The sequence below is a fragment of the Mesoplodon mirus genome (assembly GCF_964341445.2).
Source record: "Mesoplodon mirus genome assembly, chromosome: 13".
Classification (NCBI taxonomy): Eukaryota; Metazoa; Chordata; class Mammalia; order Artiodactyla; family Ziphiidae; genus Mesoplodon; species Mesoplodon mirus.
The window spans coordinates 7340926-7480882 of NC_138989.1; the positions used below are offsets into that span (position 1 = coordinate 7340926).

Genomic DNA, 139957 nt, shown 5'->3' on the forward strand with positions numbered 1-139957 from the left:
CGGGTTCACAAAATCCTCTCCTGAAAATATGTGGGGACCAGTTCTGCCAGTTTTCCCAGAGCACAAAGTGACTCATCCCCATCCTTTCAGGAGGTGTTGTAGGTCAGTGACTACAGCAGCTAATGACTAGATTCCCGTAGAACTGGATGGTGGGCACCATTCTTTATTTTACAAACCCTTCCTTTCAGTCTTAATTGCAACCAAGGTTTGGGAGGCATTTCGTGACCAATTTGTCTCATGGCACTAGGAATGTGCATTCCCAGGTCAGGTGTGGATTTTGTTGATGGGCCACTCAGTGTGCTATTACTGGACTAGGCTCTGTTAACTGTAACCAAAGGCCTCTGGACCACCTGTCTTACTGCTCTGTTATGGTCCAGGAAATGGTTCCTTCTTGTTGCTTCTTCCCATATCTAGAGCTACACTATTACTATCATTGATCTTATAGAACTATATTTTGGATCATTTCAAGTCATCTAGTCATCATTAATTTTTAAAAAAATTTATTTATTTTATTTTTTATTTCTTTTTGGCACATTGGGTCTTCGTTGCTGCATGTGGGCTTTCTCTAGTTGCAGCGAATAGCGGCTGCTCTTTGTTGCAGTGCATGGGCTCCTCATTGTGGTGGCTTCTCTTGTTGCAGAACATGGGCTCTAGGCGTGCGAGCTTCAGTAGTTGTGGCACGTGGGCTTCAGTAGTTGTGGCACGTGGGCTTCAGTAGTTGTGGCACGTGGCTTTCAGTATTTGTGGCTCTCAGGCTCTAGAGTGCAAGCTCAGTAGTTGTGGCGCACGGGCTCAGTTGCTCCCTGGCATGTGGGGTCTTCCCGGACCAGGGCTTGAACCCGTGTCCCTTACATTGGCAGGCAGATTCTTTTTTTTTTTTTTTTTTTTTTTTTTTTTTGCTGTACGCGGGCCTCTCACTGCTGTGGCCTCTCCCGTTGCGGAGCACAGGCTCCGGACACACAGGCTCCGCGGCCATGGCTCGCGGGCCCAGCCGCTCCGCGGCATGTGGGATCTTCCGGGATAGGGGCACGAACCCGTGTCCCCTGCATCGGCAGGCGGACTCTCAACCACTGCGCCACCAGGGAAGCCCCTGGCAGGCAGATTCTTAACCACTGTGCCACAAGGGAAGCCCTGGAATCATTAATTTTTTTTTTTTTTTTTGCTGTATGCGGGCCTCTCACTGCCGTGGCATCTCCCGTTGCGGAGCACAGGCTCCGGACGCGCAGGCTCAGCGGCCATGGCTCACGGGCCCAGCCGCTCCGTGGCATGTGGGATCCTCTCAGACCGGGGCATGAACCCGTGTCCCCTGCATCGGCAGGCGGACTCTCAACTACTGCGCCACCAGGGAAGCCCAGTAATCATTAATTTTATCTGAGGTCCAGTCACACATTTGGTAATGCAAGAAAAAATAATCTTGTAAAATAGGCAGAATACAAGAAATATAGCTAGGGCTTCCCTGGTGGCTCAGTGGTTAAGAACCCACCTGCCAATGCAGGGTTCGAGCCCTGGTCTGGGAAGATCCCACATGCCGCGGAGCAACTGAGCCTGTGCGCCACAACTACTGAGCCTGCGCTCTAGAGTTCGTGAGTCACAACTACTGAGCCCATGTGCCGCAACTACTGAAGCCCATGCGCCTAGAGCCCGTGCTCTGCAACAAGAGAAGCCGCAGTGAGAAGCCCACGCACCGCAATGAAGAGTAGACCCCGCTCTTCACAACTAGAGAAAGCCCACGCACAGCAATGAAGACCCAGCACAGCCAATAAATAAATAAATAAATAAATGAAAGATTAAGGGGAAAAAAAGGAAGAAATATAGCTAGTAACATTAGTAGTCATAAGTATTTTAGCTAAGAACTTTCATTACGTGCAGCCCAGTATCTCCCCAGGTTGTCTGACCAGTCTGTTCTGCACCAACGTTCTTTTTTCTTTTTAAAAAATATTTATTGGGGCTTCCCTGGTGGCGCAGTGGTTGAGAGTCCACCTGCTGATGCAGGGGACATGGGTTCATGCCCCGGTCCGGGAAGATCCCACATGCCACGCAGTGGCTGGGCCCGTGAGCCAGGGCCGCTGAGACTGCGTGTGCGGAGCCTGTGCTCCACAACGGGAGAGGCCACAGCAGTGAGAGGCCCGCGTACTGCAAAAAAATAAAAAATAAAATAAAAAATAAAAAATATTTATTTATTTGGCTGCATCGGGTCTTAGTTGCAGCACGAGGGATCTCTAGTTGCAGCGCACAAGCCCTGTGGCATGTGGAATTTTAGTTCCCCTACCGGGGATCGAACCTGTGTCCCCTGCATCAGAAGGCAGATTCTTAACCACTGTACCATCAGGGAAGTCCCTGCACCAATCTTTATAAGGGAACCAATATATTGGTATTTTACATAGTGCTCAAAGATGTCTGCACATGCAAGGCGAGTGGTAGCTCATTGTGACCTGTTATAGGACTATGAAAGGAATGGCATCTTCTAAGGCAGTGGTCCCCAACCTTTGTGACACCAAGGACTGGTTTTGTGGAAGACAATTTTTCTGCGGATGGGGGTGGATGGTTCAGGAGGCAATGCGAGCAGTGGGGAGCAGCAGATGAAGCTTCGCTCGCTCGTCTGCCACTCACCTCCTGTTGTGCAGCCCTGTTCCTAACAGGCTGTGGACCGCTATTGGTCCACGGCCCAGGGGTTGGGGACCCTGGTTCTAAGGAGTTACATGGCTGGTGCTAGAAGAAAAATTGAGCTTTATGGTCGTGCAGGTATTTCTGCCATAGGGGAGGTCTGGTTATGCATAATGCAGATGCACAATGCACACTAGAGAGAAGAGGCCAAAACAAGCAGAGAAAAAGTTTTAAGTTTTTCTTGTCTTAAAATGCGAAATTTTCTTTTTTTTTGGCCATGCCACGCTGCATGCGGGATCTTAGTTCCCCAACCAGGAATCGAACCTGCGCCCCATGCAGTGGAAGCGCAGAGTCTTAAGCACTGAACTGCCAGGGAAATCCCATAACGTGCACTTTTATTTCATCAAGATCTTTGTTTCTAATTTGAGCAAAGGTGCCAGTGTGCCTCAGTTGGCAACTTGGATTTTATGTCGAGTGACAGTGGTGAGCCAGTAAAAAGAGTGAAGCAGGACAAGATGAGATCGGGCTTATGTTTTAAGAATATACTTAGGGAAGGGGACGGAGAATGGCTGTATGGAGACAAGAGTGGAAAGATAAAAACGATCATGGCTAATAAAAATATAATAAATATAACAACAAAAAGTATCCTGGCTAATTATGTATTTGAACTTAAATTCAAATATATTTATATTCCATAAAGCTACTTCTTTGGCATATCAAAAGCTAACCCGTTACCCATCAGAACTGTGCATGTCTGTTAATCTTCCAACAATTTATTTGATAAGTTTTCCTAATCTAAAATTATTTTGTTTTGAGGGATAATTGACATATAACGTTAGTTTCAGGTGTACAACAAAATGAGTCAATATTTGTATATACAATGAAGTGATCACCACAATAAATCTAGTTAACATCCAGAGCTTTATTCTGAACAATGAAACCAGTGTTAAGTCCGGGAAAGAACTCCTTTTTTAGCGCAGCTTGAGTCCGTGAAGCCGGAACGTTCACTTCCATTTGTTACGTTCTAACGCCACCACTTGACCCTTTCATTCCTTGCACATTTATGCCCAAGACTATAACCACAGGCTCTACTTGTGATCTCAGGCTTATAATTACAGTTTTCTTAAGGTTCAATCACATAGATATTAAAGAAATACAAATGTAAATACTGAGACACTATTTTCACCTATCAAATCAGCAAAAAGTTTTAAGAAGTATGATTGCCAGGACTTCCCTGGTGATGCAGTGGTTAAGAATCCACCTGTCAATGCAGGGGACATGGGTTCGATCTCTGGTCCGGGAAGATCCCACATGCCGCGGAGCAACTAAGCCCATGTGCCACAAGTACTGAAGCCCGTGCGCCTAGAGCCTGTGCTTTGCAACAAGAGAAACTACTGCAATGAGAAGCCCGTGCACCGCAACGAAGAGTAGCTCCTGCTCGCCGCAACTAGAGAAAGCCTGTGTGCAGCAATGAAGACCCAACGCAGCCAAAAGTAAATAAATTAAATTAAATTAATTTTTTTTAAAAAGTATGATCACCCAACGTTGGGGAGGACACAGTAAAGCAGACATTCATGTTTCTGGTAGGAATAGGCTTTTGTGAAGACCTTTTGAAATGCATGCAGTTTGGCAATTTGCATCCAGTCTTTAAAATGTTCTTCTGAGAGTTCCCTGGCGGTCCAGTGGTTAGGGCTCTGAGCTTCCACTGCAAGGGGCACGGGTTCAATCCCAGGTTAGGGAACTAAGAGCCCGCAAGCCACTCGGCATGGTAAAAAAAAAAAAAATCCTTTATTCCCTTTGATCTGGTGAATCTGTTCCTGGGAATGTATCTTACGGAAATAACTCCAAATAAGGAAAAAGCTTTGTGGAAAATATTGGTGTAAATTTCCAGAAGAGAGCAAGTGGATGACCATCTAAACCTACTGCAAGTAGGAGGTTTACAAACGAGGGGATTAAGGCTTTGAGGCGTTATACAACTTGTCCAGGATCACACAGCTAGTAGGTGATAGAGCCAGAGGTCAACCCAGACTTGTTTGTTATCCAAAACCCATGTTTTTAGTCATATTACGTTGTTTCCTGTACAGAAATAATATTTTTCTCAACAGGCAAAGCAAAGGCAAACAAATTCTAGCATTATCAAATTCAGTTTATTCACAAGTAGAGCAAAAGACTACACAGGCAGGATAGAGGTGTGAGTGACGTTTCTGTGTGCTGGGTCCCGGCTGCAGGCTCTCAACTCCACGCTGCCCTTGCAGGCCAGCTTCCATCCTGCCCTGTCCTGCCGGGGACTTACAGCCTGCAGACTGCATCTCCCAGACCCCTTACCAGATGGCTTCTGTTCATTCCTGCTATTTCTTGGCACTGGCACGAGAATCAGGAAGCTGGAGAAAGCAAAACGCCGCCTCTTTTCCCTTCTGGAGGCGGCAGCACTAGCCGAGGGTGACCAAGTGCTGCATGGGCAGCAGTGCCGGGGGGAGGAGGCTCAGCCTCCGGAACTGCAGCACCCGAGCTCCGAGGCAAAGCAGCTTCCTTTTCTCTTTTTTTAATTAATTAACTGTTTATTTAATTTAATTTTTATTTTTGGCCGCGTTGGGTCTTAGTTGCGGCACACAGGATCTTCGTTGAGGCGTGCAGGATCTTTTTGTTGAGGTGCACTGGCTCTTTGCTGCAGCTCGCGGGCTTCTAATTGTGACGCGCGGGTTTTCTCTTCTCTAGTTTTGGCACACAGGCTCCAGGGCACGTGGGCTCTGTAGTTGTGGTACAGCGGGCTCCAGAGCACATGGGCTCTGTAGTTGTGGCACTCAGGCTCTCTAGTTGAGGCATGCAAGCTCAGTAGTTGCAGCATGCAGCCTTAGTTGCCCTGCAGCATGTGGGATCTTAGTTCCCTCACCAGGGATCGAACCTGCGTTCCCTGCATTGGAAGGTGGATTCTTTACCACTGGACCACCAGGGAAGTCTCAAAGCAGCTTCTGATGTTAGGCGAACAGCCCCTTCCCTTCAGTTTCTCCAGCGCCCCCCTTCATCTCCCTTTTGCCTTTCAGTCCTCTTGACAGCTTTGAAACCAATGCCTGACACTGAGTCCTTCTCTGCTTCAACTAGCTAGAGTGGTTTCTGTATTTCTGGCTGGCCACTGACGGATACGCTCTGCAGCAAAGATTACATACATATTTACTAGAATGATGTTAAAAAGACTGATATTCTTATTTATATAGATGGAAGAAACAGGATATAAGTAGTTGCTTTTCTTATGGGGGGAGCAAAAAACTTTCCTTCATACAGAGTGCAAAAAACTAATAGTCTTTACAAGTTATACACGTAACTGGCAAAGAAAACATTTATTAATTTGTGACATGAATTCTTTATGAGGCAGTTATGCTATTATTAAGCATCTTAGTTATTACTTTTCGAGGAACATCTGACCATAGCTACTGTACACAGATTGCACAATTTAAAAACTGTAATAAATAGGGTCAGCTGATAACAGATTCCAAACTTCCTCTTATTCTTCTTGAAAAAAGTTTTGATGATCTACTATGATCCATTAAAAAACACCTAAATGGGAAGAAACACAGAAGCATTTTTATGAGTGTCACTTAGTTTTTTAAATAGAAAATGGTTTGATAAACTATAGAACTTAAGCCCTTAACTATATTGCTAAAAATCTACGTATGAGATTATTTTGCATTTTAGACAGATATGATTGGAGAAAAACAGATACATTTTAAGGGCCACAAATCTGTCTCCTGAATCAATATTCTCCCTTTTTGAAAAAAGTAATCTTATGCCATTGAGCACAACAGACTGGAAGTGGAGAAGGGAAGTTATAAATGGATGTTAACAAAATGCAGGCTTATTTTAATGTGACTGATCTGGACCAAGGGAAGAAAAAAAACCGCTAATAACTTAATTATGTCCACTAAAACTACCAAAACATGATCAAAATTAAAATTTTTACCTTATATTTAAGTTCAGAACAGGAATAAAAGTGATTTACATGCATATTTTATACACAAAAACATTTGGAAGAACGTACACCAAATTATTAACAATGATCTTATCTCTGGTTTCTGAGATTTCAAGTTATCAGTTTTCTTGTTATTATTTTTGCTCTTCCAGACTTTTTTTTAAAAAATTGTCTATCTATCTATCTATTTATTTATTTGGCTGCATTGGGCCTTAGTTGTGGCATTCAGGATCTTTCGTCATGGCGCACAGGCTTCTCTGTAGTTGTGGCACGCAAGCTGCAGAGTGCACGGGCTCCATAGCTGTGGTGTGGCCTTAGTTGCCCCGTGGCATGTGGGATCTTAGTTCCCTGACCAGGGATCCAACTGGCATCCCCTGCATTGGAAGGCGGATTCTCAACCGCTGGACCACCAGGGAAGTTCCGCTCTTCCAGATTTCCTTTTGTTTTTCTATAGTGAAGGTATATGTCTTAGCTAATTAAAGAAGTAATAAAAGCAATGGATACTCCAGCACAACATTAATCAATGTCCTTTAAAATTTAGTTTGTCGGGGAGTTCCCTGGCGGTCCAGTGGTTAGGAATCTGCCCTTTCACTGCTGTGGGCCAGGGTTCAATCCCTGGTTGGGGAACTAAGATCCCTCAAGCCACACGGTGTGGCCAAAAATTAAATAAATAAACCCAAGAGTGGAACCTAGGCCTCTTGACTCCTGGTCTGGGACTCTCTCATACAAAAAGTGAAATATAAAAATACACGCAGTCACGCATAAAAATACATTTATCTCCAGAACAGGTTGGCTCAATCTTAAGACCCTAGAAATAAAAATCGTGTCAGGTTAGAACCCAGTAACTCTGGGCCAGATTTACCTTCAGAGTTTCACAGGGAGTGGCTTCTGGTGGCACACGTTTCCCACAATGCTTGTAATATTCAGTTATAAAGATTGAAGCTTCATCTAAACTATGGAATCAGAAAGAAGAGAGGTGTGAGGAAAATGTGGGAGTGATAAATACGTTTGCCCTGTCCACTGTGGTGATGGCTTCACAGGTGTAGACACATATCAAAATTTATCAAGTGACATACTTGAAGTATGTGCAGTTGATTATATATATCAATTTTACCTCAAAAAATACTACTTGTTCATAAATAACAACCTGTAATTATGGTTGGATCACAAGTGGTAAACAAGCAGAAAGAAATCCATGGCATGGCACTGAGAAAGTGACACCTCCAGGGATCAGCACAGTTAGACCAAATGTAGGGATGGACCCAGAAACATTTCAGTCCTGACTAAGCTTTCCCTTTCTTCTGTGCCGGCCCATTTCTCCCTTCTTTTTACTTTCCAAATCCCCTCTGAACCCTATCCCAAGAAGCATACTGTTTCTAAATTTGTGGATGCTGGAAAATTAGATAACCAAGCTCAGCAAAAATTATGTTACATATAGCTATTGATTCTTTGGTCAAGTGTCTAAGGAGTAAAGTTGTAATGAAGGGTTTTAGAGCAGGACTATTTTGGGAGGTCAGGCAGCTTGATTAATTGTCTGATTCCAAGTTCATGTTCTAAGAGATTGAATTACAAGACAACAAACCTCTTAGTATGTGTTAGTAGCAAGGTATGTGTAACATAGTGATGCTACAGCTTAATTATTTGGAGCGTTTAATTACAATCAAATAGCTTTACGATTATTTGACATTTTCCTCCAAAATAAAGATAAATTTTAAAGAAATTCTACATTAATTTGTTTTTTAAAAAATTTTATTAACTTACCTTAACTCATTTGCCAAATAGTTTACTAGTTCAGTGACGTTGTTGGTATTCATCATGTGTGATTTCAACACTGGGAAGTATTTTGTCTTTGCCAAAATCCCAAACTCCTTCTTATCTATGATATTATTCAGGACCAGACTTCTAACCTGTAGAATGACAGGTATCATCACACGCAAAATGTGTTAGATGCCATGTCATCCTATTCAATACCAAAACATTGCTGACAATTAGAAGTTAAATTATCATCGCATCGTGACTAAGCCTCCTCTTTGAGGGAGTGGGCATGGGGACTGCTTTGGTCTATTTCAGTATACAGTGAATAAATAAAAAGTTGTTGTTAAGCACTTTGGGACTTTTTGCAAGGAAAACCGTCCACAATGACAAGTATTGAAGGCTACAGGTTTTCCACTGAGTGGAGCACTAAATAAACAAGACAGCCAGGGTCCCTGACTTTTAAAAATTTAATGAGGCTTTAATGAAAGCAAAATAATTATATATATTAACAAACAGATCGAGATGGTAAGTTTTCAGCTTAATCTTGGTTTGGGGAAAATTTATTACCTTCTACTATCAAGTTTTTCATAACAAAAGGGAGAGGAAATTGCCTCTTACTTGATGTGAAAACCCTGCCAGCTGGCCAGTAGTCATATGTTCCTCTAACTGCTGTAAAATGATCTGAGGGTCACAGGAGCGCAAAAAATTCTAGAGAAAAAAATCAAAACATAATTAATGGAAAAGTAGAATTACTACTAATTTCTGTCAAACCTGGAAGGTTTTCATTTTTAAATTTGAAATATCATAAAGCATATCTACTATAGGAAAAAAACCACCTCTATCAACAACAAAATTATTGAAATAAGGAAAAAAAGCATTTTACAAATAACTATTCCAACAGCAAAGAGGTGCTTGATAAGCGTTTTGTCATTCTAAGTGCCAAAAGGAATCTATTTAAATACTAACACTCTGAAAAGCATCAATGGATGAGTTTAAGAAGTCAAAAAGGAACAAAGTCAAAGACAGGCACAGATGGCTCTGAAAAAATGCAACGAATAGAGCAAGTGAGAAATAAAAATTATGTGTGCTCATTTATATAGATCTCTATGTACTGGCTTCTCTACCCGTGGGGAAATAATTGTAAAACATTTCCAAATGCTTTGTTCTATTTATTCTATAGTATAAAAGGGATGGGAGTTATATTTTTAAAAGTTCTATCCTCAGAATGCTCGTGGTGCCTTTGTTAGACACCCACACACAACCTGACTCTTCTCTCTTTTATCTCCCACATCTAATCACCAAGTAAAGCTGCATCTTTCCCACCTGGCTCATTTTCATCGCCACCACCCTATTTTGGGTACTTATCCCCTCAGGCTTCCCCTGCCTAGCCACAGGGTTGTTGGATAATTCCTATTCAAATGCAATGATTCCCAGGAGTTTCACTTCCTGCCCCCTCTCTCCTCTGATCAGGCCCACGTGGATTATTCCTTCCAAAATACTGCCTGATCATTTCACTTTATTCTGGCAGGAAAATTCACTGTTCCCCACTGATAAGGAATAAGGTGCAAACTCCTCTTCGGGCATCCCCCAGACCAACCTTCATCTGTCTCTCAGTCTTGCTTCCCAGCAGACACCCACACAAACCTTCCACCCCACTCACGCTTTACAGGTTTGGTGAAAAGAAAGTGGAACCTTTTGCAGGGGACATGCAGCATGAGACCTTCCACACCCTTGGCAGCCCCAGAGGAACAATTTGCAAGATACCTTTATTTCCTGGTGCCTTTTTTCCGAGTGGGGCATGAGCATTAGACAGGCTAATGCAAAAGCCGGAAGCTCTAACTGGACATACTGCCTGGCCACTCTGATCAGGTCAAGATCATCTGAAACTGGACATCTTCAAGACAGCACGTTAATTAGTTAATAACCTGTCATATTCACTAGATTATAATGGCCTTCCTAGTTTTCCACAGTGGTTACAGTAATTTTAAACATTAAAATGCTGGTGCAAAACGTATGCCTAGTAATGAGTAGCTTGAGCCTTTTATGACATCCTTCATGGAATAAAAGACTTGATCTACAGGAACACAGACTCCTGACTGCAGCTATAATTGTGTCTGAAAGTCTGTACATGGCTAAAGACGAACACTTAGAAGACTCAAAATCCATGAGACAACACTGTATGATTTACGGTAGTCACAAAAGGTGCTCTCTACTCACATTAAAACTGGGTACAAAGTTTAGGGAATGCAGGTTGAATATAAGTTCACTAGTTGCACTGCATGTGGAAAGTAGACATTGTAAAAATAATAGAGATATTTTATTTTCAAATCAAGTGGTATGCTTAACTTCCCCCCAAAAAGGAATTACTCATAGGAACGTTTATTAGAAAGGAATTTTATAAGCAGCAACACTGATTTTGAGGGGTAGGAAAACAAGTATTTTACTTACTCTAGGACAGCGATGAGACTCTCACAACAATCTGAAAGCTGACTGGGGCTTAAAGGACAAGAGGCTGAAAATAAAAAGCAACAATAATGTGTCTATACACAAAACTATAAAATGCTACTGTCAGTGTGTCGGGGAGAGGGGAGAGAAAGATACCTGAAAGTAGCGGTATCTGAACCACACGCTGCCAGGCTCTGCTGAAGTAGGGAACCTGCGGAAACAAGTTTATGAAAGAATTCATGTCTGGGATCTTAAGAACCTCTATTTTGCAGTCACAGAACTATATACACTTAGAGCTTATATTCTTGATGTTAAGACCAAAATTGTAAGTTGATATCTCCCAGTTCTAGATCATTAAGATTCTAGGAGAATTTTCTTCATAACTGTATATTTCAGGATATTATCATATAATCCTGGCTGATTCATTATTATTAATTTTGCTCTGCAAAATACCCTTATTTATTTATATTTGAAAAAATTGAAGTATAGTTGATTTACAATATTATATGCATAGTGATTCAGTATTTTTACAGATTATACTCCACTGAAAGTTATTATAAGATAATGGCTATAATTCCTTGTGCTATATACTATATCCTTGTTGCTTATCTGTTTCATATGTAGTAGTTTGTATCTCTTCATCCCATATCCCTAATTTGCCACTCCCCGCTTCCCTCTTCCCTCTGGTAACCACTTGTTTGTTTTCTCTGTGAATCTGTTTCTGTTTTACATACACACTCATTTGTATTATTTGTTTAGATTCCGCATATAAGTGATATCTTACAGTATTTGTCTTTCTCTATCTGACTTGCTTCATTAAGCATGTTACTGCAAATGGCAAAATTGTTTCTTTTTTTTTGCAGTACGCGGGCCTCTCACTGTTGTGGCCTGTCCCGTTGCGGAGCACAGGCTCCAGACGCGCAGGCTCAGCAGCCATGGCTCACGGGCCCAGCCACTCTGCAGCATGTGGGATCTTCCCGGACCGGGGCACGAACCCGTGTCCCCTGCATTGGCAGGTGGACTCTCAACCACTGCACCATCAGGGAAGCCCTGTATTCTTTTTTTTTTTTTTTATGGCTGGGTAGTATTACATTGTATCTATCTATCTACACCACAGCTTCTTTATCCACTCATCTGTTGATGGGCATTTAGATTGCTTCTGTATCTTTGCTACTGTAAATATATAGTGTTGCTATGAACATTGGGGTCCATGTATCTTTCCATGATTCATTATTGTTGCATTTGGGGAAAAAGTGTCAGAACTCAATTCAGAAAACAAAATTTATACTAAGTCTATATATGTGCCAGACATTGTGCTAGGACCATAGGAAAGGCGGAAGGAGAGAAAGAATTTCAAAAAAGGAATAAGCCACCACATAAATTTCCATCAATAGGAGGAGTAGTTAAATAACTTATGATACATTTTATTCCACATTTTGGAGAACAATTAAGAGTTAAAAATAATGAAATACCTTAAAAGATTAAACATAGTTATTGTTAGACCCAATAATTCCACTCCTAGGTACACACTCAAGAGAAACAAAAACATATGTTCACTTATACACAAATGTTCACAGAGCAGCATTATTCATAATAACCAAAAAGTGGAACCAACCCAAATATCCATCAACTGATGAATGGATAAATAAAATGTGGTCTATCCATATGATGAAACATTATTCAGCAATAAAAAGGAAAGATATGGGACTTCCTTGGTGGCTCAGTGGTTGAGAATGCGCCTGCCAATTCAGGGGACATGGGTTCGAGCCCTGGTCCGGGAAGATCCCACATGCTGCGGAGCACCTAAGCCTGTGTGCCACAATTACTGAGCCTGTGCTCTAGAGCCCATGCACCACAACTACTGAGCCAGTGTGCCACAACTACTGAAGCTTGCGTGCCTAGAGCCCGTACTCCGCAGCAAGAGAAGCCACTGCAATGAGAAGCCCACGCACCACAACAAAGAGTAGCCCCCACTCGCTGCAACTAGAGAAAGCCTGTGCGAAGCAACGAAGACCCAATACAGCCAAAAATAAATAAATAAATAAATTTATTTTTTTAAAAAAAAGGTATGATACACTGATACATGTGATAATGTAGCTGAACCTTGAAAACATTATGGTAAGTGAAAAAGCACAAAGGCCACATATTGTATGACTCCATTGATATGAAATGCCCAGAACAGATAAATCCATAGAGACAGAAAGTAGACTAGTGGTTACCAGGGGCTGGAGGGAGGGGGGAAGAAGGAATGAATGATCCGTGATGGATATGGGGTATATTTTCAGGGTGAAGAAAATGTTCTAGAATTAGATAGTGGTGTTGGTAACACACTTTGTGAATATACTAAAAGCCACCTAACTGTACACTTTAAAAGGGTAAATTTTATGTGTGAATTGTATATCAAAAAAAAAAATCTATAAGTGCTGATGTGAAACAATCTCCAAGATACAACTGTTATGTGGAAAAAAACACTTTGTCTAGAATGTGACTGCATTTATATGTACCAAAATGAATACATACACACACAACACCCACACCCCTGCTTATATATAATAGGAAAGCTCTAGAAGAAAACATAAGAAATTGTCAACAGTAGTCACTTCTGGGGAGATAACTATGAAGGAAAATGGTAAAGAAAAATTTTCATGTTTTACTCAGCATATGTTCTAATTTATTAAACTAAGAATAAATTATATATTTCTATTACATATATATTATGTGTGTGACCAACGCATGAAATTTAGAAAAGATGAATAAGACATGGTCTTTGACTTTAAGGGTCCTCAAAGTCCAAGAGGGGCAGTCGAATGTGTGATTTAAATAAATTATACCGTGACCAATGTTACAGCTGAGCCAAAGTGTTTTGAAGGCATAAATGAAGATGTGATTCCTGAGGCCTGAAGAACTGGGATAAGTGATGCCTTGGATGAGACAATGTCCAAGCTGAGTATTCTGGGTCCAGGCACCACTTCAATGGAACAGCATCCTGCAGCTTCACTGAGGAGCTGACTACTTAATCCAGTGTATCCAACACTAGCCGGTGAGTATAAAGATTAAATTCTGTAAAATTCACTTTAGAAAACTACATACCTGCCATAAAGAATAGATGCTAGAAATGGCTGTTAAAACCTTCCTTAGATAAGAAATCTGAAAAAATAAAACACAAAAGTTCTGAAGACCACGCAAACAGAAAATTCCAATGTGAAAATTAAACTTTCACAAGAATATCAGTAAAGTTTATCTTCCATGAGGACCACCAGAGAAGGGCACTTACAAATTCACAAACATCAAAAGAGGCCAGGGAAACTTCCATTTGTTTCCAATGAAATTTATGTCAGTTTTGAGTTTGCACTTTCTCTGGCCTAACGCCAAGTTCTTTAAGTTGGGCATGAAGCCAGTGAGAGTGAATGTTTTCAGCATCCATCTGTTCAATAACAAGTATCAGTGCAAAATGTTTAGGAGATGCTGTGCAAAATCTTTAAAATATACTGCAGTCTAGGGCACTGAGTCTTACTTACCATTTTGAAGCCAAGAAGCTTTTGCAAGAGTCCATTCCAAAGCTGCAGGTCATAGATTTTGTATTCTAAACAAAGCTCAGTCACCAACCTTACGGCCTGAAGCAGACAAAAAAAAAAATCATACTGTTTCAAGACACCAGTAAATCAAACCAGCTTTGGAAAAGGTAGGGCAACTAAAGACAAAACATGCTTATAGCCAAAGTGTGTCTATTGCCTAATTTCAGTGAAGGCCCTCATCTCTCTAGGGAAAGAAAAAAAAATTATTCTTTTTCTTTCTTGCCGTTATGGACTCACAGCATCTCAGACTCTCCTTCCTCCCCCCCTTTGTTTCTTCTGTCCTAGAACAGTTTGCCTGTTGGCCTCATACCCTTCCCGCCCTGGGCTCCAACTTCCTCAGAGACTACATTCCCACCAGCAACTAGAAGGAAGAGAAGCAATACTCCCTACACAGGGAAGTCTGTCTAGATGAGGACAGGCAGGACTTGGGGAGGGATTATAAAAGTGTAGGTAGGGATGGCTTCAGGCCTTAGGCTTTCAGGGAGAGAGGTGAGGGGACTTCCAAGTTGCCTTGTCACTTGCCAGGATAGGAAAGTCAGGAAGCCCTCAGAGCAGTAGACCTGTTCAGGAACCAAGTTTCTCTGGTTCTGGCTTTCAGAACTCTGAGTGGTGGCAGGCAGCTGAGTGAACACAAGAGCATCTGAGAAGACGGAGGCCCCACTGCCGGATGACTCAGTCTACATACCATGGATTCGTGGCTGTGGTTTTTCCATAGACCTTTAATCATTCCTTCTTTAGGACTGTTGCAAAATAATTCATATGTGATGGGGATATTCAGAGCCTCAAATGATGCCAGAAAAGTTATACATTTCAAATAAGATCTGGAAAACAGAGGCATGTATGGGAATCATCCTCACTGACCATATTTACATTTAAAATAAAAGCCAACCCTTGGAAATACCGGACAGTTTGTTGATAAATGTCTATTTTAGGCTTCTAAATATAGTCATGAAATATTAGAAAGAAATCAATTTGAGGGGCTTCCCTGGTGGCGCAGTGGTTAAGAATCCACCTGCCAATCCAGGGCACGCAGGTTTGAGCCCTGGTGCGGGAAGATTCCACATGCCACGGAGCAACTAAGCCTGTGTGCCACAACTACTGAGCCTGTGAGCCACAACTACTGAAGCCCATGCACCTAGACCCCGTGCTCCACAATAAGAGAAGCCACTGCAATGAGAAGCCTGCACACTGCAACGAAGAGTAGCCCCCGCTCACCGCAACTAGAGAAAGCCCGTGCACAGCAACAAAGACCCAACGCAGCCAAAAATAAATAAATAAAATAAATTTATATATATATATAAAAAGAAATCAATCTGAGCAAGATGAAGAAAACACTCAGTTTCTAAATGTCTCAAAGACTCGAGGGAAACAAGATGTTCTTAAAGGCCTGTTTCCCCTTTGCCAGAACGTCAAGGACACTCGAGTCAACACGACAACGTTGACATGGCCCCTCTAACGCGCTCTTCTGAACTATGGGGCTTAAAAGTTATGCTTCCAGGGCTTCCCTGGTGGCGCAGTGGTTGGGAGTCCGCCTGCCGATGCGAGGGACGCGGGTTCGTGCCCCGGTCCAGGAGGATCCCACGTGCTGCGGAGGGGCTGGGCCCGTGGACCGTGGCCGCCGAGCCTGCGAGTCTGGAGCCTGTGCTCCGCAACGGGAGAGGCCACGGCGGTGAGAGGCCCGCGTACCGCCAAAAAAAAAAAAAAAAAAAAAAAAGTTATGCTTCCAAAGCATCTGTTTCCTATTAATACGATTTTTAAACTTCCACTTACTTCACTTCTTCAATGGGTTTTTTGAAGAGAGATTCTACAGTTTCCTTGTCAGCCAAATAGAGGAGACACTGCAGGGCTCGCGTTCTGTGGGCGAAAGTGAGCTGGTGCACACCTAACGTCTGTAAGACCAAAAGAGGTTTGTAGAGCTGTGCCGCGTGCTGTAGTTGGATAACCGAGTTTCCATCTAGGTAACATGAGCCACATCAGTTTCTAAAAGGTTAAAGTCTATGTCTGCCCTTAGGGAGTCAGCGGTTCTTACAGTGTGTCCCATGGACCCCTGCATGGGGCTTGGAGGGTTTCTTACACTCTTTGAGGAGGAAACGAGTTGGAACCGCTTTTGTGATAAAGCTGTATGGTGCACCTGCCTTCTACGCTGTCGTAATATTTGCACTGATGGTGCAAAAGCACTGGCGGGTGAACGGTAGGGACACACCCAACTGCCGTGGCAGCCGCCACGTTCTTCACACTTGCAGTACTGAAAACAGGAGACGTCCACGTAAGAAGGCTCTTGAAGCAATAAGGATTAATGTATTGAACCTCAACTCCTGAATACAGTACTGAGCTCACACCTGCATACGTGTTACTATTAATTAACCAACACATATTCATCAATGTCCTACATGACTAAACAGGAAGGACTCATAAAGCACACCGCGATGCGATGGGTGTTTTCAGGGAAAAGCCCTTGTATGACTGAGCTGTGAGCTGAACCAGGCACTTTTCATGGAACACCATTTTTACTTGAAAGAATGACTATCAGATAAACTAATATGCAAGAAGGGATTTTGTCCCCCCTTTGCAGTCAAGGACATACAATCAGCGGCTCAGCCTTTTCCCCTTTCTTCCTGCTCCAACTGCCTCAGAGGACATTTCTATATGCAAAACCCTGAAGGCCGGAGATCGAGTTGCCTTTAGGGATAAGGGAAAGTTATCCCTAGAGTTTAGTGGGGAGGGGGTGTGACAGCTCAGGCAGGGCCTGGACACCAGGGTGGAGACTTCTCTCAGGCTGGCTCGTTGGGGCCTCTGGTATTAGGGATGCAGCTGGACCAGGGCGTTACAACAGTGAATGTGGATAACCCGTGGGAACTGTCAACAGCTGCACCACTCAGTTTGCCAAGCAGGATGTTTCAGAAGCCAGCACTAAGCGGAGCTCGGCAGATACTACAATCCTCATCTGTAGAGTAAGACATACTTTGAGTAAGTACAGAAGTGAGCATTATCTTAATCATTTGTAAATGGTAAACACGCAGGAAAAAAATGTTAAGCATAGATGCAAAGATGAGCTTTGACTAAGTTTGTAGAGCTTACCGTTGTAGCTGATGTTGCAAAAATGAACAGCATTCTTGAACTATAATCAACCGGACGAGACAGAAGGAGATACAGGACTCTGAAAAAAAATTGGTTAATTACATTTAGACTTTAACTTAGTGAGAGATTAGCAAAACAAGAGACCTGTTTTACTGTCCACAGAAAAAGTCATTAGACATCCCAAACACAGGCCTGAAGGGCTATCTCCTTTAAACGGTGCTTAATCTTTTCTTGAGTTCCTTCGCAGCTAAAGAAGATAATAAAGACAATAAATGTCAAGCCTCAGTCCTCTCATCTATGAAATGGCTAGTCAACCTCCCAAAATGTATATTCTTTCTAGTTAAGGAATTAATACAAACCATACAAACCATAGCTGCAAAGTACATTGAACATGACACATGGAAACTTCAGGTTTAGTCACAGGACCTTGTTAGTGGCACGTTTTAACCTCTGGACTCAGGGCTGACTGGCCCCCTCCAGAGAAGGGCAAGGCAATCAGGTGTACTGGAAGGGGAGGCGGGGGGAGATGCCAGTGGGAAAAGGCAGGAAGTTATGAAATTGGCATGATCCCTTTGGGATCTCCTTCTTGGGGTTCTCTCTCTCTCTCTCTGAACTGTTTCCCTCTAAGCCTGTCCAGGTGGCTGGTTCAGTCAGATGCTCCAGGAGCTACCTCTTGCTTAGACAAAGGTGTCCCTGCCCTTAAAGGACTAAGCAAGGACGAAGGGGTGCCCAGAGGAAAGAAGAGCATGGAGGGGATCCTAGGCCAGTTCTCCCCAAACCGGGAAAAACGCTTTTCCGGTGTTTATCTTTCCACATCCTCTCTCACTATCAGATCTCCGGGGCCAATGTAGGGTGTAGGGCTTCATGAGTGAGCTGACCTACTTTGGTCCAGACCAGAATGGCAAAAAGTTCGGATGCATGCTACCACTCCCTTTCCCATGCCTATGACAAGCATCATTAATAGATTACCACATTTTCTGATTTGAGCACAGATATAGTCTTCTCAAGAGAGCAAAAGCCACGACCGATCAGACTTAGCACAGTACGTAACACCAATGTGCCTTTCTAGGTCTCAGTCTTAGGTTAGAAGGGGAAAAAGAAATCCTGGTGGCCTATATCTGAACCAGCCTAGCTCCCCAGGGAGAGAGAACACACAGGGGTCTGGGGCCAGCGTCCCAGCTACAGAAGAGTTTTCCTTTGCTTGATGTACATTCTCTGCTAAAGGTGTTCTAGTAGGAACTCACTGAGGGTTCAGAAACTCTGGATCTTGGTTGTTTTTTATTTATTCCACTGGAGATACTTAACACACTCACAGCCATATATCAATGAACTGATTCTTCTCAGAGGTTCTGATCCAAGTTATACCAAGAAAGTCCAATGTCTAACATATTCATTGGTAAGGTTCCTACTAGGCAACAGGATGTAGACAAACATAAGTACAGGAAGAATACCTTCGCAGTGCTTCATCTTCCTGAAGTTCAAATAATTCCGATGGTGTCTTTGAAAAAGTGAAAAAAAAAAAAGTTAAAAATTGAAGAAAGTTGGTTGACTGTATAAGCTTATGAAAGTCTATTAGATGAAAAAACCCAATATACAAAATTATATTTACAGGAGGAGGTGTAGCTCAGTGGTAGAGTGCACGCTGAGCATACATGAGGTCCTGGGTTCAACTCCCAGCACCTCTATGTTTGATGACACCAAAAAAAAAAGAAAAAAAAAAAAAGATTTATAAAAAAATTTTTATTTACAGTCAGGGAATTACAGTGTAATTCATTACTTTATGAGAAGATTCTTGCTTTAAAAAATGGGTTTACTCACATTCATTCAGTCAACAAATATGTACTGAGCACTTACCATGCACCAGGCATTTGCCTGAGTGAATAAAACAAATATTCCTGTCCTCCTGGAGCTTACATTCATTGGGTAATTTTTTAAAAGAAAGGACTCCATGAATTTTATGAGTTATCCATTAATTCAGTATATATTTATGGGGACTTACAAAGAAATGCATTAGGTGCTATATGTATAAACACAGTTCCTGGTCTCAAGGGGCTTTCAGTTTAGTGCTCCAGATTTATGCGTAAGTTAAAACATGTGAGTTTGAGTCAAACACAGATTCTACGTGGCCTGGATATGCTTCTAAGTCCTCTGTTTCCACTGATACACAGTCCTTGCTCTTGGTAAATACTCAAAAAATACTAGTTAAAGTGAATGCCAAGTAATATAAAAACCACTAGTTGAAAATCTAATGTCATGTTAGTTATACTATTTGTTTAAATATGGATTTTTTTCAAGGATATCTGCCTAGGTGGATAGAGGAATTATAGAATCTCCCTCATTAAATTCTGCTTGAAAACTCAGAAGAAACAATTCAGAAGATTCTGCATTTGGATTGCCGAATCCCATCATAAATTTAGATGTTAATATTATTTCAAAAACGGATGCTGTGTGTTCTCATATCTGAAGAGAACACATCACCTATAGAGTATTGCTGCTAAGAATCCATAACCTGAATCTAATCATGAGAAACATCAGTAAACCCAGAATGAGACATTTTATAAACCAAATGGCCTGCACCCTTCAAAAATGTCCAGGTCCCATCACAGATAAAATAGATTCAGGTAAGAATCATCAGTAGAGTCTAAATCAGGGCACATGTGTGGTGCAGGGGGGAATCTGAAGAACAGAATATTTCACTGTCTCAAAACATCTCCCCTAATAATTATAAAAGGAAACGTAGTAATTATGTGGTACAGAAATGGACAACAGCATAACCAAGTTAGCTAAATTAACATCCCTATTAGGCCAAAGAGACATCGTGTGCCCCCAGATGTCAGACCCTGGGAAAGACACACCATCACTCAGGTAATATTCTATCCAAAATGCGTAACTCCAATCTTATCATGAGGATACAGACAAGCCCAAGCTGAGGGGCAAAATAACGGGCCTAAACTGTTCAAAAATGTCAGTGTCATGAAAGACAGAAAAGTTATGGAGCTGTTCTAGAGGAAAAGAGATTAGAGACATGACAAATAAATGCAACACATAATCCTGGATTAGATTCTGGTCCCAGAGGAGAAAACTGCTGTAAGGAACATTATTGGCACAACTGGTTAAATTGTAACATGGACCATAAATTCAGGTATACATACATACATATATGTATTTTATCAATATTGTATCAATATTAAATTATCTGATTTTGATAATTATACTGTGGTTAAGTAAAAGAAAATCCTTGTTCTTTGAACTACAAACTTAATTCTTAAGGGGTAAAGGGGCATGACACATGTAATTCACTCTCAAATGGTTCAGAAAAATGTTATGGGTAAATATATTACAGGAAGAGTGATGAAGCAGATGTGGCAAAATGTTAAAAGCTGATAGATCTGGGCGAAGGATATACAGGGAATTCCTTTATACTATTCTTGCAACTTTTCTGTACCTTTAAAATTATTTCAAAATAAAAAAATAAAATACATGAATCTGAGCCTAAGAATAGGCCACTTCTTTTATACAAGAATTCATCTGAAATTCATCTGAAATTAATTTGATTCATCAATTAAAAGGTAGAATGGGGCTTCCCTGGTGGCGCAGTGGTAGAGAGTCTGCCTGCCGATGCAGGGGATATGGGTTCGTGCCCCGGTCCGGGAGGATCCCATGTGCCGCAGAGCGGCTGGGCCCGTGAGCCATGGCCGCTGGGCCTGAGCGTCCGGAGCCTGTGCTCCACAACGGGAGAGGCCACAACAGTGAGAGGTCCGCATACCGCAAAAAAAAAAAAAAAAAAAAAAAAAGCTCGAATGTTCCTTCTTCTAACATTCCGTGCTCCTAATTAGAAGTCGTATCATTGCAAGACAAATAATTAGCCTTTGAGAAGACATCAGCTCATACTCAACAACAGACACTCTCAGAACAAGCACTTACTTCACCAGGTTTGGCAGACGGGCACAGCCATTTTTCCAACAACATGTCCCAGACTTTCTCCAAATTAATTTCATTGACTTCAGCTATTTCTTTGGCAGCCGTGTGAATATCTAAGATATTAAAGGTAAAGAATTAAAGAAAGAAAACCTCAGGTTTTCAATGCAAGATACCTGGGAATCAAAAGGATAGGTCTCCTTGGACAAAAAAGATAAAAAGGGTTTTGCCCTCACCAGGATAATCTTTGCCAGATGAATTCTGAATTCTTTGATTTATGCTGGGATGCTCGTACAGACTGACAATGAGATGTGCTGGTTTTCCGATCATTCTTAAATACTCTGCAGTGTTCAGCTTGTGGGCTATGAGCACAGCTTCCGTGCCTGATCGCCGGTACTGAATATGAAGCTTCTTCAATAGAGCTTCAGCTTTTTCACGTGTTTCATCCTTTTAAAAAATTCCAAGCAAAAAGAAACTCTTGTTTTCTAAATCGCAAGTGAGCCTAAGAATCCAGCTTTATCAGTCAAGTCCCTCTCTGCCTTAGTTACACCCTTAAGTATCTACACCAAGCCTCATCTTCTTTTTCCATTTCAGGCATCCAACCCTTGAAAACACCTATCACCGGGGCAGGATGAGAAGGGATGATAGGAGAGCACAATTTAAGTTAAAAAGAAAGCGGAGCGTGTACCCCAATGTTCACAGCTGCACTAGTTAGAGTAGCCAAGACATGGAAGCAACCTAAGTGTCCATCGACAGATGAACGGATAAAGAAGATGTGGTACATACATATATATAAAGGAATATTACTCAGTCATGAGAAGGAATGAAACTGAGCCATTTGCAACAACATGGATAGACCTGTAGGGCATTACGCTTAGTGAAATAAGTCAGACAGAGAAAGACAAATACTCTATGTTACCACTTACATGTGGTATCTAAAAGATAAATAATCTAAAATATAAAACATCTAAAAAATCTAAAAAATGGAATCTAAAAAATAAATGGAATCTAAAAAATAAAACAAACGGATGTATATAACAAAACAGACTCACAGAGAAGAAACTAGTGGTTACCAGTGGGGAGAGGGAAGGAGAGAGGGGCAACATAGGGGTAGGGGAATAAGAAGTACAAACTACTATGTATAAAATAAACAAGCTGCAAGGATATATTTTACAGCACGTGGAGTACAGCCAATATTTTATAATAACTATAAATGAAGTATAATCTATAAAAATTTTGAATCACTATGTTGTACACCTGAAACTAATATAATATTGTAAATCAGCTACCCTTTCATTTAAAAAAAAAAAAAAAAGAGGAGCCTTCAATCTTACAGTTCAGACACACCTGAGATGGGATATTCTGAAGCCACCTCTCAGCTAAATACAGGCAGAATTTCAAACTGGACATCTTGAAGGAACCTGGAGAGATAAAAGATCTATAAGCAAATTGTAGTCCTTTCAAGACAATGTATTTCAGTCAAATTAGCCAGTTTTTTAAAACAATGACAGGAAGCATACTCATAGTAAAAAACAATTTAAACAGGCCAGAGGATACAAAGTAGGAAGTACAAGTCCACAGAGGCCTTCAGTTTCTATTCCTATTCCCTAGATCCTTACATTCCTCCAGAAGTTTTCTGTGTGTATGTCTGTGTTTGTGTGTGTGTGTATGCACGCACATGTGCTCAAGCACATTAAAATGGGATAAGATCATACATGTAGTACAGTTTGCTGTTCTCACTTAATATATATCTTGGATATCTTTCCAAATCAACCACATAGAATTCCATTCTATGAATACACTATTTTTTAAACAGTTCCTGACAAATGAGCATTTAAAAAGATTAGTTATTTTCAACTTTTGTTACAACCAAAAACATGGCAATAAGTGCCTGTGTTTGTGTATTTTTTTGATCATGCAACAATGTCTAAGGATTCATTACTGAAAGTATGTATGATTGGATATGAGAAAGTATTAATCTATATTCAAGCTGAGCAATGCCTATGTCTCTGCGCCCTGGGCAAGCAGCATGGCGTCTTGCTTGGTTCCTCTTTAATGTACAGCACTGCCGCAAGTGAGGAGAGGGGGCACATACATTTCTAAGCTATCATACTCTTTCCCCTTAAAGATAAGAAAAGTGTACATTTTTTTTACTACAAGTTCCAAAAACAACACAGCCGACCATTTGAAGCCCAATTAAAGGAAGAATCCATACCTTCTGGGACATCCTGGGCTAGACTGATGGCAATGGCTACAGCCCACTCCGGGTTAACGATAGATAACAAGTAGGATTCGATGGTTTGAGTGATCTTAGTTATCTCCTTGTTAATCAGTGTTGAGGATTTAGCTTGTGTTAACTGCAGGAGCTTAGGCTTCAGTTTTTTTTCAAAAACGTGTTTGGCTGTAGACACGTACAGAGTGTCCAAAGAGAACTTCAAAGAAAGGAAAAATTAAGGCTGACTTACATGCTCACCTTTAAAGGCTTTACATGAAAACAGCATAAAATCTTTCTACACAGGGTCTGAATGAATTACAGAATAAAGATACGACCTGTACGAGTTTTAACCCATTACCTTCATTAACTTAGAAATTAAGAGCAATGTTGGGAAGGATTCTTCACTGAGCTCTGTAGCTAGAAAGGAAACAAAGATAGTATGATTTACCCAAGAAAAGGGTTTTGGCTATTCAGTACAATTCATAAGAAGTTAATGAACATACACAGAATTTTCCAGAAGCTCTGTGCTGTGCCGAAGAATATTAGGTGAAAAGGCAGTCTAGTTTGGGCAGCTGATGGCAAAGTTATTACGTGCTCCAACATATACTGATATTCTAGGTCCACTGGAGGAGAAATTCTCCTGTATGACTTCAAATGTTTCAGAAGACTCAATGCCTACATTAAAATAAAAAAGTATTTTCCTGTGAGATTAAACCAATCATTAAGTGTTTTAAAATCATCTAATTCTATACTATCATAGGGTTCCATTCCTGGGACAGTCTAATATTCATAAAGATGATCAAAACCTTTCATAGTTTTACCATCAAAACTATTATGCTATTCTTCTAAACCATAACTTTTGTGATCACTAAAGAAATTATACTAGGAGAAACCAGCGGAAACCTGTTGTTGGTGGGATGTTTTATAAACCAGAGTTTGGAAGTTCTCTACTCTCTTCAAATAGTTTTAGATATATCTCAAAAATACTTGATTTCACTTTAAATACATAGGCAGTAGATCTAAAATTAATCCTCTATATTCTCTCTTAAGTTTACATCTTATTAATTTTTTTTTTTTTTTTTTTTGGTATGTGGGCCTCTCACTGATGTGGCCTCTCCCGCTGCGGAGCACAGGCTCCGGGCGCGCAGGCTCAGCAGCCATGGCTCACGGGCCCAGCCGCTCCGCAGCATGTGGGATCTTCCTGGACCGGGGCACGAACCCGTGTCCCCTGCATCAGCAGGCAGACTCTCAACCACTGCGCCACCAGGGAAGCCCTACATCTTATATTTTGGGGGCTTGTACAACTTTTTTTTTTTTGGTCGTGCCACACGACTTGCACGTGGGCAATCTTAATTCCCTGATGAAGGATTGAACCCAGGCCCTCGGCAATGAAAGAGACACATCCTAACCACTGGACCGCCAGGGAAGTCCCCGGGGCTTATATAACTTTTTGAATCAACCCATTTTCTTTTAATTTTCAAAATCCAATTTAAAAATATATGTAAGCTCCTATGACCATATTTGTAAAACACTACGAAGTTATTGAGTACTGAAGTAGAATTTAGTCCAGGACCTACCTACTAATATAGAAAGCTAAATCTGACTCTGGGTCTTACATGCTTTGATTTTTTTTTTTTTTTTTTTTGCCAGATGACAAATATTTTTGCCTTAATTCTTCTAAATCAGTCTTTTAGTGACTTTGTACTCTTGGCCAGATTTAAATTGCCTCAGTAGAGCAAAAACTGGATTAAGATAAAACATGGAGAGCACAAAAACTCTTTTTACTTCTGAATCCCTTTTAAAGAAAAGGAAATAGAGTAAAAACTACAGTTTAAAGGGAGCTCAGAGGACAGTCCAGAAAGACACTAGATAACAGTAATTTTTTAAAATGGTCCAAATAAAAACATAAGTTTTAAATCTATAATATATTTGTTATACCTGATTAATATTAATGTTGGTTATCTTTTCATCAGCTCTTTCTATGACTTTCAGGACGACTTCAATCATCTCATAGTCATAGGGATCCAACTGTATAAAAACAAAAATACGTCAAAACTGGAGAAGACGTTGCCAGGCTGGTTAATGGTTTTATGCAGTTATGTTCATCAGCAGAGATTATAAATATAACAGCTCAGTGCACTACAATATTAAGTTAGATTATTCTTTAAAAAATGAACTAACATTTTCTCATCTCTAAAATTAACTATTACAATAAACATACATCTTTAGAACATCTCGAAAGCTGTTTTTTAAGAAACCTGTACGAGGCAATGTCATTTCAATACAGAGAAATGTTCTTAAGGTACTAAAAACCTAGAAAGATAAACATATTAAAATTTTATAAGATTTTTTAAATTTTTTATTTATTTATTTCTTTTTGGCTGTGTTGGGTCTTCGTTGCTGTGCGTGGGCTTTCTCTAGTTGTGGCGAGTGGGGGCTACTCTTCGTTGCGGTGCGGGGGCTTCTCATCGTGGTGGTTTCACTTGTTGCAGAGCATGGGCTCTAGGCACGCAGGCTTCAGTGGTTGTGGCACGCAGACTCAGAAGTTGTGGCTCGTGGGCTCTAGAGCACAGGCTCAGTAGTTGTGGTGCACGGGCTTAGTTGCTCTGCGACATGTGGGATCTTCCCAGACCAGGGCTTGAACCCGTGTCTCCAGCATTGGCAGGCAGATTCTTAACCACTGCACCACCAGGGAAGTTCAAATAATTTTATAAGTTTTTAAATTAAAATTCTTTCTTCCATTTATGATGGGAAAATTAGAATAGGAGAAATTTGACCTTTTCTTGGAAATGACATAACTAAAAGTGTGGGCCTCCAAGCAAAACCTTTTCAAAGGATTTCATTCTAGCTATAACCATATACTAAGATACAAGAACTAGCTGGGTGGCATCTATATATGCTTATAAAAAGAAAGGAAATATTCTCTTTGTTCTGTTTCTGCCCACACACCATTACTTTTTTTTTTTTTTTTTTTTTTTTTGCGGTACGCAGGCCTCTCACTGTTGTGGCCTCTCCCGTTGCGGAGCACAGGCTCCGGACGCGCAGGCTCAGTGGCCATGGCTCACGGGCCCAGCCGCGCCACGGCACGTGGGATTTCCCGGACCGGGGCACGAACCCGTGGTCCCCTGCATCGGCAGGCGGACTCTCAACCACTGCGCCACCAGGAAAGCCTGGAAATTTCACTTTTTGATTTATATCTTTCTCTCTAGTTTGATCTTTTTCAAAGAATGTATGCTATTTTTAAAAATCTGGGGAAAAAGGGCTATTTTTATTTTGGAGGAAAAAAAGACAGGAAATGTGCTGTATTAAAGTATAATAAAAATACAGAAATCTAAAATTTTTTGAAAATTAATAGTTTGCAAAAAATATAGGACTTACATTTTCAATTTGTTACTATAGATATCTGATTAATTAAGGGTAGGAGGGATGCTTGAAATGACCCAGTGCATTCATTTCACCATTCATCTACCTTATGCAGTATTCCACTAAGACTGATGACCAAATCTTTTGTGCTTGTCAGTAAAGGAACCATTTCGATGGCTTTGGTCAGGAGTTTGGAACGCTGCTGCTTTGTGGATTCCGTGCTTGCGTCTCCCTGGCTCTGGCTGGCATTAGTGTTGTGGAGGAGTGTTTCAATGAATAGCTGAAGAGCTGCATCCGAGTCCAACTGAAACGTGCTGAAATAAGTATTCAATTACACATGAATGTCCCAAAATGCATGCATTTCTACACAGAGTTTCTCACAGAAAACTTAGGTATGAGCTCCCACCACTGAAATCTAACCCTTCCATTGTCAAGTGTCATAACCAGACCATCTACTTGTTTTCAAATTTAATTCTTGATTTTAAAAATATCAGATATTTTTGGTGGGCATATGAACTGGCATAATCTTGGAGGGAAATTTGTAATAAAGTTGAAAATATATATTTATGTCCTTTAATAGAGAAATTCCACTTTCATACACTTCACAAAAGTAGCAAAGATACACATATAGGATGTCCTGTAACAACTGCTTGTAATATTTAAAAATTGGAAACAAATACTCATCAGTAGGGGGCTGGTTAAAAAACTTATTCAAAGGAATACCATAGGATTCAACAGATATGAGGAAAAGCTATATGTCCTAATCTGAGAAGACATTATTTTGTTAAGTGAAGGATACATGCTACAAGGTAATGTACAATTCTGTTTTTCATAAACTTTAAAAAATGCATGTTAGTAAATGCATAAGGAAAAAAAAAAGAATATAGGCCAAACTCTTAACAGTGATTATCCCTGACGGGTGGAATTATGTGGGACTTTGATTTTAATATGTTCCATCTGAATTAGAAAAAGTAGTACATTTAAAAATTAAGAATCCGGTTAGTATAGACAAATCAACAACTGAAATGCACTCTAAGCCCTATTAATAAGATAGGGATAGTTTAATCTGTTATACAGAATAACTGAAATGTCAAGAAGAGCTTTACATACAATAATTTTAAAGTCATTCCCTGAAATTGTAAAGGTCATCTAAATTTATTCAGTGGGACTGCCTGAGGCAAGACAGTCACTATCACACAAGTAAAAATCAGCCATGCCATGTAAGCACAACGATTGTGAAATGAGCCTGACATAATTATAGCTATTTAAATTTCAGAAAAGGGGTCACGCCATCAAACAACAGACAAAAATCTACCAGGAGTTCAAGTTAATAAAGAAGAGGGAGTATGCGTACCTCATTCTGGATTTGTAGCGCTCCAAACTGAAGAATGGCATAGTTTTGTTATATCAGAGTGCAGGTAAGTCACAGCTAGTTAGAGCTATGAGCAGCCTATGGGCCCTGACTTGCAGGTTCACGACGGTGACAGCCAGGGACATTACTCCCCACCATCCACAAGGACAAAGAACTAGATCCCTGTCTGGTGGGGAAATGCACTAAGCAGCCTCATTATCAAGAACTGAGATTCCACCCATCTGTCACAAACTGGGTAAGGATTACAGCACCCTTGGTATTTTAGAAGCGGTACTTATTATCTGACCTTGAGCAGGGCACCTAATATGGGTTTGTTTTCTCAAACATAAATTGGTTATAATATACAATAAAAAGTAAACGTGATGATGTGTGGGAAACCACTTTGAAACTAATAATGGGCCAGCAAATTTAATATCTAAATTTATCAGATTAAAAACAACAGATATAAATTACAAATCATTTGATCCTCCTCATCACAGTAAGCTGTACCTATAAATAACATTTAGTCTTAGTTTTTTAAAGTTATTTAAAAAAAAATTCTCCCTAAATCATACTTTTCACCAATTTTTAATTTAAGATCAACTTGCCCCTAACTTGACATGATTTAGAAGTTTACTTGCTCAGAATATTCCCAGACTTCCCTTATCATGTGAATCGTCTGGAGCTCCTATTAAAACCAGTTTCCTGGGCCTCAGCCCAGACCTGCCGAGTCAGAACCAATATAGAGGGATCCAGGAATCTGTATTTTTTTTTTTTTTTTTTCCTTTTGCGGTATGCGGGCCTCTCACTGTTGTGGCCTCTCCCGTTGCGGAGCACAGGCTCCGGATGCGCAGGCCCAGCGGCCGTGGCTCACGGGCCCAGCCGCTCCGCGGCATATGGGATCCTCCCAGACCGGGGCACGAACCCGTGTCCCCTGCATCGGCAGGCGGACTCTCAACCACTGCGCCACCAGGGAGGCCCCAGGAATCTGTATTTTTAATCAAGTACCCCGCGTGATGCTTATCATGAGGCAAGCTGAGGAAACACCAAAGAGTGAACTAAAAAGGTGATATCGTAAGAGAATTTAACCTGGTTCGGACTTACTCAGTTTGGGGTTGAGCAAAAGAAAACATCAGAGGTCATGGGCCACATGTAATAATCACTGTTATCACTGTGTTCTCACATTAGCATTACCAGTTTGTTAAGCTAACAGCAAAAATACCAATGAAATTTAAAGAATTACCTGCAATATTCCAGAATGAGGCTTGTATCCATATCTATATTCTCCACAAGAGCTTTAATGAGGTCTTTCTTGGTGAGAAAATGTTGCCTAAAAACTGGCTGGAAAGAAATCTAGAAATAAAAAGAGCAAAACAGAAACCCTGCTAAACTGAAATGTATCAGACTAAGGGCACTGTTGTGACCTGCCCTTTTACTATCCATTTTTTTAGAGAAACATTTTTCTATAGCTCCTTCATCTTTTATTTTTATCATACTACCCAACGCGACCATCACTCTGAAATTTCACGTGTATTTGGCTAGAGGTCCAAAATCTCTCTTAGTCACGCTAACCCCTGGCTCTTCAGTAAAGTTTGGTAGTTAGCAACAAACAGTCCCATTACTGCATAGGAACGAGGCTTCGAAACATATACCATTTCTACAATGGTTACATTCCCGATAAGTCAACTATTTGCAAATAAAATAAAATGTTTTACATTCATAGTAAAGAAAACAGGATTTTGTTGGTTTGTTTTTGCAAAGTGAAAAATAAGGGCCACTTACTTCTCCCTGGTAGGAGTTGCTGAAGCTTAGTACGATGTATATACATTTTAATATTATCTTTAAACAAATAGCACACAAAAAAGTATGAGGCTAAAGCGTAGGCCTGGAATACCTTAAATGTTAATTAATACTAGATACATTCCTATAATGAGAAGGCTAAGCAGATGAAATGTCAAGCCTCTTCTAATTTCTTTAAAAATATAGCAAAAAGAAAATGAGGCAAAAGGTCCTTATTTCTTTGAAAGCACCAATGCGTGTAATAACTAACTAAAACTTACAAGTCGGTTTATATACAACCTCTCCAAAAGTAAAGGATAACGAGTTCTTTGTTTTAAATTTTCCAACAGGGTAATTATCAGAATGGATGAAACTTCATGGCACTTGAAGAATACTCACACCAAGTTTACCAAGACGAATACCCCACCGGGAATCAGTACAGAGTTCACAGAACTTAAGCTCCATTTCTATTTCTTGATAGAGACTGGCCAGCTGAGAGCCCACCAGAGATATTGCCTAAAAAATTAAAATAGAATTAAAATTGAATTGCAAATAGAAAATGTTCTAATACCTTTTATACGAAACCCAACAATAAAAACCATAGTCTTTCTTTATGATAACAGCTGGAATGTTACATGTTGCTTCATACACCGTCATTACTTATATAATACTTAGGTAATTCGGCTTTTAGTGTGACGCCATAAATTTAGTCTGGATTTCTTTCATAAGAAAAGGCCAAATTTGAGCTATCCTGCATGTAAAATGCCCACAAAAGGCAAATTTTGAAACAAACAATATCAAAGACAAGTTTTGCATCCGTTAAACTTGTCCTACAAAGAAGAACTGGCTCATGGGTCTAAGGTTTCCAGTACACTAGAGTAAGCATAAGCAGTGAGGTTCTCTGGCTGAATACAGATTTAAGAAATAAAAAATGTAATCCTCTGGGTTGAGCAATGCTTAGGACCTGCATATACATTCACTGGTGTGTTGTCAGTTAAGGAAAAGCTGGTAGAAACCATGTGTATTAGCTTGACGTTTCTTTTGCTAAATCTTTAAGATCTGGTGGCAAAGCCAATTTTACTTCTTCCCCTGAATCTTCAATATTGCAAGAACTGAAGGTGTGCTTCCTTAGGTCATACCAATATTTTGTCGTAATTCTGCCATGCTTTATCTATGAGCTTCCATATATTTTCAAAGACTTCTTTTTGTGGTAAGAGAGTGCAGTACCCCAATGCCAAGTTGAGGTCCACCAGGCGACAATTAAATACCTGTGGGAAGAAAGCATCCAGAGAAGCAAATTCCTCACAATCAAAACAGAATTCAGTCTCTAAAGGCTGATTTGTCACTAAATTTAGTTTTAGGCCCTACGAAAGAACAAGCATTTCATGAAAAGTTATTTATAGCAAAATAGTTCCAACTTGTTTGCTTAGTTTTAATATCTTTTATCACTATTATAAATTTAAGGAAAGAAACTCTAACAAGTTCTATATGACACGGAACCCATACCTTCTCTGTATTACTTCTTTTCAAGTCCCCAAAATCCCCTCCCCCTCCTCACTCTTATCCTCACTGAAAAATCAGAAGCAAGCAGGAGAGAGAGAGAGAGAGAGAGGAGCTTACCACAAACGAATACTCACTTTGTACAAAAGTGTTGCGGCATTTCCCCTGATAAACATAACGGCTTTCTCTTTCAATTCCATAACAACATGCTTGGATTTAACTAATGTGGCCTCTCCACACAACTTTTAGAAAAGAAAAAAAGAATCCTCAGGTCCACGTCTATGCATAGTTTTGAAAACTTTTCTTAAATATTGAGGAACTTTGAAAATTCAGCATTATATGCAAAAAGTATTGTCATTTAATCTATAATGACAGAAAGCTGGGGCTTGCAGAGGAATTGACTGGGAAAGGGCAAAAAGGAACCTTATAAAATACTCTGTACCTTGATTATGGTGTTGGTGACAAGGTGAATACATTGGTTGATAATACTTAAAATATGTGCATTTTAATTTTGAAAGCTATACTTCAATAGAGCTGATTTTTTTAAATATTGGCATTTAGTAAATATGAATAGAGTAGTAGAAATGAATACAAAACCAGCTTCATCAGCAAGTTATCAACAGATAGTTTGTCTTCTAGAATCTTTTTAATGATGCCGTCAGGTAATAATTATAATTTGGGCCACAGTAAAACAAATAGCAGATCGATAGTTTTGACCCAATGTGGTCACTGGGCTTGGAGTAAGAGGACTTAACACTGCAACCAAAAGCCTCAGATTATTTACTTTACCTCCCTGAATCTGAGTTTCTTAGTTTACAAAGTGGAGTCTCTCAGGTTTGTCATAAAGATTAGGTATGAAAATGTGTGCAAGGGCTTCCCTGGTGGTGCAGTGGTTAAGAATCCGCCTGCCAATGCAGGGGACATGGGTTCGAGCCCTGGTCCGGGAAGATCCCACATGCCATGGAGCAACTAAGCCCGTGCGCCACAACTACTGAGCGTGCGCTCTAGAGCTCGTGTGCCACAACTACTGAGCCCGCATGCCACAACTACTGAAGACTGTGCACCTAGAGCCTATGCTCCACAACAAGAGAAGCCACCACAATGAGAAGCCCGCGCACTACAACAAAGAGTAGCCCACACACAGCAACGAAGACCCAACGCAGCCAAAAATAAAGAAATAAAATAAAATAAAATAAAATAAATTAATTAAAAATTAAAAAAAAAAGAAAATGTGTGCAAGCACCTTGAACTATACCTGACTTTGTAGATGTTCAACAGACGTGTCCTAAATCTGACAAATTATCAATTTCCTTACTACAAAGCCAAATAGGAAAATGTGAGTTCCAAATTCCTTTGTTTGGCAGTGCTTTTTTTTTTTTTGCGGTACGCGGGCCTCTCACTGTTGTGGCCTCTCCCGTTGAGGAGCACAGGCTCCGGATGTGCAGGCTCAGCGGCCACGGCTCACGGGCCCAGCCACTCCACGGCAATGTGGGATCTTCCCAGACTGGGGCACGAACCCGTGTCCCCGGCATCAGCAGGCCGACTCTCAACCACTGCGCCACCAGGGAGGCCCTGGCAGTGCTTTTGTATCTGTATTTGCGCAAAGTGAGAGTAGTTGTTCTCGAAACTGTACCTTGTCACTCAAACTGGCATTCATGAAGTTTGACACAGAGTGCTGAAGACAGGTACCAAATGAACCAACTACAAATTTTAGGGCCAGCTCCCATTGGCTAGATTCCTGAAGGTTCTGAAGCAAGGCAGAGATGGAATTGATAATAGGTAACATAAGGCTGTCTCCTGTGAAATGATAAAAAGTATTTTACTCGAGTACAAGTATTTTAATATTTAGATTTTTTTAAAACAAAGAAAGACCGTATTTGGCAATTGTTTTCAGGGACGGTCTACTTCTTCAATGCAGGTAATGGTCATAGAACTGATTCTCAAAGTTAGTAAATAAAAGAGCTAACATGAGGCTTGATCTAAACCAGAAAATAGCTAGGTACATGGATACTGAGGTACTTCGATTGTAACTTGCCTATTTTGAGATGCTTAAATCATTAGCTGAAGAAAACCATTTCTCTACTAGGAAGACCAAATTTATGAACAGATTCATAAAAGTTAACACTATAAGCCAAATGATCCATTTTCCCAACAGTTTGGAAGAGTAGTAATGTAACAGTAATAATTAAGAAACTATATTAAGGACATTACATCAGATTCATATTCAGAATTTCAAGAAATTTCTATGTTGGCCTATCTACAAAATTGTAATTCAATGGTTATACGTTTCTGATGTCAAGTACCTTCACTGATGGAGCAGTATGGTAAACTTGTAGAATCGAAGGGATATCTCTTGCTTTCTACAAAAGAGAATAAGTTCAATAACAATAAGTAAAATAACTCTCTTTTAGAGCACACAGTCCCAGAGATACTTCAATGCTGCGCTCTTATCAAATAATGTTGTAAAGCAACCTGTTACTTAGAAAAAACCAAGACCGTTACAGGTCTGGATGTACAGGTAAGTGTACATCCAGACCAAGATGCAGAACACTATTAGCATCCAGAAGCCACCCCCTTGCCCGCTTCCAGTCTACCCTCCAAGGGTAAACACTACCCTGATTTCCAACAGCATGGCCTCCTTATAGCCCATCCTTGTACTTTACATAAATGAAATCATACAATACATGTTCTTTTGTTCCTCACTTCATTTGTTCAGCATTACGCCTACAAGATTCATCCATGTTACTATGTGTAGTTCCAGTTCCAAACCTCTACCATTTAAACTGGCATGAAGCAGAAATACACAGAAAAAAGAGGACACAAATGAAATTTACCAGCCAGAGGCACAAGTGATGAAATCAATTCATAGATGACAGGGAGCACCATCTGTGACTCGAGAACTATCCCATCTTCACTGAAGAAGTCACAGTAAGACCACTCCTCATATGGATCTTTATGAGTTCCAAAAGCAGTCTAAATATCAAATCATACAGAAAAGACACAGATAAGGACACTCCAGAACACAAATTCCTTCTTCACCAAGCAGAATCCAGAATCAGATCTATCAGAGCCAAACACAATGTTGATAGTCAAATACAACCATGTAGTCTGTTTCTTCTGGTCTATGGCTTAAAATAATGTCGCTTTAAATTAAATTATTACTCAGGGAATTCCCTGGTGGTCCACTGGTTAGGATTTGGCACTTTCACTGCGGGGGACAGGTTCGATCCCTGGTAGGGGAAGATCCTGCAAGCCACATGGCCAAAAAAACCCCAAACTGTTACTCTGGACAATGTCCAGAGATGCCTTGTTTGAGGCCCAATGTTTCGAAAGATAGTGCAAATTAAAGCCAATAAATGTGACTAGAAAAGAGAAGTGGTCTCATGCCCTTAAGTAGTTCTCTGGTCTAGAGTAAGAAAATATGAGAGGTAGATTCAGTATTTTTATAAACTATGCAAGTGATTTAAAAGTGGTGTGTAATGGATTGGGTAGAGGTTTTGTTTAAGGAAAAGAAATTCAAAGCAATTTACTTTCATGAGAATTCCGCAGTCATCCATTTGGCACTGTCTGGAAAGCTCTACTGCCATTAAAGTATATTTACAGAGTTCTAAGGCATCTAGCAAAAAATCTGAAAGAAAATGGAGGACAAGTCATTAAACTAGTATTTCCTGTGTTTAGAACAACAAAAACAACCTTCGAATAATTACCATTCAAAATTCTAAGGTAGGCCACAAAGCAGAGAGAAAGGTTTCCACACAGCTTTGACGACCCTAAATAATACAGGTCAACATTTTTCTTAAGCTTGACTGGAAAGTAAGTTCAGATACGGGGAGGCAAGGAATTTCACAGTCTTCTGAAAGCGAATATCGTCAATAGTCAGAAATGACATTGTTAATTTTGGAAATACTTTAAAATAGTAACCCCCATAGAGATTCAATTATAAGTGTCCCCTTTGTGAAAGAGGGATAATGATCACTTCTCCCTCTACCTCAGTGTCCAACTGTAAGGAGACAGCATTAGACAAGTGCGAAATGAAGCAGAGAATATAAAACCACGTAGATTATAAATCTTGTCACCTGGACTGCAGATGGTGGCAGCCTGGCATGCTAGATCATGTATCTCAGAAGGAAGATTTAGTCCCGCAGGGATTGTCATTGGAACGCCATTAGCCAACATCTGACAAAGCTTCTGACACGCCAGGAACAGCAATTTCCCAGTGTTGGTGTTGCAGTGATACTTAAACAAGTCTCTTTGGAAGAAAGGAAGGGTCGGAAGTTAGAGCACTCGTATGGAAAGCAGATGTATTTGCCTTTCTTGGATTAATATATAACCACTAAAAAAAAAAAAAAAAAAAATATATATATATATATATATATATATATGTATATATATATATATATATATATATATAACCACAGGGGCTTCCCTGGTGGCGCAGTGGTTGAGAGTCCGCCTGCCGATGCAGGGGACACGGGTTCGTGCCCCGGTCTGGGAAGATCCCATGTGCCGCAGAGTGGCTGGGCCTGTGAGCCATGGCCGCTGAGCCTGCACGTCCAGAGCCTGTGCTCCGCAACGGGAGAGGCCACAATAGTGAGAAGCCCGCGTACCGCAAAAAAAAAAAAAAAAAAAAAAAAAAAAAAAATATATATATATATATATATATATATATAACCACTAACATTTACAACATCTTTAAATGTTTTCAGTGTGCTTCATTTTTCAACTTGCTTGGGATACCACTAACTGTTGCACGGCAAGGTGACCTAAACTCAATGGTTTGGTTACCTAACTACACAGGGCTAGTCACACCTCTTCTACGCCACCACTTTCTTTCTTTCTTTTAAATAAATTTATTTATTTTCTTTATTTATTTTTGGCTGTGTTGGGTCTTCATTGCTGCGTGTGGGCTTTCTCTAGTTGCAGCGAGCGGGGGTTACTCTTTGTTGCGGTGCGCGGGCTTCTCATCGTGGTGGCTTCTCTTGTTGCCAAGCACAGGCTCTAGGTGAGCAGGCTTCAGTAGTTGTGGCACGTGGGCTCTAGAGCACAGGCTCAGTAGTCGTGGCGCACGGGCTTAGTCGCTCCATGGCATGTGGGATCCTCCCGGACCAGGGCTCGAACCTGTGTCCCCTGTGTTGGCAGGCAGATTCTTAACCACAAGTCCCTACGCCACCACTTTCTGACCCAGGCATACAAAACAGGCTCTCAGGGCGAGAAACCAAGAATCACGTCTGTGGAAGTGAAAGGGTCACCATCCTATCCTCGTCACCAAAGAAGTAAATGAAACCAGTGTTCCTTTCTGATGAGCTGTGTGATTTGGGGACCCGGAACTCACCTGCATTTTCTCAGCGCCACTTCCACGTTCCCGTCGTTCAAGGCCCTCAAGATCATCTTGGCCTCCAGCTCTTGCCGGGACACCTGCAGGGCCAGCACCTGTCGGTGCAGCTTGGACTCGGCGCTCAGCCTCTCCTCCTCAGCAGCTGCAGGCTCTGCTGGCCTCCGGGGTTTGTGTTTAGCCTGTGCGACTTGCTGAGCTTTAATGTGCCGTTCCCGGAGCTCTGCTATCAGGGAACTATTGCTGTAATCTTCAAATGAAAGAAAGACCTCAAAGTTCTCCTGTAGCAAGGCAAGCAAGACAAAGCTCTGTTCAGTTCATCTGTGGTTGAAATCATTGGTGTGTCTCGAACCTCTATTTTACCTCTCTCTCTCCCTTGTAAACTAAGAATTTAAGACTCTATATTTCAAAAGTAACTTATTATATAAAGGCTGGAAAAGGGGAAAATATCACTTAACCCAGGGCTTTCTCAACTTTGGCACTGCTGACGTCTTTGGGTCTGGTAATTCTGTTGTGGTAATTCTGCCCTAATCCTAATCCTAACCCTAACCCTGAACAGAAGGAGGGAGGGATTAAGTATTAGGTTTGTGCAATTCTACCCTGGTGGCTGGAAGAAGCCAGTTTTGCTCTTTTCTGTAATAACTTCTGGTTAGCTGCTAACACCAGACCTAGAACTAATTTTTCTAACCCAATACAAGGATCCTGCTGAAGCCCAGGGAAGGACAGCAAGAGGTAGTGGGAGTGAGTGAGACCTTCCTCTTTGACACCACACTTTAGAACAGGGTTTCTCAATTTGCCAGATGATTCTTTGCCTCAGGGGCTGCCTTTGCACAGGAGGATGTTTAGCAGCATCCCTGGCCTCTCCCACTAGACCTAGCACAAGGATTGTTCCATAAATGGTAGCACGATACCTAAACATGACTTTGCTTAGATCTAAACCATTGCTTTAAAGTACCTGTAATTTTCAAATTTAAGAAGACTGCGGAGAAGTTAACTTATGCTGACTCCTGGGTGCTTCACACGAAGACATCTATTGTTTAACACAGAAGATCACAAACTTTTGGGCTGTAGCGCCTCTTTACACTCTTAAAAATTATTGAGGACCCCAAAAAACTTTTAAGGAGATATCTATCAATATTTACCATATCAGAAATTAAACAGAAAAGTTTAAAGTACAAGAGCATATAAAAGTGCACATAGCATCAGCCTTTAGAGCGATGATATTACCACATCATGAAGCCTCTGAAAACCCAGTATACTCTCATGAGAGAATACGGATGGAAAGAACAATTTCTTATTTTTGCTATAAATAGAGTTTTAATCTCATGGACTCCCTGAAAGGGACCCAAGAGACCCTTGGGAGTCCATGGGCCATACTTTGAGAAACAGCAGTACAATAAACTGTGATAAATTATTTCTTCTTTACACACTTTGAGATAATACAATTGAGAGTTAAATCTGCCGGTGTGTTAATTTCAAGTTTTCACAAAGAGATCCTCACATCTACCCAATTTCCTCTTTGATGAAACTTATCAGTTAACCCTGACAGCCCTTCTATTTAGAAAATCTTTTCACGTTAGGAAGGCCCTAGAGCCAAAATAAAATAATTAATTTCAAATTTCAAATCTGAAGACAGTTAATCAGTTCAAAGTTAACAGAAATTAATTTTTAAGAAAAAGTGAACTGCCTAGAATGAAACTATATAGAAAAAAAAATTAAGACATTATGAAGTAGACAGTACTCTTTTGGGCCAGTTTCTATAGACAATTTGCTGTCTTTCACAATATTCTGAGACACTGTGGTGCCTCAGTTTCCTCATCTGTAAAGGAGAATTATAACAGTACCCTCCCTGGGGATCTACTGTGACAAATAACACATGCAAAGCCCCATGTCTAGTACATGGTAAGTACTGAGTAAATGACAGCTACTGTTAGCCATCATTCTGGGCCACCAGAATTATTATTAAATAAATAATCTATAAAGATACTGTAAACCAAAATGGTTTTTTAAAAAAGCATAAACTAGAATACAATTAAAAAAGAGAGAACAGTTCCTTAAAAAGTTAAACATAGAATTACCATATGACTCAGCAATTCCTCTCCTGGGTATATACCCAAAGGAACTGAAAGCAGGAAGTTAACAGATATTTGTACATTCATGTTCAATGCAGCATTATTCACAGTAGCCCCAAAGTGGAAACAACCCAAGTGTCCATCAAGAGATAAATAAACAAAACTGTGGTAGAGCCATACAGTGGAATATTATTCAGTCAGAGACAGGAAGGAAGTTCTATACATCCTACAACATGGATGAACATTATACTAAGTAAAAAAAGCTAGACACAAAAGGACAAATGTTTTATGATTCCACTTTATATGAAATTTATGAAATAGGAAAATTCATAGAGATAAAAAGTAGATTAGAGGTTACAAGAGGCTGAGGGGAGAGAGGAATGGGGAGTTATTGCTTAACAGGTGCAAAGTTTCTGCTTGAAGGGATGAAAAGTAGATACTGGTGATGGTGATGGTTGTACTGCACTGTGAATGGAGTCAATACCACTGAATTGTAAATAGAAAAATGGTTAAAATGGCAAATTTTACATTGTATGTACTTTACCATGATTTAAACAATCAATAATGCAGTATACCCCAAACCATTGAATTATACACTTCAAATAGATGAAATGTATGGTATGTGAATTATATTACATTAAAGCTGCTTTAAAAAAGAGAGACAGAAAGAGGAAAAACCAGTATACCTGAAGTCTCTGAAGGCTAGTGCAGAAGGTTTTAAGGAGGAACTGATCTATGTCAAATGCACTGATGAGTCAAGTAATAATGTTCAACATGGCTTAACATCTTTACCTGTAAGCTAGCAACAGTTTTAAATTGTTTCAAGGTTTCTTCCCATTCATCCTTCTTCTGCAGATTGTCTGTAATTAAATTTTTAAAAGTTATAGCATACATCCAAATTCTGATATTATCAGAATTTTTAAAAGCTAAAATTTTAATTTGCTTTGGTTTTCTCATCTCAAGTCTTCAGTAGTTCTTTTCAGATTCCGATAGAAGGCAATTTAAGTACAAAAAGAAACCTAATTACTCTTTCTGAAGGTAGAAAAGAGAAGTTTGTTGGTTACAAGACAAATGGCAATTTTTCTGAAATAAATTCCAGATTTTTTTTTCCCCAAGAGAATTACTTTGTTAATTGTTTTAAATTCAAGGTTAAATGGGTTTTTTCCCAATCATAACCAAGTGATAAGTGAGCAATGTGAGTAAAAAGTGCAAGGCACCAAAGAAATCTAGTCCAGCATTAAACAGTCACTGAAGCATATGCACAAATGATGAGTTGATCTTACATGCTTCTGCTCTTACACTACTAATCAAAAGAATAAGGCAAGAAAGCCTTTTCACGAAGAAAAGTGTGTGAAATCAAAAAAGACAATCAGAGGCAGGAAAACGGTGGGTCAGGATGGGAGATGTCACTGATGTCCTCTTCTGAAGAGGATCAGCTTTAGAACTAAACCAAGAGGAGCGAACAGAGATGGAAATTACCTTTCTGAATGTCACACAGTACTTTAAGAATGTCTACTGATGTCTTCGCTACAGACAGTCTCCAGGCCTTGTCCTAAAAAGAAAAATGCAAAATGAAGTCCCTTTCTTGTATTTGCCATTGTATATGCAGTGCATATATAGACAAATAAATAAAAAGCACAGAATCAGATTAAACAATAGATATGGCTTAAGAGTTGAGAGGTCTGTGTTACAGGGAGTTGGGCAGCCAAAGAATGGATCATAATTGAATAATATATAAGCTAAACATGAAAAATACCCATATGGACTCTTGGATATATGATTTAGAAATACTATAGAATATGCAAATCTCCCAAATCACCTTTCAGATACACTATAATTAACAGGCATTTGGGTTTTGTTTTTTTAACAGCTTTTACTTATTATTTGAGAAAAAATCTGGAAAGGATCTCTGGAAAAGTTAAAGAGAACTGAACTTGTTTAGTATAGAAATCAGAAGTCTAAGAAAGAATCATCCTCAAGACTAAAAAAAAAAATCTTTTCTTTTTAAAGATAAGAAAAACCAAAGAGGGAAAAGTTTTAATTGAAAGACATGGTATGTGTAAAATGCTTAGCAAGGGCCGGGTCCGAACAAAGTATTCAAACATTTTGACTACGGGCTGCAGTTGAAGCTGGTGGTTGAGAATACAGACAGTGTAAAATGAGACTCTGCCACTTTCCAAATACCCTTGGGAAAGCCACTAATTTAAAAATTTTAGTTTTCTAAACTCAATCAAAAGGAGCTAACAATAGGGTCTCCTTCACAACTTCGTTCACAGTTTTATTGTGAGGAAGAAATGGACAATCTATTTGAAGTATTTAACCTAATGCCTAGTGGACAGTAAGAGGATAATAAATTTTAGGTGTTTAAAAAAAAAATCATTTCCCTAAAGGTAAAAAATGATTGAAGTGCACCACTGAGAGAGGCTGGGAGGTAAGTATCTTCAAAGGTTTAAAAAACTCAACTACCCTGGATAAACTAGGTTTTCGGTCCCTTATCTCTCTACCGTGAATTGGCTCTCTGGAAACCGTTTCTAAGTTTCAACGTCCTGTTCTCAGATTAGATTTACCTTGGTTCTGTGGCTGACGTTACTTGAGAGTAATGACTATGTCCCATACAATGCAAAACACTGTTTATACTTCAAGGCATTACGGAAAATTCTTTATGTATAACAGATACTTCAGTTAATCCTTTTGATCTGCAGATCCCAGATTATTCAGTGTGGGCTCAAAGCCACTGCTCCAAAGCAGCTGTATTTGTTTGTTTGTTTTTCTATATGGTAAATTTTCTATATAGTAAATGGGAATTTTAATATTAGGCCATTCTAGCAGTGAGAAGAACAAATACTCATATTTGTAAGTCTGTCTTTTCTATCCTGTTGATAAATATCCATAAAAATTGGATTTATCTACATTTTATTTAGTGAAAATCTCACCTCATTAGAATTATCTGGTTCTTCCTGTAATGCCAGTCGTGCCCATATGATTACTCTTCCTGCAGTTTTCTGAGCTTCAGCAGGAGGCAAAGACCTCAACAGAAGGATACAGTCTTCACCCTGTAAACAGAGTTTGAAAGGGAGAAAAAACAGCTGCTACCTGCAAAGGATGATTTGGATTTACCTCTTACTTTTCTATTTAAAGATGAAAAGACATCATTTTGAAAAAGACATTATGGTTCCATGGTTTAAAAATCTGAAAATTCTGTTTTGGATGACAGCAAACAGAAAAAGTAAATTAAAATACTACCCTTTGTATTTTGTAATTCTTAGGTATGCCTGTAGTTTTAGAATTATATAAAAATAAAGACACTTAAAAACACAAAAAGAAAACCCACCTCCTATTCTGGAAACAAAGGGTCCTACACATATGTAAAACATGAGTCTGAGTTTTGTTAACTACCAAAGACTATGAAAGCTCATTAGGTATTCACAAAATACTTAAAACAAAACAAAACTATATATATAGGCCAATCTAACGTCTAATGTTGGTATAACTTTATTTTGTGCTTATCTATTTGGATAATTTGATAGTTAAATCTTTAAAAACTCAAAACAAACCAACCATATAAAAGTACGATATAAAACTTTCACACCTTTTCTCTGTCAATCAGGTCAATAATCCTTAGACTGTAGATTTCGTCTTCAGGCAACATATATGCTTCGGCCACCTTTAAAGCATCTTCTAAAGAAGATGGGACATCTTGTTTGAGAATGTATCTTACCACCCTCTGAAATAGAGACAATATACATTTCTTTGTTATGAAATCTCACAGAGAGCCCAGAAATCATTTGTTCATATAATTAAAACAATGCAGCAAACTCTAAACTGTATGAAAAATTAAAACATGATTTGCCTTCTGAATTCAATGACAGTCCTTTCACCCTTCTTTTTTTCCCCTTAGCTTTACTGAGGTTTAATTGACAAATAAAAATTACATATATTTAAGGAGTACAACATGATGGTATAATATATTCCCTCAGCTTCTTAATTTACTGTCTGTTGTCTTTACTACTCTAACAACCAATCAAACACTCTCTTAACATTCTATCTAACAAAAGGGAAGCGGCAAAGAACCTAGCTCTATTAATCTTAAAGAATATAAAATCTGGTTAAATTTCCCATGTTGCTCTGGAAGTGGAGCAAAGGTGTTAAAAGATTCAATTATTGTACTTACCATTATTTCCTTGCTTAAGAGATTCACCTCCCTTATTCCATAGCCTCGTAAAAGTTTTTTCATCTCCATTAGTTTGTAACTTTCCTGTAATAACTTGACTCTAAAAGTAAATTTATTGATATTAACATAGACTGTCTTTTTTTTTAATGAAATACTAAGGGACACAGTAAAGGACAGAAAAACATATATGAATTTCAACTCAAAACGTGAAGTTTATCCAACACCAAAAAAGCTGTTTGGTACACTGTAATCTTACTTGGGATGGTCCATCTCTAAGTGCTGTTTCACCAGCTGCTCCACAGCTGCACTCCAGGGGACCACTGCTGCATACATTATCTTGAGCACAGCATCAAATATGAGCTATAAAGACACACACACCGACAGTGAATAGCTCTCGGATTTACTTTTCATGCAAATTAATTATGCAGCCTAATCTACAGCAGGGATCTTGCATCTACTGGATGGAAGCTTGAGAATATTTCATCTTCTGACTGCAAAAGCATATATGTCTTCCAAAATTCACACATAAAGGGCAATTTTATTATTTAGAAAAATTCAGAGGAGTGTTTTCTCTGCTGAAAGTTAAATCATATAGCTCTATTAACTTTCTATAGACTGTGTTTAAAAATATTCTCCATGATTTTATTCACATTTTATAATGGTGACTAATAACAGTGCGAAGTCAAAATAAAGGCATATGATAAACATATTTTAAAATGTCTCTATGTTTGTAAGACCATAGAAATGCCTGAAAATATATGCATCTAACTGTCCATGTGGGTTTTTCTGGGGGTGAGAAGAAGACTTTCACTTTTTATTTTCATAAGAAAAAAGGATTGAGTGGTTTTTATTTTCTTTTTATTCTTTTTTCCTATTACACAAATTCTCCCTAACAAATACATGTTGCTTTTGTGACCAGAAGAAAAGTTTTAAGAAAGGATGCGATGCTCAAAAGGAAATCTATATGATCACTATTTACTTACATCTGTGTCAGATAAACATCCTATTACTGCTATAGCTTTTGCTTCCCATGCTGTATCAAAGAGTGAGGTGAACTTTGAGCTACATCTCTTCAATAAATCCTAAAATGGGATAAACATTTTTTTAAATTTAAAACTCTCACTAAAACACTCCCACAACACATATATAAACATAGATAAATAGCTTTTATAGATGCGTAAAAAACCAAAAACTTCTACTTAGCCATGAATGCTGAACAATGGTCAACAAGTGCAAAACTGCCAAAACCTTGGCCTTCAGTGTTACACGGTACAGAAAACTTTGTTCATGCTCCTATCATTTCACAACAACCATTTGGAGAAGGTCCTAACATTATCTCATTGTGCTCAAGGCGACCAGTCAGTAGCAGAGTTAACCCACATTCTTAACCAATACAATATGCTGCGTCCATCCTAATGGTAAAGCATGACATTCCATAAAGAGTTAAACATTTAATACAATGATGCACTGCACAGATCCAGAAAAAAAGACTAGAGCTAAAGAAGAAGTTACCTCTATGTACAGAAGGAGAAGTTCCTCCTCCTGTAAGTCATGTTCCCTCACGTAAACTCTTATAAACTTCTCGAAGACGGAAGGAATAAGCTCGGGGGCCAGCACTTTATCAAACATTCGGAATACAATGGTGGTTGTATCCTCCTGGATGTTGAAATAAAGACGGCATAAATGCAAACTCTAGCTGTGTTGGCTATGATAAAATAGTAATAATTCTGATAAATCTAGACTTCTACCTTCTCAAAATCAGAGAGGGCCAATTTGCAGTTGTATTTCCTATGCAGTGTGATTAACTCTCGTAGGTTATTTACCAAAGCCCTTAACTGACAAACTTCCTCCGTGTTTTGATGATCCTTATAAAACAAAAGTGTTGAAGTTGTTAAGGATATGAAATAAAAGTGTGAGAGGGAAATACAAATAAGAGGAAACTGCAACTTATGCCTTTAAATTTTGCAGACGTTTAAGCAAAATTAACTAGTACAAATTAACAGATCAGAATCCAACAGAAATCTAAAAGAAATTTTCTTTCTTAAAAAAATAGAAAAAACTATTAATATTAGTGTAATATTTTTTCAGAACCCCAATATACTTAGGTACACAAACATCATTTAGATAATCCTCAATGTTCCATCCATATAGATCATGACCAGATACAAAGTGATGACATTTCCTAAAGTTATATACGAGGACCAGAATTTTCAATTGCTAAAAGGCAATTAGGGAAAAGACAAAGTAGTGTTTTATAGCAAGAGGAAAAGCTCTTCTGTGGAAAAACATATAAAATGATCAATATACATTGTACATTATAACATGTATTGATTATATAACATCAATATACTGCTTGAAACTTACAGAAAAAATTCCCATCTTATTCTTAACAGCACATAATCAGTAACTATAATTAATAAAAAGAATCTGCTATATCAGAAAGTAGGAGGAAATTTATTATTTATTTTTGGGTTCCAGAAACTTAAGGAATAAATGTAATTTCATAATGTATGTATGATGTTATTACAAAAGGTCATACCTTCTGGTCCTTAAGTACTTTAAACTTCAGAGTTGAGGTTATACTGAGGTGTCTCAACATGTTAGTTTATAAACTAAATTATGGTACCCCAACAAACTTTTTTAAAATATAAGAATGTATTTTTTTCAATATAATGAATGCTTTCTAGTTTTTAGAAATCTGAAGGGAAAAATAAATGAACTTAAGAAATTTAGAAGCCAAATAATAAATTCAGTTCATTAACCTCAAATTAACATCATATGTAACATCAATATTCCTGATCTTAGTTCTCTTTCTAGCATTGCTATTTTATTCAGTCAGTCAGAAAGTCCCAGATTTTTTTTCAATTTGATCTTTTAAAAAATTCTTTGGTACTTAAGCCATTATGACTATTGGAATGCCTGAGAAATGCAATCAAAACTAGAAGTAGTTTACTACTTTAAATAAAAGAAGTAAACCTGATTGATACAGCCTTTGAAAACTAATCCTAATATGTCATTAAGTTTTGCCCTTTTAAAGGACTGTGAAATGTTACTAATGCATAAAATCCCAATTAGACTACTTAGGAGTATGTTTATATATTGTTTCCCTTTTGCTTGGCTCAATAGAGAAAAACAGTGCATTAAGACAGGTTCAGGGCTTCCCTGGTGGCGCAGTGGTTGAGAGTCCGCCTGCCGATGCAGGGGACACGGGTTCGTGCCCCAGTCCGGGAAGATCCCACATGCCGCGGAGCGGCTGGGCCCGTGAGCCATGGCCGCTGAGCCTGCGCGTCGGGAGCCTGTGCTCCGCAACGGGAGAGACCACAACAGTGAGAGGCCTGCGCACCGCAAAAAAAAAAAAAAAAAAAAAAAAAAAAAGACAGGTTCAAGTTGTAACAGAAACATAAGGAAGAAAAAACCTAATTTTCCTTTTTGTGGATTTTAAAAGTACACAACAAAAGAACATACAAAAATAATATTTAAGAAGTGAATATGTGTCTAAATACACATAGACAAACCCTTCAATATAAATTAAATGTTTTATTACTAAAAATTTGTTTTTCATATCGTACCAAGGAATTCCAATGCCAAGAGGACGCCAATCCTAACTCATCTGGTTCTTCTGCTGTAAAATATACCTCTGCCAGTTGAAGCCCATTTTCTGGCCAGTTTGCCTTTAAAAAAATATTAGAGACCATTAAAAATAATGTTTTACGCCATGGGGAGTACTGCAAATGCCTTTTCAGTGCTAATTATACTGGTATTACCTTATCAGTTAGTTCAAGGTTCCTGGCTGCTTGTTCCAACCATTTTGCAAGAACTTTCTGAAAGAGATATATCATAAAAAGTACTGATACGAATAAATAATCACTGAAATAATTTAAAACCTCCATCGTAGTCTTTCAAGAGACACTAAAATGAACTAACTGGTGTTAGCACGACTTAATCTTCGACGATATAATGTAAAAAATAGAATCATCAAGAGTGAGAACACTGAAGGCAACTTACCTGTCCTTCAGGTACAGTCCTTCTCACAAATGGGATCACATCATTTTTAAGCCATGGACAAAGATTTTGCAAAGAGACCGGTGTAGAAATTGAGTTGAGCAAGTTCTCAAGCATTTTCACATCAAATCTGCTTTCAAAGTTTGCCTAAATCATACAGAGTGAGAAACTAAGATTTATCCAACAAATTTAAACCGATAGCCTCCCAAGAGGGAAAGACCTATTAGAAAGTCATTTCAAGAAATATTTTACTGTGTTTCCCTGGTGGTGCAGTGGTTAAGAATCCGCCTGCCAATGCAGGAGACAGGGGTTCGAGCCCTGCTCCGGGAAGATCCCACATGACGTGGAGCAACTAAGCCCGTGTGCCACAACTACTGAGGCCTGCACTCTAGAGCCCACGAGTTACAACTACTGAGCCCACGCACCGCATCTACTGAAGCCCATGCGCTCCAGAGCCCGTGCTCCGCAACAAGAGAAGCCCGCGCACCGCGACGAAGAGTAGCCCCGGCTCGCCGCGACTAGAGAAAGCCTGTGCGCAGTGACGAAGACCCAACATAGACAAAAATAATAAATAAATAAAAATAAAATAATTTTATTAAAAAAATTTTATTGATGTAACGACCCTTAAAGGTGATTTACTCTGTGCAAATGATTCAAGTTGGTAGCCACAAATTCCGTGAAACCTCATGGCAGCGAGTACTAGTTAATAAATTAGAGGCAGAGGAACAGGCAGAGATGGCATTCTAAGGAAAACTTAACTGGAGGTGACAGTACAAACCCTAACAAGCATGTGTCTTTAATAGCATCACACCCAGATACTAAGCTTTGGACCTAATATTCTATATCAACATTAAGGAGATTCGGAGCAGCAATTATAATGGGCAATCCTTTCTGACAATCTGAGCTGCAACAGGACTACCCTCTCCACCATTCCTACATAAGAAAGCCCATCAATAAACTGCTTAATAAAACGTTACCTCTTGACCTAAGGTTAGGAGCTAACTAGACTCTGAATGATGAGATAACGTAAGTTTATATTTTATGTATACTATTTCCTCTGAGTTGATATCATCAGAGGATAGTTTTCTCTGGGACAGGTCATATTTTATCAAACCGTCTGAAAACACCCCATTGCCCAGTCACTCCTGCCACCCTATTAGTTTCCAACACTGATTCAATCACCTCTCACAGGAGCTATAAAGCCATTAAGAAAAAAATGCAAAACAAATTACCCGATGTCTCAGCCAAAGGTACTGTGCACAAACAAGGTTTCCTTCTCTTAGCTGTAAAAAAATATCCTTAAGGTCATCTTCATTATTCAGAAATTCAATCCAAGAACTACCCCTGCAAAGTCAAAGAGAGGAAAGAAGTTAGTAGTCAAAAAATATATATTAAGGTTATATGTTACAAGTAGATATCATTATGCATTTTTTTTTTTTTTTGCGGTACGCGGGCCTCTCACTGTTGTGGCCTCTCCCGTTGCGGAGCACAGGCTCCAGACGCGCAGGCTCAGCGGCCATAGCTCACGGGCCCAGCCGATCCATGGCATGTGGGATCTTCCTGGACAGGGGCACGAACCCGTGTCCCCCGCATTGGCAGGCGGACTCCCAACCACTGCGCCACCAGGGAAGCCCCATTATGCATTTTAATTAGGTTTTTTTTTCTTCAGAGTTAAAAAAAAGAATAAAAGATTATACAGTGAAAAGTAAGTTTCCTTCTTATCCCAGACCTATAGAACTCCTGTATCTCCCCCAGAAGTTATAGCTCTCCTTGTAGGTCCTTCCTGAGATAATCATTACATATACAAGCAACCATTTTTAACTCTAAAATGAATGAGAGTTTTTTATGTATACTATTTGTACTTAAAAAAATTCATCTTACATTATTTTGGCAGCTTGTACCAAATGAGCACATATAGATGTTATTCTTTTTTAAGGACTACATATTATTCCATGGCATGGATTTACTATAATTTAACTAGACAACCACAGTTGAACACTAGGGTTACTTCCAGTCTTTTGCTGTAACCAACAAAGCTATAGTGACTACCCAGTCCTAATTAAAGCTCAGAAATAGATGATGAATACTTCCTTAAAATGATAAAAAGACAAAACCCTATAAGCCTGTATCATGTTTAAATGATAAAACAAAACAAGCATTTTCACTAATATCAGGAACAAGAGAAAGATGCCTATTTACCACCATTATTTAATAATGTTCTACATGGGACTTCCCTGGCGGTCCAGTGGTTAAGACTTCACCTTCCAATGCATGGAGTGTGGGTTCAATCCCTGGTCTGGGAGCTAAGATCCCACATGCCTCATGACCAAAAAACCAAAACATAAAACAGAAGCAATATTGTAACAAATTCAATAAAGACTTAAAAAAAAAAGGTCCACATCAAAAAAAACAAAACAAAAACGTTCTACAAGTACCAGTCAATGAAGTTAGGCAAGGGAACAAAAAGAGGAAAAAAATGAAGCAAAATTATAATTATTTGCATATATAACTATATACTTGGAAAAAACAAGCCCAACTGAAATATTACTAAAAGTGAAAAAGGAATTCAATAAGGTAGCTGGTTTAAAAGTAATTTTTAAAAATCAATAGCTTCTATATCCTTTTGAAAATACAATGGAGAAAAGTCCCATTTATAAAAGTAGCAAGAAAGACAAAATAACAAAAAAATGTAAAAAATCTATATGAAGACAACTGAGTAGATACCACTCAGGAACATAAAAAAAAGGATAGAATGTGTAGGAAGACACATACTGCCCTTAAATATTGATATGAAGACTTGATATTGTAAAGATACTGATTCTCCCCAAATTGATTTTAGGTTCAGCACATTCCCAGTAAAAATAAATAATAAAAAATCCAATAAAAATAAGATTTTTTAAAAACTGGATAAGCTGATTCTGACTCCAAGTGTCATACAGAAAAGAGTAGCTGCCCAAATTCTGAAAAATAAGAAAAGTATAGTAGGACTAGTCTACCAGTTAATAGGACACTTTAAAGCTACATTAATTAAAACTATTTGATACTGGTGAATGAATAGAGAGATGAGATCAAGTGAATACAATTATATTGCAGAAACTTAAATACACGTGAGAATTTTAGCATGTGATTAAGGTTAACATTTCAATGAGCAGTGAAAAGATAGAATGTTTAATGATAGGATCGGGATAACTGAAGAGCTATAAGGAGAAAAAATAAAGCTTCCTTCATTGTTAGTTTATCATGATAAATAAATTTGTCTTAGCTTTAAGGTAACTAGATCTCATATTTGTCAATAACATATTCTTGGTGCACATGTTAGTATATCTAACAGGATTAATTTCCAGAAGTGGATTGTTAAGGCAAAAGGTATGTTTATTTAAATCTGCCTTCCAAATGTATCAATTCCATTGGATGATGTAGGAAGTGCCTAAATCTTAGCAGGAAAGATAACATTTTCCATCATTGAACCCCCCAGAAACACAAATTCACTCAAAGCAATGCTATATCTTTTATAACATTCCAAACTTCAATCTAATTCATAATCCAGAATTCAAAATGGGGAATGCACATACCTGAATTTTTCAGGTCCAAATGCTCCATAAAAAGTAGTCAACTTTGCATGAGCCCTTAGTACCTAAAAAGAAATAACTTGACAGTCTGAATGTTGTGTGCAATAATATTAAAATAAAAGCACCAAAAATTGGGCATTCTGTTTCAGAAGTCTTGTACATATTCTCATTTTGTCCCATATTACAAGTCAATTCCCATAAATATGACTGCCTTTACTTAGCACAAAACAAAAAAACTTGAAATAACGGAAATATTTCCAATCACACTCAATGCAATAAACCTGCAAAGAAGAGGAAGGTATTTGTACATTAATTGTAGGTGTTTTTCAAAATCAATTAGTTTTCCCAGTGATTTATAAATATGCCCTTATGGTAAAACCTAGCTGGATTATACTAAACATTTACTTTGAGATAAGAGTTAAAAAATATATAGATGGTCCCTGACATGCAACAGTTCAACTTAAGATTTTTCGACTTTATGATGGTGGAAAGGCAAAACGCATTCAGTAGAAACCATACTTAGAATTTCGATCTTTTCCTGGGTTAGCAATAACATACAGGACGATTCTCCCTTGTGATGCAGCAGCAAGGAGCCGCAGCTCCCAGTCAGCTACATAATCACAAACAACTGATATACTTATAACCATTTTGTTTTTTCACTTTCAGTACAGTATTCAATACATTACATGAGCTATTTGACAGTTTGTTATAAAACAGGCTTTGAGTCAGATGACTTTGCCCAACTCTAGGCTAATATAAGTGCTCTGAGCACATTTAAAGTAGGTGAGGCCAAGCTATCATGTTCAGTAGGTTAGGTGTATTAAGTGCATTTTTTTTTTGAAAAACATTTTTATACAGCAGGTTCTTATTAGTTATCTAGTTTATACATATTAGCGTATACATGTCAATCCCAGTCTCCCAATTCATCCCACCACCACCCCCCCAACCTTGAGTGAACTTTTGACTTGCGGTATTTTCAACTTAACAATGGGTTGGTCAGGATGTAACCCATCATAAGCTGAGGAAGATCTGTATATACATGTGTATGCACATATATTTTTGGCACCATCATAGCTATCATCAGTTTACAATTATTTGAAATAGCAGGCACTATGCAAAATGATTTATAGGAAATATTTCATTTGACCTCAAAATAACCCATAAGTACTAGTATTATTCCCATTTTGCAATAAGGAAAAAATGTATTAAAATAACTTGCTCTTGAAAAAATACAGACCTATCTTGAATTCATAAGTATATTGTAACAGTATATTCACTCCCAAATTAACCTATAAACCCAATGTAATTACCTCTTTTAAGCCATCAGAATAGATAGGAACAGCTTTATCTTCTTTCTTCAAAAGCTAAGATGAATAAGAAACACGGTTAGAATATCGGCTATACTAGGTTTTTCATGAAAGAAGATGGATTTCCTGTGAATTAAAGGAAAAAATCATCTTTAAATAATTAAATTGCACTCAACTCTGAGATGAACAATGAACAATAAAGAAGTTACATATCTTAAAAATAATGCATTTTATGAAAACAGCTCACATTTTGCCCATCTGTTACACCGTGATTTTAAGGAATATAACTAGCAATGGTATTCATTTACAGGTGAGGGGAACAACCTATAGCAAAAATGGCATCGTTTGGAAGAGCAAAAGAAATGCACTTTAAAAAAGATCTATGGGAAAAATGATTCAGTTTTTTGCAAAATACTTCTTTTGCATAAGACAAACGAACATGCACAAAGGTCAGAAACACTTACCCTGGTTTTGGCATAATTTAGCATTTCCTGGGTTGTTCCATAGGTTATCCATTGAGCCTCCAAGCAGTAATTCACCACAAATTCATCATCCTGTTTCATAAATGCCAGACATGGTAAGGCAACGTAATGTTGATCAATCCATTGATCTGAATATTCTAGTATACGACAGGGAAAACATACCTGGATTTTATGCAGATTTTCCTTAGCTTCATCTACAAGTTTTTGCCATTCGGTCTGCTCACTGGTGTCCTGAGAACTCAAAGCCAGTTTCTCCAATATATCATTTGATTTTACTTTGTAAACAAGCTGTAATATAAACATGCCACATCAAGAAACTTGAAGCAAAATAATGCCTGTGGATGACATCTTACACTGTATGCTAAAACAAAAATGTGAATATTCATGTGGTTCAAGAATAAGCATTAAAGAAGGTAACACTTAGATAACTGAAAGGTAACCCAGATTACGAAGTGTTATGGAAAGCATTTCCTCTGAGTCCTCACTAAATGTGACCAGAAGTGCACTAAGAGCTTTATGTGAATTATCTCAGTTAACTCTCATAAAAACCTAAGTAAGCATTTGCACCTCCTCATAACCCTATGGGGTAAATACTAAGATCCCTATTTTACAATCAAGAAAACTGAAGCTCAAGAGAGGGTAAGTAATGTGTCTGAAATTTTGCTGTTCAGAAGTGAATGGAGGGCTTCCCTGGTGGCGCAGTGGTTAAGAATCCGCCTGCCAATGCAGGGGACATGGATTTGATCCCTGGCCGGGGAAGATCCCACACGTTACAGAGCAACGAAGCCCGTGCACCACAACTACTGAGCCTGCGCTCTACAGCCCATGAGCCACAACTACTGAGCCCGCGTGCCACAACTACTGAAGCCCACGCACCTAGAGCCCGTGCTCCGCAACAAGCCACCGCAATGAGAAGCCCACGCACCACAACGAAGAGTAGCCCCCGCTCACCGCAACTAGAGAAAGCCCGTGCGCAGCAACGAAGACCCAATGCAGCCAAAAATAAAAACAATAAATAAATTAATTAAAAAATAAAACGAAATTAATACTGATATATTTTTTTAAAAAGTGAATGGAGCTGGTTTTTAGAAGAATACCATAAAATTATATTTCACGTCTACTTTTCTAAGTTTATCAAAGGTTCTTTTTTCTAAATTTTATTTAATTAAGTTATTTATTTATGGCTGCGTTGGGTTTTCGTTGCTGCACACAGGCTTTCTCTAGTTGCAGCGAACGGGGGCTACTCTTCATTGCGGTGCGAATGCTTCTCATTGCGGTGGCTTCTGTTGCAGAGCACGGGCTCTAGGCACACGGGCTTCAGTAGGTGTGGCGCACAGGCTTTGTTGCTCCGCGGCATGTGGGATCTTCCTGAACCAGGGATCGAACCTGTGTCCCCTGCATTGGCAGGAAAATTCGTGGGTTTTTTTGTACCTTTATTAGCCACTGAAGATGTCTTCCACTAGACTTTAAGCTGAGAGGAAGAGGGGGGTGCTCCCACAGTCTCTATACTTAGCAAGGTTCTCACTACTTCTTTGCTAAGTGAGTTGCTAAATTGATACAGTTTATTTATTATTTTTTATTTTTTTGCGGTATGCGGGCCTCTCACTGTTGTGGCCTCTCCCGCCGTGGAGCACAGGCTCCAGACGCGCAGGCTCAGGGACCACGGCTCACGGGCCCAGCCGCTCCGCGGCATGTGGGATCTTCCCGGACCGGGGCACGAACCCGTGTCCCCTGCATCGGCAGGCGGACTCTCAACCACTGTGCCACCAGGGAAGCCCAATTGATACAGTTTAACTCGGGTTAGTGAGGCATACCATTTTATTTGATTGATTGATTGATTGATTGATTGCGGTACGCGGGCCTCTCACTGTTGTGGCCTCTCCCGTTGCGGAGCACAGGCTCCGGACGCGCAGGCTCAGCGGCCATGGCTCACGGGCCCAGCCGCTCCGCGGCATGTGGGATCTTCCCGGACCGGGGCACGAAACCATGTCCCCTGCATCGGCAGGCGGACCCTCAACCACTGTGCCACCAGGGAAGCCCTATTTATTTATTTTTTAAACGTATTTATTGGAGTATAATTGCTCCACGATGGTGTGTTAGTTTCTGCTTTATAACATAGTGAACCAGCCATACATATACATATATCCCCACATCTCCTCCCTCTTTCATCTCCCTCCCACCCTCCCTTATCTCACCCCTCCAGGTGGTCACAAAGCACGGAGGTGATCTCCCTGAGGCACGCGGATTCTTAACCACTGTGCCACCAGGGAATACCCAGTCTATCAGAGGTTCTTTAGCAGCTAGAAACAGCTTGAGTTAGACACAGTCAAAATTTCAGGTTCCTTTTTTATAAACAAAATACCAACTTTAACATGGGCTCTCTGGCTCCGAAAACTAAAAGTGATACGAAAGAGCAGTTTCTCCAGTTCTGTGTCTCCACCCCCTGAAAACATCTTTCACTGGTTTTTGGCTTCATTTGCTCTTTTTAAAATGTAGTTATTATGAAACTTTCAGATGTTCAAAAAGATAATAATATAATAAATACTCATGTACTTATCACCTAAATTAAAAATTTTTAATAATATAGTTTAATATTTATAATATTAAAATAAATCTATTATACAGTATAATATATTATATAATACAAATTTATAATAAATAATATATTTATATTTAATAATATAATAATTTATATTATATTTAATATAAATATAATTTATAATATTTATATTATAGTTTAATATTACTTTCTCTTCTTCCAAATAAATCATCCTCCTTCCCTGAACCAGAAGTATCCATTATTCTGACTTTGGTGCTTATTATTCCATTAATTTATATACTGCTTTACTCATACACATTTCTAAACAATATACAAAATTGTTTTCCATGTTTTAAAATGCTACTTTCTTTAAACTTTTTATTTTATATTGGAGTATAGTTGATTAACAATGTTGTGTTACCTTCAGGTGTATAGCAAAGTGATTCAGTTATACATATACAGGTACCTATTCTCTTTCAAATTCATTTCCCATTTAGGTTGTTACATAATATAAAATGCTACATTTTTAAAACAACAAACACATGGGTACCCACCACCCACTTAGCAAATGTTAGTTTTTCACTACCATCAGGCTTCATCCTTCATTACTTCCCAGGACTTTTCAAGGGATATCAGTGAATTCCTAATCACCAAATCCAACAGACAACTTTCGGTTTTTATACCTGATTTTATTGGTAGTATTTGCAACTGCTGATCACTCCCCACTAAACTGTTTGTTTGTTTTTTGGTCACACCTCACGCCTTGTGGGATCTTAGTTCCCCAACCAGGGATCGAACCCGTGCCCTCGGCAGTGAAAGCAAGGAGTCCTAACCACTGGACTGCCAGGGAAGTCCCCCTTGGCTTCTTTCATCGTACATATGTGTGGTTTTCTTCCCAAATATGTTTATAGCCCTTCTTCCTCTATCCCCTGTGTGCTGGTGCCCCTGCAGCTCCTCCTCAGATCTCTTCTTACTCCACACATTCTCCTTGAGTGGTCTGAGCCATTCCTCCGGTGTTACCTATGTCTAGATTCAGCTCAGATCACTCTCCAACTTCCTATCAGACAGCCTCATTTTATAAGATCCCTTACATGCAATTTTTATAAGGCAGAACTCTTCATATTTTACTCCTAACCTGTTCTTCCACACATATTCCTCATTTTAAGTAATGCCATCACATTCCAACTACAGTAAGTCCCTTACATACGAATCTTCAAGCTGCGAACTTTCCAAGATGCAAACGTGCGTTCACATGTCCAATCACGTAAGTTAGTTCACGTGTCCGGCGTACATTGTCACATGCGTGCATCCTCTACACGTGGTTGTGCTTTTGTGTACTTTACTGTACAGTACTGTATAGTGTAGAGTAGTACAGTATCTTTATTTCAAGCCCAGGATGTCCAGAAGCAAGCGTAAAAGCAGCAGTGATGTACCTGGTACTGCTAAGAAGCACCAGCTATTGTACTGTACTACTGTATTTTTCAAGGTACACTACTGTAAGATTAGAGATGTTTTATTTCTTGTGTGTTTGTTTTTTATGTATTATTTGTGTGAAAAGTATTATAAACCTATTACAGTAGAGTACTATGTAGCCGATTGTGTTAGTTGGGTACCTAGGCTAACTTTGTTGGACTTCTGAACAAATTGGATGTATGAATGTGCTCTTGGAATGGAACTCGTTTATATGTAAGGGACTTACTTGTAGTGCGCTGAGCCAGAGTCCTGCTAGTCTGCTCCTGACATTTGTACCCCCCACTATGTTTGATCACTGAGCCCCACTGCTTCTACCTCCTATACACCTCTCTCATCAGACCTTCCCTCCTGTGTGTCTCCACTTCACTGCATTGGGTCAGTTTTTCAACTGGTCTTTGCATCTCTAGATTTACCCTTTTCCAAACAATTTCCCATGTTTACAAAATGACAACCTAATCAAGACATTCTCCAGCTTAAAAATCTCAGTAGCTCCCCACCACCTGCAGAATAAGATCTAAATCCTTTGCCGTGCACAAAGCCCTCCAGGCTCTGACCCTCTCCTTCTCCATCATCTCCTTTCCCTTCTATGCACATATAACCTACACCCTAGTCCTATCTAATTACTACGAGTTCCTAGAAGCACCATAAGCCTCCCTCACTTTCTTCATGTGTCTTAACACCTAGAATTCCCTTCCTCTCCCAGGACTATCTGGAACATTTGCAAGATCTGACATACAATCACCTCCTCCACGAAGTCTTCTCACCCTACTTTAAGGGTCAATATCTCCTTTGAATCCCTTCTCTATTTTGGTCGTATCTTAATTATAGGCCTGATCACACTAAATTCCCATTATGTCTTACATATTTGTCTCCACAGCCTCTAGCACATGAAGTAATGCTTTCAATGAATGAATGAATACATGAATAATTACCTCAACATCTAGTCCAAACTGAATGGCAAAGCTCTCGGCTTCAGCAAATCTGTGTTTGTGAAGTAACCGACTCAATCTGATAAATTGAAAGAAATTTCAGTAAAATTTTTATTAATCAGGGAATTCAAGCTTTTCATCAAGGAGTAAGGCTTAGAAGAACACAAGAGGGCTTCCCTGGTGGTGCAGTGGTCAAGAATCCACCTGCCAATGCAGGGGACACAGGTTCGAGCCCTGGTCCAGGAAGATCCCACGTACCACGGAGCAACTAAGCCCGTGTGCCACAACTACTGAGCCTGCGCTCTACAGCCCGTGCTCCACAACAAGAGAAGCCACTGCAGTGAGAAGCCCGCACACCTCAATGAAGAGTAGCCCCCGCTCTCTGCAACTAGAGAAAGCCTGCGCACAGCAACAAACACCCAGTGCAGCCAAAAATAGATAAATAAAATAAATTATAAAAAAAACAAAACACAAGTAGTTACCTGTTTTCTGGCAAAGCTTCTGTAAGACATCTGAGTACTAAAACAGAGACTGAGTCTTCAGACAGTCTGAGAAAAGTTTTAATATTGACACTTGTCATTTAACATCAGTAAGTAAATTTTAACTATGTTATTATTTAACGACTTATCTGATAAACAAAACAGGACTTACTTTGGATCATTTCTGCAAATTCCTTCCAGAAGGTATATGGTATCCTACAATAGCAAAAACATGTTTAAGATTGAAATATAGAATTAATTCACTTTATAGTTACTAGAGTAACAACTGGTTTAGGCAGAAATTATCCATCAATGGATTCTAAAATTACTGGGAAAAACTGGTGAGGAAAAGGATATTCCCATAGTCTCAAAATAACACCACAGAAATTACTTACTAATTATACAGGGGAAAATGTGCCTTTACAATGGAGAAATCTGGCAGAACTGCTTTAACCAAGTGATCAAATTTAACAGCACTAATAAGAGGACAAGTGGACATGAGTCCTTTAATGTGATGCAGTTAGGACACAGTATCACTTATGCAGGATGCTTGCCAAAAATCTTAGCACGAATCTAATCATGACGAGACACAGATCCAAATAGAGGGACATTCTACCACACAACCGGCTAGGACTCGAAAAATGTCAATGTCCGAAAAGACAAAAACAGACTAGGGAAGTTTTAGAGATTAAAGTAGACTACCATGTGACCATGACAACAAAATTCAATTCGTGATGTTTGATTGAATCCTGGGTCAGGAACAAAAAAAAGTTCTCAAGTAATTGGCACAATTGGTAAAATTTGAATTTGGATGGCATATTTCATAATAGTATTGCATTAATGTTAAATTTTGTGGGCCTAATTCTTAGGAGATACCCGCTGAAATTAGGAGAGGTCATGATGTCTGCAAGTAATTTCCAAATGTTTTGGAAAAATACAATGTGTGTATATAAAAAGAGATAAAACAGGGGCTTCCCTGGTGGCGCAGTGGTTGAGAATCCGCCTACAAATGCAGGGGACACGGGTTCAAGCCCTGGTCCAGGAAGATCCCACATGCTGCAGAGCAACTAAGCCTGTGCGCCACAACTACTGAGCCTGCGCTCTAGAGCCCGTGCGCCACAACTACTGAAGTCCACGTGCCTAGAGCCCGAGCTCTGCAACAAGAGAAGCCAACGCAAGGAGAAGCCCGTGCACGCAGCAAGGAGTACCCCCCGCTCACCGCAAATGGAGAAAGCCCGCCCGCAGCAATGAAGACCCAATGCAGCCGAAAATAAATAAATAAAAATTTAAAAAAAAATCCGCCTGTCAATGCAGGGGACAGGGGATCAACCCCTGGTCTGGAAAGATCCTACATGCCACGAAGCAACTTAGCCCCTGCGCCACAACTATTGAGCCCGTGCTCTAGAGCCCACGAGCCACAACTACTGAAGCCCGTGTGACCTAGAGCCCACTCTGCAACTACTGAAGCCTGCGTGCTCTAGGGCCTGTGTGCTGCAACTACTGAGCCTGAGTGCTACAACTACTGAAGCCCACGTGTCTAGAGCCGTGCTCTGCAACAAGAGAAGCCACCGCAACGAGAAGCCCGTGCACCACAACGAAGAGTAGCCCCTGCTCGCCGCAACTAGAGAAAGCCCGTGCGCAGCAATGAAGACCCAAAGCGGCCAAAAAAAAAAAAAAAGCAAGCAATAACCTCCCCCAAATTAAAAATCATCTGTATTTCCTGTGGAGAGACAAGAAAATTGAATGTGCAATTGACTGATGTTTTTTTTTTGTTGTTTTGTTTTTTTGCGGTATGCGGGCCTCTCACTGTTGTGGCCTCCCGTCGCGGAGTACAGGCTCCGGACGCGCAGGCTCAGTGGCCATGGCTCACGGGCCCAGCCGCTCCACAGCATGTGGGATCTTTCCTGACCGGGACACAAACCCGTGTCCCCTGAATCGGTTTGTGGACTCTCAACCACTGTGCCACCAGGGAAGCCCCTGATGTTTTATTTGATGAATTTCCTTCTTTTTAAATGAAGACTGATCTCCTGTAAATATATTTGAGGACCTCTGATAACAATAAATATGGTTTACCTGAGATCTATCCAGGTATTGCACTAGGTTCCACTCATGCTTAGCTTAGTTATTCTTATTTTTTTTCAATTATAAAAAAATATATTAGTTCAAAATACACATCAACTTACTGTGCTAATTCCTGTTTGGACCAGAGAAGAAACACTAGATACTTCCAAAGAATATAGTATTTCCATCATAGGTAATGAATAGACCATGAGGTTTCTCATCTAAGAAAAATAGGACAGCAATTAATGTCTTAGGTCAATATAAACCTATGAGCACAAGACAGCACTTCACAATCCAGGGCATAGATTAAAACACTTGATACGAAGTTAAGTGCAAAAAATAAGTAAATCTGTTACTGTATTATTTAAATGTTACATAGAAAATTATGTTCTATCCTACCTTTTTTAAATCTGTTAAATGAAAATCCACGTACCTGGAGTCCATTCTACAATTTGTTTTTAAGGCAAATGTAATTCCTCAGTGCCAGAACTCCGTAAGTATCACTATAATAAACATTTTCTTATAGACATTTTTATTCCTGAAATGCTCCAATTAAAATGTGGAGCTGAGATTTATACCTTTTTTTTTTTAATGAGAAAAAAGAGCTTTGCAGGGTTATTTCTGATCTGTCAAGTACCTGTGTGAACTAAGAGCTAATATGCTGTGAGTACTACTTAACAACTAGTACTTTTATGTTAATGCTATTTCTAACACATAATATGGACGAATGTGATATAAATTTTCCAATACCTTCTTATTAGTAGTAGTTGTCAGAGCTACTAACTTGAGATTTGTAATCCCTTGCCTGAAAGAGAAAAGAAGGTTTAAGTGAATCAAAGAAGCCAACTGCTAGACATAAGCTAAGTCAAAGTGATATCCTTGTATAAAAGTTAAAATTAATTCACACAGAAGATACTGAACTTGACTTCTGAATGTTTATGGCCCAGACTCACACTCTTTCTAACACATTCACTTGGAGGTTTTTGTGTTGCCTATTTGTTCTCAATGAATTTGGCTAACAATGAAATGGTCTTTACCCTGTCAGTCTGTTCACAGTGTTATCTGGAATGTAACACATAAGAAATGATCTGAACAGAACCAGGCAAGAAACCTGGTTCTAACAGAAGGGAAATCAATATGAGAGTCATAATGTACCACGTGACTGATGAAGGCGAATCTGCTTCTGTGGTGAGAAGAAAGTCTTCTATGTGAAGGGAGGGCCAGTTCCATATGGGAGTTAGGGTGTAAATATCCCATAAGCTCAGCACGTTCTGCAAAAGAGACATTTCATTGATACGTCCTCTTAACGACTAAAAATTTACATTTTGGAATCTATCTTTTGATATGTAACTGAAATAAAGCACATTACACAAGGTAGTAATCTACCCTGGCTAAAGTCCTTGTCTTTGTTAAGTTCGACAAAATTTCTGTTGTTAAACATAACACCAAGTGAAAATACTTAAGGGGAAGTATCAGAAACATACATTGGTATCAAGAACAAAAAGTAGATTGTCTATCAGCTGGAACTTCTTTGCACCTACAAAAGAGAAAACAAGGTGTGTAAGGACTATGTTTCTGGGTTACATAGAGCCATATTTAAAATAGTAAACTAGGGCCTCCCTGGTGGCGCAGTGGTTGAGAGTCCGCCTGCCGGTGCAGGGGATGCGGGTTCGTGCCCCGGTCTGGGAGGATCCCATATGCCGCGGAGCGGCTGGGCCCGTGAGCCGTGGCCGCTGGGCCTGCGCATCCGGGGCCTGTGCTCCGCAGCGGGAGAGGCCACAGCAGTGAGAGGCCCGCATACCGCAAAAAAAAAAAAAAAAAAAAAAAAAAAAAAAAATAGTAAACTAACATATTTATGGAAAGGCAGAACTACACTTAAAAAAGAAGTTCCCATTCCCATTTATTCCCATTTCTCTACTTTTTTGGAGGATCACTAAAACGTAAAACCTCCCAAAATGAAGAGTAACAATTGCAACATGCTAAGAAGCCAAATACATGGACAATCATCAGACTGAGCTGGCTTGTTTCCAAGGTTTGGTAAAATGGCTCATATGCCAGACTCAGTGTACTGACATGAAAACAACGACTCACAAGTACCAAAAGTAGTTTCATTAACTGATTTTACCTTCAATAATCTCTGCATCAATAACACTCTTAACGGTCATCCCTTTCCTAGAAGAATCTGGCTCCCATTTTGAGAATGCACAATCACCAGTTCCCTATAGAAGTGAAAATAGTATGTCAGTTACAAACTTGGGTCTAGATCTGAATTCTCCTCCAAGTAGAAACATCTAAGTTGTACATGTGACTAATTTCAAAATATACTTATATATTCAAGCCCAGCGAGCTCTTACCATCTAGTTCCTCTCTTAGTTTGTTTTAAACAGAACAGAATGGAAAAAACAGCAAACTCCTGCTGTACACTGTTACCACATGAACATTTAATAAGGAGGAGGCATATTCAGGCAACTCACTCTAGAGATATCAGGTAAGCTTCAAGACCTCCTCCAGCATTACAAGATATAGATATCCTTTGATGAAGTATTTTCATCAAAATAACTACTAATATTTGAAAATGATTCGTAAGTATTCATTTCAAATTATTTGAAACCCTGATGAAATACTGAACTAGATACACAAAGCGGGGGAAAGTGACTGCTTCTTAATATATTATATAAACTTGGCAAGTAAAACTGTTGTAAATGCTGTAACAATATGATTCAATAGAGAATTTTTGCCTGCTCCTTGAATATAATATTAGATGTTTTGTTTGCTGCTGTTGCTTTTGCCTACACTCATAATTGAAAGACATGCTAAATGTCAGGTAGAGGTTAGTGAAAATAAAGATGCAATATTTTTTCCAACACAGAGACTTAGTTTTACCTGTTGAGTTAATTTTATGACCTTCATTTTATAATTTCCCTGTTTCTGTTATACACTACAAATTAATACGTAACTTTACCAAAACTATGTTTTAATGAAGAAACATTTCAGAAAAAAGCCCAAAATTTTATTAAAAAAAAAGGAATTACCCCAATTATCACAGGGATTTCGCTTGCTAAATCACCAGCCACAAGATTGAGACAACCAAGGGTATGACAATTTTCAGTAGAAATAAAACTGGATTTGATTTGTCCTTGTAACTGCAAGATTTAAAAAATAAGAATGTTATATATATGCTCCATAGCCCAAATTCCTTGGAAAGACTGATAAAAAGTCAGTTTAAATCAATAGCTATAAATGTATTTTTTAAAATAGGAATGTTATTAAAATGTTTTCTCATGCTAATTCCCAAAATATCAACCATTAGACAATTATGCAGAAACACTTTCCTAAACTGACATTAAATCTAAGTTTCAAGAAGACAATGTGGTTTTGTCTTCTTACCTTTTTTGCCGTATGGAAGTCTACCTTTTCAATAGCTGCATGAAAAAGAGAAAGTAGGCTAAATTTACACTATAACCTATAAAATACATATGAATCTCCCCTTTTGTGTCAAGGTTAAATTACATACAATCTAGTGAGAGGAACACTGGTCAGAAATTCATAAGGTGCTGGTGACTTTTCAGTTTTGCCCTTGACCAATGAAATAAACTGTGATGACATGTCGTACTCAGGGCACCAGCGAGGCTGCCTTACGGTCCCTACAGTGTCTCTCCACACCTTCCCTTAAAAGGTTCTTCCTAAGATGCTCTTCTCCCTGCTCCAACTCTCCTATTCAAGCTCTGAAGTCCTACCTGTGAAGTCTTCATCACTTGGCACTCCCTTTTGGAAGAGCTGTTTCACTTGTCTGGCTCCTTCATTAAACTATAGAGAACCTTGTATCTTAAATCTCATTGTATCCCCAGAACTTGGCACATTCTTAGCACAGAGTAGATCTTTAAAAAACATTTGTTGAATACATGCCTGGAATCAATTCCTCAATCTCTGCCAGCTCAGAGGGATGTATGGTCCACACCACTCACTTAGCACACACTCTAGATTATTGCCTTGTATTGTTAACACTTACAAAATCATTTCAGTTTCCAGGTTCATTCATTCCATCAAAAAGCATTTATTACTATGCTAGCATAACTCCTGTCTCCCCAACTAAGTTGTAAAGTCCTTGAAGGCTATAAATAAATATTTCTTCAGATTCTGTTGTAGCCCTGACTGTGGAGAATAAGTATATTACAAATACTTTAAAGTATACCCAATATCATAGAATGTAGTTAAACTAAAATATTCTTAAAGAGTCTATGTTAAAATTTACCTGGAAAACTAATAAGAAATATTGCTGCAAATCAGTAATAAGAAAATAATACATTACTTACCTTGTTGAATTTTTACAAGCTGAAGGTTTGTAATACAAAAAAATCCATTGTTTGTAAGAAGCAGCATATAATAGGTACCTATTAAAATAAAATCAAGCCAGCTTCTTTAAAAGGCACATGATATAAAATTTAAACCAGGGTCTGAATCTAGCTTAAAAGTATGTCCATTTGCTCATTTAAAGTCTAATAATAAAATAACACAGTAACAATACAAAGCTTATTTACAAAGAATTGGTAACTTATTTGCAAAAACAATGTTAACTTCTTTGAAACTTCTATAAACCAAATTTCATTTGCCAGAAAAAAAGAAACTCATATATCAAAATAAATTAAGGTCCAGTTAACATTTGTTAAAAAGAAATATGATAAATACACTGAAACCCATAAGAACATATTAAAAGAATTTTATGTCTCCCTGATAATCTATAGAACTCTCAAAACTGTAAAAAGTTTAGGATATTATACTTAAGAAGAGTACATTTAAGCCTCTGAAAAGAGCTAAAATCAAAAACTTGTTTTTTAAAATAATATTAATTGCATCCCTAGAAAGTTTTAACATTGTGTAGGTAGCACCAATTAATTTACATAATATATTAACTATAAATGTGATTTTTTGACTGGGTATTAATAAGACATTAAAAAAGAAATTAAAAACACTTACCTTCATTTGAACTATCTTTCTCAATGACAAGATTCCGGTAAGTACACTGATTTTCATCATTAGCTTTCTGAACAAAAGCCTAATTGCAAATTAATTTCAAATGATAAGATTAAACCCAGAAAATTACAGTCAAGGAATATATTCTCTAAACTCTAGGGATATCAATTACCATTAGCAATAATTCTGCCTATATTCCAAACATTTTAGTTTTCAAATGGAAAACTATTTACAAGCTTCCTCCAAAAATGTTTATTTTCAATACAAAACTGTTTTGGACAAGTATACTATCTTCAAACCATACTTTTTCAATTTTGCATTTATTTCATATGCTTTGTGGATGAAAAATGTTGCCTGCCATATTAGCAAACAAAGGATGCTGCGACCATCAAGCCAAGAGGGAACTCAGAATGGAGATAAACAGGCTGCCCACTGTCAAGCCATCAGCCATTGCAGCAACTCCCAACTGTGCATCCTGAGGGGACTCAGGATGGAAAAGCACAGGATACTGGCCCTAGACAGCAAAGGTGTATATCAAAGGAATAATTTCAATGAGCCCAGACTCTTGCATCTTCCATACATAGAAAACGCTAAATTTATTAACCTGATATACCTGGTTTTCTTTAACAGTAATCTTTTGATGTTCCGACTACCTGGTCTACCTTGCAAAACTCCTATGTATCCTGGCTCCTCCCTCACCTCTTCAGAGCCGTCTCTCAGAGCATCTGAGAGGCTGCCTCCTGGGCTTGAAGTTCTCAGAAAGTCCGCCCAATAAAACATAATTCTCAACTTTTAGGTTGTGCACTTTTTTTTCAGACAGTTTCTAAGGTATGATTCTTAAATTCAATGTAAAGAAACATTATTCTTTTACTTTAGGCCACAAATCAAGTAATGCTTTGCTAGAGTTTTAGCTATCTAAAAGATAATTTAGAATTTAGATAATGAAGATGAAAAACATAACAGGGTCTTACATTGGTGAGTAATGTTTGCTTTGATGTTACATGAATAAGATGTAAGTTGCCACTTCTCTCCCCAACCAGAAGAAACTTTCCTTCTTGACATAGGCCAACCACATCCACTTCAGTATCTGAAAATTTCAAGTCAAAGTTACAAGCTTCCTCAGAAAATGTTTATTTTCAACACAAAATATTACAAATTTTGTTATTAAAAGTCAACTCTTTTAAGCTTCTTTTAAATATTTCATGAAAGTAGTGACTAACGTAAAAACGAATGCTACGGACTCTTTGTCAACAAATATTTGCTGAGCACTGAGTATATGCTAAGCACTGTTCTAGGTCTTTTGCATATATCTGAGAATAATAACAAGAGTCCCACCTTCATAGAGCTCAAATTCTAAGGCAGAAATAGATGATAAACAGTCAGCATAGTAATCAAATTGTATGACATACACAAAGGTGATAAATTCTCTGGAAAAAAGAAAAAGTAGAGCAGGGAAAGAGAACTCAGAAGAGCTATGCAGTATTAAGTGGAGTGCTCAGGAGAGCCCCCTTTGATAAGGTGAGATTTGAACAAAGACTTGAAGGAGGTGAGGAAGTTATTGTTTGCACACAGCAAGAAGGCCAGGGGGAATGACATGGAGACCGAGAGGGTAAGACTCAGAGATAAAAGCAGTAACATATTAATTGCTTAAAACTAAAATTATTCAGCAGATATTTTATAAAGATATAAAATATCTTTATACAAAGGTATTATATGTAGGGACTTCCCTGGTGGCACAGTGGTTAAGAATCCGCCTGCCAATGCAGGGGACACGGGTTCGAGCCCTGGTCCGGGAAGATCCCACATGCCGCGGAGCAACTAAGCCCATGCGCCACAACTACTGAGCCTGTGCCCTACAGCCCATGAGCCACAACTACTGAGCCCGCGTGCCACAACTACTGAAGCCCACGTGCCTAGAACCCGTGCTCCACAACAAGAGAAGCCACTGCAATGAGAAGCCTGAGCACCGCAACGCAGAGTAGCCCCACTCGCTGCAACTAGAGAAAGCCCACGCACAGCAACAAAGACCCAACGCAGCCATACATAAATAAATAAATAAACAAACAAATTTATTTCAAAAAAGTATTATATGTAAACACAGCATCACTTTTCATTGGTGAAACTGTGAATCTTGGGGACCCATCAGGGTAGATGCGTTAATATTCCACAAAATATGGTTTTCTCTCCTGCAAACTGTTATCAAGATTTTGTTCTTATGTGCATGCCTTCTAATTCCTTTTCATCTACGTTCTTTTTAAAAATAATTAATTAATTAATTTTCAGCTGTTCTTACGCAAACACTCCAATAACCATCTTTCTCTCAAAATTTCATAATACTATCACCTATTTTCCAGCATAATCACTGACTTGTCTGTCCCTTAATTTACTCTGAAGTCCATATTTGCATATACACACTTAAAGCCCTCTAACTCAGTAAAGAATTAATTCATAAGTACTTTTAAAAAACTTTTTATAGTGCTAAAAGTATTCAAATTATCTGTTGATGGTATTGAAATTATGTACAAGATTCAGGAACTTAAACATAATTGGGCTCAACTGTTTTCTACAGTATTCTAACACAAAAACCACGTAAATAAATTGTTGCTTTCCATGTATGTTTTTCCTTAGACTTATTGAGAGAAGGGATCATCTCAGTACCTGTTCTGTCTGGTACTCAGCACAAGGCACTCAAGATTAATTTCTTGAAATTAGTGTAATTTCAAGTCATAAATAATGGAGTAAAGAAAAGGCAATACTGTAGAAATTAGTAGCAAGATATAGTTGACTTCCAATTTATTTTACTGCATTACATTAGACTTACCAAATATAAGATGCAATTGAAGCAATCTACAAATACTGTCCAACAGTATCACTGATTGGTCTGCTACAATAATAAACCCATCACTTAAGCTGCATGCTTGTAGTTTTGGATTTAATGAGGCCTGTGGGAGGGAAAAGCAGGACTAAAATAAAACATTTTTATACATGTTTAACAATACCTATCAATAGTATCACCATAGTCACAATCACCCAAGTTTAAAACTTCATTTGAGGGGCTTCCCTGGTGGCACAGTGGTTGAGAGTCCGCCTGCCGATGCAGGGGACACGGGTTCGTGCCCCGGTCCGGGAGGATCCCACATGCCGTGGAGCGGCTGGGCCCGTGAGCCATGGCCGCTGAGCCTGCGCGTCCAGAGCCTGTGCTGCACAACAGGAGAGGTCACAACAGTGAGAGGCCCGCATACCGCCAAAAAAAAAAAAAAAAACTTCATTTGATAGGCCTTCTTTCTTTAGCCCATATATCTAATTAGTCAAGCTTTTCTTTGTATGATATATCTTGAATCCGTTCAGAGCCTAGAACAAGGAAATAGTCCAGGGTTGCTAGAACAGGGCAAAGGATTCGAAAGTACAAGTCTTTGTTTCCTAAGGGCCGAGCTTATGTCTGGAGAAGCCAGCAGGCATTAACATAAATGAATGAACCAATACTGGCATAAAGTCTCAGGGTCTGGGAAACAACAGGGAGGGGGACTGTGAACTGGAGGACACGAGGCCCCACAGAGTCAGCCAGATGAATGCCCTGTGGAAATGCGATCCTGGCATGGCCACAGCTTCCAATTTACCAAGAAAATCTGGATCTTTATGTGAAATATTCTAATTTTTAAATATTGGCAACTAAGTTAACATTTTAAAAAACACAATGCAAGCCAAATATGAGTCTCCTGTTTGTAGCTTCTATTGATTAGAGCTTCCCACACATAATCTTTTTTTTTTAATTAATTAATTTATTTATTTTTAGTTGCACTGGGTCTTTGTTGCTGTGCGCGGATTTTCTCTAGTTGTGGTGAGCGGCGGCTGCTCTTTGTTGTGGTGCGCAGGCTTCTTATTGCGGTGGCCTCTCTTGTTGTGAAGCACGGGCTCTAGGTACGTGGGCTTCAGTAGTTGTGGCGCACGGGCTCAGTAGTTGTGGCTTGCGGGCTCCAGAGCACAGGTTCAGCGGTTGTGGTGCACAGGCTTAGTTGCTCCACGACATGTGGGATCTTCCTGGACCAGGGCTTGAACCCGTGTCCCCTGCATTGGCAGGTGGGTGCCTAACCACTGTGCCACCATGGAAGCCCTCCACACACAATCTTGAAGCAGTTGGATAGCTCAGTAGTTGAGAATGTTGTCACTTACTAGCTGAGTAATCTCAAGCAAATGCCTCAACTGACTCTCTGGTAAAGCTGGAATAATAATAATAATAATAATGCCTACAACGCTGGCTGGTGTGGAGATTCAATGAATTAATTCATGTAAAGGGCTTAGAAGGGAACCTTGCCTGTAGCATATGCTGGGATAAATGTTAATTACTCTTAATCTTCTCTGACAAACTAAGCCAATCAGCTCATTTTATACCTGTTTCAATGGTCACCTTCTGCAGGTGTAACTTTTGAAAACTACATTCTGGTCCCTGTTATACTCTTTTTTTTTAAAAAATAAATTTTATTTATTTATTTATTTATTTTTGGCTACATTGGGTCTTCATTGCTGCGTGCAGGCTTTCTCTAGTTGCGGCGAGCAGGGGCTACTCTTTGTTGTGGTGCGCAAGCTTCTCACTGAGGTGACTTCTCTTGTTGCAGAGCAAGGGCTCTAGGTGTGCGGGCTTCTATAGTTGTGGCATGCAGGCTCAGCAGTTGTGGCTCGCGGGCTCTAGAGCGCAGGCTCAGTAGTTGTGGCACACGAGTTTAGTTGCTTCGCAGCATTTGGGATCTTCCCGGACCAGGGCTCGAACCCGTGTCCCCTGCATTGGCAGGCGGATTCTTAACCACTGCGCGACCAGGGAAGTCCTGATCCCGCTTATACTCTTAACTTGCTTCTTCAACTAGTGAAAAGTTACACCAAAGTGTCGCAAAGAAGAAACGGTGCTACACGTCCTAGGGGTCTACCCAGGCTGTTTTCTCTGCCTGGACTGCTCTTCCCCCTCTTCTTTTTAAGACTTTTTTGGGCCGTGCCGGGAGGCTTGTGGGATTTTAATTTCCCAACCGAGGATTAAACCTGGGCCCTTGGCAGTGAGAGTGCAGAGCCCTCACCACTGGACCACCAGGGAATTCCCAAGACTTTAATTTCTAAGAGCACCTTTACATTCATAGCAAAATTGTAAGGGAACTATAGAGATGTCCTACATAGCCCCGTGTTCCACACATGCATAGCCTCCCACATTGTCAATGTTCCTCACCAGACGATACATTTGTTGCAACTGATGAACATACATTGACACATTATAATCACCCAAAGTCCACGGTTTACATTACAGTTCACTCTTGGTGTTGTACATTCTGTGGTACACACATCTAGCATTATGGTCTCATACAGAATATTTTCTCTACCCGAAAATCCTCTGTGCTCTGCCTAGCCAACCTCCCCTCCAACCCCCAAACCCTGGCAACCGCTAATCTTTTTTTCACTGTCTTTTCATTTTCCAGAATGTTACAGAGTTGGAATCGAACGGTATGTCACCTTTTCAGGTTGTTTACTCCTTGTGTGAGTTTTAGCAGAGTGTGATTTTCAAGGACTTGGTCCAGTTCATTAGGTTATCAAATTCGTGGGCATAGAGATGGTCATAATATTCCTTGATTATCCTTTTAATGTCCACAGAATCTGTGGTGATGCCCCCTCTTTCATTCCTGATATTAGTAATTTGTGTCTTCCTTCTTTTTTCTTAGCTATCCTGGCTGGTGGCTTATAGATTTTATTCATGTTTTCGAAGAACCAGCTTTTGGTTTCATTGATTTTCTCCACTGATTTCTTATTTTCAATTTCATTAATTTTTGCTCTCCTGTTACTTTTCTTTCTTTTAAAAAATATTTTATTTATTTATTTATTTGGCTGCACTGGGTCTTAGTTGCGGCATGTTGGATCTAGTCCCCCGACCAGGCATCGAACCCGTGCCCCCTGAATTGGAAGCATGGAGTCTTAACCACTGGGCCACCAGGGAAGTCCATCTTCTTTTTCTAGTTTCCTAACTTGAAACTTAGATTATTGATTTTAGATCATTCTTTTTTTCTAATACATGCATTCAATTTCCCTCTAAGCACTACTTTTGCTGCATTCCACATATTTTGGTAAGCTGTGCTTTCATTTTCCCTTTTTTTTTCTTAAGGCCCAAGTCAGGTGCTAGTTTATGAAATGCTCCTTAAATTGTCCCAACCCACAGTGAGCTCTCCATCCTCTGAATTCCTACTGCATTTACTGTCTGTACCATTCATTTGGTAGTTCTCATATACTGACTTGCACATCTAGATAGATATCTTTTATTGCTTGTGTCCTGTCTGCCTAACTTTAAGGAAAGATCCTAAAAAGAAGAGATACTGTTACCTTACCAAGGGCCTAGCATGGGTTGCGAACATAGCATTTGCTGCAAGTAATGCCCCAAGCTAATAACAAATGGAGTTTTAGTTGTTAACTGAATTCAAAGCTCAATACACACTATTATTTTTCAACAGGAGCCCTCAGAGATCAAGTGGCCGGGGCCACTTCCATCTTTTAAGGCTGCTGGTAATATTAAAAAAATAAAGAAATACCACTTTCTCATTACAGAACTTATGGTATTCTTTACACTTTTGCCTTAACAAATAAACAATTTAATGCCAAAGAACACAATTTATCTGTATTACTCATAAAAATTATAAATCCTGTGACTTTTAAATGCCACAAAGCAGTAAAGGCTGACAACAGGATACAAGCTGAATGAAGAATGATTTTTTTAAAAATCCCTATTGGCCAGTGTCTCTGAATGCTCATTTGAAGAAAAGTCAAAAGCCTACATTTGAGGTCATTTGTGAATAAGGTTCCCCAGAGGAGGCCCTGCCTTTCTAGCCCTAGAAAATACAAATCTTGTCTGGTCTCTTCTCCTTTCTTTTACACTTTTTTTTCTTTCTTTTTTTTTTTTTGTGTGTGAAACGCAGGTCTCTCACTGTTGTGGCCTCTCCTGTTGCGGAGCACAGGCTCTGGACGTGCAGGCTCAGCGGCCATGGCTCACGGGCCCAGCCACTCCGCGGCATGTGGGATCTTCCTGGACCGGGACACGAACCTGTGTCCCCTGCATCGGCAGGCGGACTCCCAACCACTGCACCACCAGGGAAGCCCTACACTTTTTTTTCTTAATTAGAGAATTAAACATTACATTAACTTACTATGGGAAGTAGAGGAATCCTGGGCTATAATACTGTGAGAGAAGATCATTTGCACTTTCTCTAAAAGAAACTTTTGTTTACCATGATCATCAAAATTTTATCAAAAGCAAATAACTGAGAAAGCGAATCAAAGATAAAAAACTAAGAGCAGGGCTTCCCTGGTGGCGCAGTGGTTGAGAGTCCGCCTGCCGATGCAGGGGACCAGGGTTCGTGCCCTGGTCCGGGGAGATCCCACATGCCGCGGAGCGGCTGGGCCCGTGAGCCATGGCCGCTGAGCCTGCGCGTCTGGAGCCTGTGCTCCGCAACGGGAGAGGCCACAACAGTGAGAGGCCCCCGTACCGCAAAAAACAAACAAACAAACAAAACCTAAGAGCAATATTTTCCATAAAAGGCAGAGAATAAGGTTTCAAGCCTGGTGTGAGAATGGTGGAATAGTGTTATTAAAAGAAGAAAGTTAAAATATAGAAAGAAATTCATGGAAAGGATAATCTCAACCTCAGTAGAGTGCTTAACTCAGGGGTGGAGTGTGAGAAGAGCCTGGGATCAGGAGCGGGCTCCAGGGGCTTGCTTCAGTTCTATTGGTAATGTTTTACTCCCTAAGCTGGTGGTGGATATTCTTTGTATCATTTTATATACATCTGTATGTCTAAAATGTCAAGAGGAGCTATGAAAAATTCAGGTTTGGAATACTGACCATAACGTGATGCAGGGGGAATTCAGATGGAAATTTCCTGTGATCTGATACTGAACTTTTGATTCCCTGAGAAAGGACTATACTCATTTATAAAACATTTACCACATGGCTACTAGTCTTACTAAACACTCGGTAAAAATTTTGTGAATGAAAACAGCGTCATAACCATTACCTTTTCGGAGGAGATCTTCGCTAGTAAATCTACTTGATATAAAGCAGTTCCATGTTCTTTTCTTGAACCAACACTTAGGTACCCACTTCCTGTATCATCATTTGTTAGCAGCTCAATATCATTCCACATGTTTCTGAGATTGTTTTCCTGAGACAGGAACCACTGCCTTCCCTGTGACAACATGTAAAATTAGGCCAAATTTTATTGTTGTATAGACTCCAGTTCCTTGGGAAATGAAAATGCTTTATCACCCCCCCCCACCAAATATACATATATACACACACACATCAATAAGTAAAGACTTCTCTGTCTTTATGTGATTTCTGTGGTCACTAGACACTTTGGATCAATAAGATACATGGAACTAGAGCTATGGTTATCCCTAGAAAAGAACATATTGATTTAGGGACACAAGGAAACAATTCCAATCTTACCAATCTGTCCTAGAGCTTCTAGTATTTTGTGTGCCTAGCTGAAATTATAACAAGTTTTCATTTGGAAGAAACATTTAACCAATATAGCAATAAATAGTGAAGGCTCTGAAGTCAGACTGTCTGGGATATCCTAGAATGGTAAGGTTCCAGATGAACTTAAAAAAAAAAAGTCCATTCATGTTTCCAGTATTGTTATACAATAAATGAAAATGTTAAGGAGAGGAAGAAAAAATTGCATTAGGTTTCTGACTGGACCAAAGAGTATATTTGTAACCTTTCGAGTCACTTAACTATCTCATCAGCAAGGACTTATATATAACTCATTTCATTGGATATGGGTGGGCATAGAATACTAAAATGGAAAACAATCCTTGGATCAAGACTAGTGGGGAACAATACCAAATAATTATAGTTGTTTTGGTAAGTGCTCGCAGAAATATGTTTTTAAATCTTTGGAAGGTACAGTACAGGGAAGAAATGATTTTTGACCTGGTGTTCTTTCACATTTACTAAGCTGCTGTCCTTAAGCAAGTAACTTAACCTTTCTGTTTGTCAATTCTCATCTATAAAATAGGAATACAGTTGTATGTAGCTGGGAAGGTCACTATGAGTTTCAAACATTCACAAAACAATGCTTCGTTCGTGGCAAGCACTCAATTTAAGTGTTATCTAATTCATTACTGTTATTCATGGAAGCAGGCAACATTTGGGTTAGAAATTTAAGGTCACAGGAGCTTTTTAAATATAGGAAAAGAGTTCTTACTAGGAGTGTAAGCAAGGGCACAAAAACAAAGTATGTTAGAACACACGATTTTAGTGGCTGTGTTTGGGTGGGAGTTGGGAGGAGATTAAGACAGGTTGGAGGGCTTCCCTGGTGGCGCAGTGGTTAAGAGTCTGCCTGCCGATGCAGGGGACACGGGTTCATGCCCCGGTCTGGGAAGATCCCACATGCAGCGGACAGGCTAGGCCCGTGAGCCATGGCCGCTGAGCCTGCGTGTCCGGAGCTTGTGCTCCGCAACGGGAGAGGCCACAACAGTGAGAGGCCCGCGTACCGCAAAAAAAAAAAAAAGAAAAAAAAAAAAGACAGATTGGAGTGAATACTTTTATGGGTCTCAGAGCCCCATATCTGTAAAAATAGAGAAATATCATCAGCCTCCCAGGTCTGTCAAACTCACTCATTTGACAAACGTTTATTGAATGCCTACTACGTGTCAGGCACTGTTCTAGGAGCTGGGAATACAGCTGTGAAGAAGACAGTAAAGGTCCTGTCATTATGAAACTTATATTCTCGTACGAAGGATAGACAAAAATAAAATAAAGGCGGTATTGAGTAGGCAAGATAGTTTGAATGCATCACTCATTTAATCTGCACAGCAACCCATTTTACAGCTGAGAAACATGAGTCAGGGACTAAGTAAACAGCCAAGGTCACCTAAAGCGAGTTAATGATGTAGCTAGACAAGACTCAAATTTATGCCAGTTATTAACTGTTATACTGCCTCCCTACGAAAAAATAAGTAAACGCAGAATTAAAAATACTCAAATAACTCAAATGAATGGGGGCCGGGAGGGGCGCATAAGAGAGACCTGTTTGGGAAGGGAAAGAGATGACATCTGAGCTGAGACCCGAATATCAAGAAGCCGACTATGTAAAGCTCGGGGGGACAAAGATGCAGGCCGAGTACCAAAGGCTCAGAGGGTGGAATGAGTTTGGGGCGGCTGCCCGGCCACAGCAAGAATGGAAAAGTGCAGGCGCTAAACGAACAGGTGGAGCCAATGAATCCTTGATTACAAGATTGAGCTTCATCCTCAGGGCTAGGGAGGGGAAGATACTAAGCAGACCAGTGACATGACGTGATTAACGATTTGAGATTCCTCTGGGTGCCGGGTGAACAGATTAACGAATTAAACGAAATGAAACAGTTTCAGTTAGGCCTCCACGCGTAAATGCTCTCAGCTGGACACCGGGGCCAGCAAGAACCGACTCCAAGCTCTCTCCCGCCAGCGTCTTGAGGGGAAAACACATTGAACTGAGCTGAGGCCTCTGCTACTTCGACCTGAATCCACCCCCAGCTCCCTACAGCAGCGCGGCTCACCCTCCTCACCTGTAATTGAAGAAACTAAAGAGGAGCACTCAAGTTTATCGTACCCTCCCCTTCCGAGCTCCAACAGACGTTCCTAGTCTCTTTAGGGTCCATGCCACAAATTTAAATTGGCGGGAGAACACCAAGCCCAACCCCTTTTACGGCGGCCAGTGGAGGCCAAGATTGCTTTAGAATCGAAATAGGAAGTCGCCCCACCCTAAATTCCACCCATTCCGATATCCGAGCTGCGCATTCTAGGGTGTGTTCTAGGCCCCGCCCCCCTCCCCGGCCTCACAACCCCCCTTCAAAAGAACAACCAATCACCGTCGATCCGCGTTGCTACAGAAACTCTTATCACCACCCCTTTTTCTCCCAGCAAGCTGTGCGACGCGCCGGGTCTTAGCCTCTTTGTGCCATCCGGGTCTCTCGCGCGAGCGATTTCAGTTTGTGGCGAAGCGTTTAGGCGGCCGGTACTGTGGAGAGCGGCAAGTGCAGGTGCCGCCGTAGCGGCCAGGACTCTGGACTATGGCGGTAGGTGCCGAATCTGAGTCTAAAGTCAGGCATATTTTTCTGCTGCTCTGCAAAGAAGGGATGAACGGCTCCCAGAGCTGTTGTCGGGGCTAGTGTGTGGACAAGATGGCGCCGCGGCCTTCTTCTGCGTCCGCCATCATGGCTGGCTGCTGTAGGGAGGGGGAAAGAAGGCGGTGTCGATGGGGGTGGGGAGCCGCAGGGAGTGTCTTTTCTTCCAGAACTTTCCTCATGTCTTTCCCAGTTTTATGTTCCTTTTGTCCCACAGAACTGACTCCAGTTTTGCTTACTCACTCTGGTTGGTGTTTGATATTGAGTTAGGGCTTGGGCGTTTATGTTCGCGTTGGGAAAGGGCTGGGGAAGAGAGAAAAGGGATCAGGGGTCGTCTCTGAAAAGTATGGGGTCAAAAAAGAGGTGCCTGTAAGAGGTAGAACGTGAGAAGAGAGCAAGCGGTATTGTAACGATTATTTTGCCTACGCTCAGTGAGATGATTTTAGCTGCATAATTTCGGTTAGGGTGAACGTCCGTGTAAACCTTAGTTTATTCCTTAGTAAGCATCTAGGGAACGTGTTTCTCGAAGGGAGTAAAAATTCGAGTTAATCAGGAGAAGTCTTTGGAGCTACGAATTCTGACTGATGCTCCGTTTCCGAAGCGGCTCCTGATGTAATCATTTTGAAGGTTTCGAGAAACATAATCAAAGCCCTAACATTGGCATTGTTACTTTAAATTTAAGAGTCCTTCATAGGCCCGTTTAATTTTAAATGAAAGCTACAGTTCTTAAATTACGTTTTCTGAGAAATTAAGCGTGCTTTGGATATAAGATGCCCAATCCTGATGGATCGCATTATTGTGATTACTTCATTTTACTTACCCGGTTACGAGAAAAATGCAAACATTTTGCATTCTTTTCCATTGACTAAAAAGTTGTGTTTTCTCGTTTTCGAAGATAAATAGGACTATTAAGAATAACGGAAAACTCGTAGATTACTCATCCTGATCATTGGGGTATCTGGAAGTAGAAATCGTCTGCCCCTCCCCCCCGCGCCCTCATACCTAATTGATTTGATTTAGACCCGAGTTTTTGATAACCGATTTAGAACCCCTGTCCAAACAGTTGGGCACATAATCGATTTAAATATTTTTTTGTTTAACTAGTGTTTTGGGCCTCTTAATCTACTTGAAAGAACAGCATTATTTTACTTGGGTTCAAATATTAAAAAAAAAATTCACACATTAGTTTCTGCAGCGCCTTGTTCAATAAAAAGACACGATCCCCTCGAGATGTGGCCTAGTATTAAGTCCAATGTGCCGTCTTTGCACTGGAAAAAGATTCTTATACTATGTCTTGAGTGCCATTGGGGTTTTAAAGAAGATGTGAATTTTAAGAAACCGTGGTGTTCTTCTAATAGAACAAATGGTAGAGTGAGGGGCATTTTTGCAGTTAGCACTTAAGATTTACACATAGGTCCGTACAAAATTGAAATCTTAGATATTTTCAGGGAAGTTTTAATACTCGATTTTATTTGGATATTTTTGTTACGCTACTATAATATATTCTCAAGGAAATAAAAGCTTCAGGTGAGCTAAGTGGCCCCCTATTATTCATATCTGTTTAGTGATACAGTGGTTTTGGTTTTTGTCCTGTAGTGCGTTTTACAGATGAAAATGGCTCTTCGGTGTGAGTTATTAGCCCGTTTTACAGAGTGCCTTCCCTTAAGGGCATTTTACTAAGTGTAACTTTACCAACACAGCACATCATAGACCTGTCAGAAATAATCCTTAAGAATAGTGATGAGGGGATTGACATATATACACTAAGATGTATAAAATGGATAACTAATAATAACCTGCTGTATAAAAAAAATAAAATAAAATTCAAAACTTAAAAAAAAAGAATAGTGATGAGGACTTCCCTGGTGGTCCAGTGGTTAAGACTCCACACTTCCATTGCAGGGGGCACTAGCTACATCCATGGTCGGGGAACTAAGATCCACGTGCCACACGGCGAGGCCCCAAAAGAAAAAGGAATAGTGATGAGAACAAGAATAAAAGAAAATGACCAATGTTAGTTGTGAATATCAGAATCATCTTTAGTTGTGTGATAAAGTAGTGTCATGTATTAATATTAGACAGCAAAGAGAGTACCATCTTATGTGAGTCAGCTAATGTTGCTGGATCTCATCTGTGAAATGAGAAAGTTGAGCTTGATTCGAAGAGATGAGAGCCTTTCTGCACAAAAATTTTATGATTCCAGAAATCACCCATACATAGAGAAGCATGTGTGCTGGAATGGGCCTCCCCAGTAATTAGGTGTTTCGTCCTATTTGTTACGGGGTTTTTTGGTAGCATTGTTAGAGGAGTAACACATAATACGTCTTTCATCCTAACTAACCTGTAAATCCTTCCCTTTTAATTTATTATTTTATTCCTGAAGTCTAACATCGAGTTAGGTGCATTTTTGACCATCAGAAAATAGTTGTTAAAATAATGTGACCTCTCACACTTCATTTGTTAAAGTACTCCCCATTTAGTTTACTTGGTGTTTGTTTTCTGGACTAATCTTCCTAAAGGAAGTTGTTCATTATCATGTGATTATTTCTCCTGCTGAAAATGTATAGTATATTCACTATTTACCCAATCCAGATCTTTTTTCTGTAAAGAGCAAGTTAGTAGATATTTTAGGCATTGTGGACCACGTGCAACATACAGTCTCTGTCACATTCCTTGCTTGCCTGTTTTTTTTTTTTTTTTTTTTTTTTTTCCGGTATGCGGGCCTCTCACTGTTGTGGCCTCCCCCGTTGCGGAGCACAGGCTCCGGACGCGCAGGCCCAGCGGCCATGGCTCACGGGCCCAGCCGCTCCGCGGCATATGGGATCCTCCCAGACCGGGGCACGAACCCGTATCCCCTGCATCGGCAGGCGGACTCTCAACCACTGCGCCACCAGGGAGGCCCCTTTGCTTGCCTGTTTTAACGACCCTTTTAAAAATGTAAAAGTCATTCTTAGCTCAAGGGCGATACTTTGCTAACTCATGTGGTAAGTAATCAACTCCCCGGGCGTATTGACTATTTTGGTATTTCCTGTCTGGTTAGATGGGTCACCAGTGTCCACCTTCCACATATTACAGAAACTGTTTTCCCTGCCTTTTATCAGAATCTCACTCAGGAGAACATTTAGGTTCTAGTTTCTCCTTGAAGCTTTTTTTCTATGACTTTTTTTTTAATAAACTTATTATTGATTGATTGATTGATTGATTGTTGATGCTTCGGGTCTTTGGTGCTGCGCAAGGGCTTTCTCTAGTTGCGGAGAGCGGGGGCTACTATTAGTTGCAGTGCGCAGGCTTCTCATTGCTGTGGGTTCTCTTGTTTCGGAGCACCGGCTTTAGGCACGCGGTCTCAGTAGTTTTGACTCACGGGCTGTAGAGCACAGGCTTAGTGGTTGTGGTGCACGGACTTAGTTGTTCCGTTGAATGTTTGATCTTCCTGAACCAGGGCTTGAACCCGTGTCCCCTGCATTGGCAGGTGGATTCTTAACCACTGCGCCACCAGGGAAGTCCCTCTATGACTCATTTAAATCAATTTCATGAAGGAACCTACTCTCCTAGGTAAATCAGGTCTTTGGGAAAGAGTGTGTTCTCTTGACTATTTTAATTTTTTTTAAATTTATATTGTGATAACTTATAAAATTCTTTAAAGCAGAAACAACTTAATGTTTCCATAGCCCAGAGCATATGTGAGGAGAGGCAGACCATATTTTGCAGCAGCACTGTGCCAAGGGGCTTTCATTAAAGAGGGTTAATGAAATTAAGATTGGGTTCTCAGATAGGTAAGTTAATTTTCTTTTTTTTTTTTTTTTTTTAATCTAGAAGCATTCTCTTTGCTTTTTAAGATTTTACAGTCGGTCTTTTTAACCTTTAACAGCTCATTTTTAAATGCCTCTTTATGCTAATGTAAAATACAAGTATTGGTAAAGTCAGCTAAATGAATTCATAGATCTAAAATGGACTCTATTTTCTCTGCTTGAATACTTATTGGAAATCCTTGGAGCCCTATTTTCCCCTTCCCCCAATGTTTTGAAAGTTATAAAAATAATGATTAAAAAAAATAAAGATACATCCATTCAGTTACATGTGTCTCTGGTATTGGGTTAGTCAATTTATTTATTGTTATTTCAATTTATTCGTGCCTACTTCACAAGTACAAAGCATATTTAGCTACTTGGAAATCAGTTCTTCTGATTTCTTGATTTTCTTTATTTTTTAATTTTGTAAAACTCAAGGATAACTATCTTTCCTCCCTTCTCTTTTAAGTAATTGGAAACATTTTAAATGCAGTTAAGAATTTATAACCATTTTTCTCTAAACTTACAGGCTAGTGATACAGAACGAGATGGACTAGCCCCAGAAAAGACATCCCCAGATAGAGATAAGAAAAAAGAGCAGTCCGATATATCTATTTCTCCCAGAGCCTCAAAACATCATTATTCAAGATCACGATCAAGGTCAAGAGAAAGAAAACGAAAGTCAGGTATGTATAAGACATAAGTTTACTGATATAATTAATATGTGTTCTTCCCATTGAGAAATGGATAGTGAAAAGTGCATTGGGAATTTTCTGGAAAATTTTTCAATTATGAGGAATACAAGTGTCCTAATACAAGAATTTTATAACTTGTCAAAGACAAAATGTATGCTTAAATTTGTGTCACAATAACTATTATCCCTCAGATGTTCAAATTTTATCCTTTCAACATAGGCAAAACAATATGTTGAAAGATGTAGTCTGGGCAGTGGTATATTCTGAACTTATTTAACATCTTTGATGTAAGTTACAAGAACATTTTTAACCTTGGTTTTCTTTTTAACTTAATGTTAAAATGTTTCTGAAAGCAAGAGTTTTTAGTGTTTTGAAATGCTCCTTATTTGGAGCATTTTTTTTAACTAGACTGATGTGGCATAGAAAGCGTGATGTATTGCCAATAAATCAATACTTAAGTAGTTAAAAGAGAGATAGAATAGAAATGAGTTTAAAAGTTTCAAGACCTGGGCTCTGGTTATTTATCCTTTGCACCCACAGATAATCCACCTACAAAATGGTTCAAGTGTAATTTTTATGTATATGTTTGAAACTGTACAGTATCATAACTGCTTTTTAATGGGAATTTTTCTAAACTGTAACATCTTTTTGACTACTTATAAGACACCAAATATAATTCAACCTGTTTTCTCTTGCATTTTTTGTTCCTTTTGTTCTTAATTGTTTTCCTCTAATAAGACCATTTATAAGTTTGCGATGTAATAGGAAGCAAGATGAACTGGACAGAATGTTTTGTAAAATATAAAGAATCTGTGATAGGGGCTTCCCTGGTGGCGCCGTGGTTGAGAATCCACCTGCCAATGCAGGGGACAGACATGGGTTCGTGCCCCAGTCTGGGAAGATCCCACATGCCGCGGATCGGCTGGGCCCATGAGCCATGGCCGCTGAGCCCGCGCATCCAGAGCCTGTGCTCCGCAACAGGAGAGGCCACAACAGTGAGAGGCCTGCGTACCGCAAAAAAAAAAAAAAAAAAGAATCTGTGACCACCTGGAAGACAAAGTCTGTTTGTCATGTGTCATGGAACATGGACTTGTGGAACTTTTTTGCTTACTTACTTGATTATATTCTGGTTTCCTCAGATTGCTTGATTTATTTCAGATACATGAAGTATTACTGTAGTAGAATAATCCCACCCCTGCCATAAAAAAATAGGCTTTAGAGGATGACTAGTAAATAGATTAGTTAGGCAAGTGGCCAAAAATGTTCTTTGTATGAGTCTTGGAATTTGTGTCTGCGATGTTTCTGTACTGTTATTTATGGTGAATTTTTGTGTGTTCACAGATAATGAAGGAAGAAAACACAGGAGCCGGAGCAGAAGCAAAGAGGTAATTAACACTTTGTAGTGAATAGGCACTTTAGAATACTTGTAAAGTATCTGGTAGAAATGTTTGTGTGAATATATGATATTGTCAAGGTAAGTACCAAAACTTGAAATTTAAAAGGTTTAATTCAGTTATAAAATAAGCATGATTTGGATTCATCATTTTTCAAGAAGATAGTTGTTTATATGAAAAGTTCATTCAAAAACTATTAATGTTATGTTGTGAAAATATTCACAATAAAAATTTCATATGAAGAATATAACTGGTTTTTTAGGCCTGTCACACAGAGCTTCCATTAATCTGAGGTCCCGAGTCTCTTTATGCCTGACAGCTGCTCAGGATTTTTAAATAGCACTCATCTTTAAGTAGCAATACTCTAGATATCTATGGGCTACTTTTTCTTTATGGAAGATAATGAGAGTCCCTTTTCATTTGTAAACTAGTTTGATTCCCTAAGAATAGTATTGAATTTTGAAATAAAAGTGTCAGTGAGGGACTGCTGGAAAGATGGCGGTGACACAAAACTTGAGGATAAAGAAAGACAGCAGCTGTATTGCAGAGGAGTTAACTTGCCCACCTGAGAAGACAAGGAATGAGCCAACCAAGGAAGAGCAGAAGTAGAAGCCAAAAAGGGAGGAGACGAGTCTCATGGGGGCTGGGCAAGGGACTCCTTAGACAACTGTGGGCAGGGACTTCACCTCTTCCCCTAATGGAAGCTCTGTTAAAGTTTAATTTAGGAGAGTTTTTGTGAAAATGACTATTTTGTTTAGCTCACATGATAACATTTCTATAATAAATCATACTCAGCGTGCTAATGCGCGAAGAGACTGAACTGAAGACGCTGCAGACTCAGATAGCAAAATAATAAGCCTACTTCATGATAAGGTAACTATTAGTCATTCAAACTCCTATTTCCCTTAAGTATATCTTAAATCAGTTAAGGGTTTTAATGGTTTTTTTAAAAAATAATAATAGTAATGTTATGTTTGGAAAGCTGGTTTGAAATAAACTAAAACTTTTGCAAGCTTAATAACCACTTAAAGGTTTCCCAGTTTGCCACCGTATGGCAAAATCAAGGAAATAGTCTTTTTTATAAGCTCATATGGAGAACTGGCATTGAAACTAAAATTTAGCTGTGTCTCCAGGTCTCTTCTTTTTCTGCAAAATAATAAATTACAGACTATGATCCTTTTCTGATGTATCACCATGCATGTTCTAAAATGTTTGACTAAGTTTTTTGTTTTTAAGAAAAGTTAATCTTGAGTGGAAGGAAATATGCTAAGGTCTGTTCTGGGAAGCATGAGTTAAGTGTCCTGTTGTGGTGGAGAACGGTGGCCTGGGTGTCAGAAGAATATGGGGTCTGGGTTCACCTCTCCTAATATGTAGCTTTGTGACTTTAGATCTTAATTTAGTCATATATAAAGTAAGGGGAATTAGAAGATCTGAGTTTCCTTCCAGCTTTAAAATTGTGATTCTGAAATGTCCAGGATTTTAAGCTTTAGCTACAAGATGGATTTGACAAATCTTAATGTGGGGAAATCAAATGTTTAGCACTTCCTAATTCAGTATGGGAGTGTAGGATGGAGACTTGATCATACAATTAATTTAGCTCAGTCTCTGAATGCATATGTTGTGAAAGCAAAAGCCATGGTTTTTATAATCATTCAGAATATGGGGGAAGTATGTATTATAATGGTAGGGGGATTAATTGTGTTACACCTAGTTTGATTTCATAAAAATTAAAACAGATATGGTTGCCATTTTCTACCCTAGGTACATGAAGTGTAATAGAACTCCAAGCCTGTTGGGATATTGCAAGATGAAAAGTGATTGCTTCACAGTTTAGGATTGGGAGAAAAATCAAGAGCCGTCTTTAAGAAAGGATGTGGCAGTATAGCTATAAAAAGGACACTTAACTTTGCGTAAAGTAATTTGAAGTTGCTAGAAGATATTAATACTTAGGTTAATTTTACTTAGTTACCTAATTGGAAATGCATTTTTCTGGTGCATTTCTTTGTGTCCTTATCTTCGTTATTGTTAACTTTTAAAACTTAATATTACGTGCTCTGGATTTAGAAGTTGTTGTATATACATGTCTGTTTCTCTAAAAGGTTTGTTGGAAAATTGAAAAGATTTTGATACATGTGTACTTCCCTCTTAGATAAAAGAAACATCAGGGATTCCTCTTTTTCTGAAATAGTGGTTTTTCGATATTATTAACATTGAAAGTTATTGTTTTGATTGTGGTATTGAAAGTATTTGGGGGTGGAAACTGCATTTGGGGGGTTTATAAAGAAAAAGTAAAATTAGTAATATACATCTGCAACATTTGGGTGATGTGAAACTAGATCTTTTTTTAAATTTGCCACACACTCCTAAGGTTACTAATGTTGCATCACAACATTTTTGCTACTGATACCCATACTAACTCTCTTTGTTGCACTATTTTCCTGAAAGAACCAACTTCTTCTTAAAACAGGCAAGAAGACATGAATCCAAAGATAAATCCTCTAAGAAACACAAGTCTGAGGAACATAATGACAAAGAGCATTCTTCTGATAAAGGAAGAGAGCGGCTAAATTCATCTGAAAATGGTGAGGACAGACACAAACGCAAAGAAAGAAAGTCATCAAGAGGCAGAAGTCATTCAAGGTCTAGGTCTCGTGAAAGGTAAGTAGTTTTTCCTAAGTTAATGCCTTCTAAAGAACTCCTAAATTACATAAAGGTTTGCATTAATGGAGCAACACCCAAAAAAATCTTAGTTAGAAAATTGTTATTTTTAATTTTGAGTTGTCTGTCACAGTGGAAAAATTTTTGCTGAACTATGTTTATATAATTTGCCAATATCATAATCCTTTTACATTGCTGGTGCAGGATTTGTTTGCTGCTGAACTCTAATCTAGGTTTTATTTAGGTATGGGTTAAAAGATTTTTGAGAAACTGGGTCATGGTTCAAATTTTTGTGGCTCTTTTGTTGTGTTTTAAGAAACCAGTGTCTGCAACATGTATTGCGGATTTCTGTGGGGAATGTGTGTGTGGTATCAGATTTGGTCAAAAATTTTCAGTAGTAGAATAACTTGATTGTTACTCTTAGAAATAGTTTGGTTCGGCAGTAGACTTCAAGCTATTAAACAGAATCTTAACTTGGGGTAGGAAACATTGCTTTTTTGACATTATCAGTTTATTGTGTTCCCTGTAAGTAGCTACAAATTTATGTACTTGAATTTCAGGCGTCATCGTAGTAGGAGCAGAGAGCGGAAGAAATCAAGATCCAGGAGTAGGGAGCGGAAAAAGTCAAGATCCAGAAGCAGAGAGAGGAAGAAATCACGATCCAGAAGCAGGGAGAGAAAACGTCGGATCCGATCTCGTTCCCGCTCAAGATCAAGACACAGACATAGGAGTAGAAGCAGGAGTAGGACAAGGAGTAGAAGTCGGTAGGTATTCATCCTCTTGAATACAGTCAAATAGGCCCCTCACAGGGTCTGTTAAGTCAGGCTTAGAAAGGTTAAGTAACTTGCTCAAGAAGCCCAATATCATACAGTTCTTAAATGGTAAAGCTGGGACCTGGTCCCAAATGCATCTGAATGCAAAGTCAGTACGTGTGCTTAATCCACCGTACTGGTTATACTCTCTCAGATACTCAAAAAGATGAGCTTATAAATTCACACTTGTCTTGATTGGAAAGAAATTTTAATTTGTTTAGGCAGGAAATACAGTAAAGAGCATTTAATTATAAATATTCAGAGAATATGTTTATTCTCTACTAATATTAGTTATTAATAGTGTGTTACATCTGTATTCACAGATACTGGTAATAAAGTTAATGTGAAAGCTTCTTTGTTAATTTATTGTTCATTAAGTCAAATCGTCTATAAAAGAATGAAATATGGGTAAAAGTGTACTTTGGCTTATAATAACTTGGTTTGTCACTTGTTTGATCATTTTTTCAGTTTTTAATCAGTGGTTTTAGTATGTAATAGTTGCCTAAATAGAACTTTACCAGTTAGGAGACTTAGTCAATCTAAAGTAAATGGTAATTTCACCATTAATTACCTTTTTTTTTTTTGTTCTTGTTTTTTTTAAATCACCATTTGGGCAATTCGGGTCATTATTGATGGCATTTCTAGTTTTAACCACTGATACCTTTTATTCTAATCAATGACTTTTTAATTCTAATTTTGTTTTAGTGATTTATATTTTTGAAAACATTTACAAGTTAATTCATTGTACATTAGAATACTAGGACCATTTAACTTGTCAATCCCACTAGTAGGAATTTATCCTATTGACCTGCACAAGTGTAAAATGACTAACGTACAAGTCTAGCCTTTGCAACATTGGGTGTAATAGCAAAAGATTGGAAACAACTTAAATGTCCATCTGAAACAGGGATGGTTAAGTGAGTTTATAGAAACTAGTCTTATACACAAGGAACTTGGGGTGCCTATGGAAGGTGTACAACAGAGGTGGAAAGGAAAGGGTTCAAAATATATTTCCTAGACCAGTTTAATTTTTATTGAACTATGTAACTATAATTTATTTTGATTCAATAAAATAATTATTACTTGGCCATACTGAGACATGTAAAATATGATTTATTAAAGAGATAGAAAGAAGAGAATTGAAAAACCGAGAAGATTTAGTAGAAGTTTAAGCCGAACTCCTAGCCCACCTCCCTTCCGAGGTAGAAACACAGCAATGGATGCACAAGAAGCTTTAGCTAGGAGGTGCGTATATTTTTTATTCGATACATTTTTTTCTCCTTTTCATCTTGAGGTAGATACTCAATTGTATGGACAAAATATGAATGCTTTCAGAGGATAATTCAAATAATTAAATCTAGCCATAACTACCGTGGCAGTTTTGTGATACAGAACTGTGTTAAGTGGTTTGTTAATTCTCATCTTTAATTTGCTTATTTGCACAACTGGAAAGAGTATTTCTTCAACAGTTTCTCTTCTTTCTTCATGATTAACTAATTCATTTTTCTCAAGTCTAGACTCATAAGTATTTTCAGTTGGACATTGGAACTTTTTTAAAAATCTTAAATGTGATCTAAGAACTGTTAATTTTGCATCTAAAACTGCTTTGTCTTTACTTTCTTTGTTCTTCCTTAAGAAAAGTCTCTGAAACAATAAGTAGAATTCTGTCAGTAGTTTTCCTATTTTGAAGGTGGCGAATAATAAGCCAGTTCATTTGATCTTAAAGTTTTTACTGCTGTGATAGCATAGGAAGATCATTGTATTTTTAAATTTTCTAATGTTTCAAAGATGGGTGATTGTGGGACCACACACAGCAGGGCTGTCTAACCGAAATCTGCAAAACCATTGAAAGAACTGCCTCATAGAGACAAGAAGTAAAGTAAAATCCAAGCCCTTGTTTGCAGGTTTTCCCATATTCTAAAAAACTAAAATCTTCTGATTTTGATTTTTTTTCTTTATGAAATTGAGTTTGTATTTTGTTTTTCATTACAAAAATACAGTTATCACAATGTAACCTGATGGGCTGCTGCCCTGTGAACCCAGCCTGGCAGAAACTCCAGCTGAACAGCAGCAGCAGCAAAGGTGTGAGCTCACCCCTTCTTCATTCCATTCACCTTAGTGAATGGTATTGATTCCAAACCTGCAGTGCCCATTTGAAATATACAGCCAGTAGCTGTCAATTACTTTCTTACTGAAACTAAAATCAACAATTAGGAAATAATTTTCCACAGTATCTGAACTAATTTATAAAGAATGGTCCATTAACTTTGATCATGAATTTTTTTAAGCCCTAAAGTTTATTCTTGTTTCTCTTAAGTTTATTGTATTTTAATTTTTGGATTATACTAAAGTTGAATCTGTAACTAGCACCTAAAACTTTAATTTAGTCTACTTAGTGATTTTCAGATGACAATTTTTAAAACTGCTTTGGAAATACTTTTATTTATGAACCTATGTTTTAACATTAATCCTAATCAGAAACTTCTTTCTGATTAGGACAAATTCAAGGCTGTACTACTTGTCTTTCTTTCATGTGTGCTCAATAGAAGGGAACAAAATTATAGATTGTTATCCTCCTTTTATGTAAATTACAGCAATTGTTAAAGCAAATGTCAATTTTCTACTACTGTATTTTACCTGGAGTGCCCACTGCTCCCCTCCCCAAAAAAACTTTTTCCCCAATCCTTGCCCCTTTATACTACTTTAAAGGAGGGAGAGGGTGGTGTTTAACTTATGATTGGTAAATCAGGGAATCTTCGGAAGAAAAGGGCTTTCTCTTTCAGGAACTCATTGTGAAGATAACATTACTTACAATTTGCTATACACCAGATAGATACCTACTTGACAGCACATTTTGTTTAGTATGTGTATTCAGTGGTGAATTTAGTGTGAATCAGAATTCGTTTTTTGGGGATGAATTTGTGTTTCACGTTTCCAGTTCCTTTGCTAATAATTTCTTTACCTCCTAAAAGTAATTTTCTAATATTTAGTTTTTTTCCCCCGTTTTATTAGATTATAGAGAATGGCAGGATTTGCTTGCCCTCTCTTAAATTTTATTTTTGGCTTTTTAATTTTCACTGATTTAGAGACTAATAAAGTCTGTTTATATAAAAATCATCTGCATGTTTTGATTGGCCTTAATCCTGTATAAGCCTCCCTTAGAAGCATTTAGGTAATTCTGTAAATTATTGCATGTACCCTAAGATTTACTCAGCTTTCAATATGTTTTCTCAGTGTCTCAATTTGCAAGATTTAATTTTATCCTTACTCCTGTAACCAGTGCTGATGAAGATTGAATAACTTTTATCTCTTAACCATTTTACTGATTCTCTGTGGGAACTGTATATAAAAGCTACTAGAGTTGTTGGCTATTCCGTGAAATTAAACATGTTTAAAACCAGTAGTGAAATATTATTTAATTGTGACTGATACCATCTTAAGAATGATTGCTTTTTTTCCCACATGAAGATATCAATTTGGGGAAGGTATTGAATTTATTTAAAATTCTATACAAAGTGTTTTATGCCTACATATGTATACATAAAGAGATAAATGTTGGCTTTATATTGATATTTTTATTTAAATTGTCTTTGACAGGTTGGAAAGGGCAAAGAAATTACAGGAACAGCGAGAAAAGGAAATGGTTGAAAAACAAAAGCAACAGGAAATAGCTGCAGGTAATTTTTGTTTTCTTTATTATGGAAGTATGGCATTTTTTTGTAAAACATTTGAAAAGTTCAGGAAAAGTAATAGGAAGAGAATCATGAGTGGTCCCTTCTACCCATCAGTATGCTGTAAATTATTAATTGAATTGTGAATGTTATTTTTAATGTTACTTTTGTATCTCATAAAACTTTTTTTGCACTGTATTTCTGATTTGGTCAATGTAGATAATTTTGAAAAGTGAATAGTGACTATTCTTGTTCATGTAGCAGTTTAGCCATCACTGCATATGTCTTTTAGTTATGATTTTGGAAATACAGTTTATTAAAGATGATCTGAACTGGAGTATGTATTATGTCTTAACTATTAAAAATGAAGTTTTTAGACATAACAGAGACACTGCCTGTGGGTGATTTAAAGGTGATCAGAGAGAGCCTGTATGAAATGTAATCTGGAAGGTAGAAGTAACAGATCTGGCACTTAACTTTTATAGGACTTGGGCCTAGTATGTTAACTGTGTATAATACCTGTTTAATAGTTTTAAACGTTTCTTGTGAGTTTCAAATTAGATGTTGTGAGATCATTTTGTTAGCTATAAAGGACCATACAAAGAAAAGTCGATTTGTTAAAAGTTTAGCTACAGGGGCTTCCTGGTGGCGCAGTGGTTGAGAGTCCGCCTGCCGATGCAGGGGACATGGGTTCGTGCCCCGGTCTGGGAGGATCCCACATGCTGCAGAGCGGCTAGGCCCGTGAGCCATGGCCGCTGAGCCTGTGCGTTCGGAGCCTGTGCTCTGCAACGGGAGAGGCCACAACAGTGAGAGGCCCGCGTACTGCCAAAAAAAAAAATAGTTTAGCTACAATCACTATAGTTCATTTCCATTGAAATCATACACCTTTATCCTATTTGCAGGATTCTCTTTATCCTCAGATTAAGTGAAGTTTAAGTATATATATATAAGGGATCATATACAGAAATGTCTAGAGATGAATACATGAAATAAATGTTTGCTAAAATGTTACTGCTTTATAAGCTTAACACAGTCATTTTCTGTTTGGTGAAAATATTCTGCCTTTTTGTAGATTAGTAGCTCTTATATATAAATAATGTATTACTGTAATTAGGAGGTTGGTTTTGGCTAAAATCCATACTTATTTCCTCTTCAGCAGCTGCAGCTACCGGAGGTTCTGTGCTCAATGTTGCTGCCCTGTTGGCATCAGGAACACAAGTAACTCCTCAGATAGCTATGGCAGCTCAAATGGCAGCCTTGCAGGCTAAAGCTTTGGCAGAGACCGGAATAGCTGTACCTAGCTATTACAACCCAGCAGCTGTGAATCCAATGAAATTTGCTGAACAAGAGAAAAAAAGGAAAATGCTTTGGCAAGGCAAGAAAGAAGGAGTAAGTTCTCTTATTCTCCTTTTTTGTCATTGATTCCTCAGCTTAGAAAAACAAATTTGGATTGGAAAAGATGAGTAGTTTGGGTTTATCTTTCTTCTGAGAGCCTGACTGGAATAATTTAATTTGCTACAGTTATTAATTCTGGGGGAAAAAATGCACAATCTAAGTCAGGCTTTCAAAGAAAACCAATATTGCCCTACATTTATTAAGGGGAAAGAGTTGGTTCCTTAGCTTAGATTTTTTTTCATATATTAAGATAATTATAAATTCCATTGGTGGAATGCCATAAATGCTATTGTTTTTCTACTAAGACTATATTATGGAAAGATCTAGTATCATAATACAAGGTATTTAAATTTTACATATGCTAAGAATTCATTGTTTTTTTAACAGGACAAATCCCAGTCTGCTGAAATATGGGAGAAACTGAATTTCGGAAACAAGGACCAAAATGTCAAATTTAGGAAATTAATGGGTATTAAGGTGAGTTATACACTTTGTAATAAAGCTCATGTTATTTTATATTTTTAGGGTAACATTGGTTCTCAACTTAAACATTATTTCAGTGATGTGTCATGTCTGGGTACTTTCTAGTGCTCTTTCATTTGTGTTCTCTAGATTAACTTCACAGAATTAACCAATAAATTACCATCACTAGTCAACAATACAAATTGTTAAATTTTTTTTTTTTTTTAAGAAGATGTTGGGGGTAGGAGTTTATTAACTTATTTATTTATTTTTGCTGTGCTTGGTCGTTGTTTCTGTGCCAGGGCTTTCTCTAGTTGTGGCAAGCGGGGGCCACTCACTATCGCGGCCTCTCTTGTTGCAGAGCACAGGCTCCAGACGCGCAGGCTCAGTAGTTGTGGCTCACGGGCCTAGTTGCTCCACGGCATGTGGGATCCTCCCAGACCAGGGCTCGAACCCGTGTCCCCTGCATTAGCAGGCAGATTCTCAACCACTGCGCCACCAGGGAAGCGCCAAATTGTTAAATTTGATTAAAACATTTGTTGAGGGACTTCCCTGAAGGTCCAGTGGTTAATACTCCACACTTCCATTGCAGGGGACGTGGGTTCAATCCCTGGTCGGGGAACAAAAATCCCACATGCTGTGCGGCACGGCCAAAACATAAGAAATAAAACAGTTGTTGATTGTTACTGCGTGTTTATGCCTTAAGCAAACCTTGTTCAAAATCATAAGCTTGTCTTAGTAAATTAAAAAAAAAATTTGTAAAAAGGAATTAATTTGCTTTTAAAAATGCCCGTTTAGACATATATATGGGATTTAAGAAAAAAAAATGTCATGAAGAACCTAGAGGTAAGACAGGAATAAAGACACAGACCTACTAGAGAATGGACTTGAGGATATGGGGAGGGGGAAGGGTAAGCTGTGACAAAGCGAGAGAGAGGCATGGACATATATACACTACCAAACATAAGGTAGATAGCTAGTGGAGATCAGCTCGGTGCTTTGACCGCCTGGAGGGGTGGGATTGGGAGGGTGGAAGGGAGGGAGACGCAAGAGGGAAGAGATACGGGAACATATGTATATGTGTAACTGATTCACTTTGTTATAAAGCAGAAACTAACACCATTGTAAAGCAATTATACTCCAATAAAGATGTAAAATTAAAAAAAAAAATGCCCGTTTAGGGCTTCCGTGGTAGCACAATGGATAAGAATCTGCCTGCCAATGCAGGGGACACGGGTTCGATCCCTGGTCCAGGAAGATCCCACATGCTGTGGAGCAACTAAGCCCGTGCGCCATAACTACTGAAGCCCACGCACCGTGCTCCACAACAAGAGAAGCCTGCGCACCACAAGGAAGAGTAGCTCCCGCTCGCTGCAACTAGAGAAACCTCGCGTGCAGTAATGGCGACCCAGTACAGCCAAAAATTAATTAATTAATTAATTTAATTGCCCATTTAAATGGAATATTACTCAGCCATAAGAAGGAATGAAACAGTTATTTGTAGTGAGGTGGATGGAACTAGAGTCTGTCATACAGAGTGAAGTAAGTCAGAAAAAGAAAAATACCATATGCTAATGCATATATATGAAATCTAGAAAATTGGTACTGATGAACATAGTGGTAGGGCAGGAATAAAGATGCAGACGTTGCGAATGGACTTGAGGACACGGGGTGGGTGGGGGAAGGGGAGGCTGGCACGTAGTGAGAGAGTGGCATTAACATATATACACTACCAAATGTAAAATGGATGGCTAGTGAGAAGCTGCTGCAAAGCACAGGGAGATGAACTTGGTGCTTTGTGATGACCTAGAGAAGTGGGATAGGGAGGGTGGGAGGGAGGCTCAGGAAGGAGGGGATATGGGGATATACGTATGCATATATGGCTGATTCACTTTGCTATACAGCAGAAACTAACACAACATCGTAAAGCAGTTATACTCCAGTAAAGATGTATAAAAAGAAAAAATGCCCATTTAAGGTTAACTGTACTTAGTGTGGGGTCGGACTTCCTTAATTTTTTTCAAGGAAGTTTTTTGTTGAGTTTTTTTGTGGGGTTTTTTTTTTAATAATTAATTAATTTGGCTGTGCCAGGTCTTAGTTGCAGCAAGCGGGATCTTTTAGTTGCGGCATGCGAACTCTTAGTTGTGGCATGTGGGATTTAGTTCCCTGACCAGGGGCTGAACCCAGGTCCCCTGCATTGGGAGCACAGAGCCTTAGCCACTGGACTACCAGGGAAGTCCCAAGGAAGGTTTTAGGTTTTACACAACAACCTGGTAAGGTCGACAAATGTTCAGATATTGGTTATTACTAAGGGAGTTGGTTTTTCATTGAAGGGATATTTGGTTTAAACTCCACCCCCATTTTCTACTTTACTTTTCCCTAGACGCTTTATTTATTTTTGGCTGCGTTGGGTCTTCAGTGCTGCGCGCGGGCTTTCTCTAGTTGCAATGAGCAGGGACTACTCTTTGTTGCGGTGCGCAGGCTTCTCATTGCAGTGGCTTCTCTTTGTGGAGCACGGGCTACAGGCATGCGGGTCTCAGTAGTCGTGGCGCACGGGCTCAGTTGCTCCGTGGCATGTGGGATCTTCCCGGACCAGGGCTTGAACCCGTGTCCCCTGCATTGGCAGGCAGATTCTCAGCCACGGTGCCACCAGGTCCCTGGCATGTTCTACCTGTTCTTTCTTAGGCCCACTGAATGATTTTTGTTATGTCCTGCTCTGTCCCAGTACCTCGAATGAACATCGCCTTGAATTCCATAGGTGCTGAATGACTGAATGGAAGCTCAGTGAGGTCACGTATGTACTGCACACATGTGACCTACTGGTACTTCTTAGGTGAGAAGCACGTTTTATTCCTACAGGTGAATCATGTTAATAGTATAGGTTGTGTCTGTTCTGTAGAGTGAAGAGGAAGCTGGATGTAGCTCCGTTGATGAAGAAAGTTACAAGACGTTGAAACAGCAGGAAGAAGTTTTCAGAAATCTAGACGCTCAGTACGAAATGGCGAGGTCACAGACCCACACCCAGAGAGGAATGGGGTTGGGTTTCACATCGTCGATGCGAGGAATGGACACAGTCTGAAGAAGGTCACACCTTATACCTGGGACTTTTACAGACTCTGGTTCTGGTGTCAGGTCCTTGTTCACCAAACAGCTGGTATTCTAGCTTGCATGGGTGTTGCATTGACTTTAATTTATTGAAAAATGTGATTTTTTGTAAATATCGGATCAGTGATACTGGTGTTAGTGTAATCAGGTTAAACCCGCTTCCACTGAACTGGACTATAGAAGGACAATATTTTTTAGTTAATGAATTCTACTTTTCAAATATATGAAAGCTGCAGATGGGATAAAATCTCATACATGGATTTTTGGTGTCCACTGTCTTGTGTACTTTTGTACTTAACCTTGTACAGTTATTTTCATCTCTTGAAACATGAAAGAAATGTCATGTAGATGTTCTTTAGAAAATCTGGCCATTTGGTACATGATCCAGCACAAATAGGCTGGGTGGTGATGATAATAAAAATGGTTTTCTCAAAACTCGTGTTAATTTCAGTTACCTGGAATTCTTATTTGAACTTGTCTTATGGTTTCTGTAGCATTTTGCGATTTCTAGTAGAAGACACTGGCTAGAAATTCCTTTTTTTTTTTTTTTTTTTTAAAGAACTATGCTATAGGCAATACCATGGTGAGCAAAAATGTAAAAGGAAGTTGGGAGGACTGAAAAAACTTAGTAAAATAATACTGTTTTCCTACTATTATAAGGGACAGAACTGATGTACAGTATTTGTTAAATATTCCATGTTATTCAGGAAATAGATTAATACATTAAAGGGATGTAAGCACTTTTATTTTAATAAAGTGCCTTATAACAAGTTCTTTGTATGCCCTTTCCTCATTATCCCTTTTGAATTGTCTAACCTGAAGTACTAAAACAGAAAACAACTTTGTCACTAAATTGATTAAATTTAGGGCATAGTTTTGGTGGAAGGAGGGGACTACAGAACTTGTACTTCATTTGCTTTCATTACAACAAATTCATCATTTTTAGCTTTCCCTGGAAAAATCCTTTGAAAAACATCTCCACAATGTAGTAGCACAAGGGAAGACTGCTTAATGTGTTTTGGTAAATGTTTGGTTTTGCCAGAGCACAATTATTTTGGGGAGAGATGGCTCTTCATGCTTCAGTGACAAAGTCAAGTTTCTGGGGAAATAACACCATGGTTTTTCACTTTGGAGTGATCCCAAATTCACATTTTCCTGGTGAGCTGTGCCTTCTGAAATCTGTTTCATTAAGAGTGTTTGTGGGGGGAAAAAAAATGTTTGGGGGCCTGTAATGCAGTGTGGATATGAAAAGCACACATTAAACTGCTTCCTGTGTTTTTCTATGGTATTTTAGGAGCTGGCCATACATGATGAATGATGTGGTCCATCCTGTACTCATTTAGTAATTTTAAAGAATTTTTATAGCCAATTTTAAACAGGAAACTAATTTTGATTCATTTAGTATGTCCAAAACAATTGAGTTAGGTAATCAGTATTCTTAGTAGAGATTTTACATTCTTACTTGCATGCCTGTTTTTGAAATCCAGGGGGTATTTTATATTTTAACATCCCAATTGGCACTGGTCATATTTAAAGTTATTAATAGCTACACACAGCCAGGGGAAACCATCCTGGACAATGCAGATTTAGAGGGAGGCATATAGGTAACTGCAATTTGTATAATTAAATTTTACGAAGGAATTATTGGAGTCCTGGGGGTGGGGGCCAGTTAACTGCTGGCTCAATTTGAAATGAGTTTGTAGGGAAGCTTTTATATGCTTAAACTTTGTTTCCCCTTTTTCCTGCCTGTTACTGTGCTTTCCGTGTCAAAGCCTGGTACTCCATGATGGATGTTTGGGGCTTTACTCTTGTATGCGACGGGAACATAAGTTGCTGTCCAGGAGATTCTTGAAAGACATGGCAGTAAGACAAGAAGACCACACTATTTGAGGAAAGGTTTTGATGAGCTTTGTGAGAGCAACTGGCTTGGAGGATAAGAAAATTCAAAGATGATGCTTCCAATTTGGGTGATCATTGTTTGTGATTAAATTAGAAAACTTAAATACTATAGTGGGTTGGTGGAAGGAGATAGAAGCAGAAATTGTGTTACATATCATTCCAAGTTAATTTCATGGCCAAAAGATGATTTAAGTATATACTTAAATATAATTTCTCTGGGGCCCTCTCCTAGTTCTCCCACTGGCTGCGCATCAGTTTCTGTAGTTGTCTCATCCTAAATCCCAGCTCTCTAGGGCTCACTCCTAGACTTCCTTCCCACTCTTCTTCACTATGCAGTCTCATTCTCTACCATCTTTGTATTTACTTTCCATAAAAATGTGAACCAGCCAAATGCTAATCTTTAGTTCAGTCTTCTTTGGAGCTTAGCCAAATATCTGTGTAATATACACCTCCACTGAGCCCGAAAATTTTACCTTCAAATATACTAGTGCTTCAAAAATTTCTTCCACTAGTCTAGTTACTTACCTAACTAGAGTTATATAAGGATAAAATTGTTTATAAGGATAAAATTGCCTCAAGGTACCACATAGCCAAAATGGAACTCACCCTTTACTCCCAAAACTGGTCAACATCAAATGATTTTTTTTCTCTATCTCAAATGATCACTTACTTAACCAGTTTCTTAAGTCAGAATCCTGGCAAATAATTCACCACCCTTTTCTCTCATTCCCTATGTACAACCCTTCAGTTATCTCTGTTGCTTTAATTTTATCTTTTAAATATTCACTATTAAATATCAGCTCTTCAGCACTGTTGCCACTACCCTAATCCAAGCTAACATTTGTTGATCTTATTACAAAAATCTATCAGTCTACTAGATTTGGAATTTTACGTTTGCTCCATCGCCAGTCCTTTTCCTATCATGCCATCAGGACCATCTTACCAAAATGAAAATTTGTGGGTCATAGACCCACCACTTGTTTAAAATGTTGAAATGACTTGCCAATTTGGGGGTGGAGACAATGTCCCTAATGTGAGTACTTGCCTAATGTTCCAGCCTCATTTTGCTCCGCTCTGCCTTTTCGTTCTACACGCCATTTCTTCAGACTAGGACTCTCTTAATTCCATCCCCCATACTCACCACCAACTTTGCCCTCCTAACACTTCATAATTCAGTTCAAACCTCAGTTCTTCGATTCACTGACTCCCACAGAAATGTCAAATTTGTTACATATCCATTCCTGTTTTTATTTCACATATTTATCTCTTAATATGACGAATACCCATCAACATCCACTTTGACCCAAGAGCGGGAACATGTATGTTTATTTTTTGTTTCTTTCTTTTGCTAGACTGTACCCTCTATGAAAGCAGGAACTTCTCTAGTTTGCTCACTCTTACACCCTCAGTTCCTAGAACAGTGCCTGGCACATTGAACTCGGTAAATAAATGTTACTGAATGAATGAGTGATTGAAGGAGAGAAATCACCAAAAACTGCAACAGACAAATCTAAAATAATCTAAGATCAAGCTAGTTCTTCATGACAAAGTGAAACAAGCCCAGTAAACTGAAGTAGCTTCTCCAAGATCACAAAGGTAGTCTGTGGCAAAACTGGAGTTCCTTATTCACCAGAATCTGTGATAAGCCGTACATCGTGCTCTGATTTTTTGCAGCCTTAAATGCATGAGACAACTCATGTTGTTGTAACACATTCTGATGTAGTTGGGCTTTCTTCGCGTTATAAAGGACCAATCCCAGTATGCAATGCAAACAGTGAGTTAAGAGTCGCTTAGAAACCCAGATCCCAGCATGCCTTGCTCCCGAGCAACCTCAGAAGTGGGTATGAGAGACACCATTGCATTCTGGGAGTTGTAGTCTCACAGGACTGGCCCGCCTATTTTGCAGCTTCGGCGGCGTACGTTTGGAGGAAACCGTACGGGGTGGCTTAGGGCGGCCGGAGCCCTGGAGAGCGGTGCCGCCCAACAACCTTTGCCTTCGGCCGGGGGGCCAGCTCCGCCTCTTCTCGTATCTTTCCCATAGCCCAAAATGGCGGCGGAGGTGGATTTCGGCGACCTAGAGCTGTTCGAGGCGTTTGACCACCTAGAGGAGTCGACTCCGAAGCCAGTTCACACCCTCTTCAAGGACGACGACGGCGACGAGGAGGACGAGAATGGGGTCGGCGACGCGGAGCTGCGGGAGCGGCTTCGGCAGTACGAGGAAACCATCGAGCAGCTCCGCGCCGAGAATATCCTTCCCGCTCGCTGGGCCCTGTCACTGGGGAGTGTGGTGTGTGCCGTCCCCGGGAGGGTGCGGGCGGAAATTCCACGAGGCTGAGAATCGCGGGTTCGGGTTGCGTAAGCTGTCCCCGAGGCCTCGGCGCAGACATCTCCCCTTCTGGGATCCGTATCCTGGACCTTATTCGCTCCTCCCGCCCCCCAAGTCTGGTGTCGGTTTTTAGCGTTATTCCGGACTCTTTCAACTGTTCAGTTGTAGACTCTTCACCACTTCTCTTCCCCTCTTTGGAGTCATTATCCGATCTCCTTTTTTGGAGCCAAGCTAAAGTTGTTGCAATCACGCTGTAGTTGTAGGAGATACCGGATGCTTAGACCTAGGCGCAGATGTGTCTTTAGGGCGGGGCAAAAGTTTGTGGTGCTAGGATGTGCAGTTGGGGGCGTTAAGGAGTCGAGGCATGCAGAGAGAAATGGTTAATTGTTTGATGAACTTGGGGGATTCATTTTAAAGTTCTTCCACTTTGAAATAGCTTCCGTGGTTAAGGTCCATTGCAAACCCCTAGGAAAAAGGCGCCAAATAAGTTTCCGTTTGCCTTTAGTTACATGTTTACAACCTTTCTAGCAAGAAGTGTTAATATGTTTATTTCCATTTTTAGAGAATTTTTGGTGTTTTTTTGTTTGTAATATACATGCAAGTAATTTTGGCTCAGGTAGTTTTTCTAGTGTAAAAACCCCTGAAGGTGGTTGGTAAATCATCTTTTAAGGTTTTCGAAGTAATTTTTTCATAATCCCTTTTTCCTCGACATTTTATTACGAAAAATTTCAAAATACAGAAAAGGTGAAAGGATTTTACAGTGAACGTTCATAGATTCCATCCTAGATTCTTCAGGTCTTAACAGTCTGTTACGCTGCATAACATTTTCGGTTTAGTCTGTTAAGTCTCTTTGAACTATGTGCCCCTGCCTTAGAAATACCATGTTGGAAGGGATGAAAACTCTATTTTAGTTTTTAGATCCAGATACCTAGCCCTGCAACAAAACAGGAGGTCAGTAAGTGTGTCATCCTCAAAATATTTGTCTTTTAACGTTTATAACATATGTTTATAACATTGACACCAAAAGTGAGGTTAGTAATTGAATTTTATGATCTTCCTATTTCTATTTAATCAGGGCTTATACTCCTTAACAAGTAATAACATCAAGAACTTAAAAGAAAATTGAACATTCTGACTCGACCAAGGTATGAGATCTTGAATTTGCACCATAATGTCCTTTATTTTTTATCCCAACATTAATATTTAATCACAGTTGTTTTTTTGCAAAAAGGGTGTTTAGGATTTTTATACCATTTTGTACTCAATAAATCGTAGTAATGATCCTTTATTTTTAATTTGTGAGGGTAAAATTTGAATTCTCACAACCGTATTAAACTTTGAAAACTGACTTATTGGGTGAAAATATGTGTGAAACACAATTTAGAAGTTTTTGACTTAATGTTCAGAACAGGCAAGTTATCAACCTAGCTGTTGCTATTCAGTGAACGTTTCTGGTAAGTTAGAATTCAGATTACAGTATTAATCTAGCTGAAGATTTATTTATACAATTAAAATGTGTTCATAAATAGAAATAATGCAAGATGCAGCATTTTAGAAGAAGAGATGGTAGTTGCTTTTGAAAAAAGTACAGTGAGTAAATTTGCATTCAGGCATCTGATTTTAATAGAAGATTAAACGTTGATATTTTGTAATTAAATTTATTTAGTAGTCACTAAATTAAAATATTTCTTAAAGTACAAATTTATTACACAGAATGGTACGTTAAGGCTTTCAGAATATGGGGTACCCTGATGCAGTTTCACATGGAATTTTTTGTCCCTGGTACCAGCTGAATTAACTGGCTACACTGGTGACTAAAACTTTAAAATTTTAGAATTTAACATATTTAGAATTTAGACATATTTCAGAATATATCTAAAGAATAACTTCTCTATGCGCTACTCTCCTTCCTCTATGTGAGCACACTTTGTAGATCTACACTTATTTTTGGTTAGGTAGTAAACATATTGAATGTAACTAGGATTCTTAAAAAATCACAATTTTTATATATGTAAAGATATTTTATTTAGACAAGCATATGCTTTGTAATAGAGTTGTTCATTTAAACATTAAATATTTATTTATAAGGGGGTTATAATCACCTGAATTCATATGATTACAGCATCATAGGCTTTGCCAATTTATAAGAAGCAAGCATTAGTATCCTGAAAAAGGAATATATATATATATATATGTGTGTGTTGTGTGTATATATATATATACATATATATATATTTTTTAATTGGTGTCCTCCACATTGTCAGACTGACAGAGCTTTCTACAGAACACTGAGGAAGAAAAACATAAAATTATTTAGATAAAATTGTACCCTACATCTCTTGATTTAACCCTTATTTTTGGAAATTTCATGATCAGAAGTGTCTCTTCTTTTTATCCAGTAAACATTGTGGGGTGTTTTTTTTTCTTCTGTTTTTTATTTATATGATGAAAATTTTCAAACGTACAGAAAGTGGAAAGAATAGTACAGTTAATACCCATATTTTCATCACTTAGATTTAACAGTATTTTGCCATATTTCCTTCTTCTAATTCCATATACATATTTTACCCCAAATATTTCAGCATGTATTTTTTTTTCTAAAGACTTTCATGTTACCACAACACCATGATCACACCTAATAACTGGCGAGATTTCCTTAATAACGTTCCCAACCAGATTCAGATGTCCCCAATTGAATGTCTTTATTGCTGATTTCTCAAACTGAACTCCAGTCAAGGGTCATGCAATTGCATGTAGTTTTTAGAAACATGATGTATTTTTTTTTTTTTTTTTTTTTTTTTGCGGTATGCGGGCCTCTCACCGTTGTGGCCCCTCCCGCCGCGGAGCACAGGCTCCGGACGCGCAGGCCCAGCGGCCATGGCTCACGGGCCCAGCCGCTCCGCGGCATATGGGATCCTCCCAGACCGGGGCACGAACCCGTGTCCCCTGCATCGGCAGGCGGACTCTCAACCACTGCGCCACCAGGGAGGCCCCATGATGTATTTTTTAAAACTGAAGTTTGTGCAAATTGAAGCAAGTTTCTGGGTGTCTTCATATTTTAATTTTATTTCTCTACTTGATGTGGGCAATTCCACATTCAGATTGATTTATTTCACGTGCTGTACAGGTAGAAAGATTTGAGGCAGGTGTGGAGGAATCAGAGATTCAGCTGCTCCCAGGTTACCGAAGGGATATATAGCAGATTTCCAGGCTGCAGTCTAGTTCTGTTTTTTGCAGTATTTGAAAGTCAAACTCAGGAATGAGATACTTTTTACATCTCTACTTTAAAATTTTGGATTTGAGCTACTTAGTGCAAACCCCTAGGAAAGTGACTCTTTCTGCCCTCCAGAAAGAGTCTACCCATTTATTTATAAAGTGTTTCAATTTCCCATATATTTCCAAGCCAAATTCACTGATTCTTTCAGAAATATATTCTTGTTACCTGCTTTATTCAATTCCTCCCTCCCCTCAGTTTGTAAACAAACAGCCATTGGGTAAAGAAGCTTTTCGGTTGAAAGATTAACTGTAGTTTTTAATTTTTTTATGAAATATTTTTTAAAATATGTAATGTAAAAGATACCCCTAAAAACTGTTAAAGTGGGTAAAACTGGAGTTCTTTGTGGTTCTTGATCTTATTTGTAAAATATTATATGATCTTTGGTACTTAAGAATTATAAAGGTTCAGTGTTTATATATACATATGCAAGTTTTACTTTAATGTCTTCTAAGAATATGTTTTAACTTCTGTTTTAGTGGAATATTGGTGAACAATACTAAATTAGATGGACCTTTATTTCAGATTCTATTTATGAACAATGTTATTTCAAAGTAAGTAATTTTCCCTTTCCTAAATATTATGAGCTGATGTATTTATGATACAGTGTCTTCTATAAATATGCTGTTTTCATTTTTACTTTATATACCATCTTTATTCTTTTACTTAAAATTTATGGAATCATGATAAGAGTGAGGACATTAGAGTCATCTAAACCTGAATTTGAAGCTGGACTCCTCTACGTTCTCTATCTGTGAACCTGGACAGGTCACTGACCCTCTCTGCATATCAGTTTCATTACTGGAAAACAGGACATTAATAGTAACTACCTCTTAAGTAGCTAAATGAGCACCTGTAAGAGCCCGATAAATAGCCTCAAATAAAAGTCACCGCTACCACCATAAATAATCTTAACCATTTCTCTACCACAATCAGGGAACTACGTTTTCCCTGTTGGCTATCTTCAAAGCTTACCCACGTGATTTTTTTTTTTTCTTTTTAATAGCAAAACTAGACCTTTGCAAGCCTTCCAGCATGCTTGGGTCTGGGATGACTCAGTGCATTCCTGCAGTGCTTGCTAGAATGTGCCGACATGGTTTGAGGCCTTGACCTATCCCTTCCTCAGAGCATGGTCATAGACACTTCAGACACCTGCTTGCCCCCTTCGGCGTCACTTAATCATATTATCTTAGGCGCCCGGCAAGGTAAAGGGACCGTACATAGGGTGTTACCTGTGTGGCAGGTCCGTTGGCTACTTCAGCTCAGCAGAAGCAGAACCTGAGGCTCTGGGAGTGGGGAGCAGCCTGTGGTGGGCACAGGAGCAGCACGGTGCTGGGCACGCGGGGCTCCAGCGCCGCTGTCGCTGTCCGAATCGGCCTCTGACTCAAGCTCTTGGCAGTCTTAACGTCTGCACCGCTCACCTGGCGTTGTGCCTGCAGAAATCTTACAATGTCAGAGCTAACGGGACCTGATGGATCAAGTCTGTAAAGAGGAGGTTGGCTCTTTTGGCCCCTCCTGAACCGAGCACTGAAGAATATTTGATGAACGTGGTTCTGGACCTGGAAGGCTGGGGAAAATAGACCTCAGTCGTTTTTCTTGCATTGCATTTTGGTCTTTTTTTCTCCAGTGTAATATTTACATAGGTGTTTCCTTATATGTGCAGAGAGGGTGTCTGGGAGGAGGATGTGGGAGAGCTGAATGCATTGATTATCTCTGTGTTGCAGAAATAAGGGGCTGAGAGACAGGGTAGGAAGGGAGGTTTTTGTTATGTAACTCACCCTTTCAGTTCTTCTGAATTTTGAACCATTTACATGTATTACATATTCAAAAATTAAGTATGTAAAATTTATAAATAAAATCCATTTAGTCTTTGCGTAAGTATTTGCCAGCTGTTACATCCTAGGCACTGAGTTAGGTTATTGTAATCATTTTATTAACTGACAACGATGTATATATTTTTCCTAAGGAATAGATTCCTGAGTGTTCCAAAGAATCAGCGATTTGATAAACTCTGAAAAACAAAATAACAAAATTTACACATGACATCTTCTAAAAATGCATAAAACTCAATCAAGTCAATGTTTTACTCTGTCTGGGTTCTGACCATTTTGTCCTCTTACGCAGGCAATATCATCAAGAAATAGAGGAATTTGTATCAAATTTAGTAAAAAGATTTGAGGAACAGCAGAAAAATGATGTGGAAAAGACTTCCTTTAATCTTTTGCCCCAGGTATTTCAAACTTAAGAGACTTTAAGATTAGTAGGTTATGCTTTTCACTGTCAATTGTTAGGCTCCGGGGATCCTCTTGAATCAAAACCAGAATGACTGTTGAGATTGACTGTTCACCTCCCATCCTGCAGCCGGGCTTCCTTCTCCACAGTCTGACCAGCGCAGCCACAGGGCTTTCTTTTGGATCACGGTTGCTTTTCTCAGGGAGTCATATTCACACCTGGCTGCACTCAAAACTGAAGCCTTTTTATTTTCCATTCCCTGACTTGGACACGTGGTTTGGGGCAGAAAATTAATTTTAGGTCAGAAAAAAAAATCTCTGTTTCTGGGGTTTATAAAAGATGGATTCTTTTTATCTACAATGAACAGGTTCATATGCCATCCTTTCTTTCCCTTCTACTTGTTTTAAAAATCAACAGCATGCCCAGAGAAATCTGAGAGATTCCACTCTGAATATTAGGGCATGAGTTTACCTTAAGAAAATCAGAATTATGATTTCTGGGCTTTTTTTTTTTTTAATTAAAAATTAAGGTAAGTAGAGTCTCTCAAATAAGGATCTTTAGCTGTTTATCCTCAGAGGTTGGAGAATGGAGTATTCTAATTAATTTAATTTTTTGTTTATCACCTTTAGTTTTCACCTATCAGATATAATTTTTAAAGATTCACAGAACAAAATACATTTAACAATAAAAAACATACTGAAAAAAAACAAAACATTGAATATTAATATTTGATTCAGGAAACACTTCAGAATTTTGTAGTGGCTTGAGGTCTGTAAGGGTTGTAATATCAGTATTGACCAGTAATATCAAGTTATATATTATTTTAATCTTTGATTATCTGATTTCAAGATAAAGTCTGTCTTGTCAGTTTAAGTGTTGAAAGTTCCATAATTAATATTTGTTAACACAAAAGTCATAGTGTAAAAATCATTTTTTAAAAAAAGTCACAGTGTATGCTAATGTTCCAGAAGATACTATCTTTTATATATCTTTTTAACTTTCCCACTTGGGAGATTTCTTTCATAAACCTTCCTACCTAGCTTAACTTCTCAACTCACCCTAATTATGACAACAATGAATTCAAAATTTTATATACCTTAATGGTATGTATTACAAAATAAAGTGAGTGTGTTCAGATTGCTAATATTTGAAATTTAAAGTTGTTAAAAATTGGTTACCTTTTGTAATGTGTGTTTCTCTTCGTGTTAGCCTTCCAGTGTTATGCTAGAAGAGGACCATAAAGTAGAAGAATCCAGTGCTGTTAACAATAAGGAAGCTTTTAGTGTAAGTTTGGACATTTAAGTTTTGAATTCTGCAGATATGTTTCCTATCCTATGTCCATTGGGTGACATTTAAATGATAAAGTGGTATAGTCATATGTCGTCAGACGATCACACATTCTTTCATTAAATTTGTTGTAAGCAACAGTGTAGGCTTCAGCCTCTAAATACCATAGTTTGCTTTTTAATAACTATTTCATTGTGGCCTGGGGGCACAATAGATATACTTTGGAGGACTTTATTTTTCTCTTGACTATCCTCTCTGTTCATCTTCTTTCCTTTCTTGCTTTTTCTTTTTTTAATAGATTTTTTTTTAGAGCAGTTTTATGTTCACTGAAAAATGGAGTGGAAGGTACAGAGATTTGCCGTGTATCCCCTGCCCCCAGACATTCATAGCCTCCCCCACTATCCACAGCCCCTACCAGCTGGTACATTTGTTACAATTGATGAACCTACATTGACACATCATTATCACCCAGAGTCCATGGTTTACGTTAAGGTTCATTCTTGGTGGTGTACATTCTGTGAGTTTGCACAAATTCATAATGATATGCATCTAGCATGAGACTATCATACAGAGTAGTTTCACTGCCCTAAAAATTCTCTTTACTCCACCTATTTATCCCTCTCTCCCACCTCTACTCATTTTTAAGAACTTGGATGAAGATATAGAAAGCATGCTTGTGGAACTTAGAGATGGGTGAAGCTGAGGGGGATATATAGCTAATATAACAGGTGGCAGATAGGAAATTTTAAATGTGGACAGACTCCAGTAGTGGGTGAAAAACAGAAGACGATTTACAGGGATGAACCTACATTTAGCCCTTTCAGTACCTATGCAAAATTCAGCAGTGTCAGTGCAGTGTAGTGGTGTGATTTTGCAACTTAAAAATTTTTAAAGAAGATGATGTAATCCTGGATTCCATTAAAGGAAGACTAGTTTTCATGTTCATGGAGTATTGTGTCCCATTGATGTACCGCAATTTAGACTAAATTAGTAAGTGCAAAATCCCCCATTTCCAGGCAGGTGCCACTGTAAATCCCAGAGCCTTAGAGTTTAAAAGGGAAATGAAGTTATCTAATTCAAATTCAGGAATCTTTCTTTAAAGTGCCCTTAGAGCATTTTGCTCTTTTCTTGAGTCTTTCCAGTAACTTGGAATTCACTTTTTTAGAAAATGAGGCAAACCACTTCATTCTTCACACCTGTGATAGAAATTTCCGCTCTCTAAGAGTTGAGCTGAGATGTGCTTCTCATACTCAATCCAATCACTGGTTCTAGCTCTTCCACTTGACATTTATAGGGTGATCTAAAACCCCTGCAAATATCAGCCTTTATCACATTTGCAGAGATGTGTACATACCTTGTAAATCTTTTCAGTAAGATCTGTGGGCTCTTCATCATCCCAGCACCCCCATGTCTTTAAAATTATGGAAAACTGAAAACAGATTGGATATAGATGATTTTAAGGTGTTAGTAATTTTCTTAAGCATGACAGTGGTATTGTGATTTGTAGAATGTTCTTATTCTTAGAAGGCTCATCCTGAAGTGTTTAGGGGGGCAGTGTCATGAGTAGAGTCCGTAGCTGGTTATGTGTGGGAGCTAGAACCCGGGTAGGAAGTTATTGTATTAACCTCAAGCTGGAGAAAATAGTGACTTAGACTAAGATGATAGTGGTGTCGACTTACTTTTTAAAAATGGCTCAGTAAAAAGTGTGTGTGTGTGTGTGTAGAGATGTGCACACAAAAATGTCAGTTAACAATTGTCCAATCTAGATGGAGGGTACATGGGTGTTCCTTGTACCACTTTTTTCAACTTTTCTGTAGGAAATTGTTCCCAAAAATTGGAAGGAAGGGAAAAGAGTGATTGGGAGGAAAGGAAGTGGAAACAATGACTATATAGATATAGACAACTGTCTGAGGATCTTGCTGCAAAAGGAAGCAAAGAAATGGGAAATTGGAGGGAATATAAGAGTTGTTGACAAGTTTTTGTTTTATAAGTCTGGAGAAAGTGCAACTGATAGTAGTGATCCAACAGGAAAAATTCAGTGATCTAGGCAACAGAGGGGAATTCAGTGATGGAGATCTTACTTACACATCGGAATGTGGCTCCTTTAACTAGGGAGTTGATTATTATTTCTAATAATTTCATCCAGAAATAAATTGTTAAAACAATTAATCATAGTCTTACATTATTTAATGTCTTTTTTTTTCCTGCTTAAATAGCAATATTTTTTGACTTGTTTTCTGCAGGTTGTAGGAAGTGTCCTGTATTTTACTAATTTTTGCCTTGATAAATTGGGGCAACCGCTACTAAATGAAAACCCTCAGCTTACGGAAGGATGGGAAATACCCAAGTATCCTACATAGTGAATGAAGATCTTTATGCATCTTGCCATTAAGTTCACCTTTAAAAAAAAAAAAAAACCAAATTTTGCAGACTATGATAACTATTCCTTAATAAAACTCACTAAAGGTACCAGCAAGTCTTCAGCCACATTGTTTCTCTAGAAGGGCAAGAAATACAAGTAAAGGCAAAAAGGTTTGTGTGGGGAGTTGCTTTTGTTTTCTTCTTCTTCTTTTTTAACCAAAACCATGAACTCTTTTAGCTTGAAAAGTTAATATTCTTTATTGCTAGCTTATGATAAATAAACAGAGTAAACTAGAATTTCAATATATAGACATGTTAAATGTTTAAGTCAGTCATATTGGAATTCATTGGTTCACTCCTGATGTGCCTGGGTGGGTGGAAAGGTATAATTACTGCTGTCAATTTGATTGCTGTCTTATAACCATCTACCCCTTTCCAAGTTACCTGAAGGAAAATATGATCATCTGTTTGCCTTGGTTCTTCTATTATTAGCCACTGACAAAACTCAGAGGTAACAGATCAGTCGGGAACACAAGGGTTCTTGGTTAAAAGACTTGGTCAAAAGTACTGTTTGTTTAAATCACTGAGCACAAGAAGTGAAAGTGTTCTCATTTTTGCAGATAATAATTGGCGATCTACATGCTTTCTTGTCTCTGATACACGTTGCTGTCGTACAGAATTTTGTTGATTTGCTTTTATATTTCTATTTACATTATGAAAATCTTTGTTTTTTGACCAAATAGGCCAAAGCCTCACTGTTTCAATTGTGGTTCTGAAGAGCATCAAATGAAAGATTGCCCAATGGTAAATTTTTCTCATATAAAAAAAAATCTTTGAACCAGAGCTTTCTAATGTTTTCAATACATCTATGGCATTGTGTGATGTGAAGAAACTTTCTGTCTTTCCCATAGTCCTTGATTTTGAAATCTTTCCAAATTTATACATAAGTTTTAAAGATATTAGATTTTTTTAAAATAATTTATTACAGTACTCTGTATTTGAGATGAATAAAACATTATGAGAGTTCATTTTTACACAACTTATTTTCAAAACTTTATTTTATGTTATGATAGTACCAAGGTAATATGAAATTAAAGGACTGCTTCTCTTCTTTGCTTATTTTTCTGAAGTATCCACTCTTTTATACCTGTCCCTTATGCATTAAAACTGAAATCATCTGTGTGCTTGACCTAGAAAAAGTGCTTATGTTTATTGAATTTCTGAAATATTTCTAAACTGCTCGATACCATTCTTTCCAAACACATTATGATTTAGCCTCGGAATGCTGCTCGAATAAGTGAGAAGAGAAAAGAGTATATGGATGCCTGTGGTGAGACAAGCAATCAGAATTTTCAGCAGCGATACCATGCAGAAGAAGTAGAAGAAAGATTTGGAAGATTCAAGCCAGGAGTTATTAGGTACCTCTGTCATTTTACCATAGAATGTCATTTCCACTTCCCCACTATTTGGAACGTTCTGTGGATCTTCAGGGTAATAATCAAGATACAAGTGTTCTCTAGCAAGGCTCTACGTAATGTACATCAATTAATCCAAAAACATTTATTGGACTTTTAACTATGTGTTTGATAGGCACCGTGGCACAGGTGTGTAATATAAGACATAGAAGAGTTTTAAAATATCAGACCAGTATGTATTTTCATCCAAACAAGAATACAGTAGTTTTCTTCCTCTTTTATTTTTACTCAGTGAGGAACTTCAGGATGCACTGGGTGTGACGGACAAGAGTCTTCCACCTTTTATATATCGAATGCGCCAGCTAGGATACCCACCAGGCTGGCTCAAAGAGGCCGAACTAGAGACCTCAGGGCTTGCACTCTATGATGGAAAAGGTATAGTATGTTCAGTTAGATAAGTCAGCTTAAGTGTTCTATCTTTTTCTTTTTTTTTTTTTTAAATTAAAGAATCACAGTAAAATAGGGTGGGAATGGCTGGCTTATTTAGTGTGTGCTGAGTTAACTAAAAAATATCTTGATGGTGTTTCCCTTGTTTTACAAGGAAGGAACTAAAACTTCATTGAGAGTTATCAGGTGGTTATCTGGACTTGCTCAGTGACTACCTAGCAAGGTATTAGTTCTCCAGCGAGACCTCATAAACTCTTTCCTTTCTCAGTAATGGTAACAGAAATATATCCATCTCTGCCAGGAGACCTATAAAAGTTAGAATAAATAAACCCTCCTATGATCTAGAACTTCTCTTAGGTACCTCCTCTAGAAAAATATTCACACGTGCGCACAAGGAAATGTATGTATATAAAGATACTTTTTAACGTTGACTATGGTAGTGAAAAATTAAAAACAACATTAAGGCCCTAAAGGAGAATGGCTAAGTAAATCGTGGTAGATCTGGGGGGTGGAATCCCTGCAGTGTTTTTAAAAATGGAGTAAATCCATGGAGCTAACGTGTCAAAATCCCTATGCAATACTGAGTTTAAAAGGCAAGTTTCTGGATGACTTACATATTATGATACCATTGATCTTAAATTTAAAAAAAAAACCCACATGGATGAAACAATGCTCTATATTTTCTATGAGGAGTTATATTTGTAAAAGATATTTTTAAAAGATCTTAACCAAGAACCACCTAGATTTCAGGGTTTAGATTCATAGAGGCCTTCCCTGACCACTTTATTTAAAGGTGTCTCTCCCATGTTTACCCACCTGTTCTGCCAGTCTCTATCACTTCACCCTGTTTGTTTTCTTCATGCCCTGTCACAATTTGTATCTATTTATTTATCATGTAGCACAGTGCCTGGTATCTGGTAGATAGTAAATAAGTTTTTATATAAAAATTTTTAAAGTCCTAACCAATATACAGCAAACTCAACAGTGGTTATCCCTGAGAAGGAAAACAGGATTGGGCTTAAGATTTTAGTATTATCTCTAATGCTCTACATGTTTAAAAAATGAAAGTGTTTCTAGCTATTAGGTAATTAAAAATAAAAATAAAAAATGTAGGGACTTCCCTGGCAGTCCAGTGGTTAAGACTCTGCACTTCCACTGCAGCGGGTGCAGGTTCGATCCCTGGTCAGGGAACTAAGATCCCACATGCCGCGCAGCACGGCCAAAATAAATAAATAAATTAATTAAATGAAAACTGAATAAAAAATTTACCAACCCCCCCCACCTCAAGTAGTACCAAAGAATATTTAGCACAGCCTTTTTTTAAAAATTTTATTTAAATTTTATTATTTTATTTTTGGCTGCGTTGGGTCTTTGTTGCTGTGTGCGGGCCTTCTCTAGTTGTGGCGAGCGGGGGCCACTCTTCGTTGCGGTGCGCGGGCTTCTCATTGCAGTGGCTTCTCTTGTTGCGGAGCACAGGCTCTAGGCACACAGGCTTCAGTAGTTGTGGCTCACGGGCTCAGCAGTTGTGGCTCGCAGGCTCTAGAGCGCAGGCTCAGTAGTTGTGGCGCATGGGCTTAGTTGCTCTGCGGCATGTGGGATCTTCCTGGACCGGGGCTCGAACCCTTGTCCCCTGCATTGGCAGGTGGATTATTAACCACTGTGCCACCAGGGAAGCCTCAGCACAGCCTTTTAATATATCCCCAAGTCATGCTGACATTCAAATTATCATTGCTCCTGCCACTCTGTAGGTGCTTGCATTTCTGTGTTTTCTCTCTCTCTCTCTCTCTTTATTTATTTGAATAGGGATTCTTTGGACAAAAGATTGTAGATCATTGAGAGCCTCTTAAATTAAATCTCTTTTAATCTGTAAGTTCCCTTTCCTGTTTTTAACAAAACTCTGTATTTTGTCCTTTTGAGTTTTCGAGATGTTGCCGGCGCATCCCTGTGGTGTTGCTTTAGCGTGTTTCTCTGTCCCTCTGTTTCCTGTGAATTGCAGTGGGGTCAGTCATTGGTGATCACTGCCTGTATCTATCTGTTAATGATGGGTGACACTCTGATTATATTCTTATTCTTTCATTACTTGGCTTCTTATCCTGAAAACTTCTATAAAGAGAAACTTCTCATCAACTATTTGTTTTCCTTAGGTATATAGACATGGGACTAGCAAAATAAAATGTTCGATTTATTTAGTACTTTTCAAAATAATGAAGTGGTTCCCAAGTATCCTTCAAAGACTATTCTCATCTGTAAAGTGGTTTTTTTTTTTGTAAAGTGGTTTTAACAGTACGTACCTCTTAGGGTTGTTATGAAGATTAAGCGAATGAATACTTGTGAACTGTTTAAAACACTATCTGAAAAGAAAACACTAGCTCATATACAGTAACCATTATGTAAATGTTTATTAAATAAAGAATTGGAATAGAGGATTAGGCAACCCGTAAGACCAGTGCAAAACAGACTTTTCAAATAACTCATGGAAGAACTAAAGTTTCCAAGATTTTAAATGTTTATTTTTATCAAAATGATATGTCCATGTTGTTTAAAAATTCTAATCTAATGGTTCAGACAAATTATAATTAAAGCTATTCTCGGAATAATTCTGTGGTCATGAATCTAAGCACTTTCCAAGTCTGCTTTTGGTCTGGAGAGGGATTTATATGGGCATCTAGCAATATTAAGCTTTTTGATGGTCTGTAATAGATGGTGCTGATGGAGAAACAGAAGCTGGAGAAGTACAACAAAATAAAAGTGTCACTTACGATCTCTCGAAATTGGTAAACTATCCAGGTTTTAATATATCTACTCCCAGAGGAATTTCAGATGTAAGTGTGTTGGTTTTTTATTCTTCTGGGATGTGACATTATTTATGTAGATTGTTCAGAATGTTAGCTTATGTAGTACTGTTCCATAAAGAAGTAAATGTGTTACTTTTGTGTTTAACTTTTTAATTTCCTTTATGTTGATTAGAATATTAAGTGAAATCTTGAATTCATCAAAAAGAAAAAAACCCCACAGTTTTTTTCCAATTTTATGCCCTGAGAAAAGGAGCTAAAATAGAACGGTGTGATTCTATAAATCTAAAACTATTCTAAAATTAGAAGATTTTTTTTTAAATATGGGATGGTTTGAAGCAGTATTATAAGTTTTACAGAATTAATTGGGAAGTCAATTTCTGCCTTTAATAAATCTAAGTATTACTATAACTTTTTCCTACTCTTCCCTCTTCACCCCCTCCCCAAAGTAAAATTTCTCCTATACAAGAAAGTTTTGCTACACTTAATCTTTTCCAACTTTCATCTTACGTTTCAGGCTTTAACAACTAACTATACGAGTGGCGATGGTGGTGGTATTTTAATAAAAACGCATTCATTCTAGGTGTTCTTAGGGACTGGGCTTTAGAGAAACAGCCAAAGGTCTGAACATACAGTCTAGTGAACAGATACGAAGACGTGTGTAATTAATCAAGGACTGAGTTGCATGTACAGACCACCAGTGCCTCTGGAAGCGGGTCCAAGTACCAGCCCACATCAGAATCTCCTTGGGGTGTGCGTTAGAAATGCACATTCTTGAGCACCGCCCCTGCCCCACTAGACTTAACTGACTTAGTCCCTGGAATCTGTAGGTTTCACGAGAGCCCTAAGTGATTTCTGTTGAGAACCACTGTTGAACGTGTTACTGGCGATAAGAGAGAAACGAGTGATGTTGAACCTTAAAGGTTATTGCTCAGTTTGGAAAGGGAAAGAACGGAAGGTAGAAGAATCAGCATGAGAGCGAGTTAGGAGAAGGGAGCAGTTAACAGTCACGTGAACAGCGCTGGGGCGTCAGGAGGGCGCGGGAGCCAGCCAGACCGGATGAGGGTCTGTGTCATTACTGCCAGTAACTCCTTCTTGTAGTAGGTAGAACCTTTTGGGGCCAAGCGATTTTGTCAAGTAGTCTTTTAGTGTTCAGTCCTGATCATTTTGCAGGCAGAGTTGGGGTTTCTTTCCCCCTTCAGTGCTCCATTATTTTCATTAATTTCCCCAAAAAGGAAAAGTCACATATGAAGCAGAAATGTAATTTGAGACCTCCACCTTACCTCCTGTCAGCTCAGCAGACTATTCAAAGCATGACGTTTTCCAAATACATACTTGTTTTTCTCTTCTCTTTTCATTATTAGGAATGGAGGCTGTTTGGTTCCATACCAATGCAGGCATGTCAGCAGAAAGACGTGTTTGCCAATTACCTAACTTCTAACTTCCAAGCGGTAAATAGATTCTCAGAGTGTCGTTTATAAAAATGTATCGCGTCTATCTGAGGAATTTTGTAACTCATTAGGCATCTTATTGCCTTTTCTCTCTTTGGATATAAAGCACTCTGTGTTTTCTGATGAATCCAAAGGAAAAAGGTAACTGCATTCACCAGTTACCTGGACTTAGCTCCAGATTGGTTTTCTACATCATATTTAAGTGAAGGGATGGAGTTCAGTTCTTTGTGGACCCACCTAACTTGTGTTCAATTTGGTTCTCCGTTAGCCGAGCGTGAGGTCCAGCAGCAAGAGGTCTTCGTCTCTGCCCAGGCCTAGTAGCCCAAAGAAGCCGAAGAAGGAAGGCAGCTTGGCAGCCTCGCCCGCCGACATGGAGCTTGACTCGGGTAGGTTTCATCCCGTGGTTTTGATTTCTTTAGAAAGTAGGGCGAATTTGTACGCTCCTGAGCTCCATAAGAAAGAGGAAGCTCTATGAGCACTAACTAAAGAGTAAATCTTTTCTTTTATCCTTGGATATCAGAGCATGTCCACTAGTACTGATCAAAGCTCAGTTGGAAGACTCATAGCTTGGTGTGAGAGCCAGCTGGGCCGCCGACTGGATACCTGAGTTAGACAGACCTACCCACCCAGTCCCAGTGGTTCTGGACCTGGACCGGCCCCTCTGGTGGGCCGTGCTTTGAGACAAGCAGTGGAACATGCTCCCCTTTGGCAGCTTGCTCCCGAGAAGAAGAAAGGCAGAGCTAAGTCAAGCTTTCTCAGTTACTCTTCCCAAGTGTATAAATAAATCCACTAGGTCCCTCCTCCCCGCAGGAAAGAGAGACCAGGAGGAAAGTCCGTCCTCTCAGAAACCCAGAAGGGAGCAAAGGCCTTCCCCTCTGATACTCCCGCAGCCTTTTGTTCTCTGAACCCTCTGGGTTTACCGTGGAACCTGTGGTCAAGCAGGGTTGTAACGGTCCTTTTCAGCAGATGAGTAGTTATCAGGACAGTCATGCCCCCACCTTTTTGAGTCCCCGCTTGCCCCACTACCAACCACCACTCCTTTGGGTTTCCCCTTGGGACTACTGATGAGTAGTTTAGATTTTGCCCCCAGAAGCCTCTGGAATGGATCAGAATTTTGTGTTAATCGGATAAACCCCAAGTCCACTCTGAATCTAAGATGAAAACTCACCCCTTGTTCTGTTTCCCATCACAAACCACGCCCCTCTACTCTGGTCCCGTGTAGCATGTCGGATGTTCTGAAAGTGAAATGAAATGGCAACATTAGGGTAAAATGCATACAGATGCTCTAGTAATAAGGTGCCAGCAATGTAAATTGCCTCAAATTTGAATGGAGACCTCCCCACCCCGAGTACCCATTTTCAGATTCCCAGGGAGAATTTATTTTACTTTATTTTTTGGGCCATGCCGCACGGCACACAGGATCTTAGTTCCCCGACCAGAGGTTGAACCTGTGCCCCCTTGCAGTGGAAGCACGGCGTCCTAACCACTGGACTGCCAGGAAGCCCCACCCAGGGAGAATTTAAAGGTTGCAGATTAAATCACCTTAAAGCCCCAAATTGAATTATTTTGCACTCGCAGCTTCAAAGTCCAAAATTAAAGCCTCCAAACCATTTTCCCCGACTTTTTATTCTGCTTGTTCTTACCATAGGAGTCTTGATGCCTGAGTAAAGTTCACAACCTGGACGTTTAGCACCTACAGCCTTACTTCAATATCTAGTCTCACTTTTAACAAGGCCAAAGAGTTCATAGGAAACAGAATTACAGCCTTTGCCACATACCTATGAAATTTTGAAAGCGAGCAATTCCCCAAAACCCAAGAGCAGTTGTCCCGGACAGAATTACATTCCCAGAGCCCGGCACTTCCCAGTGTTATCAAAGGCCACAGCCAAGATTTCTGAGTAAGGGCAAAACTCTTGGTTTCTCTCTCTCCAGGATATTAGTTAGTGCCAGTCCTCTGACTCCACCACCTGGGAACTTAAATTAGGTTGGAAGACATTCCCCCGTAAGAAGAGAATTTTGGTCGTAGGCACTTAGAGTACCTCTGAGGAAAAGACACCGAGCTTGGTATTTTGAACCACCTGGGATGTAGTTGCTTTCTCTCGAGGTTCGGGAATTTGCGGTGGTGGCACTCGGTAACTAGGTCCACACACTACATGCAGGCACTTTCAGCCCTGTGCTGGGAGCTGCTGCTTCTGTTTCTTGTGAGGGGATTTCTGAGGCCTAGGAGACCTTCCTCTTAAAGGAAGTTTCTCTCTGTTTGTCTGTCTCTCTCTTTCTCTTTCATGTATAATTAACCAATCAAGAGCCAGCCTGAGCCCATGTGATGAAGTGAGACTCAAGAATCCAAGTTTAGGGGCTTCCCTGGTGGCGCAGTGGTTGGGAGTCCGCCTGCCGATGCAGGGGACACGGGTTCATGCCCTGGTCCGGGAAGATCCCACATGCCGCGGAGCGGCTGGGCCCGTGAGCCATGGCCGCTGAGCCTGCGCGTCCGGAGCCTGTGCTCCGCAACGGGAGAGGCCACAGCAGTGAGAGGCTCGCGTACCGCAAAAAAAAAAAAAAGAATCCACGTTTAGTGCCTCCACGTTCCTTCCGTGGCTCTCAGTCCACAGTGGAATCTGGGGCGGAAGATCTAGTACTGCCTCCCTAACGCGCCCTGGGATAAACAGTTCAATTAGAACCTCTTTAGTTCTCTGTAAGACAGACAGAACCTTTGCAGAACAAAGGTTATTTAGCCCGGGTGCCTAAAAGCCCTGAAATGCCTTCTTTCTACACTATATATCTGGTCTCTGCCTCGGCCACACTTCCTGAGGACTCAGCTGGGCCGCTACCCCGAAGCCTGTGCCTTAGTTCGCTAGATCCCCCTCGCCCTGCAGTCTGTTAAGTGAATTATTTCGTCAGTCGTGCCTGCTTCTGAGCCTCTGCTGCCATCCGCTGAGGCTTCTGCCTGCCCGCACACATTTATTAAATGTAGTTCAAGGTCCCAGACCACCTGCTAAAGGCCCCTCTGGTCGCAGCCATCAGCAGAGGCAACTGGTTTTGTTTACAAGCGCCTGCCTCTGTGCAGAAGCTTCAGTAAGCCTCTGCCTTTTTAGAAACAGCCGCACCTCTAAAAGAAGCCACCAGAACATGCACTCACCTGCTGAGGACAAAGAACCCTGTGACAAGAGCTTTCTTGCCCAAGCCACAGACTTAAAAGATGGGCCAGTGCCAGGATCAGAACACTCTGACCACATGTAAAGCTCAAGGCCTCAAGCCACATGTCTTGACCTCCATGTGTCTTCCCACCCCCAGTCCATCCTTCTGTTGTTAAAACATGTTGTTTTCCGTGTTCCCTCTCAGCACAATGAATGTCAGGGTCTTTGAGGGGGTGAATAGCAACCCCCTTCCCTACCCTCGTTCTGAACAGCTTAAGTGATCATTCAGTGAGTAGTACCAGATCAAATTATCAAGGCCAGTTATAGGGCTGCTTCATGAAAGGGCTGAGAGGGTCTGCTAACTGAACTGGGTTGGCTTATGAACACCCTGGTAAATGGTCCTAAAGGCAGGCCCTTCCCACCCCAGAACCACCGCAAGGCCCCCTGTCCCCAGCTTCTTCCTGCCCTGCAGGGACGGAACTCTGTAAGGCGTAGTAATTCGAGTGACTTTTGTCGGCAGCTCATTCCCAAGAAGAAGAAACAGTGAGTCAGTCTAATGGACATTTTCCTATGGAAAATTTCATTAGCAAATCATGTGTTCTAAGTGAAATGGATTCCATATTGCAAACCTGTGGGTAGAGTGACTCAGCTTGGAACTGTGAACTATAACTACCTGAACATCCTTTTCCCATTTAGCATTCTTACGTTAAGAGTGTTTATCGTGATATTTTGTGCAAAATGAAACTTGGGTTAAACTGTTTAGTTATGTTTTATTCTTAAAAGCACAAAATACATACGTTGTCAAGTAGGTCACTAGCTCTGCCGTCCCTTCTCCCTGCCACCTGCTCCTCTGTGCTCTCTGCTGTAGCCCACAGCACCCGTTCTCTCGCAGCTCCCGAGACCGAGAGATGCCATTCGTCTGCAGCTGCATCCACCCGTAATCGTGGCTTTCCGTTTCTAGCCAGTTACCGAAATCTTTACACTGTCTCAGAAATGGCCTCTTCGTTCAGGCTTTTCTCTCTCACATGATTGCTCTTGGCGCCCTTATAACTGATTTTTTTTTTTAATCCTTCCTTTCAGCTTTTTTATCCCTTCTTTGCTCTTCTGATTGAGTTAACATCTTAAACTCTGAGTGACAGTGTGTTACCCTCCTCACAGACCTTATTGCCTATACAATAAAGTTCAGACTGGTTTTGCATAGGCTTTATGATTCTGTGTTATGCAGTTGACTTTTCCAAAGTTTTTAAACACACAGTAAGTTTCAGACTCCTCTGCTGGACCCCGAGGCCAGGAAGATTAATAAGACACAACTGCTACCCTTAGTTACGGCTCTCTGTCACCTAGGATTGCAGATGTGTGAACATCATTTTAATATAAATGTGGTGGCCTGTAGTGACACATACAGAGGTTAGTATCACAGAGCTGGTTTCCAGCTGTAATAGTGGCACCAAGGAAGAACTGAGCAGCCGTGCTGGATGAAGTCATAGGCGCTTCCCGAGAATGACTTCGAGCTGCATCTTGAGGGATGAATTCAGAGATTTACCAGGGCCATGAGAAGGGTTAGGGCATTTGAGACAGTGAGAAATGCAAATACAGAAGCACGAAGCATCACGGCACATTGGTCCAACAACAGTGTGACAGCTGGAGTCTTTTAAGCCAGGCAGTAAGAAATGACATGGTGGAAATAGGCAAATTCTTGGTTGTGAGAGCCTCATAAGGCCCAGAGGAGATCGGACTTCTTCCTGTAGGTGATGGGAAGGCACTAAAGAGTTTCTCATGAGATGGACAGGTTATTAGGACCAGATTCGTGTTTTAGAAAGACTGATAGTTTGGAGGATGAATGTAAGGAAGAAGAGTCCAGAGGCAGGAAGGACTCATGTTCCTGACAAACAGTAGTGGGTCCGAAATAACGCAGCACCTGTGACGGGCTGCAGGAGAGGGTGGGCCCCAGAGAGCCAAGGACCTGGCGTGAGCAGAAGGAAAGGGGGAGGACTCTGATGACGAGCCGGTTGCAGTTTTGGAGACTTGAGCAGGATGCCACCGGTGCTGCTATTAGCGAGCTTAGCAAATAGGGGAAGAGGGTGAGTTTTAGGGAAAGATCCTCTGTTTTGGACAGGTCGGATCTGTTGTGTCTGTGGGACGTACAGGTAGTGATGACCAGTGACCAGTTGGCTGCATGAACCCACAGTTCAGGCAGGCAGTCTAGACTGAGGGTACAGAATTGGGAGATAAGCCAGGGACCCTCCCGCCCTGCCAGCTCCACTCTGGAGTCTAGGCAGCTGAAGTGCCAGCCCAGTTTCCTGCTGTGTTAAAGTCTTCCCTCGGTTAAAGTTCCCAGTGCCAGAGATCCTGACCTTTCTGACCAGGATTTATATGAAAAGATGTTCTTTTCAGGTGGATTGAGGACATTAAGTGATGGTCATGGTATCTGAGGATCCAGTTTTCCCCTCTTGAGCCAGTAATTTTGGCCAGTGAACCTCTGGATTCACCTGAGTTCGAATAATAAGTGTTAGTAAAACCAAATAAATGCTATATGACAACTCAAAGTTTCTCAACGTCCTCATTTCAGATGCAGAGGTCCCGCGCGGGTCCCCGAGCAGTGAAGCTTTTCAGTTTCAGCCCCCTCTGCCCCCTGGCACTCCTCCGCTCCCCCGGAGCACCCCTCCACCCGTCTTCACGCCTCCGCTCCCCAAGGGCACCCCGCCGCTCACTCCCAGTGACTCACCCAAGGCCAGAACGGCCTCTGTGACTATGGACGAGGACGCGCTGACTCTGGAGGAACTTGAAGAGCAGCAGAGGCGGATCTGGGCGGCCCTCGAGCAGGCCGAGAGCGTGAACAGTGATTGTGATATTCCTGTTGACACACCTTTAACCGGGAATTCGGTTGCCTCTTCACCTTGTGCGAATGAGCCTGACCTCCCTGTCCCAGAGGGAAAAACATCTGAAAAGCAGATGTCAGATGAGGCTGAGGTGCCAGACACCTGTACAGAGAAATCAGAAGGTGAACAAACCTCGAGTCCAGATTCTGAGGCTGCCTTGCCTGGCCAGAAAGAAGAGGAAGAGCCGGCTGAGGTCGACTCTAAAGGTGCTCTTGACAGCGGCAGGGTCGAGTCGAACTGTGAGGTCAAGAATGGATGCAGCAGCCAGAAGCTCCTTCAAACGGACACCAGTCCCGGAACAGCCACTAACACCCATAGCCCCGTCCCTGACATGAGCAAGTTTGCAACCGGAATAACGCCATTTGAATTCGAGAACATGGCGGAATCTACTGGAATGTACCTCAGGATAAGAAACTTGTTAAAGAACTCGCCCCGAAACCAGCAAAAAAACAAGAAGGCTTCTGAATAACTGCTTTTGACATAGCACCAAGAGCTATTTAATTATAACTGTGCATTCTGGTAATTAGTACTAAGTGGACAGGTCAAATTATTTTCCTGTTTGTCCCTCCCATGTTAAAAGCAGTCTATCTAGGGCTTCCCTGGTGGTGCTGTGGTTGGGAGTCCGCCTGCCAATGCAGGGGACACGGGTTCATGCCCCAGTCTGGGAAGATCCCACATGCCGCGGAGCGGCTGGGCCCGTGAGCCGTGACCGCTGAGCCTGCGCGTCCGGAGCCTGTGCTCCGCAACGGGAGAGGCCACAACGGTGAGAGGCCTGCGTACCGCAAAAAAAAAAAAAAAAACTATCTAAGGCTTAATTGTGGTCTGAAGTCAGGCCTCTTTTAAAGAACAGAAAAACTGAGCTTGCTGGTTTACTATATTTTATTCTCGCTGATAAAACCTTGGGGGGGGGGCGTAGATAGGATCTGGTTTAGAGACAGTCTGTTAAGGTTTATACTATTTTTGGATTGTGTCTGTCAGGAGTGGTGGTTTTTATCTGTCTTTTGTACATTGTTTTCCCTTTCTACATTTTGCTAATTATCCTGTATGTAAGTTTAATATATCACTTTTTAAAAGAAAAAATTCTAACCGTTTAAAGTTCGTATTTCAACTCTGTCAACCAAATGAGAAAAATCAGGGATGAGCAGCTTTATCCCATTTCAGGTATTTTTGTAAGTGATTTATTTACATGCATCAGTTTTAATAACACTTTTACTTTTTTGTAACTTCATTCTTCATATAAGCTTGCTATACAGGTATGTTCATCTTTGTGTACAAAGGTTTAATAAATTAGTTTTCATATACATAATCTGAGACTTTGAATACAAAAAAATGATTCACAGTTAAATTAGTATATACAACCTTGTAAGTTTGGAAGTAAATTATTTGTTTGCAAAAATTAGTGGCAGCCAAGGAAATAAAGAAATTACAAGTTTGGGTATTTTCGGTGGATTTCAGCCTTAAATATAGAAACAGCAGGACCTTTTAAAGTAATCATTTTGAAAAAAATAAATGGAGGGCAGCTAACCTTTGTACAAAAATAATTTTCTAGATTTGAATCCTATGATAACTGTTAAAAACAAAAAGTAGACATAAACAAATTGTGTTTAATTGTCACATAGATAGAGCTGAAACTATGTTTTTTGTCTTTATGTGGAATGCTGTTACATCTTTATAGTGAAGTCCATGAAAATAAACATTTAGATGATCTCGAATGATTCCTGTTAGGTAGTGTTATTCTCCTCACAGGCCGGCAGAGGGAGCAAAATAGAAACATTTCAGATTCAGTTTTCATTTTGGGAACTTGAGAAACCAAATTAACTGGGAAGAAAAATCATATGAAGGAGAGAAATTTATTTTCAAGGCCCTCACAGAATATGCTAGAAATTGAATAAAATGTTTAATACTTTCGGCTTTTTTCTCTGAGTCGAAGTCCATAATAAAACTGATCTTTTACAATAGTTTACATAGTGCTTTTACGTACATTGTCTTACTCAACATTTCTGTCAGGTAAATGTCTTACCACCACATTATGTACCTAACCTAAGGAAACTTCAGCGGCATAGAGAGGTCAAAAGGACTTGTCAGCAATTAAGAAGTGGTTGTTGGGATTTCCCTGGCAGTCCAGTGGGTTAGATCCCTGGTCGGGGAACTAATATCCTACGTGCCACGTGAAACGGCCAAAAAAAAAAGAAGTGGTTGTTGAGAGGCCAGTCCAACTAAAGACTTGACTGTTCCCTAAATCACAGAAGTAGTTGTTTAAATGCCCCTTAAGCACCGCATTGTGCAGTGTCTCCTATGACACCAGAGATAATCTAACAGTTATCTATCTAGCATGTCCCACAGACAATCATGTTGAGGTTCTTTGTGCTTTATTACCCCATTGTCACAATCCCCATATTAAGTAGGGATCATTAACTTCATTTTTGGAGGAAATGCCTAAGACACACAGTGGCTGAGTAACCTGGTGAATCTAAATCCAGATCACTCTGACCCCCCTATCCATGCTCTTAACCATTAAACTGCCTCTCTGTCAAAAGCTCTGTAAATCACTAGTTTCTTAAAAAATTGACTCCTATTTCTCTATTTATCCAGTTACTTATTGAGGGCACACTTGAGTTGTTCTATGTGCTTTGGGGCATTAAAAGAAGAAAATGATAGAATCTGTTTTAAGAGGAGCTTGGCTACTAGCAGGAGAAAACGGATGGTTTCCTCTTAGGAGATGGATCATGTGGCCATGTGAAGTGGGCAAGGTACCTGGGCTATTTTGGGGGTGGTGGGAGAGGCACCTAGGAAGGACTGGCTTTAAATTCACAGGGCCAGTGGTTTCAGTATTCGTTTGGAGGGTATTTGAAGACTTCTGAAAAGAGAACCTTTGAGCTAATCCTTTAAAAAGGTAGGTAGAACTACAGATTTCCATAGACAAAATGAGCGTTGAAATACACATGAAATGGGGCTTCCCTGGTGGCGCAGTGGTTGAGAATCCGCCTGCCGATGCAGGGGACACGGGTTCGTGCCCCGGTCTGGGAAGATCCCACATGCCGCAGAGCAGCTAGGCCCGTGAGCCATGGCTGCTGAGCCTGTGCGTCCGGAGCCTGTACTCCGCAACGGCAGAGGCCACAACAGTGAGAGGCCCGCATACCGCAAAAAAAAAAAAAAAAAAAAAGAAAAAAAGAAATACACAAGAAATGCCATGAGTAAAACCAAGCAGGAACACTCAAGAAATGTAGGATGGTAGAAAAAAAAAAGACTTCAAAGTATTGTTTATTCATTGATGCTAAGAACTCTTGATTGCTTTGCTAAGGGATTTGAATTTTATTAAGACAAAGGATCTGCTAAAGATCTTGCAATGTGAAATGACCTCATCCAAGTGGTATTTTAGGAAGTGAAATCCTAAAGCAGAATTCAGAATAATTTGAGAGGAGATATTTTATAGAAGTGAACCCAGAAAAATGGAAAGTGGTTGCCTTAAGAAGGTGCCCCATTTTTTAAATGCATCCTGTTTGGTGTATTTGCATATTAGGAAGACAGTGGTGGGTGGAGGAGTGAGTTGTTTGGACTTGGCCATGCTGTGACAGGTCTCCAGGGGTGGAGAGGTGAGGTCACAACCAAACACTTGCACTTCAGGATGGACTGGGAGCCGGGGTGGGGACCTGTTTCTAATCTTTGCCTTCGGTGAAAAGGAACGTGAATTGTCATACAGGCTGCTAAAATGAGGCCAGCTCTTTGTCATCTCCTTGAGCAAATAAGTGGAAAGAAGTCACCGTCCTTACTAAAATACTGAAGGACTGATTTCTTTTTTCAAATGTTGCATGTCCTTACGTGGTCAAAGTACAGTGTACTTTGTGCCAATAAGAGGCTTCCTCCTAGTTGGTTCTGTTCTTCAGCGTCTCTGGTGGAATCATTTTGCCCTTCTGTCTCATACTTTGTAGGTTATCATTAGCACATAAAACCAGCAAGGGTATTGTAACAATCGTGAATTTGTAAGGTGGGACTCAGTTCCCAAGAACGCGTGTCCACACAGGCTGTGTTTTTCTTTAGCATTTAAGAAAATTATTTTTTCTTCAACTTAATATATTCGTTTGATTTACTGGTATAAACTCACTTTTAAATGTTTAGGATTAAATTATTTTGTTAAAGGGTTTCTAAATAGTTCTTAATTACAGAGCCGTTTCTATAGTCTTAATAATGTGGAAGTCTCTGAACCAAGCATGTTTTGAAAATCAGCAATCTAGCTAGAATGTTTATATTGAAATATTGGACTGGAGGGGAAAAAAGTGAAAGCTGTCTTAAAGGAAATATCTTTTTTTGTCTCCTAAAGAAATAACTGCATTGGAGAGGAACCAAGATGGCGGAGTAGAAGGAAGTGCTCTCGTTCTCTCTTGCGAGAACACCAGAATCACAACTAGCTGCTGGACAATCATCGACAGGAAGACACTGGATGGAACTCACCAAAAAAGATACCCCACATCTTAAGACAAAGGAGAAGCCACAATGAGACGGTAGGAGGGGCGCAGTCACAGTAAAATCAAATCCCATAATAACTGGTGGGTGGGTGACTCACAGACTGGAGAACACTTATACCACAGAAGTCCACCCACTGGAGTGAAGGTTCTGAGCCCCACGTCAGGCCAGGCTTTCCAACCTGGGGGTCCGGCAACGGGAGGAGGAATTCCTAGAGAATTAGACTTTGAAGCCTAGTGGGAATAGATTACATGACTTCGACAGGACTGGGGGAAACAGAGACTCCACTCTTGGAGGGCACACATAAAGTAGTGTGCGCATTGGGACCCAGGGGAAGGAGCAGTGACCCCAGGGGAGACTGAACCAGACCTACCTGCTACTGTTGGAGGGTCTCCTGCAGAGGCGGGGGTGGGGGTGGCTGTGGCTCACCATGGGGACAAGGACACTGGCAGCAGAAGTTCTGGGAAGTAATCCTTGGTGTGAGCCCTCCCAGAGTCTGTCATTAGCCCCACCAAAGAGCTGAGGTAGGCTCCAGTGTTGGGTTTCCTCAGGCAAAACAACCAACAGGGAGGGAACCCAGCCCCACCCATCACCAGTCAAGCAGATTAAAGTTTTACTGAGCTCTGCCCACCAGAGCAACAGTCAGCTCTACCCACCACCAGACCCTCCCATCAAGCCTCTTAGATAGCCTCATCCACCAGAGGGCAGAGAGCAGAAGCAAGAAGAACTACAATCCTACAGCCTGTGGAACAAAAACCACATTCACAGAAAGACAGACAAGATGAAAAGGCAGAGGGCTATGTACCAGATGAAGGAACAAGATAAAACCCCAGACAAACAACTAAATGAAGTGGAGATAGGCAACCTTCCAGAAAAAGAACTCAGAATAATGATAGTGAAGATGATCCAGGACCTTGGAAAAAGAATGGAGGCAAAGATCGAGAAGATGCAATAAATATTTAACAAAGACCTAGAAGAATTAAAGAGCAAACAAACAGAGATGAACAAATGATACAATAACTGAAATGAAAACTACACTAGAAGGAATCAATGGCAGAATAACTGAGGCAGAAGAACGGATAAGTGACCCGGAAGACAGAATGGTGGAATTCACTGCTGCGGAACAGAATAAAGAGAAAAGAATGAAAAGAAATGAAGACAGCCTAAGAGACCTCTGGGACAACATTAAACACAACAACATTCGCATTATAGGGGTCCCAGAAGGAGAAGAGAGAGAGAAAGGACCAGAGAAAATATTTGAAGAGATTATAGTTGAAAACTTCCCTAACATGGGAAAGGAAATAGCCACCCAAGTCCAGGAAGTGCAGCGAGTCCCATACAGGGTAAACCCAAGGAGAAACAGGCTGAGACATATAGTAATCAAACTGGCAAAAATTAAAGACAAAGAAACAGTATTGAAAGCAGCAAGGGAAAAACGACACATAACATACAAGGGAACTCCCATAAGGTTAACAGCTGATTTCTCAGCAGAAACTCTACAAGCCAGAAGGGAGTGGCATGATATACTTAACGTGATGAAAGGGAAGAACCTACAGCCAAGATTACTCTACCTGGCAAGGATCTCATTCAGATTCGATGGAGAACTCAAAAGCTTTACAGACAACTAAAAACTAAGAGAATTCAGCACCACCAAACCAGCTCTACAACAAATGCTAAAGGAACTTCTCTAAGTGGGAAACACAAGAGAAGAAAAGGACCTACAAAAACAAACCCAAAACAATTAAGAAAATGGTCATAGGAAGATACATATCAATAATTACCTTAAATGTGAATGGATTAAATGCTCCAACCAAAAGACACAGGCTTGCTGAATGGATACAAAAACAAGACCCATATATATGCTGTCTGCAAGAGACCCACTTCAGACCTAGGGACACATACAGACTGAAAGTGAGGGGATGGAAAAAGATATTCCATGCAAATGAAAATCAAAAGAAAGCTGGAGTAGCAATACTCATATCAGATAAGATAGACTTTAAAATAAAGAATGTTACAAGAGACAAGGAAGGACACTACATAATGATCAAGGGATCAATCCAAGAAGAAGATATAACAATTATAAATATATATGCACCCAACACAGGAGCACCTCAATACATAAGGCAACTGCTAACAGCTATAAAAGAGGAAATCAACAATAACACAATAATAGTGGGGGACTTTATTTTTTACTTTATTATTTTTTTAAATTTTATTTATTTATTTATTTATTTATGGCTGTGTTGGGTCTTTGTTGCTGCATGCGGCCTTTCTCTAGTTGCGGCGAGCAGGGGCCACACTTCGTTGCGGTGCATGGGCTTCTCATTGGAGTGGCTTCTCTCATTGTGGAGCATGGGCTCTAGGCACACGGGCTTCAGTAGTTGTGGCACATGGGCTCAGTAGTTGTGGCTCACGGGCTCTAGAGCACAGGCTCAGTACTTGTGGCACACGAGCTTAGTTGCTCTGCGGCATGTGGGATCTTCCCGAGCCAGGGATCGAACCCATGTCCCCTGCATTGGCAGGCGGATTCTCAACCATTGCACCACTGGGGAAGCCCTACTGGGGGACTTTAACACCTCACTTACACCAATGGACAGATCATCCAAAATGAAACTAAATAAGGAAACAGAAGCTTTAAATGACACAATAGACCAGATAGATTTAATTGATATTTATAGGACATTCCATCCAAAACCAGCAGATTACACTTTCTTCTCAAGTGCACACGGAACATTCTCCAGGATAGATCACATCTTGGGTCACAAATCAAGCCTCAGTAAATTTAAGAAAATTGAAATCATATCAAGCATCTTTTCTGACCACAACGCTATGAGATTAGAAATGAAGTAGAGGGAAAAAAATGTAAAAAACACAAACACATGGAGACTAAACAATACATTACTAAATAACCAAGAGATCACTGAAGAAATCAAAGAGGAAATCAAAAAATACCTAGAGACAAATGACAATGAAAACACGACCATCCAAAACCTATGGGATGCAGCAAAAGCAGTTCTAAGAGGGTAGTTTTTAGCTATACAATCCTACCTCAAGAAACAAGAAAAATCTCAAGTAAACAATCTAACCTTACACCTAAAGGAACTAGAGAAAGAAGAACAAACAAAACCCAAAGTTAGCAGAAGGAAAGAAAGCATAAAGATCAGAGCAGAAATAAATGAAATAGAAACAAAGAAAACAATAACAAAGATCAATAAAACTAAAAGCTGATTCTTTGAGAAGATAAACAAAATTGATAAACCATTAGCCAGACTCATCAAGAAAAAGAGGGAGAGGACTCAAATCAATAAAATTAGAAATGAAAAAGGAGAAGTTACAACAGACACCACAGAAATACAAAGCATCCTAAGAGACTACTATAAGCAACTCTATGCCAATAAGATGGACAACCTGGAAGAAATGGACAAATTCTTAGAAAGGTATAACCTTCCAAGACTGAACCAGGAAAAAACAGAAAATATGACCAGACCCATCACAAGTAATGAAACTGTGATTAAAAATCTTCCAACAAACAAAAGTCCAGGACCAGATGGCTTCACAGGTGAATTCTATCAAACATTTAGAGAAGAGCTAACAACCATCCTTCTCAAACTCTTCCAAAAAATTGCAGAGGAAGGAACACTCCCAAACTCATTCTACGAGGCCACCATCACCCTGCTACCAAAACCAGACAAAGATACTACAAAAAAAGAAAATTACAGGCTAATATCACTGATGAATATAGATGCAAAAATCCTCAACAAAATACTAGCGAACAGAATCCAACAACACATTAAAGGGATCATACACCATGATCAAGTGGGATTTATCCCAGGGATGCAAGGATTCTTCAATATACGCAAATCAATCCATGTGATACACCATATTAACAAATTGAAAAATAAAAACCATATGATCATCTCAATAGATGCAGAAAAAGCTTTTGACAAAATTCAACACCCATTTATGATAAAAACTCTCCAGAAAGTGGGCATCGAGGGAACCAACCTCAACATAATAAAGGCCATATATGACAAACCCACAGCAAACATCATTTTCAATGGTGAAAAACTGAAAGCATTTCCTCTAAGATCAGGAACGAGAAAAGGATATCCACTCTCACCACTATTATTCAACATAGTTTTGGAAGTCCTAGCCATGGCAATCAGAGAAGAAAAAGAAATAAAAGGAATACAAATTGGAAAAGAAGAAGTAAAACTGTCACTCTTTGCAGATGACATGATACTATACATAGAGAATCCTAAAAATGCCACCAGAAAACTACTAGAGCTAATCAGTGAATTTGGTAAAGTTGAAGGATACAAAATTAATGCACAGAAATCTCTTGTATTCCTATACACTAATGATGAAAAATCTGAAAGAGAAATTATGGAAACACTCCCATTTACCATTGCAACAAAAAGAATAAAATACCTAGGAATAAACCTACCTAGGGAGACAAAAGACCTGTATGCAGAAAACTATAAGACACTGATGAAAGAAATTAAAGATGATACAAACAGATGGAGAGATATACCATGTTCTTGGATTGGAAGAATCAATATTGTGAAAATGACTATACTACCCAAAGCAATCTACAGATTCAATGCAATCCCTATCAAATTACCAATGGCATTTTTTACAGAACTAGAACAAATCATCTTAAAATTTGTATGGAGACACAAAAGACCCCAAATAACCAAAGCAGTCTTGAGGGAAAAAACGGAGCTGGAGGAATCCAACTTCCTGACTTCAGACTATACTACAAAGCTACAGTAATCAAGACAATATGATACTGGCACAAAAACAGAAACATAGATCAATGGAACAAGATAGAAAGCCCAGAGGTAAACCCACGCACCTATGGTCAACTAATCTATGACAAAGGAGGCAAAGATATACAATGGAGAAACGACAGTCTCTTCAATAAGTGGTTCTGGGAGAAGCAGACAACTACATGTAAAAGAATGAAATTAGAACACTCCCTTACACCATACACAAAAATAGACTCAAAATGGATTCAAGACCTAAATGTAAGACCGGACACTATAAAACTCTTAGAGGAAAACATAGGAAGAACACTCTTTGACATAAATCACAGCAAGATCTTTTTTGATCCACCTCCTAGAGTAATGGAAATAAAAACAAAAATAAGCAAATGGGACCTAATGAAACTTCAGAGCTTTTGCACAACAAAGGAAACCATAAACAAGATGAAAAGACAACCCTCAGAATGGGAGAAAATATTTGCAAATGAATCAACGGACAAAGGATTAATCTCCAAAATATATAAACAGCTCATGCAGCTCAATATTAAAGAAACAAAAAGCCCAGTCCAAAAATGGGCAGAAGACCTAAATAGACATTTCTCCAAAGATGACATACAGATGGCCAAGAAGCACATGAAAAGCTGCTCAACATCACTAATTATTAGAGAAAAGCAAATCAAAACTACAATGAGGTGTCACCTCACACCAGTTAGAATGGGCATCATCAGAAAATCTACAAACAACAAATGCTGGAGAGGGTGCGGAGAAAAGGGAACCCTCTTGCACTGTTGGTGGGAATGTAAATTGATACAGCCACTATGGAGAACAGTATGGAGGTTCCTTAAAAAACTAAAAATAGAATTACCATATGATCCAGCAATCCCACTACTGGGCATATACCCAGAGAAAACCATAATTCAAAAAGACACATGCACCCCAATGTTCATCGCAGCACTATTTACAATAGCCAGGTTATGGAAGCAACCTAAATGCCCATCAACAGACAAATGGATAAAGAAGATGTGGTACCTATGTAGAATGGAATATTACTCAGCCATAAAAAGGAACGAAACTGAGTCATGTTTTGAGACGTGGATGGATCTAGAGACTATCATACAGAGTGAAGTAAGTCAGAAAGGGAAAAACAAATATCGTATATTAATGCATGTATGTGGAACCTAGAAAAATGGTACAGATGAACTGGTTTGCAGGGCAGAAGTTGAGACACAGATGTAGAGAACAAAAGTATGGACACCAAGGGGGGAAAACCGTGGTGGGGTGGGGATGGTGGTATGATGAATTGGGTGATTGGGATTGACATGTATACACTGATGTGTATAAAAGTGATGACTAATAAGAACCTGCAGTATAAAACAACAAACAATAAAAAAACCCAACTAATACTAAACTTTTTTGGGTTATTTGTATGGAAATATGTTAATATAAATGTTTCAGACATTACATGAAATTTCTACAAATCTTATATGTTCTGGTGTAATGTTATAAGTCATAATTCTAGTTATTACTTTAAAATGTATATCTCAGAAATAACTAAATTTCCTTGTCAATTGCATTATTATGAACTTTCATTAAATCTTTAACCGTGGTCCTTTTTAAGTCTTTTGTCATTTACAGACAGTTCTGGGTGTACTCTGGTGCTTTCACAAAAATGTTCCTATAAAAGGGTTTCATTTTCAAGGAATTCATGGAAAAGACTCTGACAAGTACAGGTTTCTGGTAACTGACTATACTGCTGAACTGAATGGATAAGCATTTTCAGAACTCTAATGGAAAACTGATGAATTCATAAAAGTGCTAACGAAAGATCAAGATGAAAAAAGAAATTAATTACATGGGACTGAGTGAACTGATGAGGATGATTATAATTTTTGTGACTTTCTGTTTGAATAAAAAAAAGAAAGGGGCTTCCCTGGTGGCGCAGTGGTTGAGAATCTGCCTGCTAATGCAGGGGAGACGGGTTCGAGCCCTGGTATGGGAAGATCCCACATGCCACGGAGCAACTAGGCCTGTGAACCACAACTGCTGAGCCTGCGCGTCTGGAGCCTGTGCTCCGCAATAAGAGAGACCGCGATAGTGAGAGGCCCACGCACCGCGATGAAGAGTGGCCCCCGCTTGCCACAGCTAGAGAAAGCCCTGGCACAGAAACGAAGACCCAACACAGCAAAAATTAATTAATTAATTAATAAACTCCTACCCCCAACATCTTCTTTAAAAAAAAAAAAAAGAAAGAAAAATCCCACAAGGACTCAGAGGCAAAAAATATACAAATCAATATTCACTGCAAAGTAAGGAGCTGTTACAGTGGAGGATTACTGGACTGAATGTCAATATTATGACATAGTGTGAGTGTGTTTCGTGTTTGGTAATTGCAATCATTGTTGCTTTTGTTGTGGTCATCCATTTACAGTGCTTTGTGTCAGTTTATTTATCTCCTGTAAAAATAAAATACAGTGTGTGTGAAAAAAATTACATTTATTATAGGAAAATATGTCACATAAAATTTACATCTTAACCATTAAAGAAAAAAAAGAAATAACTGCATTTTGTGGGAGGGAGCTGGCGGAAATGGAGTGAGGCCGTAAAATGAGATTAAGCTAAAAGTTCTCCCTCTTATCGATGAAAAAAGTAATCAATAAGAGGGCTTCCCTGGTGGTGCAGTGGATGGGAGTCCGCCTGCTGATGCAGGGGATACGGGTTCGTGCCCCGGTCCGGGAGGATACCACATGCCGCGGAGCGGCTAGGCCCGTGAGCCATGGCCGTTGAGCCTGCGCGTCCGGAGCCTGTGCTCTGCAACGGGAGAGGCCACAGCAGTGAGAGGCCCGCGTACCGCAAAAAAAAAAAAAAAAAAAAAAAAGTCAATCTAAGAAAGAAATGGAATGTTTTATCCAAGCCAACCTGAGGACTATAACCTGGGAGACAGTCTTTCAGAAAGCTCTGAGGACTGTTCCAAAGAGGTAAGGGGGGAGGTCAGGATGTATGTGATTTTGGTGAAGGGGTATGTGCACACATCTTAGTAGAAGTTTACTGCTATTCGAAAGGAACAGATACCTTAGTTAATGGTTTTAGTGTTTTTCTACGTATGGGAAGATGCAAGAAACTGGGCTCATAAAATTTTCTCCTGAAAATACCTATCCAAGAGCCAGTTCTGCCAGTTTTCCCAGAGCACACAGTGTCTCATCCTGATCTTTGCCCTGAATTCCTTTCAGGGTGTATTGTAGGTCAGTGACTGCAGTGGTCAATGACTTGGCCCTTGTAGAACTGAATGGTGGGCAACATTCTTTAGTTTACAATCCCCTCCCTTTTGGTCTTAATTTTGACTAAGGCTTTGGGGGGGCGTTTTGTGACCACTTTGTCCCATGGCACTAGGAATCCTCATTTCCAGGTCAGGCGAGGATTTCGTCGATAAGCCACTCAGTGTGCTGAACTAGGCCCCTGTTAATGGTAACCAAAGGCCTCTGGACCACCTGTCTTACTGGTCTGTTATGGTCCAAGAAATGGCTCCTTCTTGTTGCTTCTTCCCATATCTAGAGCTACACTATTACAGTCACTGATCTTATCAAACTATATATTTGCTTAATCGTTTCAAGTCACCTAGTCATTATTTTTATCAGAGGCTCAGTCACACATTTGGTAAGGCAAGAAACAATAATCTTGTAAAATAGGCAGAATATAAATAATACAGCTAATAACATTAATAAGGCCTTCAATAAGTAAAGTGATCTAAGGAGTTACATGTTTGGAGCCAGAAGAAGAAAAACTGATCTTTATAGTCAAGCAGGTATTTTTTTTTTCATTATGAAGGCCTGGTTAATACACCATACACAGTACAGATACACAGTACACACGAGAGGGGAGGGAGGAGACCCAAACCAGCAGAGAAAATTTTTATGTTTAAATTTTTCTTGTCTTGCCTTAAAATATGAATTTTATTTCATCACCCCCTATTCCTACTCTGGCTGAGCATGTCTTTGTCATCCACCCTTGGAATTAGAATCTGTGGATTTTATAATTTAGAAAATAGCCTCTCTGTAAAATTCACCTCCCATACTCTTCTGTTAGCTGACGTTCAGTGTCTGTGCATTAGATCCAACTTCTAAGACATTTTTATTTGCAATTAAATTAGATCCTTTCATAACCATTTAAAGAATAAAATAAGATACTTGATTTCTCTGTTTAAAATGTTTACTTTTGGAACTTCCCTGGAAGCCCAGTGGTTAAGACTCCACACTTCCACTGCAGGGGCCATGGGTTCGATCCCTTGTCGGGGAATAAGATCCCACATGCCATGCAGCATGGCCAAAAAAACAGTTTACTTTTAGAATGGTAAGCAGAAGGAATAATAAAGCCATAAATTTGAAGGAAAATAACCCATAGAGAAAGCACACAACATTTTTCTCCATACTGCATAGAAATGTATTTTCTCACCAGATAATTTTCTAAACCCCCCAAGTTTTTTTCTTTCCCAAAATGGAAATTCTTGATTTTGTTGTGGATTATAAATATAATACATATTTGTTTTATAAATTCAAACAAAACAGGATATTATAAAGTGAAAGTCCTTCATAATCACAACTTTCAGAGAAAATCGTGTTCAGAGTTTGGTATATCTTCTTCCTGAGCAAATACATGGAACTAAGAATTTTTTATTAATGTGTTGTATATATTAATGTGTGTTTTAACAAAAGTGAGATTATACTATACTTGCCTTGTCAGTATTTAAAATCTAAATTTTTATTATTAATGGATGTGTAGTAGTATACCATATTTTATTAAATACTGTTTACAATATTAACAATGCTGCAGTGAACACTTTTAGAGGTAAATCTTTGAATATTTATGGAAATATGTGCATAGGATGCATTATTTCTAGATTATAAATCTGATTTATTTGGAATTTTTATTTCTTCTATGAAATGTCTATATCTTTTACTCATCGTTCTTTTTATTTTTTGTCAGTGTTGGGTCTTCATCGCTGCACACAGGCTTTCTCTAGTTGCGGTGTGCGCGGGCTTCTCATTGCAGTGGCTTCTCTTGTTGCAGAGCACGGGCTCTAGCCACGCGGGCTCAGTAGTTGTGTTGCGCGGGCTCAGTAGTTGTGTCACACGGTCTCTAGAGTGCAGGCTCAGTAGTTTTGGCGCACAGGCTTAGTTGCTCCGCAGCATGTGGGATCTTCCCGGACCAGGGCTTGAACCTGTGTCACCTGCATTGGCAGGCGGATTCTTAACCACTGTGCCACCAGGGAAGTCCCCAGAAGCGCATTTTTTAAGCAAAATTCACAATCAACAATATGGCTATGTTTGGGATTTTTAAAAAAAATAAGATTATTTACTTATTTATGGCCGCTTTGTGTCTTCGTTGCTGCGCGCGGGCTTTCTCTAGTTGTGGCTAGCGGGGGCTACTCTTCGTTGCAGTGCACAGGCTTCTCATTGCAGTGGCTTCTCTTGTTGCAGAGCACGGGCTCTAGGGGCGCGGACTTCAGTAGTTGTGGCACATGGGCTCAGTAGTTGTGGCTCATGGGCTCTAGAGCGCAGGCTCAGTAGTTGTGGCACACGGGCTTAGTTGCTCTGGGGCATGTGGGATCTTCCCAGACCAGGGATCGAACCCGTGTCCCCTGCATTGGCAGGTGGATTCTTAACCACTGCGCCACCAGGGAAGTCCCGTGATTTTTATAATATGAGGAATTACTGAAAAAGCAAGGGTCTAACCCTGACTCAGGTTTCTATCACTGTGGACGGCTGAGATTGCTCCTCCAGAGGGGTGACATCATGCTAGAGTGAGTCCTTAAAGTTTTCAGTGGAGGCTAGTTCATGAGTCATAAGTGAGAATGACAAATGAAACTGGATTACAACAGGTTGTGGGATTAGACCTGGGGCAAATTTCCCACAGGCTTCTAACAAGTGTCCTTCTGTTCCTACCTCGTGCCTTCCATGCCTGTCCTGATCTTTGACTCTCTGCACCAAGTACAATTCTGTTTCTTGTACTGGTCCAGTTTACTTTAATGTTTTTTGTTTTGGTGGGGAGTGCACCGTGTGGATTGTGGGATCTTAGTTCCCTGAGGAGGGATCCAACCCATGCCCCCTGCAGTGAAAGCATAGCGTCTTTTTTTTTTTTTTTTTGATTTTGAATAAACTTTACTAAGGTATAATTTACATGCAGTAAAACACACCCATTTTAAGTATACCATTCTGTGAGTTTGTTTTTGTTGTTGTTTTTTGTTTTTTGTGGTACATGGGCCTCTCACTGTTGTGGCCCCTCCCGTTGCGGAGCTCAGGCTCCGGACACGCAGGCTCAGCGGCCATGGCTCACGGGCCCAGCAGCTCCGCGGCATGTGGGATCTTCCCAGACTGGGGCACGAACCCGCGTCCCCTGAATCGGCAGGCGGACTCTCAACCACTGCGCCACCAGGGAAGCCCTACTCTGTGAGTTCTGACAAATGTATACACTGGTGTAATCAAGACATGGGACATTTTCAACTCCGAAAAGTTTCCTCGCGCCTTTCTGCAGCTGCCCCAGCCCCTGCCCCAGGCAATTGCTGACCGGCTTTCTGTCACCACAGATTAATTTTGCCTCTTCTAGAATTTCCAACATAAAGCATAGAATCTTAACCACTGGACAGCCAGGGAAGTCCCTCTGTTGATTTTTTTTTTTATTGACGTATAGTTGATTTACAATGTTGTGTTAATTTCTGTGATACAGCAAAGTGACTCAGTTATACATATGTATGTATATTTTTCATATTCTTTTCCATGATGGTTTATCACAGGATATTGAATAGAGTTCCCTGTGCTCTACAGGAGGACCCTGTTGGTTATCCTCCTTCAATGTCTTTATATGAGAACATACGGGGCAATCCTGAGGCCCCACTATGTTAGGGTGGTTGAAACATAATGTGGTTTCATGACTTAGAGAATCAAAGATCAGGACAGGCACAGCAGGCATTGGTAGGAGCAGAAACTGTTGCCAGCGATCATAATCGAAAGAAATGTTAAGCTTCCCTGAATTCTATCCAACAGGTGTGCGGACTCACAGTTAAGAACCTCACGTTAGGGCTTCCCTGGTGGCGCAGTGGTTGAGAGTCCGCCTGCCGATGTAGGGGACACGGGTTCCTGCCCCGGTCCGGGAAGATCCCACATGACGCAGAGCGGCTGGGTCCGTGAGCCATGGCCGCTGAGCCTGCGCGTCCAGAGCCTGTGCTCCGCAACGGGAGAGGCCACAACAGTGAGAGGCCCACACACTGCAAAAAAAAAAAAAAAAGAACCTCATGTTAGAGCAATCAGAGGAGAGGTGTCTCAGGCCTGCCTTAGGGAATTTGTTCTGGCTGTTTCCTCTGCCTGGACTGCTTTTCCCCTGAAATACAATTGGCTATGTTCAAGTCTGTGCTTAAATTTCACCTTCTCAGTGAGGCCACCCTGACCACCGATTTAAAAGTCTACACACACTCACACACACGCCACCCAATTGTTCCCAATTTCCCTTGATTTACTCTCTTCTCTGTAAGCATTTTTCACTTTCTAACATATTATACAATTACCTTGGTTATTGTTTACTTTTTAATACATTTATTTATTTTATTTATTTATTTTTGGCTGCGTTGGGTCTTCATTGCTGTGCACGGACTTTCTCTAGTTGTGGTGAGCGGGGGCTACTCTTCATTGCGGTGCGCGGGCTTCTCATTCCAGTGGCTTCTCTTGTTGTGGAGCACAGGCTCCAGGCACGCAGCCTTCAGTAGTTGTGGCTCATGGGCTCTGTAGCGCAGGCTCAGTAGTTGTGGCGCATAGGCTTAGGGCTCGAACCCGTGTTCCCTGCATTGGCAGGTGGATTCTTAACCACTGCGCCACGAGGGAAGCCCTTGGTTATTGTTTATTGACTTCCATCTCCTATTAGAAATTAAGTTCCACAGGCGCAGGGATCTTTTTTCCAGTGATATGTCCCAAGCACCTAGAACATTGCCTGGCACATTAGTAAATGCTCAATAAATTCTTGTTGGTTAAGTGACTAGATTTGGAAGTTGAAATATCCTACTTGTTTTTACCTTTTAGAGATTGGCTGGCATCTTGGCAGAGAAGTGGATTCATGCATAAGGTAAGAGTTTAAAGGTCCCTTAAACTCTAAGGTCCCTTCCGACTCGTGAATGTCTGTGTTTTGTCCTTACTTAGGCTTCCTTCACCATGAACTGCGTTTCAGTTTTGAGGAACCAAAGCAATCTCTTAAGCTCATTCTTTATTTAGAGCAAAATTACCCTCATGTTTAATATGCTTTGTGTGAATGATTCACTCTCAGTTGTATGTAGGGTGTGTAGGCAAAGATAGACCTTATTGTGCTTTCAAGAAGTTGCAACCAAGTGTATTTTACAAAGGAATACATGAAAAGCCGCAGGCACAAAACAAATGATCTACTGAAAATTCATCAGTTATGGTGGGAAGGGTTATGTTGATTTCCTTGTTCATTGAATGTTTTCTCGTGAAGCAGTATTGAATTTTGTCAGATACCTTTTCTGCATTGAGATTGTGTGGTTTTTGTCCTTTATTCTATTGATACAGTGTATTCCATTAACTGATTTTCAGATGTTAAACCAACTTTGCATTCTTGGGATAAATCCCACCTGAATGTGATGTATAATCCTTTTTATGTATTGGTAGATTCAATTTGCTAGTATTTTGTTGAGAATTTTCCATCTATATTTATAAAAATATTGGGATGTAGCTTTCTCTTTTTGTTGTACTGATTTTTAAAGTACAGTGAAGATTAATGAGTCTGTGGGTAGTAATCCAATCGTCTAAGAACTTGCATCCTTGAATAATAATTATTTTTTTTAATGTCTGAAACATTTATATTAACATATTTCCATACAAATAACCCAAAGAAAGTTTAGTATTAGTTGCTTTTTTGGTTTGTTTGTTTGTTTTTTTAGGCAGCAGGTTCTTATTAGTCATCAATTTTATACACATCAGTGTATACATGTCCATCTCAATCGCCCAATTCATCACACCATCACCATCACCCTCCGCGGCTTTCCCCCCTAGGTGTCCATACGTTTGTTCTCTATATCTGTGTCTCAAATTGAATAATTATTTTTAAAAAACATTTCTTCCTTCATTTTTCTGAGTTATTAAGGCAGTTATTCATTATTATTGAGGAGTTACTGAGGAAGTTATCTCATTATTAACCCTAAGGACAATGATATATTCCGTTCCATGATCACATATACATGAGCCAAAGGGCACCTAGTATATTTATTTATAAATATTATGTACTTATTATCTAATTTAGTTGATTGTTTAAATTCCTCAACTTTCAGGAATTCCCTGGCGGTCCAGTGGTTAGGACTCAGTGCTTTCACTGCGGTGGTGTGGGTTCAATCCCTGGTCAGGGAACTAGGATCCCACAAGCTGTGCAGTGCAGTCAAAAATTAATAAAGAAATAAAGAAATAAATTCTTTAACTTTCGCTGATCTCCAGCATCTGCTTTCCGGGCATTTTACTTCTAACTTTTTGTTGATATATATAACTGAAACTTGGCTAACAATTTAGTAATGTTTAGTGATATGTTAAAAATTGTATATCAGTTACCTATTGCTGTATAACAGATGATCCCAAAACTTAGTGACTTATAACATCAACAATTTATTATTTCTCATGATTCTGTAGGTTGGGTGGGCAGTTCCGCTCATCTCACTTAAATTCATTTATGTGGCTGCATTCAGTTGGTGGTTTGCCTGGGGACAGAGGGTCTGAGCTACTTCACTCCCATTTCTGGGTTCTTGGTATTTGTTGTCAGCTGGGCCCCTCTCTCCATTCAGTCATCTGGACTGAGCTCATTTACTAGTAGCAGAAGCATTCCAGGAAGGCAGAAGCAGATGCTGCAAGACCTCTTGAGGCCTACACTGTGAAATTCACACAGTATCAATTCTACCAAATCCCACTGCAAGTTGGTAAGACCAGCTCAGAATTCAAGGGATGGGAAAAAAAGATTTCGCTTCTTGAAGAGATGAACTGTAAAATATTGTGGCTATTTTAAAAAACCTACTACCATATATATTTCAAGCAAAGTACTGTAAGTCTCTTCAGTTTTTAAAGTGAGAATTCTCACGTATCACATAATCACCTAATGCAATCTGTACAATCTAGAAAGTATGAATGATAACATGCTTTAAAATTCTTTCGAAACTCATCTATTTTGGAAATAGCTGAGATTAAAAACAGGTAACTTCCAGAACAGGAAAAAAGTTAAGTGGAATAAGACAGTGTTTAAAATCAAAAACCACTGGGATAACAATGTCAAATGGTAATACTAACAGGCCCAATTTTAGTGCACTAAATTATTAAAACGCTCCTATCCATTTGGCCTGCAAAAACAGATTGCTCTTCCAAGGAGTTGTCTGTACCCGAAGTACCACATTTGAGTTTAAAGTCATATGTTTTGTGTCACATGATTGATGTGAGACATTAGTTTGATAAAATTCAAAGTCGACACAAGTTGAATCTTATTTATATGAATAACACAGCAAATTGCATAAGTGTTTGTGTAGCACCTACCATATGCAATATACTTTTCTGAGACCTCTTTATGCAGAGAGGAATAAGACCTCTAGTCCTGGGAGGAAAGAGAAAGTACATGATTAATGACTAGGTGTGGCAGAACATGGTAAAGATCAGACGCTGACTATGAAGTGTTACTGAAAGTTCAGAGTGGCTGAGAATACTACCGCCTAATCAGGACTTTAGTCAAAAGTGACTTTAGTCAAAAGTTATATATATATAAATTTTTTTAACCAGAATATATAAAGAACCTCTGCAATCAGTTTAAAAAATTAAAGACAATCCAATGGAATAATGGCAACAGATATAAAGAGGCAATCCATATAAAGAAGATATATACACTAATATGTATAAAATAGATAACTAATAACCTGCTGTATAAAAAATAAAATAAAATTCAAGAAAAAAAAAAGATATATTGAGTGGCCACATGAAAAGTTTCTCAAGCTCATTAGTTACCAGGAAAATAAACATTAAAACCATGAGAGATTGTTTCAGATTATTTCAAGTCTTTCAGAGGGACAGATGTTTAAACATCTGTTAATAGCAAGTGTCAGCAAATATACACAGCACGGCGTGTGTTGGGGTTAGGGATGCCTCCCCAGGTTAGAATACCTAGGCCTATGAAGCT

At 39.4% G+C, this 139957-nt stretch overlaps 3 protein-coding genes across 8 annotated transcripts; 2 read left to right on the forward strand and 1 right to left on the reverse strand.

Moving 5' to 3' along the window:
- Positions 1–3506: 3506 nt before the first annotated feature.
- On the reverse strand, positions 3507–75594 carry KNTC1 (kinetochore associated 1). The gene is made up of 64 exons (XM_082640275.1): positions 75506–75594; positions 72967–73137; positions 67756–67876; positions 65906–66021; positions 64938–65016; positions 64277–64354; positions 63351–63385; positions 62996–63106; positions 62089–62182; positions 61448–61500; positions 61119–61234; positions 60714–60768; positions 60086–60184; positions 58075–58118; positions 57906–57971; positions 57427–57502; positions 52645–52770; positions 52465–52554; positions 52004–52057; positions 50697–50758; positions 48357–48468; positions 47128–47271; positions 46887–46943; positions 46692–46793; positions 44871–44987; positions 44635–44778; positions 44106–44204; positions 43379–43482; positions 43123–43222; positions 42541–42675; positions 41885–42004; positions 40431–40503; positions 39744–39811; positions 36880–37160; positions 35624–35796; positions 35078–35175; positions 34382–34520; positions 33851–33907; positions 33181–33344; positions 31685–31789; positions 31187–31315; positions 30447–30563; positions 29512–29621; positions 27024–27231; positions 25493–25582; positions 24058–24229; positions 23913–23971; positions 23555–23771; positions 22687–22760; positions 21576–21786; positions 21346–21455; positions 18873–18919; positions 17422–17500; positions 16114–16232; positions 15029–15164; positions 14287–14382; positions 13859–13915; positions 10925–10979; positions 10772–10835; positions 10088–10217; positions 8942–9031; positions 8330–8475; positions 7431–7521; positions 3507–6156 (listed from the first exon to the last, which is right to left on the reverse strand). Exons 2-64 carry the CDS (start codon positions 73093–73095, stop codon positions 6136–6138), a joined length of 6624 nt encoding a protein of 2207 aa, XP_082496401.1. The 5' UTR covers positions 73096–73137; positions 75506–75594; the 3' UTR covers positions 3507–6135.
- Positions 75595–75863: 269 nt separating this feature from the next.
- Positions 75864–94478, forward strand: RSRC2 (arginine and serine rich coiled-coil 2). Of its 4 annotated transcripts, none has more exons than XM_082640478.1 (10): positions 75864–76015; positions 80381–80537; positions 81888–81931; positions 84408–84598; positions 85159–85362; positions 86533–86655; positions 89008–89087; positions 90238–90470; positions 90864–90953; positions 93838–94478. In XM_082640478.1, exons 1-10 carry the CDS (start codon positions 76010–76012, stop codon positions 94015–94017), a joined length of 1308 nt encoding a protein of 435 aa, XP_082496604.1. In that variant the 5' UTR covers positions 75864–76009; the 3' UTR covers positions 94018–94478. The 4 variants fall into 4 exon arrangements, with proteins under 4 accessions (XP_082496604.1, XP_082496605.1, XP_082496606.1 ...); XM_082640479.1 differs by having other exon boundaries at positions 90241–90470; XM_082640480.1 differs by lacking the exons at positions 75864–76015; positions 80381–80537 and adding an exon at positions 82736–82813 and having other exon boundaries at positions 84386–84598.
- A 3342-nt stretch (positions 94479–97820) lies between these two features.
- On the forward strand, positions 97821–121498 carry ZCCHC8 (zinc finger CCHC-type containing 8). 3 transcript variants are annotated; one of them, XM_082641646.1, is made up of 14 exons: positions 97821–98188; positions 99371–99413; positions 102022–102096; positions 103667–103772; positions 104984–105058; positions 107305–107408; positions 107528–107593; positions 108166–108226; positions 108698–108840; positions 109130–109272; positions 111985–112106; positions 113441–113527; positions 113796–113913; positions 119231–121498. In XM_082641646.1, the coding sequence occupies exons 1-14, from the start codon at positions 97990–97992 to the stop codon at positions 120007–120009; spliced, it is 2121 nt and encodes a 706-aa protein (XP_082497772.1). In that variant the 5' UTR covers positions 97821–97989; the 3' UTR covers positions 120010–121498. The 3 variants fall into 3 exon arrangements, with proteins under 3 accessions (XP_082497772.1, XP_082497773.1, XP_082497774.1); XM_082641647.1 differs by lacking the exon at positions 102022–102096; XM_082641648.1 differs by lacking the exons at positions 97821–98188; positions 99371–99413; positions 102022–102096; ... (1 more) ...; positions 107305–107408; positions 107528–107593 and having other exon boundaries at positions 104995–105058.
- Positions 121499–139957: the final 18459 nt, after the last annotated feature.

What these genes read in the sequence shown, in the direction of transcription:
- KNTC1 (XM_082640275.1), bottom strand. Translation starts at nt 73,095, where the DNA reads ATGTGGAATGATATTGAGCTGCTAACAAATGATGATACAGGAAGTGGG. An exon ending in GAAAGATAGTTCAAATGAAG is followed by an intron (nt 64,355 to 64,937) that starts GTAAGTGTTTTT and finishes TTATTTTAATAG; the next exon opens with GTACCTATTATATGCTGCTT. An exon ending in AGAATTACGACAAAATATTG is followed by an intron (nt 30,564 to 31,186) that starts GTATGACCTAAG and finishes TTAATTTTTTAG; the next exon opens with GCAATATCTCTGGTGGGCTC.
- RSRC2 (XM_082640478.1), top strand. An exon ending in GCCGGAGCAGAAGCAAAGAG is followed by an intron (nt 81,932 to 84,407) that starts GTAATTAACACT and finishes TTCTTAAAACAG; the next exon opens with GCAAGAAGACATGAATCCAA. An exon ending in AGGTCTAGGTCTCGTGAAAG is followed by an intron (nt 84,599 to 85,158) that starts GTAAGTAGTTTT and finishes CTTGAATTTCAG; the next exon opens with GCGTCATCGTAGTAGGAGCA.
- ZCCHC8 (XM_082641646.1), top strand. Translation starts at nt 97,990, where the DNA reads ATGGCGGCGGAGGTGGATTTCGGCGACCTAGAGCTGTTCGAGGCGTTT. An exon ending in AACATTCTGACTCGACCAAG is followed by an intron (nt 99,414 to 102,021) that starts GTATGAGATCTT and finishes CTTCTGTTTTAG; the next exon opens with TGGAATATTGGTGAACAATA. An exon ending in TGCACTCTATGATGGAAAAG is followed by an intron (nt 109,273 to 111,984) that starts GTATAGTATGTT and finishes GGTCTGTAATAG; the next exon opens with ATGGTGCTGATGGAGAAACA.